This window comes from Tachyglossus aculeatus, chromosome 6 (genome assembly GCF_015852505.1).
Source record: "Tachyglossus aculeatus isolate mTacAcu1 chromosome 6, mTacAcu1.pri, whole genome shotgun sequence".
NCBI lineage: Eukaryota > Metazoa > Chordata > Mammalia > Monotremata > Tachyglossidae > Tachyglossus > Tachyglossus aculeatus.
The window spans coordinates 35,808,423-35,929,873 of record NC_052071.1 but is presented as its reverse complement, the minus strand read 5'-3'; the positions used below and the strand labels follow the sequence as shown (position 1 = coordinate 35,929,873).

General features: G+C 52.5%; 3 protein-coding genes across 4 annotated transcripts; all 3 read left to right on the top strand.

Annotated features, from left to right (window-relative positions):
• The first annotated feature begins 5,948 nt into the window (after positions 1 to 5,948).
• On the top strand, positions 5,949 to 15,761 carry KCND1 (potassium voltage-gated channel subfamily D member 1). Its single transcript, XM_038748083.1, has 6 exons — positions 5,949 to 7,198; positions 10,756 to 10,918; positions 11,418 to 11,501; positions 12,863 to 12,961; positions 13,187 to 13,440; positions 13,817 to 15,761. Exons 1-6 carry the CDS (start codon positions 6,084 to 6,086, stop codon positions 14,040 to 14,042), a joined length of 1,941 nt encoding a protein of 646 aa, XP_038604011.1. The 5' UTR covers positions 5,949 to 6,083; the 3' UTR covers positions 14,043 to 15,761.
• A 10,090-nt stretch (positions 15,762 to 25,851) lies between these two features.
• Positions 25,852 to 99,301, top strand: OTUD5 (OTU deubiquitinase 5). 2 transcript variants are annotated; one of them, XM_038747922.1, is made up of 9 exons: positions 25,852 to 27,062; positions 63,348 to 63,441; positions 93,275 to 93,339; positions 93,532 to 93,688; positions 93,987 to 94,135; positions 96,650 to 96,835; positions 97,027 to 97,234; positions 97,402 to 97,515; positions 97,823 to 99,301. In XM_038747922.1, the coding sequence occupies exons 1-9, from the start codon at positions 26,490 to 26,492 to the stop codon at positions 97,942 to 97,944; spliced, it is 1,668 nt and encodes a 555-aa protein (XP_038603850.1). In that variant the 5' UTR covers positions 25,852 to 26,489; the 3' UTR covers positions 97,945 to 99,301. The 2 variants fall into 2 exon arrangements, with proteins under 2 accessions (XP_038603850.1, XP_038603851.1); XM_038747923.1 differs by having other exon boundaries at positions 26,946 to 27,062; positions 63,351 to 63,441.
• Positions 99,302 to 110,387: 11,086 nt separating this feature from the next.
• PIM2 (Pim-2 proto-oncogene, serine/threonine kinase) lies at positions 110,388 to 120,335 on the top strand. The gene is made up of 7 exons (XM_038748135.1): positions 110,388 to 110,560; positions 114,557 to 114,663; positions 114,755 to 114,805; positions 118,095 to 118,467; positions 118,608 to 118,784; positions 119,422 to 119,511; positions 119,937 to 120,335. Exons 1-7 carry the CDS (start codon positions 110,521 to 110,523, stop codon positions 120,083 to 120,085), a joined length of 987 nt encoding a protein of 328 aa, XP_038604063.1. The 5' UTR covers positions 110,388 to 110,520; the 3' UTR covers positions 120,086 to 120,335.
• The last annotated feature ends 1,116 nt before the right edge of the window (positions 120,336 to 121,451 follow it).

The window sequence follows — 121,451 nt, the reverse complement described above, 5'->3', positions numbered from 1 at the left end:
CCCATCCCCCTGCCTTACCTCCTTCCCCTCCCCACAGCACCTGTATATATGTGCATATATTTGTACGTACTTATTACTCTTTATTTTATTTGTACATATTTATTCTATTTATTTTATTTTGTTAATATGTTTTGTTCTCTGTCTCCCCCTTCTAGACTGTGAGCCTGCTGTTGGGTAGGGACCGTCTCTAGATGTTGCCAACTTGGACTTCCCAAGCGCTTAGTAGACTTTTAGATTTAGCAGTCTTTTAGACTGTGAGCCCACTGTTGGGTAGGGACTGTCTCTATATCTTGCCAACTTGTACTTCCCAAAGCGCTTATTATTTTGTTAATATGTTTTGTTTTATTTTATTCCCTGTTGTCCACTGTTGGGTAGGGACCGTCTCTATATGTTGCCAACTTGGACTTCCCAAGAGCTTAGTACAGTGCTCTGCACACAGTAAGCGCTCAATAAATACAATTGATTAGTACAGCGCTCTGCACACAGTAAGCGCTCAATAAATACGATTGAATGAACCAGGCCCAGCACCCCACGAAGCAGCCCCCCACTTTGCTGTGACACCTTGGGCGACTCAATTTCTCTGGGCCTCATCTGTAAAATGGGGATTCATTCATTCAATCATTTATTGAGCGCTTACTGTGTGCCGAGCACTGTACTAAGCTCTTGGAAAGGACAGTTAGGCAACAGATAGGGACAATCCCCACCCAATAACGGGCTCACTGTCTTAGAAGGGGGAGACAGACAACAAAGCAAGTAGACAGGCATCGATGGCATCAAAAATAAATAGAATAATAGCTCTATACACATCATTAATAAAATGAATAGAATAATATGTACATGTATACACAATTGCCGTGGGGCAGGGTAGAGGGTAGAGCAGAGGGGATTAAGACTGTGAGAGCCCCTAAAGGGACAATCTTGTGTCTATCTCAGCGCTTAGAACAGTGCTTGCCATCTACATCTGCTTGAGGAGTAGCATGTCTCAGTTCTAGACTGTAAGCCCACTGTTGGGTAGGGACCATCGCTATATGTTGCCAACTTGTACTTCCCAAGCGCTTAGTACAGTGCCTTGCACACAGTAAGCGCTCAATAAATACGATTGATTGATTGATTGGAAAGAGCCCGGGCTTTGGAGTCAGAGGTCATGGGTTCTAATCCCTGCTCCACCACTTATCAGCTGTGTGACTTTGGGCAAGTCGCTTCACTTCTCCGGGCCTCAGTGACCTCATCTTAGACCTTAGAGAAGCAGCGTGGCTCAGTGGAAAGAGCCCGGGCTTTGGAATCAGAGGTCATGGGTTCGAATCCCGACTCTGCCACATGTCTGCTGTGTGACCTTGGGCAAGTCACTTAACTTCTCTGAGCCTCAATTACCTCATCTGTAAAATGGGGATTAAGATTTTGAGCCCCACGTGGGACAACCTGATCACCTTGTATCCCCACCAGTGCTTAGAACAGTGCTCTGCACATAGTAAGCGCTTAACAAATGCCATCATTGTTATTATTATTATTATCTGTAAAATGGGGATGAAGACTGTGAGCCCCCCGTGGGACAACCTGATCACCTTGTAACCTCCCCAGCGCTTAGAACAGAGCTTTGCACATAGTAAGCGCTTTATAAATACCATCATTATTATTATTATTATCGTCTAAGCCCTTAACAAATGCCATCGTCGTTATAATTATTATTCCCTGTGGGAGAACAGGAGGTCGGGCTGCCATCACCCCAGCCCTGGCCGGATTGTCCCCACCCCAGTGAGGGGGCAAGTTGCTCTGCCCTGCCGGTGCCAACTTCCTTCCTGGACCATCCATGGGCCTCAGTGACCTCATCTGGAAAATGGGGATGAAGACTGGGAGCCCCCCGTGGGACAACCTGATCACCTCGTAACCTCCCCAGCGCTTAGAACAGTGTTTTGCACATAATAAGCACTTACTAAATGCCATTATTATTATTCAGCCTGGCCCACGGTCCTCCCTCCTCCCAACTCCTGATTCAGGGCCAGAAACCAAGCCGCCTCCGGAGGAGGAGGCCCAGGAACCGGGAGATAATAATAATAATGACATTTATTAGGCGCTTACTATGTGCAAAGCACTGTTCTAAGCGCTGGGGAGGTTACAAAGTGATCAGGTTGTCCCAAGAGGCTCACAGTCTTAATCCTTATTTTACAGATGAGATAACTGAGGCCCAGAGAAGTTAAGTGACTTGCCCAAAGTCACACAGCTGACAAGTGGCGGAGCCGGGATTTGAACCCATGACCTCCGATTCCAAAGCCCGGGCTCTTTCCATTGAGCCACGCTGCTTCTCCGGGAGGGGTCGACCCCCGCCCCCCTTGCTGTACCCTCCCCTGGTCCACTGGCCTTGCAGTTCTGCTGACAGTGTGATAGCCGAGGCCCCTCACCCCCATGGTCCACCTTAGGGAGTTTGCTCCTTTCATTCATTCATTCAGTCGTATTGATTGAGCGCTGACTGTGTGCAGAGCACTGGACTAAGCGCTTGAGAAGCAGCGGGGCTCAGTGGAAAGAGCCCGGGTTTTGGAGTCAGAGGTCATGGGTTCAAATCCCATCTCTGCCAGTTGTCAGCTGGGTGACTCTGGGCAAAGTCACTTCACTTCTCTGGGCCTCGGTGACCTCATCTGGAAAATGGGGATGAAGACTGTGAGCCCCCCCGTGGGACAACCTGATCACCTTGTATCCCCCCCAGTGCTTAGAACAGTGCTTTGCACATAGTAAACGCTTAATAAGTGCCATTATTCTAGACTGTGAGCCCGCTGTTGGGTAGGGACCGTCTCTATATGTTGCCAACTTGTCCTTCCCAAGCACTTAGTACAGTGCTCTGCACACAGTAAGCGCTCAATAGATACGATTGAATGAATGGATTATTATTATTATTATTAGGGACTGTCTCTAGATGTTGCCAACTTGGACTTCCCAAGTGCTTAGTCCCGTGCTCTGCACACGGTAAGCGCTCGATAGATACGATTGAATGAAAGGATGATTATTATTATTATTAGGGACCATCTCTAGATGTTGCCAACTTGGACTTCCCAAGCACTTAGTCCAGTGCTCTGCACACAGTAAGCACTCAATAGATACGATTAAATGAATGGATTATTATTAGGGACCGTCTCTAGATGTTGCCAACTTGGACTTCCCAAGCGCTTATCCCGTGCTTTGCACACAGTTAGTGCTCAGTAGATATGATTGAATGAATGTATGATTATTATTATTAGGGACCATCTCTAGATGTTGCCAACTTGGACTTCCCAAGCGCTTAGTCCCGTGCTCTGCACACAGTAAGCGCTCAATAGATACGATTGAATGAATGTACTATTATTATTATTATTAGGGACTGTCTCTAGATGTTGCCAACTTGGACTTCCCAAGCGCTTCGTCCAGTGCTCTGCACACAGTAAGCGCTCAATAGATACGATTGAATGAATTCGGGACTGTCTCTAGATGTTGCCAACTTGGACTTCCCAAGCGCTTCGTCCCGGGCTCTGCACACAGTAAGCGCTCAATAGATACGATTGAATGAATGGATTATTATTATTATTATTATCATTACAAGTTGGCAACACAAAGAGAGACGGCCCCTCCCCAACAACGGGCTCACAGTTTAGAGCAGTCAGTCCCAGTCTTGGGCTCCTTCCCCCAGCCCAGGGGCCTGCTCTGCTTTTCTTCCTCCCCCAAATCCCCTCTCCTTATCCCGGCCAAGTGGGGAGGGGAGGGTGGAGGGTGGGGGGCCAGGGGGTGCGAACTGCAGTGGTTCCCCAACCAGACCCATTAGCTGCCTCCTCCCTTATCGATCGCTTTAAGTGCTGCTGATTCAGACTCTTCCAGTCGTGGGTGGGGTGGGGGGGGGGGAGAGCAGGGATCCCCTGTCGTGGTGGGGGTGGGAAAGCTGGGATGTAGCTTGGGAAGTCGAAGGAGCCCCCGGGAAAGATCCTGGAGTCGGAGGGGGCATCCGAAAACGGATCCGGAGGCAAGGAGCGAGAAGGGTAAGGGGGGCTCCTCCTCTCCATCCTCTCCATCCTCGCCCCCCCCCCCTTCTCCCCCCACCTCCTCCCTCCCGCAGCATCTCTCCGGGCCGGGGCGGGGGGCGGACCGACCGAGAGACAGCCCCCAGCGAGCCGGCCGGCCGGCGCTCCGCCCGGAGCCGGCACCGCACCCGGAGGAGGAGCGGGAGCGCCGGAGGAGGGAGCAGGAGCAGGAGCAGGAGCAGGCCGGGAGGCCGCAGCGGGGCCCCCGCCTCGGCCCCCGGCCCCGTGCGCACAGCCACGGTGAGGGGCGCCTCTGTCTCCCCCGGGACCTCGGGGCCGCGGGCCGGACGGAGAACGGGAGGCGGGGTGGGGGCGGGAGGATGAGCAGCCCTCCCTCCCGGTGCCCCCCACCCCCTTCCTCTCCGGACTTGGTTCCTTCGCTCAATCGCGTTTATTGAGCGCTTACTAAGCGCTTGGGCAGGTGGGACCCCTCCCCTCCCCTCCCCTCCCCTCCCGGGCCCCCCGCGGCATCTGCCTGTCCCCGGGGATCGGGCCCCCCCAACACACACACACACAGTCCTCACCCGTCTCCCCGCTTCCCCAGCCCTTCCCACCCACACCCCGGGCCCAGCTTCCTCACATCTGGTCGCCCTCCTTTTTATCTCCCCAGCTCCCCCGACTCTCTCCCCCACCGCCCAGGTAGCCACATCCTCCTCAGATTTGGTCGCCTTCCCTTTTTTCTCCCCAGCTGCCCCCATCACTCAGGTAGCCACATCCTTCCCAGATCTGGTCACCCTCCCTTTTTTCTCCCCAGCTCCCCCCACTCTCTCACCCGACACCCAGGTAGCCACATCCTCTTCAGATTTGGTTGCCCTCCCTTTTTTCTCCTCAGCTCCCCTCACCCTCTCCCCCATCACTCAGGTAGCCACGTCCTCCTCAGATTTGGTCACCTTCCCTTTTTCCTCCCCAGCTGCTCCCATCACTCAGGTAGCCACATCCTCCTCAGATTTGGTCGCCTTCCCTTTTTTCTCCCCAGCTCCCCCCACCACCCAGCTAGCCACATCCTCCCCAGATCTGGTCACCGTCCCTTTTTGCTCCCCAGCTCCCCCTGCTCTCTTCCCCGACACCCAGGTAGCCACATCCTCCTCAGATCTGGGCACCTCCCTTTTCTCCCCAGCTCTCCCCACTCTCTCCCCCCTACACCCAGCTAGCCACATCCTCCCCAGATCTGGTCACCCTCCCTTTTCTCCCCAGCTCTCCCCACTCTCTTGCCCCACCACCCAGCTAGCCACATCCTCCTCAGATCTGGTCGCCCTCTCTTTTCTCCCCAGCTCCCCCCACCACCCAGGTAGCCAGATCCTCCTCAGATCTGGTCACCCTCCCTTTTTTCCCTCCAGCTCCCCCCACCACCCAGGTAGCCAGATCCTCCTCAGATCTGGTCACCCTCCCTTTTTTCCCTCCAGCTTTCCCCACCACCCAGGTAGCCAGACCCTCCTCAGATCTGGTCGCCCTCCCTTATTTCTCTCCCCAGCTCTGCCGGGTCTCCCCGCCAGGCAACTCCTCCCCAGCCCTGTCCGCTTTTGCTTTTCTCCCCAGCTCTCCCTGCACCCCTGTCTCTCCCCTCTCTCCCCCTGACCCAGGCCTCTCGTCCTCCGATCTGCTCGGCCTCCCTTTCCTCCGTCCCCGCGGGCTGACCTTTTCCTCCTCTCTCCTCAGCGTGGCCGGGACCGAGCTCAGCCGTCCTGAGCCCTGCATCCAGCCGGGAGCAGCGGCCGGGAGCTTAGGGTCTGGGTGCCCCCCACGACCGGGCCCCATCAATTCCTCCGTCTGTCCGACTTTCCTGGGGGGGGCGGGGGTGCCCTCCGAGCCCCCCACCCCGCCCTCAGGCTTTCCGGTGGGGCCCCGCTCTCCATCCCCCCATTCGGCCTTTCTGGCCCCGGGCCCTCCCCAACTGGCCCAGCTGGCCCAGCCACCTTCCAGGGGAGCGGAGGGGTCTTCCAGAGGGGAAGGGAGGAAGGGAAGGAAGGGGCCCCCCTCTTCTGCCCACCCTCCTCCCGGCCTGCGCCATGTCCTCCTAAACAGCCCGCAGGCCAGCCCCGGGGCCCCATGGCGGCCGGCGTGGCCACCTGGCTGCCCTTCGCCCGGGCCGCGGCCGTGGGCTGGCTCCCGCTGGCCAAGCAGCCGCTGCCGGTGGCCCCCCGGGGGCGGGAGGCCCGGAGCGACGAGCTCCTGGTGGTCAACGTGAGCGGGAGGCGCTTCCAGACCTGGAAGAACACCCTGGACCGCTACCCGGACACCCTCCTGGGCAGCTCGGAGAAGGAGTTCTTCTTCGACCAGGACTCGGGGGAGTACTTCTTCGACCGGGACCCGGACATGTTCCGCCACGTGCTCAACTTCTACCGGACGGGCCGGCTCCACTGCCCGCGCCACGAGTGCATCCAGGCCTTCGACGAGGAGCTGGCCTTCTACGGCATCATCCCGGAGCTGATCGGCGACTGCTGCCTGGAGGAGTACCGGGACCGCAAGAAGGAGAACGCCGAGCGGCTGGCCGACGACGAGGAGGCCGAGCAGGCCTCGGACGCGGCCCTGCCGGCCGACAGCTCCTTCCGCCAGCGGCTGTGGCGGGCCTTCGAGAACCCGCACACCAGCACCATGGCCCTGGTCTTCTACTACGTCACGGGCTTCTTCATCGCCGTGTCCGTCATCGCCAACGTGGTGGAGACCATCCCCTGCCGGGCGCCGCCGGGCCGGCGGCGGGAGCAGCCCTGCGGGGAGCGCTTCCCGCTGGCCTTCTTCTGCATGGACACGGCCTGCGTGCTCATCTTCACGGGCGAGTACCTGCTGCGCCTCTTCGCGGCCCCCAGCCGCTGCCGCTTCCTGCGCAGCGTCATGAGCATCATCGACGTGGTGGCCATCCTGCCCTACTACATCGGGCTGGCCATGCCCGACAACGAGGACGTCAGCGGCGCCTTCGTCACCCTGCGGGTCTTCCGGGTCTTCCGCATCTTCAAGTTCTCCCGCCACTCTCAGGGCCTGCGCATCCTGGGCTACACGCTCAAGAGCTGCGCCTCCGAGCTGGGCTTCCTGCTCTTCTCCCTCACCATGGCCATCATCATCTTCGCCACCGTCATGTTCTACGCGGAGAAGGGCACCAGCAAGACCAATTTCACCAGCATCCCCGCCGCCTTCTGGTACACCATCGTCACCATGACGACGCTGGGGTGAGTGACGGGAGACCCGAGTCCCGGAGGTGGACGCCCCGGGGTCAGGAGGAGGCCCCGGGGCTCCTCTCCCCGTCGCCTCCTCGGGGAGGGGAGGCCCGGGGAGACTCTCTGGGAGGGGGCTTCTTCCCCGGGGCTTACCCCAACACACACTCCGGAGGGAGATGCCTGCGTGTGCACGTGTGCGCGTGTGTATCTGCGTGCCAGAGAGGAAGAAAGCTCTGCTCGCTTGGGTTCAGTTTCGGACCCGATCTCCGGTCAAGCCGGGCTGCCAGTCCACCGCCTTGCTCCAGATGACACGGCCGCCCCTCGGCCAGGTTCCTTGGAGCCTCTCCTCTCCCTCCACAGCCCGAGGGACGGGCAGGAGCTGATAATAATAATAACGATGGCATTTATTAAGCGCTTACTATGTGCACCGCACTGTTCTAAGCGCTGGGGTCGGTGCAAGGTAATCCAGTTGTCCCACGGGGGGCTCACAGACTTAATCCCCGTTTTCCGGATGAGGTCACTGAGGCCCAGAGAAGTGAAGTGACTCGCCCAAAGTCACCCAGCTGACAAGTGGCGGAGCCGGGATTTGAACCCATGACCTCTGACTCCAAAGCCCGGGCTCTCTCTGCTGCTTCTGTTGATGTCCCGCGGACGGCTACTCTCTGGGGAAGGGATGGAGACCAGAGCCAGTGCCCCCCCAGGGTTCTTCCCTGACGCCAGCCCCCGGACGATTGAATGAATGTGTGAATGTCCTACCCCCCGGCTCCCTGCCCGCCCCTTCCCTCGCCACCATCGAACCCCTAGCCAGGATCCTCCCAGCTCTGGTCCCCCGTTTCCCAGCACGGGGCATGGGAATCAACTCCGGAGTTCTGACGGGGAGGGAAGTTTCAGGGAAGAAGGGCCTTTGGGGGAACAGGGGACGGAAACATCCTGGGAGAAAGGGACCCGAAGAAGGAAGGAGATGGAGGAGCCACAGGCAGGAGAGCTGTAGGATTTGGGACTTGGAAAAAGCCCCGTGGAGGAGGGAGGGGAGACTTTGATGCGGGAGGGCTGCTCATTTCATTCATTTCATTCATTCAGTCGTATCTATTGAGCGATTCCTGTGTGCAGAGCACTGGACTGAGCGCTTGGGAAATCCAAGTTGGCGACATCTAGAGACGGTCCCTGCCCAACAGCGGGCTCACAGTCTAGAAGGGGGAGACAGACAACAAAACGAAACGTATTAACAAAATAAAATAAATAGAATAGTAAATAGGTACAAGTAAAATAAATAGAGCAATAAATCTGTACAAACATACATACAGGGGCTGTGGGGAGGGGAAGGAGGTAAGGCGGGGGCGTGGGAGGGGGAGAGGAAGGAGGGGGCTCAGTGTGGGAAGGCCTCCTGGAGGAGGTGAGCTCTCAGGAGGGCTTTGAAGGGGGGAAGAGAGCTAGCTTGGCGGATGTGCGGCCGCCCCAGCCCCTTTCCTGATCAATCAACCAATCAACCAATCGTATTTATTGAGTGCTTACTGTGTGCAGAGCACTGTACTAAGCGCTTGGGAAGTACAAGTTGGCAACATATAGAGACGGTCCCTACCCAAAAGTGGGCTCACAGTCTAAAAGGTGTTACCGTTGTTACCTTGTTGCCTGCCCAACTTGTTAGCACTGGCCTTGGCGTGCGGGGTGGTGGGGGGACGTGATGAGGGGCCTGCATGTTCCAACTGAAGTTGAGAATCACCTCAAGAAAGCTCGGCCTGCCCTCCCTCCCCTCCACGGAGAGCTTGGGGCCGGCCCATCCCAAGTTTTCCCCTCTCCTCCCCCATGGTCCCCGGCATGCCAGCCCACGGATCGCTCCGCCTCTCCTTCCCGCCAGGCCAGCCTGTGGCTGCCTCCGGCCTGGGTCGCCCTGCAGTCAGGAAGCTGGGCCGCGTGGGAGGGCCGCACAATCCGCCCTCTGCAGCTTCCCTACCCACTGCCCACCTAGTGTGAGTGTGCGCGCGTCCCCTTTTGTGCGGCACCAGGATGACCGTGGGGACGAAGGGAAGAGAAGCCGGGAGACTTGGGGACCACCCTCCTTCCTCCTCCTTCCTTGGAGGAACGTGTTGGACCACTTTGCCAGCTTCTTTCCTGGCTCCCGCTAGTGGCATCTGGCAGTTTGGTTTCAGGGTCATGGCAGGGAGCGGAGACGTTAAGGCTCCGCTCCTCCGGCTCGGCCTATGGGGCAGCATCGAGATGCTTCCCGATGGCCATTTTCAGGATTTCTGCCGGAGACCATCATTGGACCCGAATCCCAGAGTCCGAGGCACGGCCGATCGATCCATCGACAGTATTTCTCGAGCGCCGCTTAGTGTGTGCAGAGCCCTGGACTAAGCGCTTGGGAGAGGACAATACAACAGAGTTGGTGGCCACATTTCTTTGCCCACAAGGAGGGCGGCAGACATTTCCTCCATTGCCGCTGGCAACCAGCGGGGCAGGCGGCCTCTGGAAGGGTTTCTGGGTCAGGACTTAGAAAGGCCTTTGGGGAGCAAGGGTTCCTACGGAGTCTGGGCGGGCTCCGGGCGGAGTTGGGGCCGAAGCCACCCACCCTATCCTCGGGGGCGGACCCGACACCCCAACAGGTGGTAAAATGGGGATGAAGACTGTGAACCCCACTTGGGACAACCTGATCACCTTGTATCTACCCCAGCGCTTAGAACAGTGCTTGGCACATAGTAAGCGCTTAAGAAATGCCGTCATTATCATTATTATTATTTCCAGCCCCGCGCCCCACCCAGGGAAAGAGAGGTGTCTTACCGCCCCTCCGCCAAGCCAGCTGGGCCTGACCTCCGGCAAAGAGGCTCTGAGTCCTTGCGGGTGTGCCCGGGGATATTTATACCGCCGCTCTGATTTCTCACTCCCCCACGCGCAGTATTAATAGTGCTCTTGGATGACTCAAACACCCATCTCCAGTGTTCGGTATAGACACCCAGAGCCCCCTCACGGTGTCAACCGCCACCTCCGGCTCTCCTGCACCCCCTCCCCTTCCCCTCCAGACCCGGAGCCCCCTCTCAGAACCGGAACGGAGAAGCCTCGGCTCTGAGGAGTGGGCAGCCCCAAGGAGGAGCCGGGGGGACGTGGTGGGTGGGGTAGGGGTGTCCCTGTTCTGGCTCTACAGTCCCTATAATAATAATAATGATGATGCCATTTATTAAGCGCTTACTATGTGCAAAGCACTGTTCTAAGCGCTGGGGACGTTACAAGGTGATCGGGTTGTCCCACGGGGGGCTCCCAGTCTCCATCCCCATTTTACAGATGAGGTCACTGAGGCCCAGAGAAGTGAAGTCTCCCCTTTTAGACTGTGAGCCCACTGTTGGGTAGGGACTGTCTCTATATGTTGCCAACTTGTACTTCCCAAGCGCTTGGTACAGTGTTCTGCACACAGTAAGCGCTCAATAAATACGATTGATGATGATGATGATGAAGTGACTTGCCCAGAGTCACACAGCTGCCAATTGGCGGAGCCGGGATTTGAACCCATGACCTCGGACTCCAAAGCCCGGGCTCTTTCCACTGAGCCACGCTGCTTCTCTGCTTCATGCCCCCCGTAGGTACGGTGACATGGTCCCCAGCACCATTGCTGGCAAGATCTTCGGTTCCATCTGCTCTCTGAGCGGCGTTCTCGTCATCGCCCTGCCCGTGCCCGTCATCGTCTCCAACTTCAGCCGCATCTACCACCAGAACCAGCGGGCAGACAAGCGCCGGGCGCAGCAGGTACCCCTCGGGGAGAGGCCACGGGGTGGGACGCCCCCGGACCCTGGAAAGAGTCAGCGGTTTCGCCCCAGGCTCTGCGATGAGATGCTCTGACCCCCGGATGGGATCGACTGGGTCGGCGGGGCTTCCCACCTCCCCGTTTCTAGAAATAATGGACTGTCTGGCTCCAATGCAGCATTTTACAGGGCCTCCCGGCCTTCAGGGACCCTGTTATTGGGATAGCGAGTTGGCACGGCTGATTCCCTCCTTCCTTCCCGTCCTGGCTGTAATGGACTCTTCTATCCCTGGGTCACTCCCAGCTCCGTTGTCCTGATGCAGTGTTCCGAACGCTCTCCTTTTCGGCAGAGTGAGAGGATCCATTGGCCCTTTGGGAAGGAGCCACGAAGCGGGGAGCAATTCCTGGAGGTGGTGAAACCCCAAGTCCCACAGTCTCTGTCACCAGGCTCTCTCCGGGTCCTGGGTTGAGGGTGCCAGGGGATCAACTGTCTTTCCTCCGCAGAAAGTGCGCCTGGCCCGAATCCGACTGGCAAAGAGTGGCACCACCAACGCCTTCCTGCAGTACAAGCAGAATGGGGGCCTGGAGGTGGGTCCCTTGTGTTGAGGGAAGGAGGCACGTCTCCAAACGCCACTTTCCCTCAACCGTTCCTTCCATATAGGGCATCCCCGGGGAGCGGAGGGGTCCCCTTTGCCACCCGGAATGCCCGGTCCAAACTTTTCCCCTCAACGCAGGTAGGCTGAGGGGGCTCGTGGGTCCGTTTAGGGGCAAGGAAATGGCCTCGGGAGATTGAACCCCTTGTTGGGTAGGGACCGTCTCTATATGTTGCCAGCTTGTGCCTCCCAAGCGCTTAGTACAGTGCTCCGCACACAGTAAGTGCTCAATAAATGCGACTGAATGAATGAAAGGGGAGTCAATCTTTTCCCCCCTAAACCTGTTCTGTAAGAACAGCCCACCTGTTAGTCATCTAAGACGCATGGGAGAGGAGGGAAAGTCAAAAGAGAGGTCCTTCTGGGTGGCAAATCAGGGGCACCTAAAGAACAAATGTGGGTTTTCTTAAGTCCAAAAGACAGGTCTCCCTCCACCCTTCTTCCGCTCCCTCCCCTTCCCTCTCCTCTGTTAGGAAAATTCTGGTTGGGGGAGGGTTGCTGCATCTGGAAACTAAGATCTGAGAACCCACCATTCCGGTGGTCTAGGACACTCCTTTCTTTGCCTTCTCCCTCTCTCCTCTTCCCCACTGTAGAGTGATCCCTTCGTGGGTTATAAATTTCTAAGTTCTCTCTCCTTCCCTCGCTCTCTGCCTTTCTCCCTCACATCCTGCCTCCGCCGTGGGTGGCTTTCCCGTCCCCTCAGCTGCCCCTAACTCCACTGAGCTGGGCTGCCAGGTGCTCTTGGAGATTTCCAGTGCCCCCACCTCACTAAAGGCAGGGATCTGAAACCATTTGTCCTCTGGGTTTCTCTGGTTCCTTCCTACCCACTCTCCCCCCATTAATAATAATAATAGCATTTGTTAAGCGCTTACCATGTGCCAAACTCTGTTCTAAACACTGGGGGGATACGTGGTGATCACGTTGTCCCACGTGGGGCTCCCAGTCTTCATCCCCATTTTCCAGATGAGGTCACTGAGGCCCAGAGAAGTAAAGTGACTTGCCCAAAGTCACGCAGCAGACAAGTGGCGGAGTCGGGATTAGAATCCATGACCTCTGACTCCCAAGCCCGGGCTCTTTCCACCGAGCCACGCTGCTTCTGTGAAATGCCCCAACCTCCTGCCGCCATCTTTCCTGCTGTTGGGGCGGTGGGCACGTGGCGAAGGGGCGAAGCAGGGGTCCCAGAGAAACTCGGGGCGAGTCCGCGGGCAGAGGCAGAACGGGACTCCCGAATCCAAGGGCTCCCGATCCCCCTTTGGGGAGGGGGTGGGTGCGGGGGGCTGATGATCACTCTTTCCTCAGGACCACGGTGGCGGCGAGGGTCAGGCCTTGTGCATCAGGAACCGCTCTGCCTTCGAACAGCAGCATCACCACCTGCTGCACTGCCTGGAGAAAACCACGGTACGGACCCTCGTCCCTGATGCCCCTTTCCCGTCACCTTAACCAGCCTCTTTCCCGCTTACCCCCCCCACCTAGCTCCCTAACCTGCCCGTCCCCGGGATCGTGGAGGAGACTCCCCCCCACCCCCTTTCTCGGGGGCAGGGAGAATTGGGATCCTCCGGAGCGAGGGCCTCGGTGCCCTCTGACCTTTTCCTCTTTGTCTCCCCCTTCCCCCCGCGCCTCCAGTGCCACGAGTTCACCGACGAGCTGACCTTCAGCGAGGCGCTGGGGGTGATGTCCCTGGGGGGCCGCACGAGCCGGAGTACCTCCGTGTCGTCCCAGCCGGGGGTGGGCGCCGGAGGAGGCCTGCCCTGCTCTTGCTGTCCCCGCCGGGCTAAGCGTCGCGCCATCCGCCTCGCCAACTCCACCGCTTCGGTCAGCCGGGGCAGCATGCAGGAGCTGGACAACCTGGCCGGACCCCCGGGCTCTGGACCCCAGAGGTACCCCCCGCCGCCCCAGCCCCCCAGGGCTGCCCAAGCCAGGGGGAGCGAGGGGGGATCTGGGGGTCTGCGCCCGAAGGAGGGGACGAGGCCGATCTAGGCTGGGGGTGGGAGGGGGCGGCGGGGTGAAGCGTGTGAGCGAGGGAAAGGGAGGAGTGGGCGCAGGAGAGCCAGCTGCCGGCCTACCCACCCACCCACCCACCGCGGGCTGGGGCACGCGGAGCCTTCGCTCTGGTGTGGGGCAGGGATGGGCGGGCTGAGGAAGGAAGAGGTGGCTGCCCCGCTCCGCACTCAATCCGCGGTCGTTCGTCATCACTGAGCGCTTGACACAGCCCTTGCTCTTCGCCCCTCTCTTTGCCTCCCTCTGCTCCGACAGCCGCTCTCGTCTCAACGCTAGGCCCCTCGGCAGCCTGAAGCTGAACTGCGACAGCGGGGACCTAACGGCCGCCATCATCAGCATCCCCACACCGCCTGCCAACACTCCAGACGAGAGCCAGCCCCCCTCTCCCGGCTCTGCTCCTCGCCTGGGGGGGACCCTCAGGAACTCCAGCCTGGCCCCCTCCTTCCTCCTCCACGAGACTGTCAAGATCTCCTCCCTGTAAGGGAGACCGGGGTCCACGTTCCCCTCTCACCCGACCCCCCGTCCAGTCCTCCTTCCGTTAGGTTTGAGGATCGGGGTGTTGATTGGCCTTCCAGGGAGACGCGTGGTTAAACGCCGTGGATCCCCCCCACCCCACTCAGCTCCTTCCTGTTTCATTTCCAAAGCCATATGGGGATGGGGGGGCAGAGCACAGGTATCGGGACCCTCCCCCCGCCACTAGCTATGCAATAGGGACACAAGGAGAAGGCTCCTCCTGGAGATACAGCACTGGGGGGATGAGGGGGGACTAGCTGCAGAAGGAAGGCCGCTCACCTCCCTCCCATCCCTTCTCCAGTCTTCCGGCCGTGGTTTCCTTAGGAGAGAGCCCAGGCACTCCGGAGCATCAAGGAGGAGATCAGGTGACGCGTCCTCCTCCCGTCCCTTCGGCTTTAGCTCAGAGGTAGTCCCGGAGTCGAGGGGCATCGTTGCCGTGGGAGGGCGGAGCAGCGGTGACGATCTGGGGCTGCGGAGAGCAGGAGCAGCACTGGGAACAGCCCAAGCTGCCGCCTTTACCTGCTTCAGGGTCCTCGTCTCCTCCCGGGCCACAGATTGCCTCCTCTCCCTCCTTCCCTCCCTCCCTCAACAGCCTCCAGTGCATCCAAGGTAGCCATTCCAGCCAGAAAGCTAGCATTATGGCTCCCTTCCTCACTGCGGACCGTCGTTGTCTCAACATATCTTGCTGCCCGCGGCACACCGGGCCTCCCCTCCCCTCCCCGACCTGGAGGAGCTAACAAGACCAAGGCGGGGGTCAGACCTTCTAAGAGGAACCCAGGTCTGACAGCGAGACAGATGGGGCCTTGAGGAAGGGCGGGAGCGTGGGGAAGAGGGAAAGGCATGGAGTTCTCCTTTCCTCGCTGATGGTCGGGGGGACTCTGGTTTACATTCAAGGAGCTGGGAGGGGGCAGCGAGGCTAGTCAGCTGCAATCCCAGAGAAATCCGGACCCCTTAGAGGTCTGCATCCACTGGGCCTGGCAACCTGACCCCTGAAGCCCCCCTAAGTCTCGTCTCAGGAGGTGTGGGGAGAGAGGGGAGGGGGTCCAACCCTTCGGCCCCCCGAACCTCGAGAGGCCACCTCCCGACGGTGACCCTCGTTCACTACTGCATGGCACAATATAACATTAACCCCCCGGCGCCCCCGACCCCTCCGGAGAAATCGTTCCCGAGGGGCCTCTGGGCAGATTGTGAATGAACTTCCAGGGGGAGTTGGGCCACCCTGACACAAAGGCCTCGGGGAAGCAAGAGGAGACCCTCCTTCTCCTCCAACTTCGGATAGCACAAATCCCGGGACTTGTATCGGTGGGATCGAGGCACATCTCCCTTTCCCTCGGAGAGAGGTTCTCGGCTGGGCTCTCTTACCCTTCACGCAAACTCAACCACGATCTCTAAGGTATTATGCAAGGCCCTCCATCTCCCCGATGCCGTTTTGGTTTCCTTGAGGCCAAGGCAAGGATGGAGGTGGGGGGACCGTCTCTCTTTCATGCGCTTTCCGTCTCTTTTCCACCTACGATGATCGGGACTGCTCTGGAATGAGGTAAGGAAGCTGGGTTGGGAGCCAGCAAGTCAAGATTCTTCCGATGTGAGCTAAGGGCAAACGACAGGCAAGGCCCGGAAGGGCAAATAATAATAATAATGATGGCATTTATTAAGCGCTTACTATGTGCAAAGCACCATTCTAAGCGCTGGAGAGGTTCCAAGGTGATCAGGTTGTCCCACGTGGGGCTCACAGTCTTCATCCCCATTTTACAGATGAGGGAACTGAGGCCCAGAGAAGTGAAGTGACTTGCCCAAAGTCACACAGCTAAGTGGCGGAGTCAGGATTTGAACCCATGACCTCCGACTCCAAAGCCCGGGCTCTTCCCACTGCTTCTCTATGCAGTCTCCTCAACTCTCTGGACCCTTCTGCTGCCCCCGGGCCAGCCTGAGCACCCGGCACTGAGTTGAGGTTTGAGGGCTTCGACTCTCTCAGTAGTCGCAGACGCTCACTCATTTCCACGGCCAAAAACTTGGAGCGTGAGACAGTGCTCAGAGCGGGAAAAAGAAATGGCTAGAAATAGGGAGATCGGGGTCTTGGAAGCAAGGGAGGAGGGACCGGGCCCCGGAAAGGGAGTGACTCTGGGAATGGGCGTTGCACATAGTAGGAAGTCCAGCGGTGTCCTGGACCCTCATCCCTTCGATTTTTGTGCTTCAGTTTGTTTTGTCTTCTCGTCCGCCCTCACCTCTCTGGGCCTAACCGATTTAGGTCAAGCACCGGCTATCCCGGGAAGGCCCGGGCATCCAGTCGCGACTCACCGCGGTCCCTACCTCTCCCCGGCGGCGGCTCTTCCGCTCCTGCTTCCTTCCGCAGACGGCCGATGGGCTCCGGCCATGTGGCTGACCCCTCCGGCCCCCGCCACCACATCTCAGGTTTCCCCCCCGGTCAGAAGCCGGTCCCGCTGGGGAAGGAGGGCCGTGGAGCCGGCGGCAGGCTCGGATGTAGTTGGATCCAATAAAAAGGAACCGAGGGAAGAGAGCGGAACCGAACCTCCCGCCTGTGGTCTTCCTTCGCCGGGCACAGGGAGGAAGGCGGCGTTGGGGGATGGAGAGAGGGAGAGAGGGAGGATTTTGCTGGAACCGATGGGAAGCAGCGTGGGAAAACAGGCCGGGGCTGGGAGTCAGAGCTGGTCTGCTATGTGACCCTGGGCAAGTCACCTCAATCCATCCATCAATCAATCAATCGTATTTATTGAGCGCTTACTGTGTGCAGAGCACTGGACTAAGCGCTTGGGAAGTCCAAGTTGGCAACATCTAGAGACGGTCCCTACCCAACGGTGGGCTCACAGTCTAAAAGGGGGAGACGGAGAACAAAACCGAACATACTGACAAAATAAAATAAATAGAATAAATAGAATAGATATGGATAAGTAAAATAAATAAATAAATAGAGTAATAAATATGTACAAACATATATACATATCTACAGGTGCTGTGGGGAAGGGAAGGAGGTAAGATGGGGGCATGGAGAGGGGGATGAGGGGGAGAGGAAGGAAGGGGAACTTCACTTTTCATTCATTAAGTTGTATTTATTGAGCGCTTACTGTGTGCAGAGCACTGTACTAAACGCTTGGGAAGTACAAGTTGGCAACCGATAGGGACGGTCCCTACCCAACGGTGGGCTCACAGTCTAGAAGGGGGAGACAGAGAACAAAACCAAACATATCAACAAAATAAAAGAAGTAGAATAAATATGTCCGGACCTCAGTTTCCTCATCTGTAAAGTGGGGGTTAAGGCTGTGAGCCCATGCGAGCCCGTTGTTGGGTAGGGACCGTCTCTATATGTTGCCGACTTGCACTTCCCAAGCGCTTAGTACAGTGCTGTGCACACAGTAAGCGCTCAATAAATACGATTGAATGAATGAATGTGAAACGGCAACTGCGTCTCAACTGAATATCTTGTATCCACCCCAGTGCTTAGAATATTCCTTGGCACCTCGTAAGCGCTTAACATTCATTCCGTCTTATTTATTAAGCGCTTACGGTGTGCAGGACACTGTACTAAGCGCTCGGGAAAGTACAATACAGGAATAGAGTGACAATCCCTGCTCACAATGAGCTCAGAGTCTTGAGGGGGGGTAGAAGATACCAAGTACCGTAATTATTATTATTCAATCATTCATATTTATTGCTTACTGTGTGCAGAGCACTCTTCATTCATTCATTCATTCAATCGTATTTATTGAGCGCTTACTGTGTGCAGAGCACTGGACTAAGCACTTGGGAAAGTACAATTCAGGAATAAAGAGTGACAATCCCTGCTCATAACGAGCTCACAGTCTTGCGGGGGGAGCGGGGGGAGATACCAAGTACCATAATGACTATTATTCATTCATTCAGTCGTATTTATTGAGCGCTTACTGTGTGCAAGCTGCACTAAGCGCTTGGGAAAGTACACTACAGGAATAATAATAATAATAATGGTATTTGTTAAGCGCTTACTATGTGCAAAGCACTGTTCTAAGCCCTAGGGAGGTTACAAGGTAATCAGGTTGTCCCACTGGGGGCTCACAGTTTAAATCCCCATTTTCCAGATGAGGTAACTGAGCCGCAGAGAAGTTAAGTGACTCGCCCAAAGTCACTCAGCTGACAGTTGGCGGAGCCGGGATTTGAACCCATGACCTCTGACTCCCAAGCCCGGGTTCTTTCCATTGACCCAGGCTGCAGGGAATTGTGCTTCCCAAGCGCTTAGTCCAGTGCTCTGCACACAGTAAGTGCTCAATAAATACGATTGAATGAATGAATTGAATGAAGTGATTTGCCCTAAGGTTGTCCCACGGGGGGGCTCACGGTTTTAATCCCCATTTTCCAGATGAGGTAACTGAGGCGCAGAGAAGTTAAGTGACTCGCCCAAAGTCACTCAGCTGACAGTTGGCGGAGCCGGGATTTGAACCCACGACCTCTGACTCCCAAGCCCGGGTTCTTTCCATTGACCCAGGCTGCAGGGAATTGTACTTCCCAAGCGCTTAGTCCAGTGCTCTGCACACAGTAAGTGCTCAATAAATACAATTGAATGAATGAATTGAATGAAGTGATTTGCCCTAAGGTTGTCCCACAGGGGGCTCATGGTTTTAATCCCCATTTTACAGATGAGGTAACTGAGGCCCAGAGAAGTGAAGTGACTCACCCAAAGTCACTCAGCTGGCAGTTGGCAGAGCCAGGATTAGAACCCACAACCTCTGACTCCCAAGCCCGGGTTCTTTCCATTCACCCAGGCTGCAGGGAATTGTGCTTCCCAAGCGCTTAGTCCAGTGCACTGCACACAGTAAGCGCTCAATAAATACGACTGAATGAATGAATTGAATGAAGTCACTTGCCCAAAGCTTGTCCCACGGGGGACTCACAGTTTTAATCCCCATTTTACAGATGAGGTAACTGAGGCACAGAGAAGTTAAGTAACTTGTCCAAAGTCACTCAGCCGACACTTGGAGGAGCCGGGATTAGAACCCACGACCTCTGACTCCCAAGCCCGGGTTCTTTCCATTGACCCAGGCTGCAGGGAATTGTACTTCCCAAGCGCTTAGTCCAGTGCTCTGCACACAGTAGGCGCTCAATAAATACGATTGAATGAATGACCAAGCCCGCCTAGCCCCTAGTCTCGGACTGGCTCCGATCCCCAGGGTCCACCGGGCTCCCGCAGCAAATACTACTACTACTAATATTGCTATTTGTTAAGCGCTTACTATGTGCCAAGCACTGTTCTAAGCGCTGGGGGAGATACAGGGTCAGAGGGTTGTCCCACGTGGGGCTCCCAGTCTTCATCCCCATTTGACAGATGAGGTCACTGAGGCCCAGAGAAGTGAAGTGACTTGCCCAAGGTCACACAGCTGACAAGCAGCGGAGCTGGGATGGCAATAATAATAGTGATATTTAATAATAATAATAACTACGGCATTTGTTAAGCGCTTACTATGTGCCAAGCACTGTTCTAAGCGTATTTGTTAAGCGTTTTATGTGCCAGGCACTGTACTAAGTGCTGGGGTGTTAGAACAGTGCTTGGCACGTAGTAAGCGCTTAACAAATGCCATTATTATTATTATTATACAACGTGGCGCAGTGGAAAGAGCCTGGGCTTGGGAGTCAGAGGGCGTGGGTTCAAATCCAGCCCCCGCCAATTGTCAACTGTGTGACTTGCGGCAAGTCACTTCACTTCTCTGGGCCTCAGTGACCTCATCTGTAAAATGGGGATTAAGACTGTGAGCCCCCTGTGGGACAACCTGATCACCTTTTATCTCCCCCTGCGCTTAGAACAGTGCTTGGCATATAGTAAGCACTTAATAAATGTCATTATTATTATTATTATTATTATACAAGCAGATCGGGTTGGACCCAGTCCCTCTCTCACGTGGGGCCCCAGGCTCAATCCCCATTTTACAGATTAGGTAACTGAGGCATAGAGAAGTGATGTAACTTAATAATAATAACAATAATACTTACGGTATTAAGCACTTAACTATGTGCCCGGCACTGTACTAAACGCTGGGGTGGATACAAGCAGATCGGGGTGGACCCAGTCCCTGTCTCACATGGGGCTCCCAGGCTCAATCCCCATTTTACAGATGAGGTAACTGAGGCACAGAGAAGCGACTTTAACTTAATAATAATAATAATAATAATAATAATGGTATGAAGCACTGAACTATGTGCCAGGCAGTGTACTAAGTGCTGGCGTGGACAGCTTGGCTCAGTGGAAAGAGCCTGGGCTTTGGAGTCAGAGGTCATGGGTTCAAATTCTGGCTCCACCACTTGTCAGCTATGTGATTTTGGGCAGGTCACTTTACTTCTCCGGGCCTCAGTTTCCTCATCTGTAAAATGAGGCTCAAGACTGTGCCCCCACCCCCCCTCCTCAGGACAACCTGATCACCTCGTAACCTCCCCAGCGCTTAGAACAGTGCTTTGCACATAGCACTTAATAAATGCCATCATTATTATACAAGCAGATCGGGTTGGACACGGTCCCTGTCCCACATGGGGCTCCCAGGCTCAATTCCCATTTTACAGATGAGGTAACTGAGGCCCAGAGAAGTGACGTAACTTAATAATAATAATAATACTTATGGTATTAAGCACTTAATTATGTGCCCGGCACTGTACTAAACGCTGGGGTGGCTACAAGCAGATCGGGGTGGACCCAGTCCCTGTCTCACATGGGGCTCCCAGGCTCAATCCCCATTTTACAGATGAGGTAACTGAGGCACAGAGAAGTGATGTAACTTAATAATAATAATAATAATAATAATAATGGTATGAAGCACTTAACTATGTGCCAGGCAATGTACAAAGCGCTGGGGTGAACAGCGTGGCTCAGTGGAAGGAGCCCGGGCTTTGGAGTCAGAGGTCATGGGTTCAAATCCCAGCCCCGCCAATTGTCAGCTTTGTGACTTTGGGCAGGTCACCTTACTTCTCTGTGCCTCAGTGACCTCATCTGTAAAATGAGGATTAAGATTGTGAGCCCCCCCGGGACAACCTGATCACCTTGTAATCTCCCCAGCGCTTAGAACAGTGCTTTGCACATAGCAGTTAATAAATGCCATTATTATTATTATTATTATACAAGCAGATCGGGTTGGACACAGTCCCTGTCTCATGTCGGGCTCCCAGGCTCAATCCCCATTTTTCAGATAATAATAATAATAATAATAATGACATTTATTAAGCGCTTACTATGTGCAAAGCACTAAACGCTGGGGAGGCTACAAGGTGATCAGGTTGTCCCACGGGGGCTCACAATCTTAATCCCCATTTTACAGATGAGGTAACTGAGGCACAGAGAAGTGAAGTGACTTGCCCAAGGTCACCCAGCTGACAAGCGGTGGAGCTGGGATGATAATAATAATAATAATAGTGGTATTTAATAATAATAATTACGACGTTTGTTAGGCGCTTAACTATGTCCCAGGAACTGGAGTAGATACAAGCAGATCGGGTCGGACCCAATCCCCGTCCCACGTGGGGCTCCCGGGCTCAATCCCCATTTGACAGATGAGGGAACTGAGGCCCAGAGAAGTGAAGTGACTTGGCCAAAGTCACACAGCAGACAATAATAATAATGATGGCATTTGTTAAGTGCTTACTATGTGCAAAGCAATTATCTAAACGCTGGGAGGGATACAAGGTAATCGGCTTGTCCCACGTGGGGCTCCCAGCTTCATCCCCATTTGACAGCTGAGGGAACTGAGGCCCAGAGGAGTGAAGTGACTTGGCCAAAGTCACACAGCAGACAATAATAATAATGATGGCATTTGTTAAGCGCTTACTATGTGCAAAGCACTGTTCTAAGCGCTGGGAGGGATACAAGATGATTAGGTTGTCCCACGTGGGGCTCCCAGTCTTCATTCCCATTTGGCAGATGAGGGAACTGAGGCCCAGAGAAGTGAAGTGACTTGGCCAAGGTCACACGGCAGACAATAACAATAATAATGATGGCATTTATTAGGCACTTACTATGTGCAAAGCACTGTTCTAAGCACTGGGAGGGATACAAGATGATTAGGTGGTCCCACGTGGGGCTCCCAGTCTTCATCCCCATTTGGCAGATGAGGGAACTGAGGCCCAGAGAAGTGAAGTGACTTGGCCAAGGTCACACAGCAGACAATAACAATAATAATGGTGGCATTTGTTAAGCGCTTACTATGTGCAAAGCACTGTTCTAAGCACTGGGAGGGATACAAGGTGATTAGGTTGTCCCACGTGGGGCTCCCAGTCTTCATCCCCGTTTGACAGCTGAGGGAACTGAGGCCCAGAGGAGTGAAGTGACTTGGCCAAAGTCACACAGCAGACAATAATAATAATGATGGCATTTGTTAACTGCTTACTATGTGCAAAGCACTGTTCTAAGCTCTGGGAGGGATACGAAACCAGTGTAGCAACAGAAGTGCGTTTTTGCCTGACCCCTGCATCAGACTAAGCCCCCCTTTTCCTCTGCTTTACCCCGCTCCCTGCCCCACAGCACTTGTGTATATATATGTACATATTTATCATTCTATTTATTTTGTTAATGATGTGTATATACCTGTAATTCTATTTATATTGACACAATTGATACCTGCTTACTTGTTTTGATGTCTGTCTCCCCCCTCCTAGACTGTGAGCCCGTCGCTGGGTACGGATTGTATCTATCTGTTGCCGAATTGTACTTCCCAAGCGCTTAGTCCAGTGCTCTGCACACAGTAAGCGCTCAATAAATACGATTAAATGAATGAAAACAAGGTGATGAGGTTGTCCCACGTGGGGCTCCCAGTCTTCATCCCCATTTGGCAGCTGAGGGAACTGAGGCCCAGAGAAGTGAAGTGACTTCGTCCCCCTCTCCATCCCCCCCATCTTACCTCCTTCCCTTCCTCACAGCACCCGTATATATGACGTATATATGTTTGTACATATTTATTACTCTATTAATTTATTTATTTTACTTGTACATATCTATTCTATTTATTTTATTTTGTTAGTATGTTTGGCTCTGTTCTCTGTCTCCCCCTTTTAGACTGTGAGCCCACTGCTGGGTAGGGACTGTCTCTATATGTTGCCAAGTTGTACTTCCCAAGCGCTTAGTCCAGTGCTCTGCACACACTAAGCGCTCAATAAATACGATTGATTGATTGATTGACTGACTTGTATATATGCATATACGTTTGTACATATTTATTACTCTATTTATTTATTTATTTTACTTGTACATATCTATTCTATTTATTTTATTTAGTTAGTATGTTTGGTTCTGTTCTCTGTCTCCCCCTTTTAGACTGTGAACCCGTTGTTGGGTAGGGACCGTCTCTAGATGTTGCCAACTTGGACTTCCCAAGCGCTTAGTCCAGTGCTCTGCACACAGTAAGCACTCAATAAATATGATTGATTGATTGATTGACTTGTATATATGTATATACGTTTGTACATATTTATTACTCTATTTATTTATTCATTTTACTTGTACATGTCTATTCTATTTATTTTATTTTGTTAGTGTGTTTGGTTCTGTTCTCCGTCTCCCCCTTCTAGACTGTGAGCCCGTTGTTGGGTAGGGACTGTCTCTAGATGTTGCCAACTTGGACTTCCCAAGCGCTTAGTCCAGTGCTCTGCACACAGTAAGCGCTCAATAAATACGATTGATTGACTTGTATATATGTATATATGTTTGTACATATTTATTACTCTATTTATTTTACTTGTACATATCTATTCTATTCATTTTATTTTGTTAGTATGTTTGGTTTTGTTGTCTGTCTCCCCCTTTTAGACTGTGAGCCCACTGTTGGGTAGGGACTGTCTCTAGATGTTGCCAACTTGGACTTCCCAAGCGCTTAGTACAGTGCTCTGCACACGGTAAGCGCTCAATAAATACGATTGATTGACTTGTATATATGTATATACGTTTGTACATATTTATTACTCTATTAATTTATTTTACTTGTACATATCTATTCTATTTATTTTATTTTGTTAGTATGTTTGGTTTTGTTCTCTGTCTCCCCCCTTTTAGACTGTGAGCCCACTGTTGGGTAGGGACTGTCTCTATGTGTTGCCAATTTGTACTTCCCAAGCGCTTAGTACAGTGCTCTGCACGCAGTTCGTGCTCAATAAATACGATTGATTGATTGATTGATTGATTGATTGATTGATTGATTGAGTTGGCCAAGGTCACACAGCCGCCAAGGCTCAGCGAGGCGTGAGGGAAACCTGCCCGGCCAATGGGCGCCGAGGGAAGGCCGCGTGATTGACGGCGCCGCTCGACCAATGAGAACCGGGCCGTTGCTAGGGACGGGGCGGAGCCCCCGCCCCCCCGTTGCCAGGCGTCGGGGGCGGAGCCCCAGGGGCCGGAGCGGAAGTGACGCAAGCGGGTCAGCTGTGCCCCGGTGTGTGTGAGGGCCGTGTTGATGTTTTCCAGTGGAGGAGACGGAAGCCGGGAGGGAGGGCGAAGGAGGCCGAGAAGAGCGCGTTTAGGGCCCGAAGCCCCCCGTCGCCGCCACCAGCCGACGGGCGGCCGTGCGTTAGGAGGCCCGGGGCGGGGGGGGACGGCCGGGCGGACGGAAAGAAAGAAAGAAAGGGGGTGTTGGGATTGATTCCCGTCCGCGCCGTCTCGAGGACACACACGCGCCGCTGAAGAGGGGGGCGACGTTGATTGGTTGGTGGCGCTATTGATCCCCCCCCCCCCGCGCTCGCGCGCGTCTGCGCGCGCACCGCGAAGCCCGTCGGGGGGCTGAGGGAGGCGGTTTTTGTCCCTCCCCGCGGGCCGGGGGGATTAATAAAGTTGTGGGATTTAAAGAAGGGACTCCATCCGGGCCCTCGGGAGGCCGGTCCCTTAGCCTCCCCATCCGGGGCTTCGGGGCCCTCCTGTCAGCCTCCCCATCCGGGGCTTGGCGGCCGGCCTGTCAGCCTCCCCATCCGGGGCTTGGCGGCCGGCCTGTCAGCCTCCCCATCCGGGGCTTGGCGGCCCTCCTGTCAGCCTCTTCATCCGGGGCTTCGAGGCCGGCCTGTCAGTCTCCTCAAACGGGGCTTGGCGGCCCTCCTGTCAGCCTCCCCATCCGGGGCTTGGCGGCCGTCCTGTCAGCCTCCTCAAACGGGGCTTGGCGGCCCTCCTGTCAGCTTCCTCATGCGGGGCTTGGCGGCCCTCCTGTTTTAGCCTCCTTAAGCGAGGCTTTGCGGCCGTCCTGTTTGTTAGCCTCCTCATCCGGGGTTTTGCGGCCCTCCTGTTGGTTAGCCTCCCCATCCGGGGCTTTTTGGCCCTCCTGTTAGCCTCCTCATCCGGGGACTTTTTGGCCCTCCTGTTAGCCTCCCCATCCGGGGCTTTTTGGCCCTCCTGTTTCAGCCTCTTCCTACGGGGCTGTTTAGCCCTCCTGTTTGTTAGCCTCCCCATCCGGGGCTTTTTGGCCCTCCTGTTAGCCTCCTCATCCGGGGACTTTTTGGCCCTCCTGTTAGCCTCCTCATCCGGGGACTTTTTGGCCCTCCTGTTAGCCTCCCCATCCGGGGCTTTTTGGCCCTCCTGTTTCAGCCTCTTCCTACGGGGCTGTTTAGCCCTCCTGTTTGTTAGCCTCCCCATCCGGGGCTTTTTGGCCCTCCTGTTAGCCTCCTCATCCGGGGACTTTTTGGCCCTCCTGTTAGCCTCCTCATCCGGGGACTTTTTGGCCCTCCTGTTAGCCTCCCCATCCGGGGCTTTTTGGCCCTCCTGTTTCAGCCTCTTCCTACGGGGCTGTTTAGCCCTCCTGTTTGTTAGCCTCCTCATCCGGGGACTTTTTGGCCCTCCTGTTAGCCTCCTCATCCGGGGACTTTTTGGCCCTCCTGTTAGCCTCCCCATCCGGGGCTTTTTGGCCCTCCTGTTTCAGCCTCTTCCTACGGGGCTGTTTGGCCCTCCTGTTTGTTAGCCTCCCCATCCGGGGCTTTTTGGCCCTCCTGTTAGCCTCCCCATCCGGGGCTGTTTGGCCCTCCTGTTGGCCTCCCCATCCGGGGCTTTTTGGCCCTCCTGTTGGCCTCCTCATCCGGGGCTTTTTGGCCCTCCTGTTAGCCTCCCCATCCGGGGCTTTTTGGCCCTCCTGTTAGCCTCCCCATCCGGGGCTTTTTGGCCCTCCTGTTAGCCTCCTCATCCGGGACTTTTTGGCCCCCCGGTTAGCCTCCCCATCCGGGGCTTTGCGGCCCTCCTGTTAGCCTCCCCATCCGGGGCTTTTGGGCCCTGCTGTCAGCCTCCCCATCCGGGTCTTTTCGGCCCTCCCGTTCGTTAGCCTCCTCATCCGGGGCTTTTCGGCCCCGCCGTCCGTTGGCCTCCCCATGCGGCGGGTCCGTTTGGGCGGCCCGCTGTAGCCTCCCCATCCGGCCGTCAGCCCCCCCCATCCGGGGCCCCGCCGCCGCCGCCGCCGTCGCCGTCCCCCCCGCCCCTCTCCGCGCTCCCGCGGCCATGACCATCCTCCCGAAGAAGAAGCCGCCCCCGCCGCCGGCGCCGGACACGGACCAGGCGTCGGAGGCGGCCCAGCCGTCGGGGCAGGCCCAGCGGCGCGGCGCGGGGGAGCGGGGCGGGGGAGACGCCCACCCGCGCGGCCCCGCGGGGGCCCGGCCCCGGGCCTCGCCGCCGCCGCCGCACCGCTGCTGGGCGCTCCCGGGGCCGCAGGCCGGGGCCCGGCCGCAGCAGGCCTCGCCGCCGCCCGGTTGCAGCGGGCAGGGCCAGGGGGACCCGGCCGGGGGGCCCGGGGGCAGCACCGGAGGACCTGCGGGAGGAGGAGGAGGAGGAGGTGGAGCCGGGGGCAACGGCGGAGGAGGAGGAGGAGGAGCCGCGGGGGGCGGCTGCTGCTCCGGCCCCGGTCACAGCAAGCGGCGGAGGCAGACCCCCGGACCCACCGGACCCGGCGGCCCCGGCGGCGGCCCCTCCACCAGCCCCGACCGCGACGAAGGCGGCGCCGGCTACAACAGCGAGGATGAGTACGACACGGCCGCCGCACGCGTCGAAGCCATGGACCCCGCCACCGTGGAGCAGGTAAATCATCAGCCATCAATCAATCACTCAGTCGTATTGATTGAGCGCTTACTCTGTGCAGAGCACTGGACGGAGCGCTTGGGAAGTCCAAGTTGGCAACAGTGGGCTCACATCACCATACTTCATAATACATCATAATTTGGACTTCCCAAGCGCTTAGCACAGTGCTCTGCACAGAGTAAGCGCTCAGTAAATACGATTGAGGATGGTCATAAGAGCGGTCTTTGTTGAGCGCTGGCTACGTGCAAAGCGCCGTTCTAAGCGCTGGGGAGGTGACACGGTGCTCAGGTGGTCGCACGGCGGAGGGGGGGTTCACGGTCTTCACCCCCGTTTTAATCACAATCATCATCATCATCATCAGTCGTATTTATTGAGCGCTTACTGTGTGCTATAATCATCATCATCATCAATCATATTGAGCGCTTACTGTGTGCAGAGCACTGGACTAAGCACTGGGGAAGTACAAGTTGGCAACATATAGAGACAGTCCCTACCCAACTCACATCAGCATACTTCATAATTCATCATACATCATAATACTTCATAATACATCATAATTTGGACTTCCCAAGCGCTTAGTACAGGGCTCTGCACATAGTAAGCGCTCAGTAAATACGATTGAGGATGATCATAAGAGCGGTATTTGTTAAGCGCTGACTACGTGCAAAGCGCTGTTCTAAGCGCTGGGGAGGTGACACGGTGACCAGGTGGTCGCACGGGGGAGGGCTCACGGTCTTCATCCCCGTTTTAATAACAATAATCATCATCATCAATCGTATTTATTGAGCGCTTACTGTGTGCAGTAATCATCATCATCATCAATCGTATTTATTGAGCGCTTACTGTGTACAGAGCACTGGACAAAGCGCTTGGGAGGTCCAAGTTGGCAACATAGAGAGACAGTCCCTACCCAGCAGTGGGCTCACAGTCTAAAAGGGGGAGACAAAACCAAACATACTAACAAAATAAAATAAATAGAATAGATATGTACTCAACCGTATTTACTGTGCAATCATCATCATCATCATCATCATCAGTCGTATTCATTGAGCGCTCACTGTGTGCAGAGCACTGGACTAAGCGCTTGGGAAGTTCAAGTTGGCAACATAGAGAGACAGTCCCTACCCAACAGTGGGCTCCCAGTCTAAAGGGGGGAGACAAAACCAAACATACTAACAAAATAAAATAGAATAGATATGTACTCAGTCGTATTTATTGAGCGCTTACTGTGTGCAGAGCACTGCACTAAGCGCTTGGCAACATAGAGAGACAGTCCCTACCCAGCAGTGGGCTCCCAGTCTAAAAGGGGGAGACAAAACCAAACATACTAACAAAATAAAATAAATAGAATAGATATGTACTCAATCGTATTTACTGAGCGCTTACTGTGTGCAGAGCACTGTACTAAGCGCTTGGGAAGTACAAGTTGGCAACATAGAGAGACAGTCCCTACCCAACAGTGGGCTCACAGTCTAAAAGGTGGCATTTATTAAGTGCCTACTATGTTCGAGGCGCCCTGGAGGTGACAAGGTGATCAGGTGGTCCCACAGGGGGCTCACAGTCTTCATCCCTATTTTAATAATAATAATGGTGGCGTTTATTAAGCGCTTACTACACACAGTCTTTTAGACTGTGAGCCCACCTTTTAGACTGTGAGCCCACTGTTGGGTAGGGACTGTCTCTATATGTTGCCAACTTGTACTTCCCAAGCGCTTAGTACAGTGCTCTGCACACAGTAAGCACTTAATAAATACGATTGATGATGATGACAAAGCACTGTCCTAGACCCTGGGGAGGTGACAAGGTGATCAGGTGGTCCCACGGGCATTTATTAAGCGCGTACTACGCGCACGGTTCGAAGTGCTGGGGAGGTGACAAGGTGATCAGGTGGTCCCACGGGGGGGGGCTCCCAGTCTTCATCCCCATTTTAATAATAGTAATGATAATGGTGGCATTTATTAAGCGCTTACTACGCGCACTGTTCGAAGCGCTGGGGAGGTGACGGTGATCAGGTGGTCCCACGGGGGCTCCCAGTCTTCATCCCCATTTTAATAATAGTAATGATAATGGTGGCATTTATTAAGCGCTTACTACGTGCAAAGCACTGTCCTGAGCTCTGCGGAGGTTACAAAGTGATCAGGCTCTCACAGGGGCTCACAGTCTTCATCCCCATTTTAATAATAATAATAATGGTGGCATTTATTAAGCGCTTACTATGTGCAAAGCACTGTTCTAAGCGCTGAGGAGGTTACAAGGTGATCAGGTGGTCCCACGGGGGGCTCACAGTCTTCATCCCCATTTTAATAATAATGGCGGCGTTTATTAAGCGCTTACTATGTGCAGAGCACTGTTCTAAGCGCTGCGGAGGTTACAAGGTGATCAGGTGGTCCTACGGGGGGCTCACAGTCTTCACCCCCATTTCATAGATGAAGGAGCTGAGGCACAGAGAATAATAATAATAATGGCATTTATTAACAAAACAATCGTATTGATTGAGCGCTTACTGTGTGCAGAGCACTGGACTAAGCGCTTGGGAAGTAACAACATCTAGAGCCGGTCCCTACCCAGCAGCGGGCTCACAGTCTAGAAGGGGGAGACAGACAACAGAACAAAACTTATAGAATAAATATGTACAAGTAAAATAAATAAATTGAGTAATAAATATGTACAAACATATATGCATGTATACAGGAAAAAAAAGCCTGCCAGGCTGTCACAGAGTCATGGGTGTTAATGTGGGTGCCATGGCCAAATCGGGCACATTTGGGGATTGACGTGGGCACGTCCCGTTTGGCTGGAGTGAAGAACTGAGCTGGCGGGCGAAGAGTGGGAGGACAATAATAATAATAATAATAATAATAATGATGGCATTTATTAAGTGCTTACTACACGCAAAGCACTGCTCTAAGCGCTGTGGAGGTTACAAGGTGATCAGGTTGTCCCACGGGGGGCTCCCAGTCTTCATCCCCATTTGACAGGTGAGGTCACTGAGGCACGGAGAAGTGAAGTGACTAGCCCAAAGTCACCCAGCTGACAATTGGCAGAGCCGGTATTGGAACCCATGACCTCTGACTCCAAAGCCCGGGCTCTTTCCACTGAGCCACGCTGCTGGGCCCCAGGGGAAAGGCAGAGGGCGTGGGTTCGAATCCCGACCCCACTTGGGGCAATCCTCTTCACTTTCCTGGGCCTCAGTGACCTCAGCTGTCACTGGGGGTGACGACTGGGAGCCCCCCGTGGGACAAGGTGATCACCTTGTAATCTCCCCAGTGCTTAAAACAGTGCTTGGCACATAGTACGCACGTAATAAATGCCATCATCAGTATTATTCTTATTCTCTGGGCCTCAGTGACCTCATAATGAATGCCATCATCATTATTATTCTTATTCTCTGGGCCTCAGTGACCTCATCTGTCACTGGGGATGACGACTGGGAGCCCCCCGTGGGACAAGCTGATCACCTTGTTACCTCCCCAGCGCTTAGAACAGTGCTTGGCACATAGTAAGTGCTTACTAAATGCCATCATCATTATTGTTATTCTCTGGGCCTAAGTGACCTCATCTGTCACTGGGGATGAAGACTGGGATCACCCTGTGGGACCACCTGATCACCTTGTATCTCCCCCCAGCGCTTAGAACAGTGCTTGGCCCATAGTAAGCACGTAATAAATGCCATCATCGTTATTATTCTTATTCTCTGGGCCTCAGTGACCTCATCTGTCAAATGGGGATGAAGACTGGGAGCCCCCCGGGGGACAGCCTGATCACCTTGTATCCTCCCCAGCGCTTAGTACAGTGCTGTGCACACAATAAGCGCTCAATAAATACGATTGAATGAATGAATGAGTAAGTGCTTAACAAAATGCCATCATTAAGGCTGAGTGCTGGCCCGGCCCTCATTCATTGCCTCCCCTCGTCCTCGTTCCTGGGGGAATTCCCTACTAAAGGGTGGAAATGTTCTCCATTCAGTCATATTGAGCACTGACTGTGTGCAGAGCACTGTACTAAGCGCTTGAGAAGGACAAATCGGCAACAGAGACGGTCCCTACCCCACAACGGGATCCCAGTCTAGAAGGGGGAGACAGACAGCAAAACAATCGCATTTTTTAAGTGCCGACTGCGTGCAGAGCACTGGACTAAGCGCTTGGGAAGTACAAGTCGGCAACTTATAGCGACGATCCCTACCCGATAACGGGCTCCCAGTCTAGAAGGGGGAGACAGACAACAAAACCAAACATGTAGACAGGTGTCAAAACCGTCAGAACAGATAGAATTATAGCTATATGCACATCATTAACAACATAAATAGAATAGTAAATATGTACAAGTAAAATAAATAGAATAATAAATCTGTACAAATGTATACAAGTGCTGTGGGGAGGGGAAGGAACTCTCCCCCTTCTAGACTGGGAGCCCATTGTTGGGTAGGGACCGTCTCTATCTGTTGCCGATTTGTCCTTCCCAAGCGCTTAGTCCAGTGCTCTGCACACAGTCAGCTCTCAATAAATAGGATTGTTTTGCTGTCTGTCTCCCCCTTCTAGACTGGGAGCCCGTTGTCGGGTAGGGACCGTCTCTAGATGTTTCCGACTTGTCCTTCCCAAGCGCTTAGGATCCTGCTATGCACACAGTCAGCGCTCAGTCAGTATGATTGTTTTATGGTCTGTCTCCCCCTTCTAGACTGGGAGCCCGTTGTTGTGTAGGGACCATCTCTCTATGCTGCCAACTTGTCCTTCCCAAGCGCTTAGGACCGTGCTCTGCACACAGTCAGCGCTCAATAAATACAGTTGTTTTGCGGTCTTTCCCCCCCTTCTAGACCGGGAGCCCGTTGTTGGGTAGGGACCGTCTCTACCTGTTGCTGACTTGACCTTCCCAAGTGCTTAGGACAGTGCTGTGCACACAGCGCTCAATCAATACGATTGAGTGAAAGAGTCCCCTCCTCGCCAGGCATCATCCCCCCCATCGCACACACTCCTGTGAATGACCCCCTTGTTGGGTAGGGACCGTCTCCATATGTTGCCGATTGTCCTTCCCAAGCGCTTAGGACAGTGCTCTGCACACAGTCAGCGCTCAATCAATGCGATTGTTTTGTTGTCCATCTCCCCCTTCTAGACTGGGAGCCCGCTGTGGGGTAGGGGCCGTCTCTATCTGTTGCCAACCTGTCCTTCCCAAGTGCTTAGGACAATGCTGTGCACACACTTAGCGCTCAATCAATACGATTGTTTTGTGTTCTGTCTCCCCCTTCTAGACTGGAAGCCTGTTGTGGGGTAGGGACCGTCTCTGTTGCCGATTTGTCCTTCCCAAGCGCTTAGGACAGTGCTCTGCACACAGTCAGCGCTCAATCAATACGATGGAATGAATGAAGGAATGACAACTGAGCTGTTACGGGGGGGCGGAGGGCTACGTTCTTCTTGTCCTCTCCTGGGCCTTTGGAGCGAGAAGGAGCATCCTCTTTTGAGGCACCCGACCAGTTGAGGGGTGATGAGGTAGCCTTTTCGGCAGGAAAAGCACTTACTACAGTGCTCTGCACATAGTAAGCGCTCAATAAATACGATTGATGATGAGGAACGGAGCCATCGGAGATGTGGCCCAGCTTTGAGGCCCGGCAGACCTCGACAGAGCTTCGGAGACCGGTCTGAAGTTTTGGAGTCAGGAGTAGGGTTTGTGGCACGAGGGATTTGGGTGTTAGGTGGCGGTTTATCTTGGTGATCAATCAATCAGTCGTATTTATTGAGCGCTTACTGTACTTGTAGAGAGAGTCAGCTGTCACAGCCCGACCCCGCTAGCTCCTGGGGAGGAGAAGGGGGCTCCGTCCGCTCCCACCCTCCTTGCAGGTGCTTTAGCAGGCCCCAACTTTAGGAGCTCTCCCTCCCCGTTTCGCCGCTGTGTCAGGGCCGAGGGGGAAGCGGAGTCGGAGAGTCGATCCACAGTTTCCTCCAGGGCTGCAACTGAGGGAGTGCTGGGCCGGCAGTTTCCATTCCACATGCTTTTTCTCCCTCCCACCCCCTTTTCCTTTTGGGGTAGCTTCTGGTTTTGTCGCTGACCTCGTCAACACCATCAGGCCAACCCGCAGTTTTGTCCGTACGTTTTTAAAACTCACAGCAAGGAGAGAAGGCGCTTCCGTGCTTTTAGTATGTGTGCGCGTGTGTAGGGAATTGGGAAGGAAGTGGGAGCCGGGGGTGGGGCAGATGGGAGAGGAGAGGCGTTAAAATGCATCGCCGAAGTCCGAGGAGCTGGGTTTGAAGGGCCTGGGATGCCATCCTGTTTCTTCCTCCTTTGTCGCGCCTGCTGAGTTGCTCCTCAGAGGAGGGGACGCCAGCCGCCAAAGTGTGTGGTCTCTAGTTTAGCAAATGTCACGTAAAAATAGCCAGCATCTGGAAAGACAGATTTGCTTTGGTAGAGTGATTAAGTCCCGTCGGTTTGGCCAGCGAGCTCCAGGAGAAACCTGGGGACTGGAGTGTTTGGGTGGTGGTAATAGCGGTTGAAATGTTGGCTTTTCTGTGGGTCCTGGCATCCGTCCCACCCGTCAGTTCCATCAGCCTGAATTAATCTCTCCCAGATCGCCACAGATATATCTTGGATGGAGAAGTAATAGACAGAAGTCAAATAGAAGCCCTTGTCGATTCAGGGTTGCTCTCCGACACCTCGGTTTTCGTCCTCTTCCTTCTGGCGATGAGTTTCGGTCCCGAGACTCCCCGAATGAGCCACCTGTGAGGGGAGGGATGGATTAGAGAGTGCTGGGCACTAGGTTCCGGCCCATTCGGGAATTCTGGGGTGACTCTCCAGAGTTGAGTGTCATTCCTCTCCTCCTCCTTCCGCTTTATGGGGCCACGGTGTGTCTTCTGGCCTTGTCTTAATCTTGCCCCGCCGGCGTTTTGCCATTTTTTGTCGGGGCTGGCGTGTGCTTCCCGCACTCCGAGCTCAGTCTGTTTCCGTAGCCAGTTCCATCCGCCCTCACCCCAAACGCTGCCCGTGTTTCCGGGGACCCCGGGGTTCCCGGAGAATGATCGATGTGGAGGAAGGAGTCAGGATAGCGAGGAGAGATTGGCTCGGACGCCACCTCGTCGGAGAGCCGGTCCCAGTGTCTCCCCGTCGGCGGTGCCCGGCCGGCCTGTGGCCGTGCCTGGGCTTGGAGGCCGCTTGCCAGCCAGTTCCTGGAAGGGGAAAAGCTCCGAAGGCCCCGCGGCCACTCGGAGCAGCAGGGTATCTCGGAGGGTGGTCGCCGTCATCAGCGTCCTAGTCGTTCGGTTCCTCTGGGCAGGCGGCTGCCAGCTCCCGATGCCAACTGCCGGCGATGGACCTCGGGACCGGCCCCGCCGGCGTTGTGACCCAGAATTGGCCGTTCTTGGGTTCTTTCAAAAATCCCATCTCCTCCAGGAGGCCTTCCCCAACCGCTTTTCAGTCTCCCTAACTTTTAGCCCTGAACTGCCATTTCAGTATCTCTGCACCTCCTAATCACTTAAAACTCCTTTCACGCACGCCCTTGGGCAAGTCACTTCACTTCTCTGTGCCTCAGTTACCTCATCGGGTATAAAGTGGGGATTGAGACCGGGAGACCCATGAGGGACAGGGACCGTGCCCAACCCCGTTTGCTTGTATCCACCCCAGTGCTTAGTACAGGGCCGGGCACACAGTAAGCACTAAACAAATACCATGCAGGGACATATCTTTCTACTCTTTTACTACTTCCTATCCAAAATTGAAGCAGCGTGGCTCAGTGGAAAGAGCACAGGCTTGGGAGTCAGAGGGCATGGGTTCTAATCCCAGTTCCGCTCCTTGTCAGCTGTGTGACTTCGGGCAAGTCGTTTAACTTCTCTGTGCCTCAGTTCCTTCATTTTTAAAAAGGGGATTAAGACTGTGAGCACCACATGGGACAACCTGATTTTCTTGTATCCCCCCCGCGCTTAGAACAGTGCTTGGCAAATAGTAAATGCTTAACAAATACCATCATTATTATTAGTGTCTGGTTTTTTCCTCTCTGAGGGATCACGTCTTCTAATTTTATCGTCATCTCCTGAACTCAGGGTAACAGATTGTGCACCCGGGCGCCTGAGAAATAATATCGATTACCATTATTATTATTATTATTATTAGTGTCTGTTTTTTTCCTCTCTGAGGGATCACGTCTTCTAATTTTATCGTCATCTCCTGAACTCAGAGTAACAGACTGTGCACCCGGGCGCCTGAGAAATAATATCGATTACCATCATTATTATTATTATTACTGTCTGTTTTTTTCCTCTCTGAGGGATCCCGTCTTCTATTTTTATCGTCATCTCCTGAACTCAGAGTAACAGACTGGGCACCCGGGCGCCTGAGAAATCATATCGATTAACCCGTGGAGGGAGTTTCATGGATAGCCGTGTGGACGTCTGAGACTGTGTTGAGGGCCCCATGTGTGAAGGAATCAGGGTCACAGGTCACAGAAAACCCGAATGGAGGGTTGATACTCCCAGGGCCGGGGGTGGATTCTGGTGGTTTTGAGACCCCAGGCGTTGTACTGCTTGTCCCCAGCTTTCAGCCCCCATGTGCAGTTTATGAGAGACTCATTACTGACCTCAGGGTCTCAGTGCAGGCCTTCCGTCTTGTTTCCCACTGTCCAAGCTGGATGGAGAGCCTAGGGAGCTTTTTACACAGCAGAAAGAAGGAACGGGGTTGGTTCGTCCAAGACTAGTTTACAGTTAGCGTGACATTCAGAAGAATTGGATCCAGGGAGAAGAACATTTGATCCGGGAGTGAAAGAAGGGATTTGTTGTCACCTTGTAACCTCCCCAGTACTTAGAAGAGTGCTTTGCACATAGTAAGCACTTAATAAATGCCTTCATTATTATTGTCCCCCCACTCCAGGCCCTCTCGGGCCCCAGATAACACACACACACACACACACACACACACACACACACACACACACACACACACACACACACACACTCTCTGTCTCTCTCTCTCTCTCTCTCTCTCTCTCTCTCTCTCTCTCTCTCTCTCTCTCTCTCTCTCTCTCTCTCTCTTTTCCTGACACAACTGATATCGACTCATTCATCTTAGAGGCAGTCATGGGAAGCCACATCCCTTTTGGCTCTTCCCCGGCCGATGGCATTTCTTCCCGCCTCTTCCGAGTCCAGATTTTAGTTGCCACGGAAGACGGTCCCCAGCTGGGATGGCACTTGTTATATCGTAGTCTCCCAAGTGCTTCATATGGTGCTCTGCACACGGGATGTGCTCCGTAAATACGACGGGTTGGTTGGCTGGGCAAGGAAGGGGCCGTGCCCAGCTCCCCGGGCCCCTTTGGTGTGCGCGCTGCCGACGCCGGCGGGCTGAGTCCAACGATGAGCCGGCCCGCGGGCGCTTCCATCTTTCCGGGATGACGGAAAGCGACCTAGGGTGCGGGATTGGGGGATTTGCCCTTTGGGTTCAGGGGTCTGGCGGCCCCGGCCCTTCCCGTGAGCACCTGCTTATGTCCCTCGGTCTCTCGGCTCCCCTGCCACTCGGCAGGTACCCTTTCGTGTGTCGTTCCCCCGGTCCTCCCCCATCCTGAGACCTCCGAAGGGGATGCCCAAGATGGTTCCCACCGAGCGTCTGCTGGGGAGTTTGCCGAGGCCCTTGGCAAGCTCCCGGGCTGGCAGTGGGGTTTCATTCATTCATTCAATCGTGTTTATTGAGCGCTTATTTTGGTCGGGCGGCGGGGGTGTTCACTCCCGGTGGGATCTTGGCATTCAAGCTCAGCGGGAGAGAGGCCGCCGGGATGGGGACTTTCTACCAGGAATACCAATAGCAATTTGGCAAGTATTCTACAGGAGGCTGGTAATCCAAGAAATACACACTTGAGCTCCAGACTCTTCTTCCTTGCCTCTTCCAGCCCCTCCAAAGGTATCGCCCGAGCTGTGGGCCATCACAGGAGGAGGCTTCCTAAACAGGGGGCTGGGGGACATGGGTGGAAACCCACCTCCCTTAAGGAAGGCCTCTTTCTACGAGGTGGTCCGTACCTCCTTTTTGCCATCTGCGGCTTTGGTTATTTACTGAGGGGGCTCCCCTCTTGTCCCGAGACGAGGGGCTTGTCCTCTAGACTCCTAAACTTGTTTTGGGCAGGGAACGTGTCTGCTAATTCTGTTGTACTGTACTGTCCCAAGTGCTTAGTATTCATTCATTCAATCATATTTATTGAGCGCTTACTGTGTGCAGAGCACTGTACTAAGCGCTTGGAAAGTACAAGTAGGCAACAGATAGAGATGGTCCCTACCCAACAACAGGCTCACAGTCTAGAAGGGGGAGACAGACAGCAGAACAAAACATGTGGACAGGTGTCAAGTCATCAGATAGAGTGCTCTGCGCATAGTAAGTGCTCACTAAATACCATCGATTGATTGATGTATCCAGTTAGTCTCCCACCTCCAAAGAGGGGTTAGCTAACTTTTTGGATGATGTCATCAGTTATGTGCTAAGCACTGTATTCAATGCTGGGTTGGAGATAATACAGTCAGATCAATCAATCAATCAATCATTTATTGAGCGCTTACCGTGTGCAGAGCACTGTACTAAGCTCTTGGGAAGTACAAGTTGGCAACATATAGAGACAGTCCCTACCCAACAGTGGGCTCACAGTCTAAAAGACTAACAGGCTAAAGGACTGAGTCTAAAAGATCAGACACAGTGTCCATCCTAGGCGGGGCTCACATTCCGTGAGGGAGAGACGACTGGTATTTCACCCCCATTTTAAAGATGAGGAAACTGAGTTACAGAGGATCTAATGATTTGCCCAAAGTCACCCAGCCGGCAAGTGGCAGAGCCAAGATTAGAACCCAGGTCTCCTGGCTGTTAGTCCTGTGTTGTTTTCACTAGGCCGCACCATTCCTGCCCCTAGTTTTAGTGCATTAATAATAATAATAATGATGGCATTTATTAATTGCTTACTATGTGCAAGCACTGTTCTAAGCGCTGGGGAGGTTACAAGGTGATCAGGTTGTCCCACAGGGGGCTCACAGTCTTAATCCCCATTTTACAGATGGAGGTAACTGAGGCACAGAGAAGTTAAGTGACTTGCCCAAAGTCACACAGCTGAAAATTGGCAGAGTCGGGATTCGAACCCATGAATTTTGGTATATTGGGGTCTGAGTTGGGGACACAGGAAGAGGCTATGGAGAAACGGTCTTTTGGCCAGTTCCCTCTACAGGTCACTGGGGATGACTTTTTCCGTTGTCGTTCTGGGGTTGCTGCTCTTAGAGGCTGCTCTGAGTGAGTGAGCGAGAGAGAGATTAATTTAATTTATTTAAATTTATTTAATTTAAAAGACAAGTTGGACAAAAGTCCCAGAGAAGGATGGATACCAAAGATAATCAGGGATGGAGAAACTTCAGAAGAGGCTGGCAAGATTAGACCTCCAGTCTAGAAAAGCCAAGGCCTAAAAGCAACACGATTGAAGGCTATAGAAACCTGAAGACACAGGGAAGACACAGACTGATTGTTCACTAAATCCCACAACCCCAGAATGAGAGGGTGCCTGTGGAAGCTAGAATATGGTAGGTTCAAAGCAAAGAAAAGGTGAACCGTTTTCTCACCGTGGAGAGTAACTCTGTGGAATTTGTTCCCGCGGGAAATCATGCAGGCTGAGAGCATCTGTAGGTCTGGATGAATTCATGGGTGAGTGGTCACAGTCTTCTAGACCGTGAGCCCGCTGTTGGGTAAGGACCGTCTCTATATGTTGCCAACTTGGACTTCCCAAGCGCTTAGTACAGTGCTCTGCGCACGGTAAGCGCTCAATAAATACGATTGAATGAATGAATGGTGAGGGGAAGTTAAGGCGGGGGCATCCCTAACTCGCAGGTTGTGTCGGTTTGCCAGACAGCGCACATATCTCCTGATTTCGCCAAGTGTCCTGTGGCCACTGTTAGAAAACCTGGGGCTGGGTGGATCTTTGGTCTGAGCCGTTTGGTCTGTTCACTTGTCCACGTGTCTTTGGCCGGCACAATTCAGTTCTCTCTAGTTTGATTTTGCTGGGCCTCCTCCAGGCCCAGGTTAAACGCGATATTCATCAAAGCCCTGGCCCGTGTGGCCTCTGACAAATGACTCCCCATCTTAATTGCTCTCTGGAGACACTTCCTAGTACTTGCCCAGTTCACCTTTGACCTCACTCCCCATTACTCCTGTTAAGCTTGACTGCCGTAGAGTCCTTGGGTAGCACCAGGAGAGGGTGGGGAGGTCGAGGCAGGCGTCTGCGGGAGCTAAAACCAAGCTGATAGTGTTTGTGGGAGGTGGAGGCCTACTTCGGGGGGGAATCTCATGAGGGTAAAAGTAGCAGAGGCCAGACCTCGGCTCCCGCTGAGGTTGGAGACGTTGCCTTTTCCCTGATGTCCATGTAAATAAACAAGTCGCCGTCTTCTTCCTTCTCCCCGATCGATCATCCTGGGAAGCCGGAGGGGGCCGGCGGCGGCCCTCTCTATCTGTGCTAGCACCAGAATCTGTACAACCCAGATACGAAGCCAACTCACGAACAGCCGCATGCCAGAACGAAGCTCAATGCCGGCATCTTACCTGACAAGGAGGGTAGAAGTGGGTTTTAGGATGTTGTGGGTTTTTTTTGAGGGGGAGTTTGGAGTGGGCTGGCCGAGGGTTGACATCCTTTTCTGAGGGCAGGTCCTGGCTGGAATGGAGTAGATAATAATGATGATGGTATTTGTTAAGCGCTTACCATGTGCAAAGCGCTGGGTGCCGGGTCTGGTCACTGGACCCCAAGATCTTAGCTTGGGAGGATGATGGGTTTAGTTCGTTCCACGTCTTTCCCTCAAGTCCAACTCTGCTCTGACGTTCTGCCTCTGGAGACCACCCCCCTTGTCTGATTCTGTCGGATTTACTGAGCCCATCTAGAGGAAAACCCTAAGGAAGGCTTTAATTTGGTCACGTGGTTCATTTATTCAGTCGTATTTATTGAGCTCTTACTGTGCGCAGAACACTGTACTGAGCTCTTGGGAGAGTATCCTTCAACGATAGGCAGACACATTCTCTGCACCCAACAGGCTTACAGTCTTGCGGTTATTTGCTAGCCCTTGCTGGGACAGGTGGGCTTCCCCGTTTTTTCCTCTGCTTTCATCTCCCCTCCCTTTCCCCACCCTTTCTCACCTCATCAGAGAGGAGCGTGTTGAAACATCTGAATGCCCTCTTGGCGCTTGGGAAGTGCAGGATAAAAGAGCAACCGCATTCCCTGCCCACAAAGAGCTCACACTCGGAAAGGAGTGACCAACATCGGTCGGTCAGTCATCGAGTCAGTCGAGCCATCAGTAATAATTGTTCTTTTTTCCACCCAGAGGGTGGAGAGAAAGGAACAGGATCCCATCTTGAAGCCCCCCTACCAGTCACACAGGGCCTCTCTTTGGGGAGTAGAGAAACAATGTGGCCTAGTGAATAGAGCACAGGCCTGGAAGAAAGAAGGACCTGGGTTCTAATCCCGGCTCCGCTGCCACTTATCTGCAGTGTGACCCTAGGCAAGTCACTTAACTTCTCTGTGCCCGTCACCTCATTTGTAAAATGGGGGACAACACTGTGAGCCCTCTCCCCGTCGTCCCCCTCTCCATCCCCCCCATCTTACCTCCTTCCCTTGCCCACAGCACCTGTATATATGTATATATGTTTGTACATATTTATTACTCTATTTATTTTACTTGTACATATCTATTCTATTTATTTTATTTTGTTAGTATGTTTGGTTTTGTTCTCTGTCTCCCCCTTTTAGACTGTGAGCCCACTGTTGGGTAGGGACTGTCTCTATATGTTGTCAATTTGTACTTCCCAAGCGCTTAGTACAGTGCTCTGCACATAGTAAGCGCTCAATAAATACGATTGATGAAGATGATGATGATGATGAGCCCTATATGGGACAGGGACTGTTCCAACCTGGTTAGCTCGTATCCGTCCTAGCACATAGGGCTTAACAAATACCATAAAAAAAAAAAGGGTGTGTGGGAATGGGCAGAACACAGGCCAACTGGCTGGGATCGAATGAGTCCGGGTGGTTTCTTTCTTCCTGTGACTGTCCAAGGAGGGGCTTGCTTTCCATCAGAGGCCAGATTCCCATCTGCCAGTAGACCATTAGGACTTAGGAGCCAAGCTGTTAATAAGACAGTCACTTGATTTTTGAGGTAACCAGCTGACGCTGTAAACACAGGGTCCCGGCCCCTAATGAGGGCCCTCGTCAACCCTCCTGGAAGCCAGGGTGAGGTAACACTCGTAATCAGACCGGAGGAACAGGGCAACCAAGGGCCTGAGTGGGAAGGTGGAATTTCCCAAAGCCAAACTGGGAAAGGGATCCAAGAGATCTCACTCTCTGGCTCTGAACACGTTGCTCCCTCCTCGCACTGAAGGGTGGTCCAGAGTGAGGGGAATTACAGGCGCTAAAGCCCAGTTGGTTTTGTCTTTGGGGTCTCCTCTGCCCTGCAAGACCCTCTTTTTGACTTTATATTTTCCTGGGAGCCTGGAGGAGTTCCAGGGAGAAGCAGCGTGGCTCAGTGGAAAGAGCCCGGGCTTTGGAGTCATTAGTCCTGGGTGCAAATCCCGGCTCCGCCGATTGTCAGCTGTGTGTCTTTGGGCAAGTCACTTCTCTGGGCCTCGGTTACCTCATCAGAAAAATGGGGATTAAGACTGTGAGCCCTCTGTGGGACAACCTGATCACTTTGTATTCATTCATTCAATCGTATTTATTGAGTGCTTACTGTGAGCAGAGCACTGGACTAAGCACTTGGGAAGTTCAAGTTTGCAACATATATTCATTCATTCATTCAATCGTATTTATGGAGGGCTTACTGCGTGCAGAGCACTGGACTAAGCGCTTGGGAAGTACAAGTTGGGAGCCCACTGTTGGGTAGGGACTGTCTCTATATGTTGCCGACTTGTATTTCGCAAGCGTTTAGTACAGTGCTCTGCACACAGTAAGCGCTCAATAAATACGACTGATTGATTGACTGATATAGAGACGGTCCCTACCCATCAGCGGGCTCACAGTCTAGAAGGGGGGCTACTTTGTAGCCTCCCCAGCGCTTAGAACAGTGCTTTGCACATAGAGCTTAATAAATGCCATAATAATAATAGTAATAATAATAATAATAACTATTATTATTATTATGCCACCGGCCTGTGGAGGAGCTTGGGGTTTCCCGGAGAAGCAGCGCTACGATTCTAACAGCAGGGGGCAGCACTGTACAGGCAGTTACAGGCCAAAGTTTCCTGTGTCAAAAAAAAAAAAACCCAACACACGTGGTTGTGTGTGTCTGTCTGTCTATCTGTCTGTCCCCATCCCTCTCCCTGGAAATGGGTCTCCCACACGTCACTTCTTCTAGACAGAAATCATTTTCCTCGTTGCTGGCAGCGCTCCAGGTCTGGAGCCCTCCCCCACGGCTCCCTCCTGCCTGCCCGTCGCGCCGCCACCGAAGGAGAGCCAGCGGGCATCCAGCGGCTGCCGGCCTCAGTTCTTCCCCCTCCTCCCTGTGGGGCGTAGATCCGTCTGCCGGAGAAGGAAGTTTTCTGTCATCATCTTTGGTTACCATGGAGGCGGGGAGGGTGGTGCGGGACAGGTTTGTTTGAATATATAGTATATTTCTCTACTGTCCTTAGGCCAGCTTCCTCTTCCCTCCCCAAAGGGGTTTTTTCACAGCTTTTGCTGTCCTTCTTTATGGAGGAACTTCCTTCCTTCCTGCTGCTGTCCAACCTGGGACTCGAGGTTGTTAATGAACTCCCGATGGGCAGTAATTGAATACCCCAGACGGCAGCAACAGAGTGTGCACACCTCAGCCTACTTTTTTCCTCCAGCAGTCAATCAATCAATCAATCGTATTTATTGAGCGCTTACAGTGTGCAGAGCACTGTACTAAGCTCTTGGGAAGTACAAGTTGGCAACACATAGAGATGGTCCCTACCCAACAGTGGGCTCACAGTCTACAGTCGATCATTCAGTGGTATTTTTTTGAGCGCTTACCATGCACATACTACGCATCTGGGAAAGTACGATGCAAGAGAATCGATAGACAGGATTCCTGCCCACAACGAGGGGATACAGACCTTAAAATACATTACAGATCGGGGAAAAGGGAGAGGGTAACGACGTGTACCCAAAGTATCGTGACTGTCAGGGCACTGAAGGGGTACAGATGCTAGGGCATAGCGGGAGGGCGGGCGAGGAGGAGAAATGAAGGTGTAATGGGGGAAGACCACTTGGAGGAGAGGAGATTTTAGGAGGGCTCTGAAGGTGGGGAGAGTGGTGGATACTCTCAATAAATACGATTGAATGAATGACTAACAGCTCTGAAGGGGGAGGGAGTTTTAGGCCAGAAGGAGGACATGGTCAAAGGAGAATTAGATGAGATCGAGGCAAAGCGAGTAGGTTGGCGTTAGAGGAGCAGAGTGGGTGGCCTAAGTAGTGAAGTAGAGAAGCAGCGTGGTTCAGAGGAAAGGGCACAGGCTTTGGAGTCAGAGGTCATGGGTTCAAATCCCCGCTCCGCCACTTGTCAGCTGTGTGACTTTGGGCAAGTCACTTCACTTCTCTGGGCCTCAGTGACCTCATCTGTAAAATGGGGATGAAGACTGTGAGTAGTCCCCTGTGGGACAACCTGATCATCTTGTAACCTCCCCAGTGCTTAGAACAGTGCTTTGCACATAGTAAGTGCTTAATAAATGCCATCATTATTATTATTATTATTATTTGTGCAGCATTCCTCTGGCCAGCTACAGTCTTGGAGGTCCTCTTCTCATTTGGGCACAAAGATCGATCGTATTCGTTGAGCGCTTACTGCGTGCAGAGCGCTGTACTGAGTGCTGGGGAGTTTATAATATAAGAGAGTTGGTAGGCACGTTCCTTGCCCACAGGGTGCTGACAGTCTAGAGGGAGAGACGGACGTTCAGAGAAATAAATAAATAACGGATGTGGACGTAAGTGCTGTGGGGGTGCGATCTTCCGTCTTTGCCCTCTCCCACTTGTCCCGAGGCTTCCCGCCTTCCGGGGCAGGATTTAAGCCTGTGAACTTGGAGCTTTTCGATTCACTAATTGTGGCGTTTGGGCCCCTGGGAAACAGGTATGGCAGCCTCTCCCACAATCAGGTTAAACCCAGGTATGAGTGTTTACCCAGGTATGAAGGGAGGGGTTTTGAAGTGGAGCCCTACCCTACTAATCCAGAAGGAGGAGGAATGCACCCCGGCTTGGAATGTCGCTAAACACCAACAGAATGCATTCGTTCCCGCTTTAAAGCCTTTTAAATAACAGAATTGGAACTCCTCCCCCGCCGCCCGCCTGATAATGTGTGGTGAGTGTAGCATCCTTAAATGGTTTTGGGGGAAGCTTCCTCTGAGAAATGAGCCTGTCAAGTCATCGCCGGGGCCCTCTGGAGCCGTGGAACTCTGGCCTTTCATATTTAACATGGACCACGGCTAAGTTGTTGATTTCCCTTCTCTGGGAATATGATCTGTGGAAAAGCGAATTTTTTTTTTAAATTCTTCTTCATGGGAAGAGAGGTTATGTTCTCTCCTCGGGGGAACCGCTGGGATAGAATTTCATTTGTCAGAAGAGCCACGGGGAGAAAAGACGTGGCAGCCCCGAACGCTGCCTGAGGGTCCCAGTACTGGTGATGCAGGGAGGCCGTCTTTGGGCTCGGGGCGTCTGTCAGCGGAAGCCAAACTAGGCTCGCGCCTCGAGAGGGCTTGGGCCGAGTCTCAACAGTTTGGGGCCAAAGTTCATCATGGAGTTTTTGCAGGCCAAGTGGCCTGTGTCTTCTACCCCCAGAGCTGCCTGGCTCCCACCCCGAGTGACATTTTTTACCAGCCATCCAGTGTGGCACTCAGAAACCAGAAGAACTGAAATGGCTTATTAAGGGGGCAGGGTCCCAGTGGCTTCCGATCCTCAGAGAATCAGCCTTAGGCTGACAGGCAGAGAGCTCAATCCGGGCCTGGTTTTTGGCCAGTGCCAGAACTGCCTCTGACCTCGGGCACCTTTGCTGGCAGTGACGAGTGAGGAGAACCACCCCATTGGATCATGTCAGCCAGAAGGCCGGGGAACAGCAGGCTAGAAAGCCCTCAGGGGCCGGGTCCTGGCTAGCGGGAAAAGGAAACCCCCTTTCCGCTGTGCTACCAGACCAGGTCGGGAGTGGGTGAGGGCAGGGGGGACGGGGGACAGGAGGGAGAAGGGTGGAAAACAGGTGGAAATGAGCAAGAGCGGATACGCGGGACCAGGGGCCGGATTCTCCATTCTGGGTCTTGGGACTTGAGCGTCGAGACCCAAAGCTGGGGGAAGGTTTCCTGCGAGCTCTGGGGACCCCGCTATTTTTTTTATAATAGCATTTATTATACACTTGCTATGTGCAAAGCACTGTTCTAGCGCTGGGGAGGTTACAAGGTGATTAGGTTGTCCTATGGGGGGCTCACAGTCTTAATCCCTATTTTACAGATGAGGTAACTGAGGCCCAGAGAAGTGAAGTGACTTGCCCAAAGTCACACAGCTGACAATTGGTGGAGCCGGGATTTGAACCCCCGACCTCCGATTCCAAAGCCCGGGCTCTTTCCACTGAGCCACGCTGCTTCTCCAACGCTTCCAGCCGCATGTAGGAGGACGGCTTGAGGCCCAGCCGTCTTGGGCCTCCCTTCCATCGCCCGGCGAGTTGCCAGCGTGTTCTTGAGGAAGCAGCCAAAGCACCCAACTTTCGGAAGGGCCTCTTGTGAAGGCAGGGTCGAGCCGCGGGGTATGGAGTGCCAAAGCAGTGGAAACCGCATAGGGCCGGAGTGGGCTTAAGTATTGATCCTCTTGCTTCCCAGCTCTGCCTCCCCAAGCAGGTGGTGGCTGTGTACAGAGGAGGAAAGGAGGGGCAGGGGGAGCCCAAATGCAGAAGCTGCTGTTGCCTCATTCATCCTGTGCTCTCGTCTGACTCACGCAGGGAGCGCCCCTTTCTCTCCCTCCCTCCCTCTCCTACCCAAACGGATGTACCGGCCTCCTTTGAGTTAAAGGCCCTGGCTGGAGAGTTCCCGTCCTGTTCCGCTGAGCAGGGCGGAAACCGCTCTGGGTTTCAGGGAGAGCCCCTCCTAGGACTTCTCTCTGGGGGCCATTGCCCCCCAGGACCTTCCTCCCCTCCGAGCCGTGGGTGTCGGCGGGGACTAGGCCTCAGCAGCCAAGGAGCTCCAAATCCTTGGATCTCTTTAATACGGATTTACAAGGTGCATCGCATTTTCCAAGGTCTGAGTATTAAACGTTGAAGCCGGAGCAGATGTGCGCTATAGAAACTTCAAATGCCGGTCGGATAGAGGGGGCAGCCCTGGCCGAAGGCCAAGTCCCCGGCCTGCTCGCGGGAGAAAAAGACCGACTTCTCAAGGGACGAGCTCCCCGGGAGTGTGAGGGGAGATGGGGCGTGGGGAAGGCAAACTTGGAGAACTAGTTGGTCCCAAGACCAGGGTCATCTCCACAGTCCTGCTGCTCTCCTCTCTGGGGGCAGAGAACTTGTCAATCAACCAACCAACCAGCGAGGCTCAGTGGAAACAGCGGAGTCCTGAGAGTCAAGGGACCCCGATTCTAAGCCCACCCCTGCCACTAACCTTGGGCAAATCACTAAAAATCCCTGGGCGCTCAAGCTACACAAGAGAAGAAGCCTGTGTAACGTCATCCCCTGGAATTTGCTTAGTGCCCGCTGATGTAGTACCTCAATTTGTGGCAGTCCCTGAATTTGAGGCCCCGAAGTGGTAACCGTGGCGGAAGGAGGAGGAATTCTCAGGAACCAAAGTCATTCGCTCTGTCTCTAGAAGCTTTAAGCTGACCCCTGGCAGAGCCAAGTTCATCATTAATCTTGGGTAGGGACTGTCTCTATATGTTGCCAATTTGTACTTCCCAAGCGCTCAGTACAGTGCTCTGCACACAGTAAGCGCTCAATAAATACGATTGATGATGATGATTAATCTTCCAGAGAGAAGATCCTCCTGGGTGTTGACACCTTGAACTGAGTAATCCGCCATGCAGACTTGGGTAAAAATCAATCAGGAGTGACTGTGAGCCCGTTGGTGGGTAGGGACCATCTCTGTATGTTGCCGACTTGTGCTTCCCAAGCGCTTAGTACAGTGCTCTGCACACAGTAAGTGCTCAATCGATACGACTGAATGAATGAATATTGAGTGCTTCATGTGGTGACCCCTATACTAAGCACTTGGGAGAATACAGGAGAGGTTGAGGACACCATCCCTGCCCTCAAGGCGTCTACAGTCTAACTGGGAGACCCAGAGAATACTTTCTAGAGAGGAGGAAAAAGAGAATGGAAAGACGGATAGATGAATAAATGACCGCTCAAAGAGTAGAAAATGCAAGTCTCTATGTTCAGGAATGCTTGGGGAGTGCGAGGGTTCGGTACTGAGGTGATCGTTCAGAGGATCTCCACCCCATGGAGGAGAAAAATAAATCATCATCATCAATTGTATTTATTGAGCGCTTACAATGTGCAGAGCACTGTACTAAGTGTTTGGGAAGTACAAATTGGCAACATATAGAGACAGTCCCTACCCAACAGTGGGCTCACAGTCTAAAAGGGGGAGACAGAGAACAAAACCAAACATACTAACAAAATAAAATAAATAGAATAGATATGTACAAGTAAAATAAATAAATAAATAAATGAGTAATAAATATGTACAAACATATATACATATATACAGGTGCTGTGGGGAAGGGAAGGAGGTAAGATGGGGGGGGATGAAGAGGGGGACAAGGGGGAGAGGAAGGAAGGGGCTCAGTCTGGGAGGAAGGGGCTCAGTCTGGGCCCTTTCAATCAGGAAAGACCTCTTGGAAGAGGTGGGCTTGAGGAGGGTGAGAGTGCTGGACTGGTGGATTTGAAAGGGGAGAAATTTCCCGGCAGAGAAAGGGCGAGAGGAGGGTTTGGAGGTGGGAGAGTCAAGAACGAGGCACCCCGTGAGAAGGTGAGCTTTGGAGGAACCGTGCGTGTGAGGTGGGGTGTAGGGGGAGAAGAAAGCGGAGAGGTAAGAGGGAGCGTCTTAAAGTGAGGGGTCAGGAGTTTCTGCTTAATGTGGAAAGGAGGAGCTGCCCACTGAAAGTTTGGAAACATTGGAGAGATGTGCGCAGAAGGACAGAGCGTTTAGAGCGACGACCCAGGAGGCAGAGAGTGAGCGGGCCCAGACTGAGCCCCCTTTTTCCTCTCCTCCTCCCCATCCCCCCGTCCTACCTCCTTCGCTTCCCCACAGCACTTGTATATATATTTGTACAGATTTATTACTCTATTTTACATGTACATATTTACTATTCTACTTATTTTGTTAATGATGTGCATGTAGCTTTAATTCTATGTGTTCTGACGATTTTGACACCTGGGTACATGTTTTGTTTGGTTGTCCGTCCGTCCCCTTCTAGACTGTGAGCCCGTCGTTGGGTAGGGACCGTCTCTATATGTTGCCGACTTGTACTTCCCGAGCGCTTAGTACAGTGCTCTGCACACAGTAAGCGCTCAATATATCCGATTGAGTGAATGAATGAATGAAGTTGGGACTGGAGTGAGGAAGACTGAGGAGGAGGCTGATATAGTATTCTCGCTGGAATATGACAAACTTCTGGACTTCTTTTAGACTGTGAGCCCACTATTGGGTAGGGACTGTCTCTATATGTTGCCAATTTGTACTTCCCAAACGCTTAGTACAGTGCTCTGCACATTGTAAGCGCTCAATAAATACGATTGATGATGGACCAGGGCGGTGGGCGGTGGGGTGGAGAGAGAAGGGCAAATTTGGGAAACGTTGGGCAAGAAAAACCGATAGGCTGTAGTGGCAAGACTGAATGTGAGAATTTAAAGAGCAAGGAATCAAGGCTCATTCCAGAGTTGTGGGTGTTGGGGACAGGGATGGGATGGAAAAGTGAATTGAAAGGGAGGATTTTGGAAGGAAGATGAGTTCAGCTTTTGACACATTGAGCTTAAAGTGCTGGCGGGGCACCATGGGCGGATGTCGGTTTTTTGTTGGAGGTTTGGCCTGTCGATGGCATTGAGATGTATTCGAAGACCCCGGGGAAATTGATGGCTTCCCTCTGGGTATTGCTGCAGATGGCAGAATTGCTGCTGTTGAGAATTTGGAAACACATTCTTGGCTGCTTGGCTCTGGTGGGACTCACTCCAACTCAGTGTTGGTCAGATTGCTTCTCCCCAGCTTAAATCCCACTCTTATTCAAAGCCTTCCCTGTCTAAACATCCGCCAGTCAGGTAACCACCCTTCACCCAAACCTCCCTAGCATTTATGTAAATGGCTAAAGCTTAGGTACATTGTACAGTGAATCAGAGTGGCTCAGTGGAAGGAGCCCGGGCTTTGGAGTCAGAGGTCAGGGGTTCAAATCCCGGCTCCGCCAACTGTCAGCTGTGTGACTTTGGGCAAGTCACTTCACTTCTCTGGACCTCAGTGACCTCATCTGTAAAGTGGGGATTAAGACTGTGAGCCCCCCGTGGGATCACCTGATCACCTTGTAACCTCCCCAGTACTTAGAACAGTGCTTGGCACATAGTAAGTGCTTAATAAATGCCATTATTATTATTATTAAATTGGGCAGGAACCTTACCTTTAATACTTCTCTTGTAAGAAATATCATTCACCCTACAATTGTTTCTTCCCCACTGCTTTCAAACATGCTCATGCCTTCCCTATCCAAAAAAAAAAACACCCAAAACCCTCCTTTGACCCCACAGCACCCTCCAGTTATATCCCCACCTTCCTCATACCATTCATCTCTCAACTCTCAAAGCCGGTTTTCTACCCCTGCTGTCTCCACTTCCTCTCTTCCAATTTTCTCCTTGAGCCCCATCAATCTGGCTTTACTCCCTTCACTTCACAGAAACTGCTCTCTCAAAGGTCACCCACTCATTCATTCAGTCGTATTATTGAGCGCTTACTGTGCTCAGAGCACTGTACTGAGCGCTTACTCGTGATCTCCTTCATGCCAAATCCACCAGCTGGTGAGGAAAGGATGGATTTTCATGATGTTACCAAAGCGCTTACTGTGTGCAGAGCACTGTACTAAGCGCTTACTCATGATCTCCTTCGTGCCAAATCCACCAGATGGCAAGGAAAGGATGGATTTTAAGGATGTTACCAAACCGCTGCCACATGAATCCAAGCACTTATCCCATCCCTCCTTGGTTACCGCATCAGCCTCCTTGTGCTGACCTCCCTGCCTCCTGTCTCTCCCCACTCCAGTCCATAAATCCACCAGAAGGCAAGGAAAGGCTGGATTTTAATGACGTTACCAAACCGCTACCACATGAATCCAAGCACTTATCCCATCCCTCCTTGGTTACCGCATCAGTCTCCCTGTGCTGACCTCCCTGCCTCTTGTCTCTCCCCACTCCAGTCCATATTGCACTCTGCTGCCTGGATCGATTTTCTCCAGTAACGTTCAGCCCATGTTTCCCCACTCCTCAAGAACCTCCAGTGGTTGCCCATCATCATCATCAATCGTATTTATTGAGCGCTTACTGTGTGCAGAGCACTGTACTAAGCGCTTGGGAAGTACAAATTGGCAACGTATAGAGACAGTCCCTACCCAACAGTGGGCTCACGGTCTAAAAGGGGGAGACAAAACCAAACATACTAACAAAATAAAATAAATAGAATAGATATGTACAAGTAAAATAAATAAATAAATAGAGTAATAAATATGTACAAACATATATACATATATACAGGTGCTGTGGGGAGAACAGAACTCCTTACCGTCGGCTTTAATCAGTCAATCAATCAATCGTATTTATTGAGCGCTTACTGTGTGCAGAGCACTGTACTAAGCCCTTGGGAAATGCAAGTTGGCAACATATAGAGACGGTCCCTACCCAACAGTGGGCTCACAGTCTAGAAGACTTTAAAGCACTCAATCACTTTGCCCCCATCTATCGTACCTCGCTGCTCTCCTACTGTATCCCCGCCGGCACACTTTGCTTCTCTAATGACAACCTACTCATTGTACCACTATCTTCGCGCCGACCTCTCGCCCCCGGCCTGCAAACTTCCCCCCTCTTCATATCCGGCAGACGATCCCTCTCCCCACCTTCCAAACCTTATTAAAAGAACATCCCCTCCGAGAGGCCTTTCCCTGACTGAGCCTTCGTTTCCTTTTCTCCCACTCCCTTCTGCATCATCCTTGCACTTGATTTGCATCCGTTATTCACCCCTCTCTCAGCCCCGCAGCACTTATGTACATATCCATAATTTATTTAATCGTGTTAACGCCCGTCTCCCCCTCTAGTACGTAAGCCTGTCGTGGGCAGGGAACGTGCCTACCAATTCTGTTATATTGAACTCTTCCAAGGGCTCAAGACAGAGCTCTGTACACAATAAACTTGATCAGTCGATCTGATTGATTGTAAAACCATCTAGCGCTTCATCCAGTGGGTTACTCTGGCCTCTTCTTCCTCCAGGATACTAGTTTCCTGCCTCCACATAGAGGGGAACCAAGTTCATGGGGAAAATGAGAAACAGCTTCGCCTAGTAGATAGAGCACTGGCCTGGAGTCAGAAGACCTGGGTTCTAATCCTGGCTCCGCCACTCTGCCGTGTGAACTCGGCCAAATCGCTTAGCTTCTCTGGGCCTCAGTTACCTCATCTCTAAAACGGAGATTAAGACAGTGAGCTCCATAGAGGACACGGACTGTGTCCAACCTGATTAGCTTGTGCTTACCCCAGCGCTTAATACAGTGCCTGGCACATAACAAAGCTCTTAACAAATGTCATTTAAAAAAAAAATGATCTCACGCCAGGAAGGGGCAGATACTGCAGACGGAGGCCAACTGTGCTTTTACAGAGTCCAGGCCTCAAAATCGGGCCAGGAATGGAGTCGGTGTTGCGTGCAGATGCCAACGGGGGCCGTGTTAGTTTTCTCTGAATATTCTTTAAGTTGTGGCTGTCCTGATGATAATAATAATAATAATAATAATAATAATGATGATGGCATTTGTTAAGCGCTTACTATGTGCAAAACACCGTTCTAAACACTGGGGGGGATACAAGGTGATCAGGTTGTCCCAAGGGGACTCCCAGTCTTCATCCCCATTTTACAGATGCGGTAACAGAGGCCCGGAGAAGTGAAGTGACTTGCCCAAAGCCACGGAGCCGGGATTAAAAACCGTGACCTCTGACTCCCAAGCCCGGGCTCTTTCCACTGAGCCACGGTGCTTCTCCTGATCGGGGGTGCTATTGGGAAACCTTTCTATCTTGCTGTTCACTTTCTGGTTCTCCCACTCTGTGGATTTCACCCCATTCCGCCCCTTCCTTGGCTTTTACACCTCGGGTTTATGATGAACAGAGAAGCCATACGCCAGGTAGGAGGTGGTTGTCTGACTTGCCAGGAACTAGAACAGTAGTCATTGTTTTCGCACCCCCCCCACCCAGCCCCTCTCCCACAACTCTTGCTGATGCTAAAAAGCTCTTTTTTTAAAAAAAAAAAAGTTATTTAAGTGCTTACTATGTGCCAGACACTGTACTTAAGCTCTGGGGTTGATACAAGACAGTCGGGCTGGACACAGTCCATGCCCTACATGGGGCTCACAGTCTTAGTCCCCATTTTACAGAAGAGGCCAGAGAAGTTAGCTGACTTGCTCAGGGTCACCCAGCAGATAAGCAGCGGAGCCAGGATCAGAACCCAGGTCTTTCAACTCACAGACCCATGCTCCTTCCTCTAGACCGTGCCGCTTCTCAGGAGGTTCAAGGGCTCTTGAGATTCGGGGTGTAAGAGAAAGACTGTTCTGGGTTTTCTGCGTTCCAGGTTGTGTTCCGTATGAGCCCAACCACCTTGGCCTGGAACCCTTAAGTAAAAGAGGCATCTTGATGGGGATTTTTTTAATGTTCCTGATAAAACAGGCAGTGTTGCTAGGCTCCTTGTCTGGAAAGCACATTTGTTGGACTTCGAGAATGACGACGGTAGCAATAATAATGATGTTTAAGTGCTTACTCTGTGCCACACACTGAGGTAGACACAGTTTCTGCCCAACACGGGGCTCCCAATCTGAGTGGGAGGGAGTATTTCTGAGAAGCTTCAAGCTGGACCTTTCCCCTCCTGCCCGTTGCCCCTTCCCTGCGTCGTACCGAGTCCCGGGAGCCAGGAGGGAATAGGAATGAAAGGCGATAAAAGAGGAGAGCAGCACTTGTAGGGAAGCCTATGCGAAGAGGCTGGCTTGAGTTCAGTGCCATCTCCTCTTGAATGGGCCAAGGTTGGCAAAATTACATCCAGTGTCACCATTGTTGGCTCACCGAGTCTCTGTCTAATCCACCGTTTTTCCCAAGTGATGATGCTTCCCAAGGAAGGCTTCTCCCTTCCCTTTTCCTCCCCTTCCCTCTTACAGTGGGTGCCTAGACCAGAGTTGGTTAGTAAGTTCTTCTGGCATAATTAATCCCCCAAGGCGGGCACGAGTGCCTAATTCATTTCCACTGGAAATCCCAACCTGAGCTGCCCATCTTGGCCTGCTAACAGGCTTTTTAAGAACCGAGTCCTAGATTTTTCTTTTCAGGGTCATCTTTTGCCCTCCCATCTCTCCCCTAGGGATCTGTGGTGAGTGGGGAAATGAGGCAGGCTGCCTCTAGAATCAGAGCTGTGGAAAAGAGCTCTTATCCAGTCCACCGCCTTGCGGCAGGTAAATAAATCCAGGCAGAGTGCTTTCTCATTTTCCTTAAGGCTCTCCTCTGATGCAGAGTCCCACACCCTTCCTCGGTAGCCCATGCCAGGATTTAAATGCTCCGACAGTGAACAAATCCTTCCTCGTGTCCCACCAAACCATCACCTTAAATTTTGAGTCTGCTGCCTCGTGTCCAGAATATTGAACCTGGCCAGTTGCTCAGCATCCGCCCCATAAAACACTTTCACATTCTTGAAGACGGTGATTAAATCACTCCCGAATTTTCTCTTCTGTAGGATAAGTGAACTAATCCCTTTTAGGACATACTTTCCATCCTTGAATAATTTCGCTCACTCTTCCCCCGGATCGTCTCCAATTTCTCTGTGTCCTTTATAAAAGTGTGGTAACCAGAACTGGATAAAGCACTCTGAAAAGGATCTGACCCAATCAGTAGCATTTGTTGAGTGTCTTATTGGGTCCAGAGGACTGTACTAAGCAGGGGAGAGATGAGAGAGTTAGTAGACTCTTAATATGATTGATTGAATGAATGAACGGACACCATCTCTGCCCTCAGGGGACTTACAATCTAACAGGGGAGGCGGACACTAAAATCTTGTCCAGAAAAGAGGTGGCCTGACAAAGAAAATGGCAGAAGGAGTACAGGGCTTCTCGACTGTCATATGCCATACTCCTTTGGGTACATTGCAGTGCTTTTTACAGTGCTAATTTATAGTCAATGTCCAGTCAGCTCTAACCCTCCGCACCCCTTTCGGGTCTTTTTCTGTCATACTTGTATCGGCGGCATTGTCTTTTTAATCTCAAGCCCTTTTCCTTCCCCTTGTCCTTCATTCATTCAATCGTATTTATTGAGCGCTTACTGTGTGCAGAGCACTGTACTAAGCGCTTGGGAAGTACAAGTTTGCAACATATATCATTGTCCCTATTTCATTTCTCGTTTGTACGTACCCATTTTCCCAATTCATCCAAGTCACCCTAATGTAGTTCCCGGTTTCCTAAATGTGAACAGCCTGCCCCTGGTTACGTATCATCAGCAAATTTGATAAGCAGGATGTCGATTCAAAATATCGAATGGAATCAGTCCCCATGGACCACTACTTGCATGTCTCCCCGGAGTCCAAGATTGAAACGTTGATGGTGGTACTTCCCCCTATAGACTATAAGCTGGTGAGCAGGGAATGTGTTTACCAACTCTGTTGTCTTGTAGAGAAGCAGCGTGGCTCAGTGGAAAGAGCCCGGGCTTTGGAGTCAGAGGTCAAGGGTTCAAATCCCGGCTCTGCCACTTGTCAGCTGGGTGACTCTGGGCAAGTCAGTTCACTTCTCTGGTCCTCAGTTCCCTCATCTGTCAAATGGGGATGAAGACTGTGAGCCCCACGTGGGACAACCTGATCACCTTGTATCCTCCCCAGCGCTTAGAACAGTGCTTTGCACATAATAAGCGCTTAATAAATGCCATTATTATTGTACCCTCCTAAGACTTTGTACAGTACTCTGCATACTGTAAGTGCTCAATAAATACCATCGATTGATTGATTGATTGCTACCTTTGGTTATGATCTTCGGTTGAGTCTGACTGCAGTCAGGCACCTAAGACTAGTATGACTTAGACCATATTTTTCCAACTTGTCACCATGGCTGATTTATGGGAAGGAATCAACAGTCTTGCTGGAATCTAGATGGATTTTTAACTGTGTCTTCTCCCTTGTTTATGTGGCCTATCTCTGTTCCTAGGAAATTCCATTTGTCTGGCACAGTTCGCTCTTCCTGCTGTTCGCATGCCCCACGAAATGTTTGGAATTGTATTACTGTTATCATTATTATTAACAGCATTTGTGAAGCACTTCCTAGGTCCAAGGCCTAGTCTTTCAGGCCTGCAACTCTCCCCACCCTCAAAACCCTCCTAAAATCACATCCCAGCCTAAGCCCTTCATTCCCCCATCCGTTCTCTCCTCTGCGGCGATTCCGAGCTTGGCTTTGTACCCCTTAATGACCTTGAGACTCTCCCCAGCGCCACAACGTTTATAATAATAATAATAATGGTATTTATTAAGCGCTTACTATGTGCAAAGCACTGTTCTAAGCTCTGGGGGGTTACAAGGTGATCGGGTTGTCCCATGTGGGGCTCACAGTCTTAATCCCCATTTTACAGATGAGGCCCAGAGAAGTGAAGTGGCTTGCCCAAAGTCACACAGCTGACAATTGGCGGAGCCGGGATTTGAACCCATGATCTCTGACTCCAAAGCTGGTGCTCTTTCCACTGAGCCTCGCTGCTTCTCCGTTTAAACTCCGTAACAGTTTGTGACTGTTACGTATAGTCTACTATTTCCCCTATCCCTGATCCATTCTAATGTCTTTCTCCCACTGTAGGCCGCAAGCTCCTTGGGGAGAGGGAGTGTGTCAACCAACTCTATTGTGTTGTGCTCAATCCAGTGCTCTGTCCACAGTAAGCGCTCAATAAATACCATTGATTATTGATTGAAGGCACTCTATCAAGTGCCGGTTAAATGCAAGATCAAATTCTGAAGCGTTTGGCCTTATTCCTTCTTAGCCAGGCCCAAGCAAACCACCAGCACTGTAATAATAATAATAATAATAATAATAATAATAATAATGGAATTTATTAAGCACTTACTCTGTGCAAAGCACTTTTCTAAGCGCTTGGGAGGTTCCAAAGTGATCAGGTTGTCCCACGGGGGGCTCACAGTCTTCATCCCCATTTTACAGATGAGGTAACAGGCCCAGAGGAGTTGAGTGACTTGCCCAGAGTCACACAGCTGACAAGTGGTGGAGCGGGATTTGAACCCATGACCTGTGACTCCAGAGCCCGGGCTCTTTCCATTGATCCACGCTGCTTCTCTGTAATCAGACTGTGAGCCCACTGTTGGGTAGGGACTGTCTCTATATGTTGCCAACTTGTACTTCCCAAGCGCTTAGTACAGTGCTGTGCACACAGTAAGCGCTCAGTAAATACGATTGATGATGATGATAATCAGTCCCTTCTCCCAGGAGATTGGTCCTGGCGCCGTTGTAACTGGACTGAGGCTTTTTTCTGTCACTTTCGGCCACACACTCCATCACTGAGGCCTAGCGGAGAGAGCACGGGCTTGGGAGCCAGAGGACCTTGGGTCTAATCCCGGCTCTGCCACTTGTCTGCTGTGTGACCTTGGGCGAGACGCTTTACTTCTCTGGGCCTCAGTTACCACATCTGTAAAAGGGGGCTAAAGACTGTGAGCCCCACCTGGGACAGGGACTGCGTCCGACCCGATTAGCGTGTATCTATCCCAGTGCTTAATAATAATAATAATAATAATAATAATAATAATAATAATGGCATTTAGTAAGCGCTTACTATGTGCAAAGCACTGTTCTAAGCGCTGGGGAGGTACAAGGCGATCAGGTTGTCCCACAGGGGGCTCACAGTCTTAATCCCCATTTTACAGATGAGGGAACTGAGGCCCAGAGAAGTGAAGTGACTTGCCCAAAGTCACACAGCTGACAATTGGCGGATCCAGGATTTGAACCCATGACCTCTGACTCCAAAGCCCGTGCTCTTTCCACTGAGCCATGCTGCATCCCTACAGCGCCTGGCACATGGTAACCACTTAACAAATACCATGAATTTCCCTCCCCCCCCCCCCAAAAAAAAACCCCAAACCGAATTATGTACCTGAAAGTGTTGCATTGTGAGAGATATTTTCCCCTAGACTTTTGGACTGTAATTTAGGATCTGTTGCAGAATCCAGTAGTAATAATATTTATTGAATACCCTTTGTGTGCGCTGTATTAATCAGGCAACAGTATTAGAGTGCTTACTGTGTACAGAGCGTTCATTCATTCATTCAGTCATATTTGTTGAGCTCTTCCTGTGTGCAGAGCGCTGTACTAAGCGCTTGGAAAGTACAGTATTAATAATGGCATTTATTAAGCGCTTACTATGTGCAAAGCACTGTTCTAAGCGCTGGGGAGGTTACAAGGTGATCAGGGTGTCCCACGGGGGGCTAACAGTCTTAATCACCATTTTACAGATGAAGGAACTGAGGCCCAGAGAAGTGAAGTGAGTTGCCCAAAGTCACACAGCTGACAGTTGGAGGAGCTGGGATTTGAACCCATAATAATAATAATGACGGCATTTATTAAGCGCTTACTATGTGCAAAGCACTGTTCTAAGCGCTGGGAAGGTTGCAAGGTGATCAGGTTGTCCCACGGGGGCGCTCACAGTCTTAATCCCCATTTTACAGATGAGGTAACTGAGGCACAGAGAAGTGAAGTGACTTGCCCAAAGTCACACAGCTGACAGTTGGCGGAGCTGGGATTTGAACCCATGACCTCTGACCCCAAAACCCGGGCTCTTAATAATAATAATAATGGCATTTATTAAGAGCTTACTATGTGCAAAGTACTGTTCTAAGCACTGATCAAGGTGATCAGGTTGTCCCACGTGGGGCTCACAGTCTTAATCCCCATTTTCCACTGAGCCACGCTGCTTCTCTATTAGAGTGCTTACTGTGTACAGAGCGTTCATTCATTCATTCAGTTGTATTTATTGAGCTCTTACTGTGTGCCGAGCACTGTACTAAGCGCTTGGGAAGTCCAAGTCAGCAACGTATAGAGACGGTCCCGACCCAACAGCGGGCTCACAGTCTAGAAGGGCGAGGCAGACAACAAAACAAGACAAGCAGACAGGCATCAATAGCATCAGAATAGATAAATACAACTAAATGCTTGGAAAAGTACAATGCAGCAGAGTTGGCAGGCTTAATCCCTGCCCACGTGGAGCATATAGTCTACAGAAGGAAGTACTTGGGAAGTTCAAAACAAACAAATGAGGCATTCCCTTCCCACAAGGAACTTAAAACTGTAATGGGGGAGGCCTGACAGGAAAGTATAGAGTAATCAGAGGAAGTAATTGAATGTGCAGCTGAATAGCGAATATTCAAAAGTACTAAAGATAGGTATGAGTAACTGCAAGTGACTAATTGTCAGTCACACAACGTCTGACTTGTGTGCCGGGAACTAATCGGGGAAGGCGTGTCTTGAGGTGGAATTCGCGGGGGAGCGTTGAATGGAGGGGTGCCGGGGATTTGTGGAGGGAGGGAATTTAGACCGGAGAACTGGGGGAAGGGATCAAAGGGGGAGAGGGGAGAGCGAGTTAAAAGGCATGCTGGAGACTGTGAGCCCACTGTTGGGTAGGGACTGTCTCTATGTGTTGCCAATTTGTAATTCCCAAGCGCTTAGTACAGTGCTCTGCACACAGTAGGCGCTCAATAAATACGATTGATTATGGTGATGGAGGTGAGTGAAGAAAGTAATCGGGAGAGAACTAGGTGAAGAGAGCAGTGTGGCCTAATGGAAAGGGCATGGGCCCAGGAATCAGAGGATTTGGGTTCTGATCCCAGCTCCACTCCCTGCCTGCTGTGTGTGTCCTTGACAAGTCCCTTGGCTTCTCTGAGCTTCAGTTTCCTCTCCTGGAAAATGGGGTGGAAACACCTGTTCTCCTTCCCCCTTAGAGTGTCGGCCCCCTGAGGAACAGAGACAGTGCTTGGCATATAGTAAGCACCTAACAAATACCACAGATGATAATGATGATGATGATGACTCTTTTGTATCTACCCCAGCTCATAGGACTATGCGTGACACATAGTAAGTGCTTAACAAACGCCGTAGTCATTATTATTGTCATTTTGTATCTTCCCCCAGATCTTAGGACAGTGCTTGGCACATAGTAAGCACTTAAAAAATACAACTGTTAGGAAATATTAGAGCGAATATTAGTATTAGTAGAGAAGCAGCGTGGCTCAAAGGAAAGAGCCCTGGGTGGGGAGCCAGTGGTCATGGGTTCTAATCCTGGCTCCGGCACTTATCAGCTGTGTGACCTTGGCAAGTCACTTCACTTCCCTGGGCCTCAGTTCTCTCATCTGGAAAATGGGGATGAAGACTGGGAGCCCCACGTGGGACAACCTGATTACCTTGTATCTACTGCAGTGCTTAGAATAGTGCTTGGCACACAGTAAGTGCTTAACAAATACCAACATTATTATTATTATTATTAAATAGAGCCAAAAGAATACGTAGACGGGAAAACATCAGTAAAGATTAAAAAAAATTGGCAAGGCCCCTGTTGTCAAGTGTTTTCCCAGTATTGCTTGTATGGTTGTTTTCCTCTTTTAGAATGTGATCTTGTGGGCTGAGGACTGCTTTTTATTCTGTTTTCAGTGTGTATTCTGTAGACTGTAGTCTCATTATAGGCAGGGAATTGTGGTATTGTACTTTCTCAAGCGCTTAGTACAGTGCTCTGCACAAAAGTAAGCACTCAATAAATACCATGGATTGATTGGCTGATGGATATTTCCAAGCCCTCAGTATAGCATTTCTTGCATTGTAACTGTTGAGGAAATTTAATTTTTGGAGAGAAATGATGCCAAAGTCTTCTTTCCACTAGGCCACGCTGTCTCGCAAATCTACTATGTCTCAGAATTTAAAATCAAAAAGCCTCCAAACCAGCTTTTAAACCCGTAAACACTGTTCGACTTCTGAAAGTTATCAGAGTGAGAGAAATTCTTCACAATATTGTTCCCTCTTCTCATTATCTAGTGCTTGTCGCAAACCTTTTCAAGGGCTTAAGTGTTTCGAATCTAATCTCATTAGTCTTAGCATAGCTATGGAGAGGCAACACGTGCTAACCTCCTGAAAAAATGTGGAGACAGCCCCGGAGAGGGGCAGCTTCCAAACGGTGTCCTTGCCCCCGGAGAAACCAAGCTGCATTCCACAGATACCGAAGCTAGAGACTTTGACCCTCTGGCAAGCTGTCGCGTCACGCCACGTAAATCCAAAGTCTGTGTTTGGCCCCAAGTTTGCTCCAGATCGCTGGGTTCGGGAGCCAGGAGCCCGGTGTCTTCTCCTGGGTGGCCAGGAGGCAGGGCTGCAGGCCCGGGGAAACTGGAAACTCACCCTCTGACAACGATCACGATGTTTTTTAAGCTCTTCCTATGTGTCAAGCACTGTTTTAAGCGCCGGGGCAGACCCAAGTCACTCAGGTCGAACACGGTCCCCGGCCCACGTGGGGCTCACAGTCTAAGTCGGAAGGCGATCGGGTATTGGAACCCCATTTTTATAGATGAGGAAACTGCGGCTCAGAGATGTGATTGCCGAAAGTCACGCAGCCGGCAAGTGGCAGATGAGAACCCAGGCCCCCTGGCTCTCAGGCCTGTGCTCTTTCCACTAGGCCACACTCCTCCTCCGCCACTTGCCACTTTCATGTCGGCGGTGGCGGCTCGGAGAGTTGTTGGCCTTTGGAGCCGGGGGTTGAGACAAGGGTGATAGAGCCACCGCTGAAGGCTCATTTCTGAGGGTCTTTTCGGAGAGGACCAGAATCCTGGGGAAATACAGGAGTCAGGATATCAGGAGGGTCTAACCTCGGGGCGGTCCTGAGTGCTTGATAGGGTTCTGATTTCTAACCTTAGCCCGGCACCCAGTCCGACCCTCTCGGAAGGAAGCGAGCTAATGGAAACCTCCATCCCCACCCCCACCTCCCCCGCCAACAATGTAGGACACTTACCCAGACCTTATTTGCAAGCATTAAACTGTAAGACACACGGAGAGGCCCATTGAGCGGCTGACTACTAGCCGAAGGGACTCTGGGGCTCCATCTGATCTAAGACGAGTGGGTGTTGAGACTGTGGCCTGAACTAGGCCAGCGACCCCCTTCTGGCCCCCACACAGCCTTTGTTTGGCTTTGCGGCCTTCACAACCAAAAGCAAGTTGCCCACTAGCCCGTGGGAATGCCGGAGAAACGCTATTAGCCATGGGACACTAAAAGCAAGTTGCCCACTAGCCCGTGGGAATGCGAGAGAAATGCTATTAGCCAAGGGACGCTAAAACCAATGGAGCTGGTTGACGATTCTGAACTCACCTCCTCCAAGTTGACTGGGTCGGGCGACTTGATTATTAGATCTGTCTAGTGATTTAGACAGCCCCGAGCACCTGAGTTGGTTTGTCCCAGCCTGGGAGGGAGAGCCGGCTGGCTGCCGTCTCATACTTTGAGCCAGATAAAGGGCCAAGCCGGACAAATAGCTTCCCCATCTGTAGTAAGACAGTAACTAGCCTGGGGCCCGGGCCCGGCCCACGAAGGTATCCAGTCCCGAGAGAGAGAAAAGATGGAACCTTAGAAAGCTGCCAAGTGCAAACTGCTTTCTGCTTCTCCTTTGAAGATACCAGTGGGATATAACTTTCCGTGACTCCCTTTTGTGCCCTCCGCCTTCCCTATCCCCCCTTCAGGCCCCCATTGAGTCTCGGCAGGAAGGGGGCAAAGGAGGGAACCACCTGGAGCCCAGCTGGCATCTGGGGCTGCCAGGCTGTGTTCGCTTTGGGGGCCAGATATTATCAAAGAGACCTTTGAAGTGGCATTTCTTTTGACCCCATTCTGGGAGGAAATAATCTCCAGAAAATTGAGTCACCAGTGTTTACTCAAATGCCTGCGTCCCTCCTCTCAGCCCCAGGCACGGGACTAAACCCCAGCTTCGTTGTCAACAACAGTGTTTATCAAGCACCCACAGAGCCCTGAACTGGGTGCTTGGAAACTTACAACAGAAATAAGACAATAGAAGGAGAAGGCAAAGAATCCGTGCCCTCAGGGAGCTAACAACCAAATGGGGGAGAGGAGTGGACACAAAATGCCCAGTATGCAATAAGGAAGATATGCAAATAAACAGATGCAGAGACAAATTGCCCGATATACAATAGGTAAAATGGGAAGAGCACATATGAGGTGAACAGACGTACACTTGAGAGCTACAGGTGTCCACGGGCAGCATGACTAGGGAGGTAGGTGGCTTTTTAGGAGAGCTTGGAAGTGTAAGAGGGGTGAGGTTTGGCACTTTTAATGGGCAAGAAGTTCCATGTAGAGGGCAAAATGGAAGTGATGGGAGAGTGGCAAGGTAGTAAGGTCGCTTGGGAGGAGGGAAAATGTTCAAATTGGGTTGTAGGAGGAAGAGAGCAGAGTGGTCGCGGGAGGGGTCTCGTGGAAAGCCAGAGGTTTGAGAACTAGGGAGCCATTGAGACATCGAGCGGCTGAGGACCGTGGCACTGCGGCCACTAATGGGATTTTAAGAAGATGATGCGAGCAGTTGGGCTGAACCGGAGTGGAGAGAGGCTGAAGTCAGGGGTCGCAGTGAGGAGGCCGATGCCAAAATCGCCCCGTGAAGTGAGAGGGGTTGCCGTAAGGACGAGGAGAAAGGGATGGATCCACAAAATATTGTAGAGGAAGAATTGGTGGGGGTTAAGAGGATGTCCCATCCCGGTTTACCTCTTCTACGGATGACAGTGGAGAAGCTTTGGCGGAGAGAGTATGACATGAGTACGTGCCTTCTGGCTAAGGGGATTCGAGCAGGCTGCTGAGAAGCCTCGATGAGAGGCGTCCAGTCAAGGGAAATGTCCTCCATCCCGATGCTCCCCTCGATTGCAGCTTTGGGCTTCTTTCCCAGTCGAACTCTATTCCTGGCCCAGCGGTCAGGGCTCTTGTCAGTGGGTCAGAGGGGAGCCAGGGTGACAGGGACCAGATGAATCGGCACGAGGGAAGGGAGTTAGCCTCTTCTGCCAAAGAGAAGCTGAGGGTCACCCCGCTACAGAACTGCGGGGGGCCCTAGGCTCGGTTGGCACTTGCTGAGGTCTCTGAATCTTGTCTCCAGCAGGAACACTGGTTTGAGAAGGCCCTGCGGGACAAGAAAGGTTTCATCATCAAGCAGATGAAGGAAGACGGCGCCTGCTTGTTCCGAGCTGTCGGTAAGTCCTCGCCTCGTCGGTCTTTCCCCGCTCTCACGCCCCGCTCTCCGACCCGAGGCGGATTTCGGGAGCCGGGCCTGGTTAGGAGCCGGGAGCGGGAGCTGGATTCTTCCAGCAGTAGGCACCCGAAGCCACAGCTCCTGGGACTAGCGGTCAAGCGGCTACCTATTTCTGATGCATCAGTCGGCTCTTTTTGGCACGATTCAGCCCGCTGGGGTTCAGGATTGTTAGGTTGAGCTGGTGCGGATAGGGAATTCTTTCTGTTAAAGTGCATCCTTGCGAAAACCCTTTGGTTGACCAGGAGTCCACCCCCAAGAGACAGCTCCTGACCTCCTGATGTCAGAGGAGAAGGTGGGCCGTATTTAGCAAGTCTGCTCTGTTCGTGGGGCCTGATTGCTGGAGGTGGTTTTCGGTCGGAGTTGATCTCTGTGGTGTTGGTCGTCGCTGTTCTCCTGAGGATGATCCAGGGTGAGGGAGCTGGGAGAGGGAGGGGGCAGAAAGCCCCGAAATGCCTGCTGTCATTGACAGCATACTGACGTCAGAACTCGGGAAAGCAGAGTAGCAGTTTGTGGTCCCCTAAACGTCCATCTTTCCTGCGCAGCGTAATCCTCACTCCGTTAGATTGGAGCCTAACGTTCCTTATAGTTTTGGGCCCAGTGATGATGATGGCATTTATTAAGCGCTTACTATGTGCAAAGCACTGTTCTAAGCACTGGGGAGGTTACAAGGTGATCAGGTTGTCCCACAGGGGGCTCACAGTCTTAATCCCCATCTTTCAGATGAGGAAACTGAGGCCCAGAGAGTGAAGTGACTTGCCCAAAGTCACGCAGCTGACAGTTGGCAGAGCCGGGGTTTGAACCCATGACCTCTGACTCCAAAGCCCGGGCTCTTGCCACTGAGCCACAGATTTGGCACTTGGAAGCTGTTTTCCAAAAATATGCTTTCAGCTAGAGAACTGGGGAGAGAGACTTTTGTCCCCACAGGACACTCCTGTCAGCTAAGTGCACGTCGGTGGGTGGAGTCCTAGGAGCCCCACAACTTTCCCTCTGCCACAAGTTGAGCAGGGTCACTATAGAAGGTGGGCCCCACTGGATGTTGTGAAGCAGGGACAAAGTGATAGGGGGGTACTGGGGGGCTAAGGAAGAGCAGGACTTTGGCTTCTGTTCCTCCTGCTGAGCGTCTGGTGGCCTCTGCCTCAGATTCCATAACTCCAAGTCTCCTTATCTAGCCAAGATGTCAAGAGGAGCCCTCAAGGAGAGCTGCCTGCCCTTGAGGGACTGCCCGGCTGAACTCCTTGTCTTCCCTCCCAAACCTTGCCCTCTCCCTGACTTTCCCATCTCTGTTGACGGCACTACCATCCTTCCCGTCTCACAAGCCCGCAACCTTGGTGTCATCCTCGACTCCGCTCTCTCATTCACCCCTCACATTCAAGCCGTGACCAAAACCTGCCGGTCTCAGCTCCACAACATCGCCAAGATCCGCCCTTTCCTCTCCATCCCAACCGCTACCCTGCTCATTCAAGCTGTCGTCCTATCCCGTCTGGACTACTGCATAAGCCTTCTCTCTGATCTCCCATCCTCGTGTCTCTCTCCGCTTCAATCCATACTTCATGCTGCTGCCCGGATTATCTTTGTCCAGAAACGCTCGGGGCATATCACTCCCCTCCTCAAAAATCTCCAGTGGCTACCAATCAATCTGTGCATCAGGCAGAAACTCCTCCCCCTGGGCTTCAAGGCTGTCCATCCCCTCGCCCCCTCCTACCTCACCTCCCTTCTCTCCTTCTGCAGCCCAGCCCGCACCCTCCGCTCCTCCGCCGCTAACCTCCTCACCGTACCTCGCTCTCGCCTGTCCCGCCATCGACCCCCGGGCCCGGAATGCCCTCCCTCTGCCCATCCGCCAAGCTAGCTCTCTTCCTCCCTTCAAGGCCCTGCTGAGAGCTCACCTCCTCCAGGAGGCCTTCCCAGACTGAGCCCCTTCCTTCCTCTCCCCCTCGTCCCCCCTCCATCCCCCCCATCTTACTTCCTTCCCTTCCCCACAGCACCTGTATATATGTATATATGTTTGTACATATTTATTACTCTATTTTATTTGTACATATCTATTCTATTTATTTTATTTTGTTAGTATGTTTGGTTTTGTTCTCTGTCTCCCCCTTTTAGACTGTGAGCCCACTGTTGGGTAGGGACTGTCTCTCTATGTTGCCAATTTGTACTTCCCAAGCGCTTAGTACAGTGCTCTGCACATAGTAAGCGCTCAATAAATACGATTGATGATGATGATGATGATGATTTGGAAAAGTGAAGCCTAGTGGCATCAAACAGAAACCCCTTACCATCGCCATTCAGTGAGCTGTCCCCCTTCCTACCCTTACCTCAGTGATTTCCTACCTTAGTCAAGCCGCATACCCCTCTCCTCTAACACCAGTCTTCTCACTGTACCTCAGTCTCGTCTTTCTCACCGCTGACCCCTCGCCCACGTCCTCCCTCTCTCTTCATATCCGACAAACCACTGCGCTGCCCACCTTAAAGCTGCCCTAGAATCACATCTCCTCCAAGAGGCTTTCCCCAAATAAGCCCTCACTTCCCTGTCCGAGTCTTCCCTTCTGCATTCCTTATGCGCTTGGGTCTGTTCCCCTTAAGCACTTTGATATTTGTTTGCCCCATTCCCAGCCCCACAGCAATTACGGCCGTATCCATTTGTAATTTATTTTAATGTCTGCCTCCCCATCTAGTCCGTAAGCTTCTTGTAGGCAGTGATGCTGTAATAATAATAATAATAATAATAATGGCATTTATTAATCAATCAATCAGTTGTATTTATTGAGCGCTTACTGTGTGCAGAGCACTGGACTAAGCGCTTGGGAAGTACAAGTTGGCAACATATAGAGACGGTCCCTACCCAACAGTGGGCTCACAGGCTAGAAGTGGGCTCATAGTCTAGAAAGCGCTTACTATGTGCAAAGCAAAGCACTCAATAAATGCGTTGATTGATTGATAGGTAGGGGAGGGAGTAATGCGACTGGCCCCAAGACTCCTGTCTCCTACATAAAAATAATTATAATGGTATTTGTTAAGCAACTTACTATGTGCCAGGCTCTGTTCTAAGCGCTGGGGTAGATATAAGGTAATCAGGTTGACCCACGTGGGCTCAGAGTCCTAATCTCCATTTTCCAGATGAGGTAACTGAGGGCCAGAGAAGTGAAGTGACTTGCCCAAAGTCACCCAGCTGACAAGTGGCAGAGCCGGGGTTAGAACCCAGGACCTCTGACTCCAAAGCCCGGGCTCTTTCCACTGAGCGGCACTAGGTTCATGCTTCCCCAAAGTTCAGGGTTGCTGAGCGGGGCGGTCAGCCTACCAGTCAAGGACAGTGGACTGGGAGGAGCAACTGAGGAATGCCCTTCAAGGCCCTACTGAGAGCTCACCTCCTCCAGGAGGCCTTCCCAGACTGAGCCCCCCCTTCCTCTCCCCCTCCTCCCCTTCTCCATCCCCCCCGCCTTACCTCCTTCCCTTCCCCACAGCACCTGTATATATGTATATATGTTTGTACATATTTATTACTCTATTTATTTATTTATTTTACTTGTCCATATCTATTCTATTTTATTTTGTTAGTATGTTTGGTTTTGTTCTCTGTCTCCCCCTTTTAGACTGTGAGCCCACTGTTGGGTAGGGACCGTCTCTAGATGTAACCAACTTGGACTTCCCAAGCGCTTAGTCCAGTGCTCTGCACACAGTAAGCGCTCAATAAATACGATTGATTGATTGATTGATTGAATGCCAAGAGGAGATAGGATGGAGGGAAGAGCGTGGAGACCGTCTGGGAGTCTTTCCCCGGGGTGCGGAGCCCGTCTGCTGCTTTTGGATCGTGAGGACTAGGGGGGTTGGAAAGAAGGCCCGGGTTTTAAGGAATGGCCTGTGGGGAAAAGGGAATACCGGGCATGGGTTATAGGAAAGGCCCTGTAAGGGAAAGGTCAGGCTGAGTCTCCACTCCTGATTTAGACCGGTTGCCAGCATGACTTTGGGCAGCTGGGCAGGGTAAGCGAGGACACCGGAGCTTCTACCAGTCACTCCGTTCGGCTTTTCGACTGTGAGCCCACTGTTGGGTAGGGACCGTCTCTATATGTTGCCAACTCGGACTTCCCAAGCGCTTAGCACAGTGCTGTGCACACAGTAAGCACTCAATAAATACGATTGATTGATTGATTGATTAGAGGCCGATCAGCCCAAACGACTGAAACAGGCTGGGGGCTGCAGATCAGGCCGGGGCTCCGAGACGTGTGAAGTGGCCCGTTGCCAGTCTGGCTGCCTCGCTGCTGGAAAATTCTTCTGTTGTGCGAGTCCGTGTGGGACTATGGACTTTTAACCAGCAGTTTGTCCTGAAATACGCGTGTAGTTCGTACGAATGGGGGCGGCGGGGGGATTCATTCATTCATTCAGTCGTATTTATCGAGCGCTGACTGTGTGCAGAGCACTGGACTAAGCGCTTGGGAAGGATAAGTTGGCAACGTATAGAGACGGTCCCTACCCAACAAAGGGCTCACAGTCTATTCATTCATTCATTCAATCGTATTTATTGAGCGCTGACTGTGTGCAGAGCACTGGACTAAGCACTTGGGAAGGTCAAGTTGGCAACGTATAGAGACGGTCCCTACCCAACAAAGGGCTCACAGTCCGTTCATTCATTCATTCAATCGTATTTATTGAGCGCTGACTGTGTGCAGAGCACTGGACTAAGCGCTTGGGAAGGACAAGTTGGCAACGTATAGAGACGGTCCCTACCCAACAAAGGGCTCACAGTCCATTCATTCAATCGTATTTATTGAGCGCTGACTGTGTGCAAAGCACTGGACTAAGCGCTTGGGAAGGACAAGTTGGCAACGTATAGAGACGGTCCCTACCCAACAGTGGGCTCACAGTCTATTCATTCATTCATTCATTCAATCGTATTTATTGAGTGCTAACTGTGTGCAGAGCACTGTACTAAGCGCTTGGGAAGTACAGGTTGGCAACATATAGAGATGGTCCCTACCCAACAGTGGGCTCACAGTCTAGAAGGGGGAGACAGAGAACAAAACAAAACATATTAACAAAATAAAAAAATAGAATAAATATGTACAAGTAATAAATACGTACGAACATATATACATATATCTAGAATCGTTAGACTACTCCTGGCCCAAGTCGTCATAATAATAATAAATAATAATAATGATGGCATTTGTTAAGTGCCTACTATGTGCAAAGCACTGTTCTAAGCGCTGGGGAGGATACAAGGTGATCAGGTTGTCCCACGGGGGGCTTCCAGTCTTAATCCCCATTTTCCAGATGAGGGAACTGAAGCCCAGAGAAGTGAAGTGACTTCCCAAGGTCACCCAGCTGACAGTTGGCGGAGCCGGGATTAGAACCCATGACCTCTGACTCCCAAGCCCGGGCTCTTTCCAGTGAGCCACGCTGCTTCTGGATGTCATGGATGTCTCCCCTCGGGGGGGGGGTCACATTCCCGGCTGCAGCGGCTCTGGCGGAGAGCCCGGGGTGGCCGGAGAGGGACCATAATCACCCACTCCTTAGGGACCGTGACCCCTTGGTACTGTGCCTTTGACCTTTCCCCCGCAGTTTTTCAGGCAGGAAGGTATCGCACCCGACCCTTGGTTGGAAGAAGAAGCAGAGGATTGAGCCAGAGATGTCCACTCCACCTTTCACCCCTCCCTTCTGGGGCAGGAATTCTCATAATAATAATAATAATGGCATTTATTAAGCGCTTACTATGTGCAAAGCACCGTTCCAAGCGCTGGGGAGTCTACAAGGTGATCAGGTTGTCCCACGTGGGGCTCACAGTCTTAATCCCCATTTTTACAGCTGAGGGAACTGAGGCCCAGAGAAGTGAAGCGACTCGCCCAAAGTCACCCAGCTGACAAGTGGTGGAGCGGGATTTGAACCCACGACTTCTGACTCCAAAGACCGGGCTCTTTCCACTGAGCCACGCTGTTCTCATGGGAGCCGCAGGGGCTGGGGGTGGGCTGGGGTCCTCTCAGCGTGAGCTGGGCCCGAGTGGAGGTTGGATGGGTAGGAACTGTCTCTAGATGTTGCCAACTTGTACTTCCCAAGCGCTTAGTACAGTGCTCTGCACACAGTAAGCGCTCAATAAATACGATTGATGATGATGATGATGTCCGGAGCCACACCTGCCGTAGCGACCAGACTTGTGTGGGGCTTGCAGTGAGGCGCGGGAGAGGCGAGCGGATGGAGACGGAGAAATCCGCCTCGTGCGTATTTCCCCGGTGCCCGGTGAGGACCAGATAATAATAATAATGATGGTATTTATTAAGCACTTACTATGTGCAAAGCACTGTTCTAAGCCCTGGGGGGATACAAGGTAATCAGGTTGTCCCACAGGGGACTCACAGTCTTAATCCCCATTTTACAGATGAGGGAACTGAAGCCAAGAGAAGTGAAGTTGACTTGCCCAAAGTCACCCAGCCGACAGTTGGCGGAGTCGGGATTTGAACCCATGACCTCCGACTCCAAAGCCCGGGCTCTTTCCACTGAGCCAAGCTGCGTGACGTGGTGGACCGGGAAAGGAGCGCGCTTCCTTTTTTACTCGGTTTACTTCCTCTTCCTTCCCCCCCTTTCCCTTCCTTTTCTTCCTCCCTCCTTTCCCGAATAATAATAATAATGATGGTGGCATTTAGTAGGTGATTACTCTGTTCCAAGGACAGTATTAAGCACTGGGATAGATTCTGGGGGAGAGGCAGCATGATATAGTGGATACAGCGTGGGCCTGGGGGTCAGAAGGTCATGGGTTCTAATCCTAGCCGCGCCAGGATGACCTTGGGCAAGTCACTTAGGAGGCCTTCCCAGACTGAGCCCCCTCCTGCCCCTCTCCATCCCCCCGCTTACCTCCTTCCCCTCCCCACAGCACCTGTATATATGTATATACGTTTGTACATATTTATTGCTCTATTTATTTTACTTGTACATACCTATTCTATTTATTTTATTTTGTTAGTATGTTTGGTTTTTTGTCTGTCTCCCCCTTCTAGACTGTGAGCCCGCTGTTGGGTAGGGACCGTCTCTATACGTTGCCAACTTGGACTTCCCAAGCGCTTAGTCCAGTGCTCTGCACACAAGCGCTCAATAAATACAATTGAATGAATGAATGAATATGTGTTTGTATGTATTGCTCTATTTTATTTGTACATATTTATTCTATTTATTTTATTTTGTTAGTATGTTTGGTTTTGTTGTCTGTCTCCCCCTTCTAAACTGTGAGCCCACTGTTGGGTAGGGACCGTCTCCAGATGTTGCCAACTTGTACTTCCCAAGCACTTAGTATAGTGCTCTGCACACAGTAAGCGCTCAATAAATACGATTGAGTGAACAAATGAATATATGTTTGTACGGATTTATTGCTGTATTTATTTATTTTATTTGTACATATTTATTCTATTTATTTTGTTAATATGTTTAGTTCTCTGTCTCCTCCTTCTAAACTGTGAGCCGACTGTTGGGTAGGGACCGTCTCTAGATGTTGCCAACTTGGACTTCCCAAGCGCTTAGTGTAGTGCTCTGCACACAGTAAGCGCTCAATTAATACGATTGACTGAATGAGTGAATATATGTTTGTACGGATTTATTGCTCTATTTGTTTTATTTGTACATATTCTATTTATTTTGTTGATATGTTTTGTTCTCTGTCTCCTCCTTCTAGACTGTGAGCCCACTGTTGGGTAGGGACCGTCTCTAGATGTTGCCAATTTGTACTTCCCAAGCGCTTAGTACAGTGCTCTGCACACAGTAAGCGCTCAATAAATATGTTTGAATGAATGAATGAATATGTTTGTATGTATTTATTACTCTAATTATTTTATTTGTACATATTCTATTTATTTTATTTTATTAATATGTTTTGTTCTCCGTCTCCCCCTTCTAGACTGTGAGCCCACTGTTGGGTAGGGACCGTCTCTATATGTTGCCAACTTGGACTTCCCAAGCGCTTAGTCCAGTGCTCTGCACACAGTAAGCGCTCAATGAATACGATTGAATGAATGAATGAATGAATGAATGAATGAACTTGACTTCTCTGTGCTTGTTACCTCATCTGTAAAATGGGAATTAAGACTATGAGCCCAGAGAAGCAGCATGGCTCAGTGGAAAGAGCCCGGGCTTTGGATTCAGGGGTCACGGGTCCAAATCCCGGCTCTGCCGATTGTCAGCTGTGTGACTTGGGCAAGTCACTTAACTTCTCTGGGCCTCAGTTACCTCATCTGTAAAATGGGGATTGACTGTGAGCCCCCCCATGGGACAACCTGATCACCTTGTAACCTCCCCAGCACTTAGAACAGTGCTCTGCACATAGTAAGCGCTTAATAAATGCCATTATTATTATCATTATTATTATGTGGGAAAGGTACTGTGTCCAACCTGATTTGCTTGTATCCACCACAGCGCTCAGCACAGTGCCTGGCACCATAGTAAGTGCTTAACAAATACCAAAATTATTACTGCTGTTATGACAAGATCATCAGGTCAGACACAGCCCCAGTCCCTCATCAGCCTCACAGACTAAATATCAGTCAATCAGTGGAATTTATTGAGCGCTTATGTGCAGAGCACTGTACAAAGCGATGGGGAGAGTACAATACCACATAATTAGCAGACATATCCCCTGCCTATAATGAGCTTACAGGCTAGAGGGGGAGACAGACATTACTGTGAATAAATATGGAATTTATAAAATGTAATTTCAAGATGTATAGAAATAGGAGGGAGATCGCGTATTTGATCCCAGCGTGGCTCAGTGAAAAGAGCCCGGGCTTTGGAGTCAGAGGTCATGGGTTCAAATCCCAGCTCCGCCAACTGTCAGCTTTGTGACTTTGGGAGAGTCGCTTCACTTCTGTGGGCCTCAGTTACCTCATCTGTAAAACTGGGGATTAAAACTGTCCCCTTGGGACAACCTGATCACCTTGTAACCTCCCCAGTGCTTAGAACAGCGCTTTGCACGTAGTAAGCGCTTAACAAACACCATCATCATCATTATTATTATCCCCATTTTACAGATGGGGAAACCGAGGCACAGAGAAGTGAAGTGTTTCCCAAGGTCACACAGCAGAGCCTGGGCTCTTTTCATCAATCAATCAATCAATCGTATTTATTGAGCGCTTACTGTGTGCAGAGCACTGTACTAAGCGCTTGGGAAGTACAAGTTGGCAACATGTAGAGATGGTCCCTACCCAACAGCGGGCTCACAGTCTAGAAAGGGGGAGACAGACAACAAGACAGAACATATTAACAAAATAAAATAAACGGAATATGTACAAATAAAATAGAGTAATAAATCCGTACAAACGTAGATACATTCATTCAGTCGTATTTATTGAGCGCTTACTGTGTGCACAGCACTGTACTAGTGATCGAATGAGCTGAGGGAAAGGAGTCAAAGGCAGAAGACCGGACGGCCCAAGATCTCAGAGACACCCCCAGGAAAGGGGGGAAGACGAGGGATTCATTCATTCATTCATTCATTCGCATTATTGAGCGCTGACTGCGTGCAGAGCACTGTACTAAGCGCTTGGGAAGGACAAGTTGGCAACACAGAGAATGCTGTTTCCCATATCCCTTCCTCCTTTCCCCTCCACTTCTTCGTCCCCCGTTCCTTCAAAGCGCCACCGCGAATCTCACTCCCAAGTTGGCCCTCCGCTTCAGATGAAAAGCCGCACCAGATCCTCCCTTTCTCTCCCTGTTTTTTTGTTGGTCCCCCCCCGCCCCCCGACAACTCCCCAGGACCACCCATGATAGAGGAAGCTATTGGTGTGTAGGTAGGTGTGGGACCTGGCATCTCTCTCGTGTCTCTCTCGAGTAGGGCGGGCACACACGCGTGCTGCTGGGGGATCAATCAATCAATCAATCAATCGTATTTATTGAGCGCTTACTATGTGCAGAGCGCTTGGGAAGTACAAATTGGCAACACATAGAGACAGTCCCTACCCAACAGTGGGCTCACAGTCTAAAAGGGGGAGACAGAGAACAGAACCAAACATACCAACAAAATAAAATAAATAGGATAGAAATGTACAAGTAAAATGCCCAGAAAGCCTGGCAACGTTCAGTCACCAAGGCCAGCGCAGCCATTGACCGACTGACAATTCGTGTGGCCCCCAACTCCTTCTGGACCCCAGAATGTAGGCACCCCCCCGCCCAAGCTCGGCTCTATCCCGGAGCCAGTCCATCCTTCCCCCACCCCAGTTGGGAAGCAGAGCTGAGGAGGAGCCACGTGCCAGCCGTGGGAGCGGCAGGCGCCCTTCATCGCGCGGGCTGTAAAACGGATCCTATCGCCCGGCTGTCCGGATTTCAAGAACCGGTGTGTGCTCTTTCACCCCCCCCGCCCCGGGGCCCTTCCAGTAAAGAGCCAGGAGCGTCCAGGAAGTCCCCCCTTCAAAGGGGTTTCCACTAGTGGCCCCGCTGGCCTTTATCAGGCCCTCGAAGGCCGGGGCGGCTTTTCTCAGAAAAACCTCAGAAGGCCCATCGTCACCTTCCTTCCCCCGACCCGCCCGGGGGAGAGGGCGGCAGATAATCGGGGAGGTTCTGACGTGAAAACCGTGACACCGGCAGACCTCGAGGAACCCCCCCTTCGCCGCCGCCACCAAACGCTGCGGTGACATTTGGGTTTGGGGGGAAAGAAGCCGCTCAGAGCGGGCCGGCTTCTCGTTACGAGAATCGGACGGGCCTGATGCCGCTGTTACCCTTTTTTCATCAGTCAGTCAGTCAATGGTATTTCTTCAGTGCTTACTGTGTGCAGAGCACTGTACTAACCCCCCGGGCGAGTACAATACGTCAGAGTTGGTAGACACATTCCCTGCCCACAATGAGCTTTTTGTTTTAATGGCATGTGTTATGAGCCCACTGTTGGGTAGGGACCATCTCTATAGGTTGCCTACTTGTACTTCCCAAGCGCTTAGTACAGTGCTGTGCACACAGTAAGCGCTCAATAAATACGATTGAATGAATGGATGAATGAGCAGTCCATACTTTAAAAAAAATAATAATAGTAATAATAATGGCATGTGTTAAGCGCTTACTGTGTGCAAAGCACTGTTCTAAGCACTGGGGGGGATACAGTGTGATCAAGTTGTCCCACATGGGGCTCATAGTCTTAATCCCCATTTTTACAGATGAGGTAACAGGCTCAGAGAATCAATCAGTCGTATTTATTGAGCGCTTACTGTGTGCAGAGCACTAGACTAAGCGCTTGGGAAGTACAAGTTGGCAACATATAGAGACAGTCCCTACCCAACAGTGGGCTCACAGTCTAAAAGAGAAGTTAAGTGACTTGCCCAAGGTCACACAGCAGACTCGTGGTGTAGCCGGGATTCGAACCCATGACCTCTGACTCCAAAGCCCGTGCTCTTTCCACTGAGCCACGCTGCTTCTCTCTTAATGGCCTATATTAAGCACTTACTATGTGCAAAACACTGTTCTAAGCGCTGGGGAGGTTACAAGGTGATGAGGTTGTCCCAGTCGATCAATGGTATTTCTTCAGTGCTCACTGTGTGCAGAGCACTGTACTAAGCGCCCGGGCGAGTACAGTACATCAGAGTTGGTAGACACGTTCCCTGCCCACAATGAGCAGTCCGTACTTTTTTTTTAAATGGCATTTACTTAGCACTTACTATGTGCAAAGCACTGTTCTAAGCGCTGGGGAGGTTACAAGGTGATGAGGTTGTCCCAGTCAGTCAGTCAATGGTGTTTCTTCAGTGCTTACTGTGTGCAGAGCACTGTACTAAGCACTCAGGCGAGTACAATGCATCAGAGTTGGTAGACGTGTTCCCTGCCCACAATGAGCAGTCCATACTTTTTTTTTAAATGGCATGTATTAAGCGCTTACTATGTGCAAAGCACTGTTCTAAGCGCTGGGGAGGTTACAAGGTGATGACGTTGTCCCATGGGGGGCTCACAGTTTTAATCCCCATTTTCCAGATGAGGTAACTGAGGTCCAGAGAAGTGAAGTGACTTGCCCAAAGACACACAGCTGCCAATTGGCAGAGCTGGGATTTGAACCCATGACCTCTGACTCCTTCTTCATACCTCACCTTGCCACTCTCTTATTACAACCCAGCCCTTGCACATGGCTCATCTAATGCCAACCTTCTCATTGTACCTCAGTCTCCTCTATCCCGCCACTGACCCCCAACCTTGGAGAAGCAGTGTGGCTCAGTGGAAAGAGCCCAGGCTTTGGAGTCAGAGATCATGGGTTCTAATCCCGGCTCCGCCACTTGTCAGCTGTGTGACTTCGGGGAAGTCACTTCACTTCTCTGGGCCTCGGTTACCTCATCTGTAAAATGGGGATTAAGACTGTGAGCCCCCCGTGGGACAACCTGATCACCTTGTAATCTCCCCAGTGCTTAGAAAAGTGCTTTGCACAGAGTAAGGGCTTAACAAATGCCATTATTATTATTACTCTGTACACAGTAAATGCTTGATAAATACAATTGAATGAATGAGCTTACAATGAACTTATTGTTATGTTGTACTCTCCCAAGCACTTGTTACAGTGCTCTGTTGTTAATATGTTTTGTTGTCCGTCTCCCCCTTCTAGACTGTGAGCCCGCTGTTGGGTAGGGACCGTCTCCATATGTTGCCAACTTGGACTTCCCAAGCGCTAAGTACAGTGCTCTGCACACAGTAAGCGCTCAATAAATATGATTGAATGAATGAATGAATGAATAAAGTGCTCAATAAATATGGCTGGCCACTGCCTGAGGTCATCAGCATTCCCGTGAAGTTCCTAGATAGCCCCAGAAATGCCCGAATCAGGGTCTGGGAGCAACAGACAATTACTCTCCCTTCTTTCAAAGCCGTATCAAAAGCACATCTCCTCCAAGAAGCCTTCTCTGACTAAGCCCCCCTTCCCTCTTTTCTCATGCCCCTCTGCATCGCCCCGACTTGCCCCCTTTAGTCATCCCCCCTCCCAGCCCAACGGCACTTATATACCTATCTGTAATTTATTTCTTTACGTACATTAATGCCCGTCTCCCCTTTTAAACTGTGAGCTCGTTGTAAGCAGGGAACGTGCCTGTGTATTGTTGTACTCTCCCAAATGCTTAGTCCAGTGCTCTGCCCAATGGCACTTATATACCTATCTGTAATTTCTTTACGTACATTAATGCCTGTCTCCCCTTTTAAACTGTGAGCTCGTTGTAAGCAGGGAAAGTGTCTGTGTATTATTGTATTCTTCCAAATGCTTAGTCCAGTGCTCTGCCCAACGGCACCTATATACCTATCTGTAATTTATTTCTTTACATACATTAATGCCCGTCTCCCCCTTTTAAACTGTGAGCTCGTTGTAAGCAGGGAACGTGTCTGTGTATTGCTGTATTCTCCCAAATGCTTAGTCCAGTGCTCTGCCCAACGGCACTTATCAATCAATCAGTCAATCGTATTTATTGAGTGCTTATTGTGTGCAGAGCACTGTACTAAGCGCTTGGGAAGTACAAGTTGGCAACATATAGAGATGGTCCCTACCCAACAGTAGGCTTACAGTCTAGAAGCATATACATATCTGTGTATATATATATATATATGTATATATATGAATGCATGTGTGCCCATATATTTATGTATATATCTGTATATATATATATTTATGTGTATATGTATGTATATATCTGTGTATATATGCATATCTGTAATTTATTTCTTTACATACATTAATGCCCATCTCCCCTTTTAAACTGTGAGCTTGTTGTAAGCAGGGAACGTGCCTGTGTATTGTTGTATTCTCCCAAATGCTTAGTCCAGTGCTCTGCCCAACGGCACTTATCAATCAGTCAGTCAGTCAATCGTATTTATGGAGTGCTTATTGTGTGCAGAGCACTGTACTAAGCGCTTGAGAAGTACAAGTTGGCAATATATAGAGACGGTCCCTACCCAACAGTGGGCTCACAGTCTAGAAGCATATACATTATCTATCTATCCGAAGCATATACATTATCTATCTATCCTATCTATCTATCTATCTATCTAATCTGTGTATGTGTGTATATGTATATATCTGTGTATATATACATATCTGTAATTTATTTCTTTACGTACATGAATGCCCGTCTCCCCTTTTAAACTGTGAGCTCGTAAGCAGGGACTGTGTCTGTGTATTGTTGTATTCTCCCAAATGCTTAGCCCAGTGCTCTGCACACAGTAAGCACTCCATAAATAGGATCGAACGGTCAGACGAATGAGCCGAGAGCTCACCGGTGGGGCCAGCCCCATGTCTGGAAGCCAGAACTCTCCCTCCAACGCTCCCGACTTGGCCCTCGGGAAGCGGGGCTGCAGTGGGGACCCCAGCTCCCCTGTCCCCCCCGAGTGCTCCCACAGAAGGGGCCGCAGGGGACAGAGCCCCCAAATTTCTCCCCCTTTCACTGCATCAGTTGGCTAACTTCTTCCTTTTCTTCTCCTCCTCTTTCTCCCCCTTCTCCCTCCCGTACCTCCCTTCCATTCATTGGCAGATCTGGAGGGAGGGCAGACTTGTTTGCGACGCGGAAGTCAGTGTGCCTGGCATCTTTTAGAGTTCCTGCTGGGCTCAGATAAACCCTCCTCCCCCAGGAAAAATGAGTCATCCGTTTCCAGCCTTCCTGGACTCTCACTGATTCGGCAGAATTCAATGCTTTCCTCCCTCCTGCCCCTTTTCAGAGAAACATGATGCTGCAGGTTCGGGAGCCAACTCGAAGGGCCGGAGAGCCGGATAGGGGAGTGAGCAAAGATACCCGCTTTTTTCGGGGGGCAGTGCTCATCAAGAGTGTTTCTGTTTTATCTAGCCCTCTTGGCCTCCCAGATTGGTCGATGGGTTGCCAGGCACTTAGATACAACTGTGTTTACCAAAACATCTCTCCTTCCGACCATGGGCCCCGTGAAAGGGCTCTGGAGGAGCCATCTGGGGCCAGAGTGCCCCGGTTGCCACGAGGCCGGGGCGTGCTCTCATTTTGCCGGGGGCTTGAAAGCAGAGACGGGCTGGTCGCCGTGTCCCTCCGAACCCGTTCCCAATCCGGGAGTGAGGGGAAAGATTGTCACATCTCTTGTCAAAATGTTCCGCGAAGGAGAAGGGAACTGAAAACAAACAAGAGCTAGACTGAAGAGAGAGAACGGACGGACGAACGCAAGAGGCTGCTTGATATTGAGGCCTGGGGTGTGTGGGAAGCAGTGTAGCCTAGTGGGAAGAACGTGGGGCTGTGAGCGGACCTGGGCTTTAATCCCAGCTCTGCCACGTGTCTGCTGTGTGACCCTGGGCAAGTCACTTCGCTTCTCTGTGCCTCAGTGACCTCATCTGCGAAATGGGGCTTAAATCCTTCTCCCTCCTACTGAGATTGTGAGCCCCTTGCGGGACAGGGGTAGTGTCCAAACTAATGAACTTGTATTTACCCCAGCATTTAGAGCAGTGCTTGGCAAATAGTAAGTACTTAACGAGTGCCATAATATATAAATATATTCAAGAAAAGAACGTCAGACTTTGGGAGGGGAAGCGAAGCCCTGGTTAGGATTGAGGCTTTGAAGTAAGACCTCTGCTCCCAGCGGGTGGTAGGTAAAAATAGGGAATTCATTGCCACGGGAAGTTGGTGCAGGTCAAAACTATCAGGTCATTTAAGGGGCTCCCAGAAGAGGGATTTGTTTGGGAAAAATGAGGAATGTAGAGGGAAAATTGGGGATCCATTTAGGATGGGGATCGAGAGCGATCGTCACGTGATTCCTCCTGGCATCCTGTTGTCACTGTCACATATCAGATATTGGGCCGGATAGGCGGTGGGTCTGATCCAGTAACGGCATTTCATCCGTTCTTATGGGCATTGGCCAACGGGGCTTGAGTACAGTTCAGCTTGGGAATTTAGCCCGACCTCTTTGGCCAGAGTTCTTCCCCAAGCTCTGGGGGGCCGTGCCGTGGGAGCCCTAGCCGGCAGGGGTCAAAGAGGAATAATGCCACCTCCCCCTCCCGGGAGCCATGACCTTGGGCCTCGGTGTTCGCCCCCGCTGTTTGATCAGGTGAAAGGCCTCGCTTCACGGGACGCTTGTGTTTGGCAGAGGAAACCGAAGAAATCGAATTGGGGGTAGCGGTGGAGGGGGACTCGGGGCTGGCGTTCCCAAGCAGAGGCCGGGGAGGGGTCTGTGGCAGGACTGGGGACAGGAGCCACTGCCAGGCGGCCCTGATCTTGGGGGTCCCGGGGAGCGGACTGTGTATCTTGCTCCAACTCGTCCCCCTAGGAGGACTTTCCGAATGACACTTCCACAGTCGACCTAGCGTTCTTCCCCTTCCGTGCGACTTGAGCTCTTGGTTTAGGTGCAAAAAAGTCCCCAAAGTTCCATGGTGGCCTCTGTTTCCAAAGTCCCCCGGTTGGGTGGGCCCGGTATCGATTCAGAGGAGTGGACTTGCCGGGGTCTTCCCCTATCCCACCCGCCCACCACCACACCACGCAGGAGACCCATCATCATCATCATCATCAATCGTATTTATTGAGCGCTTACTATGTGCAGAGCACTGTACTAAGCGCTTGGCAAGTACAAATTGGCAACATATAGAGACAGTCCCTACCCAACAGTGGGCTCACAGTCTAAAAGGGGGAGACAGAGAACAAAACCAAACATACTAACAAAATAAAATAAATAGAATAGATATGTACAAATAAATTAAATAAATAGAGTAAAAAAAAGATGTACAAACATATACATATATACAGGTGCTGTGGGGAAGGGAGGGAGGTAAGATGGGGGGATGGAGAGGGGGACGAGGGGGAGAGGAAGGAAGGGGCTCAGTCTGGGAAGGCCTCCTGGAGGAGGTGAGCTCTCAGTAGGGCCTTGAAGGGAGGAAGAGAGCTAACTTGGCGGATGGGCAGAGGGAGGGCATTCCAGGCCCGGGGGATGAGGTGGGCCGGGGGTCGATGGCGGGACAGGCGAGAGCGAGGTACGGTGAGGAGATCAGCGGTGGAGGAGCGGAGGGTGCGGGCTGGGCTGGAGAAGGAGAGAAGGGAGGTGAGGTAGGAGGGGGCAAGGTGATGGACAGCCTTGAAGCCGAGGGTGAGGAGTTTCTGCCTGATGCGCAGATTGATTGGTAGCCACTGGAGATTTTTGAGGAGGGGAGTGATATGCCCAGAGCGTTTCTGGACAAAGATAATCCGGGCAGCAGCATGAAGTATGAAGTACCCAGCCCCATCCTGCTCAGAGGGAGCTCCCCAGCTGCTGGCCCGGCCAGAGGGTGACCCTCCCTTGCCGAGTGGCAGGCATCGGTGTGGTTGACTTCCCCCCAGAATTGCAGGTGGCACCTGTCAAGGACTCCCTGCCCAGCGGCAATCCCCACCCCTCGCATTCGCTAGGCGGTCTGGCCCAGCTGGGTTTCGGGTCGGGTTTATTTGCCAGTAGTGAGCCTCGTGGTTAGGAAAGAAGCAAGCTCACCGGGCGGCGTTCCCTCGGACGCTCAGCAGAGCCGGAGGGAGAACAATCAATCAATCAATCAATCAATCAATCGTATTTATTGAGCGCTTACTGTGTGCAGAGCACTGTACTAAGCGCTTGGGAAGTACAAGCTGGCAACATATAGAGACGGTCCCTACCCAACAGTGGGCTCACAGTCTAGAAGGGGGAGACAGAAAACAAAACCAAACATACTAACAAAATAAAATAAATAGAATAGATAGGTACGAGTAAAATAAATAAATAAATAGGGTAATAAATATGCGCATACATATATACAGGTGCTGTGGGGAAGGGAAGGAGGGAAGATGCAGGGGATGGAGAGGGGGATGAGGGGGAGAGGAAGGAAGGGGCTCGGTCTGGGAAGGCCTTCTGGAGGAGATGGGCTCTCAGTAGGGCCTTGAAGGGAGGAAGAGAGCCTTAGCCTCCTCCCTTTATCCCACATGCTTTTGTCCCACATGCCTGCGTGCGTGTGCGTCTGTGCACATTGTGCCATTCACTCCTTGGATCCCCAGGTCTTCCTCCCGTAGGCCGGGTGTCGGTGGTTTCCAGGCATTCCGTGCTTTGTTGTCCTGTGTTGACCCCTCCAGTCTCCCAGACCGTGACTCTCCACTCCTTGACCCGGGTCGTGCCGGGCCTTCCCCAAGGACTCCGTGGCCCAGCACGGAGATGACCTCAGAGAAGCAGCGTGGCTCAGTGGAAAGAGCCCGGGCTTGGGAGCCAGAGGTCATGGGTTTGAATCCCGGCTCCGCCACTTGTCAGCTGTGTGACCTTGGGCAAGTCACTCAACTTCTCTGAGCCTCAGTTCCCTCATTTGTAAACTGGGGATTAAGACTGTGAGCCCCACGTGGGGCAACCTGATCACCTTGCATCCCCCTCCAGCGCTTAGAACAGTGCTTCGCACATAGTAAGCGCTTAACAAATGCCATTATTATTATTACTATCCGCTCCCTGGTGACAGTCAGCGCTTGGCGGGGTCCCTGCCAGCGTTCAGAACTGACCCGTGTGTGCTGCCCCAGGTCGGGGGGCTCCTCTGGCTATGAGGGTCCCGCGTGGGGATCTTCCCAGTCTGTCTCCTTTTCTTGCACGATCCCCGGCCATCGGCATTCAGACAGTCCCTCACCCATTCTCCACGGGGACAGTCTACAAAATGGTCACGGGACAAGGTCCCGGAGATCGGAGAGCTGCTGTCCCTTTTGATAAGGCTGGAGCCAGCCCCGCCGTGATGGCTCTTCCCCCCGCCCTCACTGGTTGGCCCCCGGGAGAAGAAATTTTACTGGCAAACCGAAGTGGAAGGAACCGCCAGGCTTCAGCTCTCCCACCTTACCTTGTGGGTTTCATGCTGTAACCCAACCCTGTCACTTCGCTCCTCTAACGCCAGCCTACTCACAGTACCTCAGGTTAGTCTGTCTCGTGGCCGATTCATCGCTCCCGCCCTCCCTCGGGCGGGGAACCCCTTCCCGCTTCATGTCTGACACAGTCCATCTCTCTATGGAGAAGCAGCATGGACTCAGTGGAAAGAGCCCGGGCTTTGGAGTCAGAGGTCATCCGTTCAAAGCCCAGCTCTGCAACTTGCCAGCTGTGTGGCTTTGGGCAAGTCACTTAGTTACCTCATCTGTAAAATGGGGATTAAGACTGTGAGCCCCACGTGGGACAACCTGATCACCTTGTAAACTCCCCAGCGCTTAGAACAGTGCTGTGCGCATAGTAAGCGCTTAATAAATGCCATCATCATCATTATTATTATTATTATTATTATTATTACCCATCTCCAGAGGCCTAGTAGATTCACATAGCCCCTAAGAGGCCTTCATTTCCCGACCCTAATTTCCCCTCCCTTCTGCCTCACTTATGCACTTTGGTCCGTATTCCTTAAACACTTTGATATTCAGCCCCACTCCGGCCTCACAGCATATCCCTATCCTTCCATGTATTCATTCAGGCGGATTTATGGAGCACTTCCTGTGTGCAAAGCACCGTACTAAGCGCTTGGGAGAGTTCAGCGCTTAGAACAGTGCTTTCCACATAGTAAGCACTTAATAAATGCCATCATCATTATTATTATTATTATTATTATTATTACAGTTGAACAATAAACAGATACAGTCGCCACCCACAACGAGGGGGCTTCCCTTTTCTGCAATTTATTTTAATGTCCGCCTCCCCTTCTGGACTGTAAGCTTCTTATGGGTAGAAGAAGATCTTGTCTACCAACTCAATTGTAGTGTACTCTCCCACGCAGCTGGTACAGTGCTCTGCACACTGTAAGTGCTCAGTAAATTCTACCGATTGATGGATGGATTGCCGGAGGGGCTTGGATAACACAGAGTCAGGCCCCGTGGCTAAGCGTAGCTGCAGGGTTCTCTCTAGCTTTCAAGGTCTCTTGGTCCCTAATGATCTCATAGCTCTATTTTGCTTTGGGACGGCGCCTCTGCCCTCCTTATGATCTATACGGGAGTAGTATCTGGTAGCTGTGTGAATGTGTGTTGTGTGTGCGTGCGTGCTTGCTTGCATGTGTGTGTTTTTAGCATCGCCGCAGCTGAAAGCGCCGAGCAGTGTTTCCTGTCTGCCGCCGATCTTCCTTCAGCCCCGGCTTCCGATTGCATCCGTGCTGGTGGCGGGAGACGGCTCGGGGTTCTCGGGGCTTTGCTTACCGTCGCACGAGCCCCGGGCCTCAGTTTTCTCACGCGTCTTGGTGGGCTGCTGTACTTTGGGGCGCTTAGGAGAGTTCCGTGCACGGGGGTTGCCGCAGCACGTTCTCAATCTGAAAATGTTGCCCGCAAAGAAGAAGCCAGGAGCCTGCGGGCTGCACGTTTCTCCTTTCCCTTCTCACCGAGACGTGGCCCACGGAGACATCTGGGGTCACAAGTGGCCCTCAGACTGAAAAGATTGAGCAATCACCCCTTAGAGGGAGGGAGGGAAAGGGGTTTACTTGATTCAGGTAGGACTTTGAGCTCCTTGCCTAAGCCTGAGAATCACTGTGAAGTCCAAGGGTGAGCTTAGGTGGTACTTGGAGCCCAGGACTGGCTCTGCGGGCGAGGGTGGCCTTGCCCAGATGGACGCTGTCCTGGCTTGGCTGGCCCCTGGGGAGTCTTCTGCCTCTTGGCAGCTGAGCCCTTCCTCTCCAGTTGCCAGGCACGTGGGTTTGTTTACATCTCCGATGTTGCGAGGAGAGCCAGAGGCCAAGAGGCAGGAATCTTGAGTTCTGCCCCGGGATCCTCACATGACTGTCAAATCCCTTCCTCTGTGTCAGCATCACCTCTCTGCTTTCGCTCCGGAAGGGGGTGAGAGAAACGGAGGAGTTTGGACGCGGTGGCCTGGGGAAAGGGGCCGGAGATGGGCCCGAGGGGCACGTGGTATTCAGCCAGCCCGCTCGGATGAGTAGAACACACCAGAGGGGCCAGACAGGCTCCCTGAGGACCAGGAGCTGACGATCCGTGGCCGGCCGATGGGACGTTTTTGGACCCAGCGGGGCCGTCGCCTCTAGCTCGAGTCTCACCGGCCATTGCGTTGACGGTTGTGCAAACGCTCCGGATTTTGAAACGAGGCCGCATCCCGGTCCCCGGCCCGAGGTTACGACACAACTGATTTGCCTGACTCCGGAGGCAGAGAAGGGGTGGGGGAGAAAGGGAGGCCAAAGTCCCCATTGCCCCAAGGTTTGGCCGGTCCCCCAGTAGGGCAGAGGGTACCGGCAAGGAGGCCTCTCGGCAGAATTGAGCTTGGCGGCTTTTAGTTTCAGCCCTCGGTGAAGAGATCCTGGGGGAGGGAAGGGGTGGTGCCTCTCAACTCCGGGTGGCCTCCTGACCCAAAGAGACGTCTGGGATGAAGGGGTGGTGGTAAGGGCGGTTTGCAGCATCCCCCCCTCACCCCACTCTGCCCTCCCGCCGACACCCCCGTGCCCCCATCCTTGGGTCAGTGGCGAGACCTTTCCTGACGCTGCCTTCGGTGCCGAATTGAGCAACCCCAGCCTTGTCCGAAGCCAGAGCAAAGGGCTCTCCCCCGACTGACCATTCACCAGACGTGGCCCCACCGCACGCTTCGACTCCCTTGACCTTATCCCATAAGGAATGGACTCCGGCTGGCCCGCGGAGAGCCGCCGCCGCCCCTCCCTCCGCCCGATCCTCTTCTGAGGGGCCGTGTCGTCTCTCCTCCATTCATTCAATCGTATTTATTGAGCGCTTACTGTGTGCAGAGCACTGTACTATAAGCGCTTGGGAAGTCCAAGTTGGCAACATCTAGAGACGGTCCCTACCCAACAGTGGGCTCACAGTCTAGAAGAAACCCTCGAAACCCATCTCGACCCGATTGGCTTTGGTGCCGTCCCTCCCCTCCTCTTGTGGGGCCAGAGCCGGACGGGCCCTTTGTCTCCTCCCTGCTTACTGATTGTGGGGGGCCGCTCGTCCTGGGGGACGGTGGCGGGGCGGAGGGAATGACTTGGGGATTTCTCCGGGGGAAAGCTAAACAGCCTTGAATCTCTCTACGCCCTCTGCATCTGCTGCTACTGGCCGGGAGCCGGGAGGTGGGGAAGGGGGTAGGAGATGATGGTGTATGTGTGTACGCACGCGCGTGAGCGATTTGTTTTTAGCATCCCTGAGCTGGAGGTGTTGAGTAGCATTTCCTGTCCTGAGCTGAACCTACAGGAGCCCACTAGGCTTTTCTTTTCGGGCTCTGTTCCCCCTGTGACTGCCCACCCAGCCGCCCACCCGCAAACACTCACTCTCTCCCTCCCCCGACCCTTCCGTCTCTCTCGCTCTCACTGCCTGGTCTGCAGGTGACTCAGGCCTAAACCCACATTCTTGCTTAATAATCTTGGGTAAGTCCTGGCACTGAGGCTCCGTGCTCCCATCTGTAGAGCAGGGGTGACCCTCCCCTCCGGTCCCTGGGACGGGGTGGGACGGGGGGAAATTCCCTGGATTTTAGCAGCGGGGGCATTTCCACGCCACCCCCTCTCTGGGGCACTCGGAGAGGGGCCACGGCTGCTAGTGGAACCAGGGAGAGAAGCAGCGCGGCTCAGTGGGAAGAGCCCAGGCTTGGGATCAGAGGTCGTGGGTTCAAATCCCGGCTCAGCCGCTTGTCAGCTGGGTGACTTTGGGCAAGTCACTTCACTTCTCTGGGCCTCAGTTACCTTATATGTAAAATGGGTATGAAGACTGTGAGCCCCCCGTGGGACAACCTGATCACCTTGTGACCTCCCCAGGGCTTAGAACAGTGCTTGGCGCATAGTAAGCGCTTAATAAATGCCATCATTATTATTATTATTATTCTCTGGGCCTCAGTTACTTTCTATGTAAAATGGGGACGAAGACTGTGAGCCCCCCATGGGACAACCTGATCACCTTGTATCCTCCCCAGCGCTTAGAACAGTGCTTTGCGTATAGTAAGTGCTTAATAAATGCCATAATTATTATTATTATTATTCTCTGGGCCTCAGTTACCTTCTTTGTAAAATGGGGATGAAGACTGTGAGGCCCCCGTGGGACAATCTGATCACCTTGTATCCTCCCCAGCGCTTAGAACAGTGCTGTGGGCATAGTAAGCACGTAACAAATGCCATCATTATTATTACTATTATTAAAGTCTCCCAATCAATCATATTGAGCACTCACTGTGCGCTTGGGAGAGTACATTATAATGGAGTCGGTAGACACGTTCCCTGCCCACAACAAGCTTACAGTCTAGAAAAATGAGGTGGATTGAAGGGTGTTTTTAAAAGGCACTGCGGGCACGGATGACCCTTTTCCTCTCCCTCACTGTCAATCAATCAATCATATTTATTGAGCACTTACTGTGTGCAGAGCACTGTACTAAGCACTTGGGAAGTACAAGTTGGCAACATCCTGAGCTGCCTCAACCCGTAGGCCCCGTCAGACCGTTGTATCTTTGGCATAGGCTGCAGCCTTAGAGTTGGGGTGGCAAATAGGGCCTGTTTGGGTTTTCCAGGGCCTGGAGAAAAAGGGTAAGCCCGCCAGGAATGGCATTTCTTGGCAAGCAGTTGCAGATAAGAGCTAAGCTTTCCCCGGGCCAGAAGAGAGACTGACTGTTCAAGCCAGGATTTTGCTCCCTGTAGGGGAGGAGCGGGGAGTGGTCCAGCTAATCCCTTTCCCAAGAGGAGAGCTGGCTCTGGAAGAGGTTTGGAAAGCCATCCAAGGTAGGATATTGCACTTGGCCCGACCGGTGTGAACCAAGAAAGCTGGGAAGGAAGCAGAAGTAGCTAGTGAAGCCCCGAGTTGGAGAGAAATAAGTCCAGCCTTAGTCGACTTCGTCCTTCTGTCCTGTCTCTAGAGCTCCCTATGAGTGGCAATCAGGGAAATAATAATAATAATAATAATAATAATAATGTTGGTATTTAAGTGCTTACTATGTGCCAACCACTGTTGTAAGCGCTGGGGAGGTTACGAGGTGATCAGGTTGTCCCACGGGGGGCTCACACAATTTTAATCCCCATTTTCCAGATGAGGTAACTGAGGCCCAGTGAAGTGACTTGCCCAAAGTCACCCAGCTGACAGTCGGCGGAGGCAGGATTTGAACCCATGGCCTCTGACTCCAGAGCCCGGGCTCTTCCCACTGAGCCACGCTGCTTCTCTGGGGTACAGGTCAAGGAGGTGGGAGGAATGAGAATCAATCAATCAATCAATCAATCGTATTTATTGAGCGCTTACTGTGTGCAGAGCACTGTACTAAGCGCTTGGGAAGTACAAGCGGGGCCTAGTGGATAGATCCTGTACGATAGGGGATTTCAAGAGGACCTTGAAGATGGGGGGCCTCGTCTGCTGGATTTGAAAGGGGAGGAGGTTTGGGGCAGAATGGAGGGCATGACCGAAGGGGTCTGCAGAGGAAGAGGCGAGAGCGAGGTGTGCCGACTTCTCTGCTCCCACCCTCCGTGAGCCCGCAGGGGCAAGGAGGGTGGGGGGCGGGGAGAGGAGCTAGCGGGGGGACGTAGGATCACTTTTCTCGCTGGGGAACCTGAAGCAGGAAGCCCGGAATAAAGTCCCCAGATCCACTCTATTGATTTTTCTCTCTCCTGTCCTTTACCGTCTCCGATCTTCCGACCGGCCCCCGGATCCTCTCCCCTCACCCTAGGGCTCCGGCAGATGCCGTTCCCACCGTTCTTCCACTCCCAGGAGCCTGACGACATCTCCCGGGGGGGTAGCTATACCCGCCCTGGGTGGGAGAGGGGCCTCAGAAATCCTCGCGCCCCACACGTCCGTCTTCGAGTCATCCTGGTCTTCTGGCGAGTTGAAGCCATTGTGGTGGGGAGAGGAGTCCATTGAGCCTGGTGGTGTTGCCTTGGTTACCTTGGTTGCTTGCGTTGGCCCGGAAGAGGAGAAGGATGGATCGTGGGTTGGGTAAGGCACTACTTTCCTTTCCGGGCATATGTGGAAGGATCCCTCTGCGGAGTATTTGGAAGAAGTCTCGTCCATTGGGCCTAGGCTGGATTCCGCGATGAGAGCTTTCCTCAAAATGAACATTCAGGGATAGAATAATAATAATGATGGCATTCGTTAAGCGCTCACCATGTGCGAAGCACTGTTCTAAGTGCTGGGGGGGGTTACAGGGTGATCAGGTTGTCCCACGGGGGGCTCACAGTCTTCATCCCCATTTTACAGATGAGGTCGCTGAGGCACAGAGAAGTTCTAGACTGTGAGCCCACTGTTGGGTAGGGAACGTCTTTATGTTTTGCCAACTTGTACTTCCCAAGCGCTTAGTCCAGTGCTCTGCACATAGTAAGCGCTCAATAAATACGATTGATGGATTGATTGATTAAGTGACTTGCCCAGAGTCACACAGCTGACAAGTGGCGGAGTGGGAATTAGAACCCATGACCTCTGGCTCCCAAACCCGGGCTCTTTCCACTGGAGGAAAGACAGCTGTCAGGAGGCCGGGCCCTGCGGTGGCCATTGCCATTGCCAAGGTACTCCAAGTCTCCTTCGGCGCTTTCCCCCATAAGCCGGGCAGGAGTGGAAGTACAAGTTGCCAACTTGTACTTCCCAAGCGCTTAGTACAGTGCTCTGCACACAGTAAGCGCTCAATAAATACGATTGATGATGATGATGATGATGGGTGCACAGGGTAGTCCTTGCTCGGTTTAGTGGGAAACTGAGACAGCAAGAAAGGAAAGACAAAGCGGCCCCCCGGGGCCGGGGATGGGACCCCGGAACCGTACCTTCTGGGCCCCGCTGCGGACCTACGCTGTGAATGAAAGAGGATCGGGTCCAGCTCCTGACAGGACCAGAAGTGTTGGCTCGTAGATCTAGAGCTATTAGAAATATATATATATATTTTTTTTTTTGGCAGGGGGGTGTGGGAGGGAGTGCGGAGAAGAGCCCATTCTCTTACAGGTCTCTTTCCTGATTCCCAACAAAACGTTCGTAGTTTTGACATCAAAGCTATTAGTACGCTACTCGACTTGCCTTTAATTAACCAAGATATTCTGTAGCTACACTGCCATCTTAAAACCTGTTGAGTGCTATTTTAATTCTAAATTGCCCCCTTGCCTTTACACAGCTGTTTGTGTAATAATGATGGTATTTGATAAACGCTTACAATGTGTTCTAAGCGCTGGGGGGGGATACAAGGGGATCAGCTTGTCCCACGTGGGGCTCACAGTCTTAATCCCCATTTTAATAATAATAATGATGGCATTTGTTAGGCGCTTACTATGGGCACAGCACTGTTCTAAGCGCTGGGGGGGGGGATACAAGGTGATCAGGTCCCACGTGGGGCTCACGGTCTTCATCCCCATTTTGTCACTGAGGCCCAGAGAAGCTAAATGGCTTGCCCAAGGTCACACAGCTAAGTGGCGGGGCTGGGACTCGAACCCATGACCTCTGACTCCCAAGCCCGAGCTCTTTCCACGGAGCCACGCTGCTTCTCCATCAGTTAGACATCATATATATCAGATATATTATCAGACAAAGACGTGCCTCGCACGTAACCTTTTATCTACCATGCAAGCACATGGTCATTACTTAATAAATGGCCGTTAAATAATAATAATAATGGTATGTGGCAAGCTCTTACTGTATGCCAAGCACTGTACTAAGCCCTGGGGCCGACGCAGGATGATCAGGTCAGACACAGCCCCTGTCCCACGGCTCCCAATGTAAAGGGGAGGGAGAATGGGTATTTCATCCCCGTTTTACAGAAGAGGGAACTGAGGCAAAGAGACAGGAGGTAAGCGACAGAGCCACTTATTGTGCTCTGTCCAGATTTATTTTGTGCTCCTCCCTGCCCCGCAAAACGCACCTTAGCTCCAAGCCCTGGGTTACAGCCCCCGCATTCCCTGCATGACCCTGGCCCCGGCCCCCTGACGAAGCCAGGGGAGAAGGAGCAGGTGGAAGCCACCGCGAATGCAACGTCAGCACCCAGGACGTTTCAGTTTCCATCAAAACAAGTTCTCTGAATTCCCCCACCTCTGCAGCCTGCCAACCACTCCGGGCAAGCTGCGTCAGGGGAAGAAAGCATCCTCCTTCAGTCACGGGGGGACTCTGGGAATTCACATTTATCGAGCGTCATTTTTCAGTAGGCGTTATTCATCACGGTAGACGGAGAGGGAGAGTGGAGGTCAGAAGGACACCGAGAGCAGCGGGGCTGTTATTCATCAGGCCACTCAGGTGTCTGTAGGGAAGCCCGAGAGGGCTCAGCCTGGAGGGGAGAGATGTGAAGAGGGGGAGAGGCAGCTTGCCCGGATGGGATGGGATGGATCCCGATAGCTGAAGCAGGAGGAGAGAACACAGGATCTCTTCCTGATACAGTGGGGACTAGAGGTAACGTTGAGGGGCGGGACTCGATCCTGGAAGGTCTGGGGAACTTCAGGGCTGTGGATGAGGTTGAGACTCTTCCCGCCCCCATCCCTAATGGGAAGCTAGTGTGATTGTAGTGGGCGGGATAGAAGGTCCTGAGGGAAAGGAGGGATCAGTCACAGGGCGAGTCACGCTGATTTGAGAGTTGCCCCAGAGGCCTGGGTCTCTACGCCCGCTGGGCACCCTTGAAGTAAGAGGCCGGGGTTTAGGGTGCCCGGAGTGGGGCGGGGTGCTCGGCAAATGGGTGGGCCCGTCCCACTAGGGCACCTTTGGTTTTCCCCGAGGGATCGACCCCTCCCGCTTCCACGCCTGTTCTGTTGAGGTCACGCTGAGAGGAGGCCCCGCTGCCTGGCCAGGTGGTCTGTCAGGAGGCAGTTTGGGGGGCACAGGAGAAAGGTAGGGACCCCTCGGGATGTGATCGGGAGAGTCCCGAGACCCACCGAGGTGCGGCCCCTCCTGGAGATCAACGTTTCCTCCTGGCTGCTCCTCCTCATCCCCATCCCTTGACCTTTCTTGCCTTCGCAAGGAAGGCCGCTCGCCGTTCCATCTTTTCCGATGGCCGTGCCTGGCCAAGCCCCCCGACCCACCGCCTCCGGGGGAATCACGGAGGCGGAATCGTCCCCCCCGATTCGGACTTTTCCATGAGGCAAGAGCCGCCCGGGGAGCCCCAGCCCACCCTTGGCCGAGAGAGGAGGAGCTGAGGCTTCGGCCCAGGATTGCCGCCTCTCGGGACCTCCCGTCAGGGGCCTTCCTCCCGGCTGCCTGCCTGAACTCCAGCCCGAGGCCTGGATGGGAGGCCGCCTCTGAGGGTCACGGGGCCGACCCTTTCTTCTGGAAATAACGTGCTTCCTCCCGCCGCCCCCGAGGAGGCAGGGAGAGGAGTAGCCCAGCTGCCCTTCGGCTCTGGAATCATTTCCCCTCTAACTCTGGTGGAAGAGGGCAGAGCCCACCATCCTCCCTTTTGAGCCCTGAGGCCCCAGCCCAGAGCCCTGTTTTAACCCCTCCCGCTCAGTTCCTGTTTACCGGCACTGGCCGATATCGCTCCCCCAACCCGGCCAATAAAAATAGCATCCCAAAGTCGCGAAGCCGCAGCTAGGCCCTGTGGTCACAGCTTCTAAGAAAGGCAACGGGGCTCTGGTTCCAGCACGTGACTTGCTGTAAGGGCTGTGGGTGGGTGGCCGCAAAACCCACATCCTTGTTTACATAGGCCTCCCCACTCCCCAGAAGGGGAAACTGAGGCCCTGAGAAGGAAGTAACGTGTTCCCTATCCGGTGGCGCTAGAACTTGGACTCAGGAATCTCGACTCCCCATCTTAATGGTAACAATAAGAGGAACAGCCGTGGTATTCGTCAAGCACGTATTCCGTTCTAAGCACTGAGGGAGCTACAAGATAATCCGGTCGAACGTACTCCCCGACTCGCACGAGGCTCACGGTCTTGGCGGGCGTGGGGAGGGAGGACGGGTATCGAATCCCCAGTTTACCGACGAGGAAACCAGTCCCCCCACCAGCAGGTCGGGGACAGGTCTGGGGGCTACTGAAGAAAAGACAGGTACCTATGCGGTCGGGGAAGGAAAAATCCAAGTGCTATAGATTTAGTCCTCGACTTCCAGTGCTGGGATAGGGAGAGAGGAAAAAGCAGAACTTCTTTTTCTTCTTCTTCTTCTCCTTCCTGCCCTCCAAACTGCCCCAAGTGCTGGTGTTCCGTGGTTCTCTTGCGTGGTGCAACCAGCCCAAGGAGTGCAGGCGAGCGGGAATGTGGAAAAAATAAGCCAAGCACCCTTATCTGCCTGCAGTCCCGCTGCTCCGAACCAGGCCCGCCTTCCCCAGTACTATGCTGGGGAGGGCCAAGCGGCCCAGAGGTAGAGAGCCCTGCGGAGTAGGTGGACCCCAAAAACATGCCCCCCTGGCAAAGCTGACCCTCCCAAGCTGGAGTAGAGAGTGGGAGGAGGAGGAGGAGGGGATGGCTCAATCCATTCCTCAATCTGCCAGTCGATCAGTCACTCCGATGACCTGCGGTGCCTCCATCTCCTGGCTTGGAACTCCTCCCCAAATCCATCAGACCCCAGCCCTCCCCAAAGCCCACTTCCCCAATTAATTCCCAGCATCCCAAGCCATATAAACGCATCAGCCCTCTGTAGCCCCGTGCACCTACTCATCCTCAGCACTTACGCAGGTAAATGCCCTCAATCATCTCTTTAGATTACTCTGGAAATCCTTTTATGTCTGCCTCCCCCGGGAGAGGGCAAGCTGCTCGCGGGCAGGGAAGCGTCGCTTGTCGTGCACTTCTCGAGCGCTTAATATAGTGCGTTGTGCCCGGCGGGCGCTCAGTAAACACTCCTGTTGCGAAATAAGCTCAGGTTCGTCTCTTTCCCGAGAGACGCCCTGCCGGGGAACGCGACCTCAGCCACCCACCTCGACCCCCGGTCCTGGCGGGCAGGCGGCCCGTGGCTGGAACACGGATCGGAGGGCAGGGAGAGTGCCACGGTTTCTGATCGTGAAGGACTTAGCCCGAAGCGATCTCAAGCGGCTTCTCCCGACCCCTGGATCTCTGACCGCCCCGTCCACCCCTCCCTTCTGTCTTGCAGCCGATCAAGTGTACGGTGACCAGGATATGCACGAGGTCGTCCGGAAGCACTGCATGGACTATCTGGTGAGGCCCGGCCCGGGGCCGGCGGGGGCGGAAGGGAAAGACGGCCTCGGCCCGAGGGGCAGCATTCGGGGCGGCCTCCGCCCTCCCGGGGCCCGATCACCGTCCGGGCTGGGGGGAAGGGGCAGGAGAGTGGCCTCGTCCCCCCAACTGACGGCGCCTCCTGGACCCTCCGCCGGTGCCCCTCTCTGGCAGATGAAGAACGCCGACTACTTTTCCAACTACGTCACGGAAGACTTCACCACGTACATCAACCGGAAGCGAAAAAACAACTGCCACGGCAACCACATTGAGATGCAGGCCATGGCCGAGATGTACAACCGGCCCGTGGAGGTGTATCAGTACAGCACAGGTACTGGGCACGCCGCCGCCCGGCCCGGCCTGGCCCGGCCCCCGCCGGGGAAGACCCCTCATACGCTCCACGAGCGCCCTGGAGCCGAGGAAGGACTCACGGGGACCCGACTTGCAGGCTGGGGACCACAGGGATGGTGTGAAGCCCTCCGGGGAACCGCTCTGGGGGAGGAGGCATGTGAGAGCAACTTGGGACGCCCCAGTGGGATTGGGCTAGGGCCGAACGGGGAGGATCCCCCGTCCCCGTCCCCCACCCCGGACCGCCAGGCCGAGAGGTGATCGGCTGCTTTTCGCCCCAGAGCCCATCAACACGTTCCATGGCATCCAGCAGAATGAGGACGAGCCAATCCGGGTCAGCTACCACCGCAACATCCACTACAATTCGGTGGTGAATCCCAACAAAGCCACGATAGGGGTGGGACTAGGACTCCCCTCCTTCAAACCTGGGGTGAGTCGCCGTCCTCTACCCCTGCCCCCAGCCGGTCACTCAGTACCCGTGCCCCTGGGGCCCTGCGCCCTCCTCAAGGCTCTTTGCTGAAAGCAGGAAAGCGTGGCGAAGACCGGCCCTCCGGAGGGTGAGGATACGGGTTCGGCGCTACGGCCGAAAGGGCTGCCTTAAGGGCGTCCTCTCTCTTCCAGGGCCCCGTTCTCCGCACCCCCTCCCGATATTTGGGGGGCCGTCAGGCGGTGGTGCGTAGCGGAGAGGGAAGCCCTCCCACGCCGCTGACGGACGGACGGACGGACGGACGGCGGGGTCAGGGCAAAGCTAGGAAGGGAGCTCAGCTTCCCCAGGTTCCAGAGCCCCTCTCCCTGCCTCTCTCTTTCTGTCTGTCTCTGTTCCTTCTCCTGCTTTCCGTGCCTCCTCCCGCACGCCCCTTCCCTCCTCTCCCGCATAGGCGCCTGCTAGAGGTCTTCTCCCCTGCCCCCCATCCCCGTGAGCAGCTGCCAGCCTACGTGCCCAGGAGGCTCAGCGCAGCTCCAGCCGGGCACACGGCCACCGGGATCTATTTTGGGAGGTGGGGCCGGGCCGGACTTGGTATCCCCTGCAACCTGCCCTTTCCTCTCCCCCTCCCCACCCCTTCTTCCTCCCTAGCCCCGCCGGCCGGGATCCCGGCCTAAAAATCCGGGTGCTGATTCCTCACCCGAGCCCTCGCCCTCCCTGGGTGGGGATTCAGGTGGCCTGAAGTTGTGGAGGGAGGGAAAATCATGTCGCCCCCACCCCGCCCCTCTCTCGGGGGCTTTCTGTTTCTGCCCCACTGCACTTTCGCCCGGGGCCCGGGCCTCAGCGGTTGATTTCAGCCTCCTGGCTGCCTGTTTCACTTCCCACCTCCCGTCTGCCCTCGGGAATCCCCGATACACTTGGGTTAGAATGGCACCCCCCCCAATCCTGATGTACCTTCGGTCAGACAGAAGGCTGGACGCCAGGACACTCGGGTTCCCGGTCAGCTCCAGCTTGGAGCTTCCCGACTGTATCTGTGCCTCCTGGATGGAGGAGGACTTAGCCCATTCCACGCCGACCTCCTTTTCATTCATTCATTCATTCATTCGTATTTATTGAGCGCTTACTGTGTGCAGAACACTATACTAAGCGCTTGGGAAGTACAAGTTGGCAACGTATAGAGACGGTCCCTACCCAACTGTGGGCTCACGGTCTAGAATCCCTCTTCCACAGGGATACAAGGAAGAGGGAGAAGGGGATGAGCGTCCCACCCCTCTTCCCTTCCCTCTGCCCTCCACCTCCACCCCACCTTCTCTTCCCTCATTTTGCCTCTTCCGTCTGAGGTGCCCAGAGCATTTCCCAGGGGCCCTCTCCATCCTAAGGAGAGGGAATTGCCTCCCCAAGAATTCCCGGGATGAAGCGGGGCTTTCTTGGGATGAAGCGGGGCTTTCCTTGCCCGAAGCTCGGAGAGGACTCAGAAAGGAGTAGGGGCATCTCGGTCTGGTAGCTACGGGGGCATGTTTGGGGGTCACGGTCAATGGACCAAGGAAGAGTGGAGCCCTTGGACACCATTTTCACTGAGGAGTTAAAAGCACCTGGATTTCCCCCAGGGAGACCCGTGTCCCGAGGGGAAAATTGAGGCCCGAATCCTGGCAGAAACCCCAAGGCTAAAGAGGCCGGACTCTGGCGGCCCTCACCCCTTTCCCCAACCTGCCTTGACCCTGGAGGCGGCAGTCGTCAACAACGCAGCCTTGTTGGGATGCTTAGATTGGCCCCCAAACAGGCTTCTGATGCCATGTGCCTGGGGCCCCTCCTCGCAGCCCCGGCCTCCGTTAGGGGTCTGGTCGCTAAAGAGAGGAGGTGAGTATTGGGTCCCACGGTCGTCTGGGCCCCGACAAAGCTGCATCACCGACACCGGCGGAGTTCTTCCCGGGACCCGGGCCGGAAGGTGGAATCCGCCCCCAGCAAGCCCAGTGAGCCGCAGTCGGGCTTGGGGATGCGAAACCCCGAGTCGGGGCTCTCCCAGCCCGAGCAAAATCCCCGTGAAGGAGGTGTCTGGGGTGCACGAGGGCAGCGTGGAGGTGAGGGGGTTAACCCCGGAGCGTGCCGTTGGGCCGCCCCCACCCCCTAGGCGGGCAGCTGCTTTGCCAAAATAAACGCTGACATTTGGCCACCCCGGCGGCCGGCCCACCAGAGGAAGCATCTTTGCTTCCCGGCACCCCTCTGTCCCGCCTGGGATGCGAGTCTGCGGAAACAGGCTTCCCAGCCCCACTTGTTCGGGGTGCCCTCCCTTCTCCCCTCCCCCTGTACTCCCCTGCCAGCATTCCCGGTGCCCCCTCCGGTCTGCCACCGGACACGGAAATAACTCGGCTCCAGTGTTTCCCCCCCCCGTCTTCAGGTACCCACATCCAGGCTCGTGACCCCGGGCCCCTCCAAGCGACCCCCGCCCCCAGCGTAACAGTATGGGGAGAGGGGGCAGTGGGCCTCCCGCCCTAGACATTGAGTCGTCCCCCCTGCCCGCAGTTTGCCGAGCAGTCCCTGATGAAGAACGCCATCAAGACCTCAGAGGAGTCTTGGATTGAGCAGCAGATGCTGGAGGACAAGAAGCGAGCCACCGACTGGGAGGCCACCAATGAGGCCATCGAGGAGCAGGTGGCCCGCGAGTCCTACCTGCAGTGGCTCCGGGACCAGGAGAAGCAGGCCAGACAGGTCAGGGAAGGGCCTAGGCGGGCCAGGCGGGTCAAGGGCTGGCGCGATAGCTAGGGAACGGGGTTCCCCGGGGGCGGGGCCTCTCCCGCAGAGCCGCCTCAGCGGGGCGGTTGGCGTCGGCCTCCGGGTGGGCCACGGCGGGACCCTCGGCCACCCACCCAGCGTGCCGGCCCGCCTCTCCGCCTCTCCAGCCCCGGAAAGCCAGTGCCACCTGCAGCTCGGCCACAGCCGCCGCCTCCAGCGGCCTGGAAGAGTGGACCAGTCGGTCCCCCCGGCAGCGCAGCTCAGCCTCGTCCCCCGAACACCCGGAACTGCACGGAGAACTGGGCACCAAGCCCCCCTCGCCGGGCACCGCCGCCGCCCTCGCCCTCACCAAGCCCCCCTCGCCCTGCGCCCCAGGTCAGTGTGCCCTCCCGGGAGCCGTTGCGCCTCCGGGGCCGGCAGGAGCCTCGGGCGAGCGACGCCGGTAAGGCCCGGCGCCCGCCGCCCCTCGTTCCGGGCACCCCCGATGGGAGCCGCCGAGGAGCCAGTGCCGCTGAGGGGACCCTTTCTCTGTCCGCCGCCAGGTACGAGCAGTCAGTCGTCCGTGGGGGCCGACCGTGCCACCTCCCCCCTCGTGTCCCTGTACCCTGCCCTGGAGTGCCGGGCGCTCATCCAGCAGATGTCCCCCACCGCCTTTGGTAAGCGCCGGGCGTCCTCCGATCCCCATCCCCCCCGGCGTCCGGTCCAGCCGCCGGCCCCGGGCGGCCAGAAGAAGGACCCCCCACCCCGCTTCGGAGCCCCGGAAAACATTCGCAAATCCGCCCCTTAGTTGGGGCCTCCTCTCCCCGCCGTCCTCCTCACCCCCGCGCCCGGGCCGTTGTCCGGTCACCTGCCCAGCTGGCGCCTCCGGCCGTAAGGGGAAAGGGGGGGACCCCGCGTGCGGGGACCCTCCCGGGCAGCCCTCCTTCCCTCCCCCTTCCCTGACCTCCCTGTCTCCCTCCCCAGGTCTGAACGACTGGGACGATGACGAGATCCTAGCCTCGGTGCTGGCCGTTTCCCAACAGGAATACCTGGACAGTATGAAGAAAAACACACTGCACAGAGACCCTCCCCCGGACAAGAGTTGATATCTAGTCAAGGAAGTCCTCCTCCTCCTCCTCCTCCTCCGCCCTCGACCCGTCCCTCCCGCGGCCCAGCCGGACCAGACGCACACGCACACAGCCCGAGGCCCGGCCCTGCCCCTGCCCCTCTATCATGCGCGCCCCCCTTGATCTCCCCCGGCCTCCCGACGATAATTATACTCTCCGTCCCCCCGTACTTCCTTGCTAGCCACAGCGGACTTACCTAGGTGCATGTTTTGATGATGATGATGATGATGAGAAAGAGTGAGAGAGTGAGTGAGTGAGTGGGACAGTGTGAGTGTGTATGTGTGGGTGTGAGAGAGAGAGAATGAGAGAGAAGCCCCCGAGGTGAGCAATCCCCAACAATGTCAGTAATTCTTGATTCTCAATTCAGATTTTTGTTGCGGGGCAGGTGGGGCAGAAGGAAGAACTTCTTCCCCCTTCCCGCCTCCCTCGCCGCCATCACTTCAGGGGCCACGAGGCCCCTGAGTGCCCCCGTCCCTGCCACTGAGGGCATCCGAGCATTCAATTTTTTTTTTCCTTTGTTAAAAATTAATTTTGTCTTATAAAAAAACAACAACCACCCAGTCCCAACGGAGAAGAGATGGCTTCTCTCTGGACAGCGAAGGGGGTTGGAGGGATGGGCGTAGCGGGACGGAGAGGGAAGGGGTTAGCCGCAGTTGGTGGGGTGGAGGGCGTAGAGATCCACGGCGAGGGTGCCGGAAAGGGGTGAGAGGTGAGCGCGGGTGGCCTGAGCACCGCGTGTCCCGTGGTACGGGGATCTCAATGGGTGGGCAGTCGGCATCCGTGGCGCCGCCGAGGCTTCCGACCCCACGGGCCGGGGGATCCGGCCGGGGACGGAGCAACCGGGCCCCGCAGACCCCGGGGCCGGGGCCGGGGGGCAGAGGAAGGGCAGAGAGGGGTGTCATGGGCGACGCCTTGAGGGACCCTGGTGTGAGCGACCCCGACACCCCTACCCACCCCATCCCGCCCTACCGCCGCTCGAGGGCTTCGGAAGATGGGATGGACTTCCCAGCCCCAGACCCGCCAACTCCCAGGAGGTCGCCCGGGCCCCGGCCGCCGACGAACTCTCCTGCAACCCAGGAAAGGGATTCACCAAGCCCTCCCCGGGGGCCTAGCGTTTGACATTACCGTGCCTCCTGGAAGGTAGGGGGCCCGGGCGCCGCCCAACACGGGACGATGGACATCCCGTTCTCCCTGCTTCGGGGCCTCCCGCACAATGGGGATGCCCGAGGGAGCCGGACGGGGGGGAGGCGAGGAGCAGGGTGCCTCCCTCCCCTGCAGGTTTTTGAATCTCTGCCGTTTGTAACGTCCTTGGCACAATAAAACCAAATGTCAGTTTTCCCTGCCCCGACTCGGTAATGTTTGGCCAAGACTGGGGTCGTCTTGGGGCCTGGGGAGGCAAGAGGGGACGGCAGGAGATCGGAGACAAAAAAGCAGCAACGGCGCATGTTTCCGTGGGGCCCTCGTGGGTTTGAAGAGCAGGGGTGCCTTCGCTCTAAAGCTGGTTGTCGTTCCCTCCATGCCAAGCCTCTGCGAAGACCGACGACGTGAGCCGGATACGACATCGCCTGCTCCGGGTGAGTCCGGGGACCCCCACGAACGAGCATCGGCAAAGAGGGGCGCCGGAGCAGGAAGGGCCCATCTTGGGGACGGTGCCCGGCTGGCATCGAAAGATCACGGGGACGGGGCCCTCCACTCCCTTTCCTGGGCTGGTCCAGCCTGCTCGCTTGGAGGTCCGGCCTGATTCCTAGGTGGGATCGGGGGGAGCGGGGCTACCGTTTCGGGCAGTGCCGGAGGGAGTCCACCGAGCGGGGCCCACAAAACCGGAGGTGTGGGTCTGGGCCTGATTTCTGTTCCTGTCCATGCTTGTCCCCGGGGGTCCTCTGGACATCAGAGGTCCCTTTTCATTCATTCATTCATTCATTCATTCATTCATTCATTCATTCAGTCGTATTTATCGAGCACTTACTGTGTGCGGAGCACTGTACTAAGCGCTTGGGAAGCACAAGTTGGCAACATATAGAGACGGTTCCTACCCAACAGCGGGCTCACAGGCTAGAAGGGGGAGACAGACAAAACATATTAACAAAATAAAACAAATAGAATAAATACGTACAAGTAAAATAGAGTAATAACTATGTACAAACATATGAGGTGGCCCCTTCATCATCAATTGTATTTATTGAGCGCTTACTGTGTGCAGAGCACTGTACTAAGCGCTTGGGAAGTCTAAGTTGGCAACATATAGAGACGGTTCCTACCCAACAGCGGGCTCACAGGCTAGAAGGGGGAGACAGAGAACAAAACATATTAACAAAATAAAACAAATAGAATAAATACGTACAAGTAAAATAGAGTAATAAGTATGTACAAACATATGAGGTGGCCCCTTCATCATCAGTCGTATTTATTGAGCGCTTACTGTGTGCAGAGCACTGTACTAAGCGCTTGGGAAGTCCAAGTTGGCAACATATAGAGACAGTCCCTACCCAACAGTGGGCTCACAGTCTAAAAGGGGGAGACTTGACCAGTAGACGGCTGTACTGTCTCCGTTCTGGGACTTGTGTGCTGCTGCTGCTGCTTGCATTTATGTTTGGCGTTATTTTATTTTAAACGTTAACTGTGGTGCTTTGTACGCACTTACTATGTGCCAAGCACTGTCGTAAGCGCCGGGGCAGATACCAGGTAATCAGGTCCCACGGTCCAAGGAGGAGGGAGAACTCCCAGCCTCCTCCGCCTCGGCTCCCGCCCCCGAATCCCGTGGCTCCCAAGTGGCACCCGTCAATCCGGGGACCTGGATGGGAAGACGGTGGTTGCGGAGTAAGGGTTGGGGGGCGGGAGCTTTCCCGGTCATATCCCCTTGAGCCACGGTCCCACTTCTGGCCAGGTGAAGAAATGGGCAATTTGGGGGAGGGTGTTGGGAGAAAACAGCACGTGGAGAGACGATGGACTGTTTATCTTGCCCGGGAATACTTCCTGATGGATGTGATCGCGTAAACCCCCATTCACACTTGGGAAAGCCCTAGAGAAGCAACGTAGCCTAGTGGAAAGAGCACAGACCTGGGTTCCATTGCCGGCGTGACCGCGGGCAAGCTGCTTCACTTCTCCGTGCCTCAGTTACCTCAGATGTTAAAATGGGGATTGACTGTGAGGCCCACAGTTGGTATCTTTTAGACTGTGAGCCCACTGTTGGGTAGGGACTGTCTCTATGTGTTGCCAGTTTGTACTTCCCAAGCGCTTAGTACAGTGCTGTGCACATAGTAAGCGCTCAATAAATACGATTGATTGATTGATTGATCTACCCCAGCGCTTAGTACAGAAAAAAATCCCCCGCCCCCCCCAGAGCCCAGGAGGGAGGAGAAGCAGATCTGGAAGACCCCGTGAGCTCCTCCCTGTCAAGACTCCGGCCTTGGGGGACTGAACAACTCCGGGAGTGGAGACCCAGGGTGGGAAAGATGGCAGGGGGGTTAGTCTTGAAGCACAGGAAGCAACTAGGTGTTGTTCAGAAAGGTCCTGAACGGTTCACGGCGAGCGAAGAAACAAGGTGCTGGAAGGCCGGAGTTGGTGTGACTACAGGCGAAGCAGCGTGGCTCAGTGGCAAGAGCCCGGGCTTTGGAGTCAGAGGTCGTGGGTTCGAATCCCGGCTCCGCCACGTGTCTGCTGTGTGACCTTTGGCCAAGTCACTTCGCTTCTCGGAGCCTCGGCCACCTCATCTGCAAAATGGGGATGATGACTGTGAGCCCCACGCGGGACAACCTGGTCACCTTGTTTCCCCCCCCCCCAGCGCTTAGAACAGTGCTTTGCGCTTAACAAATGCCATCATTATTATTATTATTATTATTAAGGCGGGCTGGTTGCGTGGGCCTTGGTGTCGGGTCACATCTCCACGAGGCCTTCCGTGATTAAGCCCTTTCTTCCCCGGGTCACTCTCCCTTCTGCGTCGCCTCCGCACTTGGATCTGTGATCTTTGGACGTTTGATATTCGCCCCACCTCCGACCCCATTGCATTTATGTACATGTCTTTATTTATTATAAATTATTCATATTAAACGTGTCGCCCCCCTGTAGACTGTAAGCTCATTAAGGGCAGGGAGCGTGTCTGCTAATTCAGTCGTATCCTCCCAAGCGCTTAGATGGGTGCTCTCCACATAGTAAGCGCTCAATAAATACCACCGATCGATTGATTGGTCAGGGTGTCCTCCGTCCAGCTCCCATACGACTCCTTTGCTTCCCAAGCCAGCGGCAGAGGCTAGCGAGGGCCGAACGTGAACGGGACCCGCCGCTGGCCACCCGGAGGCCTGCAAATCAATCAGTCAATAAATTAATCGTATTTATTGAGCGCTTACTGTGTGCAGAGCACTGTACTGAGCGCTTAATGCAAACGGACGAGCCGCTAGGCCGCCCAGAAGAAAAGTGGCGGGGCCGGGATTAGAACGCAGATCTTCCGATTTCCACTCCCATGCTTTCTTTTGTTTCGTTGTCCGTCTCCCCCTTCTAGACTGCGAGCCCGTCGTCGGGTAGGGACCGTCTACGTTGCCGACTTGAGCGCTCAGTCCAATCAATCAATCAATCAATCGTATTTATTGAGCGCTTACTATATGCAGAGCACCGGACTAAGCGCTTGGGAAGTCCAAGTTGGCAACATCTAGAGCCGGTCCCTACCCAACAACGGGCTCACAGTCTAGAAGAGGGAGACAGACGACAAAACAAAACATATGAACAAAATAAAATAAATAGAATAGTCCAGTGCTCTGCACACAGTCAGCGCTCAATAAATACGATTGAATGAATGAATGATAGGGGAACCCTCTCTAACTTCCTCTCCGTCCCATAGCCACCCGTGAGTGAAGATACCGGTGCACACCCCAGTAATAATAATAATGATAATAATAATGGCATTTATTAAGCGCTTACTATGTGCAAAGCACTGTTCTGAGCGCTGGTGATCAGGTTGTCCCACGCACACCCCAGTAATAATAATAATGATAATAATAATAATGGCATTTATTAAGCGCTTACTATGTGCAAAGCACTGTTCCAAGCGCTGGTGATCAGGGTGTCCCACGCACACCCCAGTGATAATAATAATGATAATAATAATGGCATTTATTAAGTGCTTACTATGTGCAAAGCACTGTTCTAAGCGCTGGTGATCAGGTTGTCCCACGCACACCCCAGTGATAATAATAATGATAATAATAATGGCATTTATTAAGCGCTTACTATGTGCACAGCACTGTTCTAAGCGCTGGTGATCAGGTTGTCCCACGCACACCCCAGTAATAATAATAATGATAATAATAATGGCATTTATTAAGCGCTTACTATGTGCAAAGCACTGTTCTGAGCGCTGATGATCAGGTTGTCCCACGCACACCCCAGTGATAATAATAATGATAATAATAGTGGCATTTATTAAGTGCTTACTATGTGCAAAGCACTGTTCTAAGTGCTGGTGATCAGGTTGTCCCACGCACACCCCAGTAATAATGATAATAATAATGGCATTTATTAAGCGCTTACTATGTGCAAAGCACTGTTCTAAGCGCTGGTGATCAGGTTGTCCCACAGCGGGCTCACAGTCTTAATCCCCATTTTCCAGATGAGGCAGCTGAGGCCCAGAGAAGTTAAGTGAGTGGCCCAAAGTCGCACAGCTGACAATTGGCAGAGCCGGGATTTGAACCCATGACCTCTGACTCCAAAGCCGGGGCTCTTTCCACTGTGCCACGCTGCTCCTCCACCCCTGAGACCGATTAAAGGGGTTGGGCAGGGCGTTCAAAATACTCCTGGTGGGGACGCCTGGATTCTATTAATGGACCTGCCCCGTGACCCGGAAGGAGGGCCGAGTTATTTGATTCCCTGGCAGGGCCTCATTCCCTCTCTTGAGAATGGGGCCAGGGGACTTGGGAGTCATCCAGACTAGTACCATTAATGACGGTTGGCATTTCTCGTGCCCACACGCCGTCCACTCACCAGCCTCTCCCCCGCCCTGACTCCGACTCTGGCACCCAGGGGGAAACCGAGGCCGGACTCGGCCTTCCCCGGTTCCTATTTCAGAACCGGTTCCCCTGGCTGGGTAGGGAAGGCCCTGTTGCCACATTTCCGGTTTCTGGGTGGAGGTCCCCTTTCCCAACCGGCTCCCCCCGGGAGCACCTTTAGGCCTCCAATTGATCGATCGATCGATCGATCGATCAGCCAGCGTGGCTCAGTGGAAAGAGCCCGGGCTTTGGAGTCAGAGGTCATGGGTTCAAATCTCGGCTCTACCATTTGTCAGCTGTGTGACTTTGGTCAAGTCAACTTCTCTGTGCCTCAGTTCCCTCATCTGTCAAATGGGGATGAAGACTGGGAGCCCCCCGTGGGACAATCTGATCACCTTTTAACCTTCCCAGCGCTTAGAACAGTGCTTTGCACAGAGTAAGCGCTTAATAAATGCTATTTATTATTATTATCATGCAAATCCATGGCATTTACCGAGTGCTTTCCTGACCCTCTAGCAGGAAAGAAGAGAAGCAGCAGCGTGGCTCAGTGGAAAGAGCCCGGGCTTTGGAGTCAGAGGTCATGGGTTCAAATCCCGGCTCTGCCACTTGTCAGCTGGGTGACTTTGGGCAAGTCACTTCACTTCTCTGGGCCTCAGTTCCCTCATCTGTAAAATGGGGATTAAGACTGTGAGCCCCCCGTGGGACAACCTAATCACCTTGTAACTTCCCCAGCGCTTAGATGCTATAATAATAATAATTATTATTATTATCATGCAAATCCATGGCATTTACCGAATGCTTTCCTGACCCTCTAGCAGGAAAGAAGAGAAGCAGCGGCGTGGCTCAGTGGAAAGAGCCCGGGCTTTGGAGTCAGAGGTCATGGGTTCAAATCCCAGCTCTGCCACTTGTCAGCTGTGTGACTTTGGGCAAGTCACTTCACTTCTCTTGGGCCTCAGTTCCCTCATCTGTCAAATGGGGATGAAGACTGGAAGCCCCCCGTGGGACAACCTGATCACCTTGTAACCTCCCCAGCGCTTAGAACAGTGCTTGGCACATAGTAAGCGCTTAATAAATGCTATTATTATTATCATGCCAGTCCATGGCATTTACCGAGTGCTTTCCTGACCCTGTAGCAGGAAAGAAGAGAAGCAGCAGCGTGGCTCAGTGGAAAGAGCCCGGGCTTTGGAGCCAGATGTCATGGGTTCAAATCCCGGCTCTGCCACTTGTCACCTGTGTGACTTTGGGCAAGTCACTTCACTTCTCTGGGCCTCAGTTCCCTCATCTGTCAAATGGGGATTAAGACTTTGAGCCCCACGTGGGACAACCCGATCACCTTGTAACCTCCCCAGCACTTAGAACAGTGCTTTGCACATAGTAAGTGCTTAACAAATACCATCATTATTATTATTACCTCATCTGTAAAATGGTGATGAATCTGTAAAATAGGGATGAAGACTCTGAGCCCCCCGTGGGACAACCTGATTACCTTGTATCTACCCCTGCACTTAGAACAGTGCTTGGCACATAGTGAGCGCTTAACAAATAGTTAATAAATAATCAATAGCTAATAAATAATTAATAAATAGTAAGGTTTAACAAAGGCCTCCTCCAGGAGGCCTTCCCAGACTGAGCCCCCTTTTTCCTCTCCTCCTCCCCATCCCCCCCTCTGCCCTACCTCCTTCCCCTCCCCACAGCACTTGTATATATATTTGTACAGATTTATTACTCTATTTATTTTACCTGTACATATTTACTATTCTATTTATTTTGTTAATGATGTGCTTATAGCTCTAATTCTATTTACTCTGACGATGTTGACACCTGTCTACGTGTTTTATTTTGTTGTCTGTCTCCCGGTTGTGGACTGGGAGCCCGTTGTTGGGTAGGGACCGTCTCTATCTGTTGCTGACTTGGACTCTCCAAGAGTTTAGTCACAGTCGGCGCTCAATAAATACGATTGAATGAATGAACAAATACCAACATTATTATTATTATTATTATTAGATCTTTTGGGTCTGGGGGCTTCAGGGACTTTAGGGTCCATCTCTTATCGCCAGACAGAATTTCCAGGATGTCCAAGCAGTATGGCTCGATGGATTCCTTGAAGGCCCGGAGTTCGGTGCTCAATAAATACGACTGAATGAATGAAAAAATACCAACATTATTATTATTATTACTGGATCTTTTGGGTCTGGGGCTTCTGGGACTTTAGGGTCCATCTCTTATCGCCAGACAGAATTTCCAGGATGTCCAAGCAGTACGGCTCGATGGATTCCTTGAAGGCCCGGAGTTCAGTGCTCAGTAAATACAATTGAATGAATGAACAAATACCAACATTATTATTATTATTATTATTAGATCTTTTGGGTGTGGGGCTTCTGGGACTTTAGGGTCCATCTCTTATCACCAGACAGAATTTCCAGGATGTCCAAGCAGTACGGCTCGATGGATTCCTTGAAGGCCCGGAGTTCGGCGCTCAGTAAATAAATTGAATAAATGAACAAATACCAACATTATTATTATTATTATTATTAGATCTTTTGGGTCTGGGGCTTCTGGGACTTTAGGGTCCATCTCTTATCGCCAGGCGGAATTTCCAGGATGTCCAAGCAGTACGGCTCGATGGATTCCTTGAAGGCCCGGAGTTCAGCGCTCAATAAATACGATTGAATGAGTGAACAAATACCAACATTATTATTATTATAATTATTAGATCTTTTGGGTGTGGGGCTTCTGGGACTTTAAGGTCCATCTCTTATCGCCAGGCGGAATTTCCAAGATGTCCAAGCAGTACGGCTTGATGGATTCCTTGGAGGCCCGGAGTTCGGCGCTCAGTAGATACGATTGAATGAGTGAACAAATACCGACATTATTATTATTATTATCAGATCTTTTGGGTCTGGGGCTTCTGGGACTTTAGGGTCCATCTCCAGGATGTCCAAGCAGTAGGTCTCGATGGATTCCTTGAAGGCCCCGGAGTCCTCAATCTTGTCAGGATTACCAAGAACTCACCCTCTTCCTCCCGCCTCTGCGCTCCTCCCCTCGTTATCTCCGCATTTATCTCCCTCACCGCAAACCGACTTCAAAGGAAAGGAGCGGGCCTTTTTTTTCTTTTAATTTGAAAAAAAAATAGAAAAAAAAGGCGCAAAAAAACAAAAACAGAATCGGCAAAGCAATTCCTGGAACTCCGCCCCGACACGGGGCCCCGGACCGTCCCTTATTTGCATAGAAGCCACGCGGCCCCTCATTTAATAATATTAATAATAATAATGATGGCATTTATTAAGCACTTACTATGTGCAAAGCCCTGTTTTAAGCGCTGGGGGGATACAAGGTGATCAGGTTGTCCCACGTGAGGCTTGCAGTCCTCATCCTCATTTGATAGATGAGGGAACTGAGGCCCAGAGAATAATAATAATAATGATGGTATTTGTTAAGCACTTACTAGGTGCAAAGCACTGTTCTAAGCGCTGGGGTGGATACAAGGTGATCAGGTTGTCCCACGGGGGGCTCACCCTCTTAATCCCCATTTTCCAGGTGAGGGAACTGAGGCCCAGAGAAGTGAAGTGACTCGCCCAAAGTCACCCAGCTGACAGTTGGCGGAGCGGGATTTGAACCCATGACCTCGGACTCCAAAGCCCAGGCTCCTTCCACTGAGCCACGCTGCTTCTCTTCTAATAATAATAATAATGATGATGGCATTTGTTAAGTGCTTACTCTGTGCAAAGCACTGTTCTAAGCACTGGGGAGGTTACAAGGTGATCAGGTTGTCCCACGGTTCTCACAGGCTTCATCCCCATTTGACAGATGAGGGAACTGAGGCCCAGAGAAGTGAAGTGACTTGCCCAAAGTCACCCAGCTGAGAGTTGGCGGAGCTGGATTTGAACCCATGACCTCTGACTCCAAAGCCCACGCTCTTTCCACTGAGCCACGCTGCGTCTCATTTGCATGGAGACCCCGCCCCTAATTTGCATGGAGGTCCCACACCGTATCTGCATAAGGTGCCGCCTCCTTCATTTGCATGGAGTCCCCGCCCCTAATTTGCATGGAGGTCCCACGCGTAATCTGCATAAGGTGCCGCCTCCTTCATTTGCATGGGGGTCCCGCCCCCTAATTTGCATGGTTGTTCTGCTCCTAATCCACATGGGAGTCCATCCCCCTCATTTGCATGGAGGTTCCTTCCCCTCATTTGCATGGAGGCCCCGCCCCCTCATGGAGGTTCCACTCGATAATAATAATAATAGTGATGGCATTTATTAAGCGCTTACTATACGCAAAGCACTGTTCTAAGCGCTGGGGGGGATACAAGGTCATCGAGGTTGCCCCACGTGGAGCTCACAGTCTTAATCCCCATTTTACAGATGAGGTAATTGAGGCCCAGAGAAGTTGAGTGACTTGCCCAAAGTCACACAGCTGACAATTATTATTATTATTATTATTATTGTATTTGTTAAGCACTTACTATGTGCAAAGCACTGTTCTAAGCGCTGGGGAGGTTACAAGGTGATCAGGTTGTCCCACGGGGGGCTCACAGTCTTAATCCCCATTTTACAGATGAGGTCACTGAGGCCCAGAAAAGTGAAGTGACTTGCCCAAACTCACACAGCTGACAAATGGCAGAGTGGGGATTCGAACCCATGTTTGGCAGAGGTCGGATTTGAACCCATGACCGTTGACTGCAAAGCCCGGGCTTTTTCCACTGAGCCACACTGCTTCTCGTGGTGATCTGCATGGTGTTCATTATCTTGCCAACTTGTCCTTCCCAAGCGCTTTGTCCAGTGCTCTACACACAGTAGGCGCTCAATAAATACGATTGAATGAATGAATGAATGAATGAATGAATGAATGAATGAATGAATGGAGGTTCCACTCCCAATTCGCATGATGCGGTAAGCGATCGATAAATGTGAGCCCACTGCTGGGTAGGGACCGTCTCTATGTGTTGCCAAGTTGTCCTTCCCAAGAGCTTAGTTCAGTGCTCTGCACACAGTAGGCGCTCAATAAATACGATTGAATGAATGAATACCTATTCATTCTATTTATTTTATTTGGTTAATTTGTTTTGTTGCCCGTCTCCCCCTTCTAAACTGTGAGCCCGCTGTTGGGTAGAGACCGTCTCTATCTGTTGCCAACTTGTCCTTCCCAGCGCTTAGTCCAGTGCTCTGCACACAGTAGGAGCTCAATAAATACGACTGAATGAATGAATACCTATTCATTCTATTTATTTTATTTGGTTAACCTCCTCCAGGAGGCCTTCCTAGTCTGAGCCCCCTCCTTCCTCTCCCCCTCGCCCCCTCTCCACCCCCCCGTCTTACCTCCTTCCCTTCCCCACTGCACCTGTATATACGCTTGTACATATTTATTACTCTATTAATTTATTCTACTTGTACATATCTATTCTATTTATTTTATTTTGTTAATACTTTTTGGTTTTGTCCTGTGTCTCCCCCTTCTAGACTGTGAGCCCACTGTTGGGTAGGGACCGTCTCTCTATGTTGCCCACTTGTCCTTCCCAAGCGCTTAGTCCAGTGCTCTGCACACAGTCAGCGCTCAATAAACACGATTGATTGATTGATTTTGTTGCCCGTCGCCCGTCTCCCCCTTCTCGACTGCGAGCCCGCTGTTGGGTAGGGACCGTCTCAAACTGTCCTTCCCAAGCGCTTAGTCCGGTGCTCTGCACACAGCGGGCGCTCGATAAATACGGTCGAATGAATGAATGAATAAATACGATTGAATGAATGAATACCTATTCATTCTATTTATTTTATCTGGTTAATTTGTTTTGTTGCCCGTCTCCCCCTTCCTTCCTCTCCCCCTCGTCCCCCTCTCCATCCCCCCGTCTTACCTCCTTCCCTTCCCCACAGCACCTGTATAGATGTATATACGGCTGTACATATTTATTACTCTATTTATTTATTTATTTATTTATTTTACTTGTACATTTCTATCCTACTTATTTTATTTTGTTGGTATGTTTGGTTCTGTTCTCTGTCTCCCCCTTTTAGACGGTGAGCCCACTGTTGGGTAGGGACTGTCTCTATGTGACGCCAATTTGTACTTCCCAAGCGCTCTGCACATAGTAAGCGCTCAATCAATACGATTGATTGATTGATTGATTGATTCTAGACTGCGAGCCCGCCGTTGGGTAGGGACCGTCTCTCTATGTTGCAGACTTGTACTCCCGATCGGCCCCGGCGCTCCGCCCCCTCATTTGCATGGAGGCCACGCCCTCCCCCGCGCGCGTGCGCGCGTTTCCGATCCGCGATTGGCTCCGCCCCGCGGCGCGCGGGCCCGGGATGCAAATGAGGCCCGCTCCCATTGGTGCGCGCCGGGGGCGGGGGGCGGGGCCTCCCGGCGGCTACACCCCGGCGGCCGCGGGCCGTTGGGGCTCAGTCGGCGGAGGCGCCGCCGGGGAGCGGAGGTGGGGAGCCGCGTCCGTCCGTCCGCGGTTTTTCTGTCCGTCCTCCCTCCGGCCGCTCCCGGGCTGACGGCCCCGGTCCGCTCGGCCTCCCAGGGAGGCGCCTCCGCGGCGCGGGTGGAAGCCCCGGCCCTCCCCGGGCCCGCCGGACCCTTGGGCGACATGCTCACCAAGACCCTCGGAGCCCTCTTCGCCACGCCCGGTGAGACCCCAAGGGTTCCCCTAACCCCCCTCCACACACCAGTCAATCAATCGTATTGATTGAGCGCTTACTATGTGCAGAGCACTGTACTAAGCGCTTGGGAAGTCCAAATTGGCAACATAGACAGACAATCCCTACCCAACAGTGGGCTCACAGTCTAAAAGGGGGCTGTCCACCTGTCTGGACATTGCTACACATTTATCACTCTATTACTTGTCCACATTGACTACTTATTTAGTGAACGAGGTGCCTCCGGCCTGAATTCCGTTTGCCCTATTTATTTTCAGAGTGATGCGCCTCTAGCTTTAATTCTGTTTGCCCTGTTTATTTTGTGAGTGAGGCGCCTCTAGCTTGAATTCTATTGGCTCGACTTATTTTGTTAATCATGGGCCTCTAGCTTTAATTCATTCGCTCACTATTTATTTTGTGAGTGATGCGCCTCTAGCTTGAATTCTATCGGTTCCACTTCTTTTGTTAATAATGTGCCTCTAGCTTTAATTCTATTTGCCCTGTTTATTTTGTGAGTGATGCGCCTCTAGCTTGAATTCTATTGGCTCTACTTATTTTGTTAATAATGGGCCTCTAGCTTTAATTCATTCATTCATTATTTACTTTCTGAGTGATGTGTCTCTAGCTTGAATTCTATTGGCTCGACTTATTTTGTTAATCATGGGCCTCTAGCTTTAATTCATTCGCTCACTATTTATTTTGTGAGTGATGCGCCTCTAGCTTGAATTCTATCGGTTCCACTTCTTTTGTTAATAATGTGCCTCTAGCTTTAATTCTATTTGCCCTGTTTATTTTGTGAGTGATGCGCCTCTAGCTTGAATTCTATTGGCTCTACTTATTTTGTTAATAATGGGCCTCTAGCTTTAATTCATTCATTCATTATTTACTTTCTGAGTGATGTGTCTCTAGCTTGAATTCTATTGGCTCGACTTATTTTGTTAATCATGGGCCTCTAGCTTTAATTCATTCGCTCACTATTTATTTTGTGAGTGATGCGCCTCTAGCTTGAATTCTATCGGTTCCACTTCTTTTGTTAATAATGTGCCTCTAGCTTTAATTCTATTTGCCCTGTTTATTTTGTGAGTGATGCGCCTCTAGCTTGAATTCTATTGGCTCTACTTATTTTGTTAATAATGGGCCTCTAGCTTTAATTCATTCATTCATTATTTACTTTCTGAGTGATGCGTCTCTAGCTTGAATTCTATTGGCTCGACTTATTTTGTTAATCATGGGCCTCTAGCTTTAATTCACTCATTCACTATTTATTTTGTGAGTGATGCGCCTCTAGCTTGAATTCTATCGGTTCCACTTCTTTTGTTAATAATGTGCCTCTAGCTTTAATTCTATTTGCCCTGTTTATTTTGTGAGTGATGCGCCTCTAGCTTGAATTCTATTGGCTCTACTTATTTTGTTAATAGTGGGCCTCTAGCTTTAATTCATTCATTCATTATTTACTTTCTGAGTGATGTGTCTCTAGCTTGAATTCTATATTTGGTCCACTTATTTTGTTAATAATATGCCTCTAGCTTTAATTCTGATGATGTGCCTCTAGCTTGAATTCTATTGGCTCTACTTATTTTATTAATAATGGGCCTCTAGCTTTCATTCATTCATTCATTCATTCATTCATTATTTTCGGAGAGTGATGTGCCTCTAGCTTGAATTCTGTTGGCTCGACTTATTTTGTTAATAATGGGCCTCTAGCTTTAATTCATTCATTCATTATTTTCTGAGAGTGATGTGCCTCTAGCTTGAATTCTATTGGCTCTACTTATTTTGTTAATAATGGGCCTCTAGCTTTAATTCATTCATTCATTCATTCATTATTTTCTGAGAGTGATGTGCTTCTAGCTTGAATTCTGTTGGTTCTACTTATTTTGTTAATAATGGGCCTCTAGCTTTAATTAATTAATTCATTCATTAATTATTTTCAGAGAGTGATGTGCCTGTAGCTTGAATTCTGTTGGTTCTACTTATTTTGTTAATAATGGGCCTCTAGCTTTAATTCATTCATTCATTATTTTCGGAGAGTGATGTGCTTCTAGCTTGAATTCTATTGGCTCGACTTATTTTGTTAATAATGGGCCTCTAGCTTTAATTCATTCATTCATTCATTATTTTCTGAGAGTGATGTGCTTCTAGCTTGAATTCTATTGGCTCTACTTATTTTGTAAATAATGGGCCTCTAGCTTTAATTCATTCAGTCATTCATTCATTATTTTCTGAGAGTGATGTGCTTCTAGCTTGAATTCTATTGGCTCGACTTATTTTGTTAATAATGTGCCTCTAGCTTTAATTCATTCACTCATTATTTTGTGAGTGGTGTGCCTCTAGCTTGAATTCTATCGGTTCTACTTATTTTGTGAGTGATGTGCCTCTAACTTTAATTCTATTTGCCCTATTTATTTTGTGAGTGATGTGCCTCTAGCTTGAATTCTGTATTTGTTCTGCTTATTTTGTTAATAATGTGCCTCTAGCTTTAATTCATTCATTATTTATTTTGTGAGTGATGTGCCTCTAGCTTGAATTCTATTGGTTCTACTTCTTTTGTTAATAATGGGCCTCAAGATTTAATTCATTCATTCACTCATTATTTATTTTGTGAGTGATGTGCCTCTAGCTTGAATTCTATTGGTTCTACTTCTTTTGTTAATAATGTGCCTCTAGCTTTAATTCTATGTGCCCTATTTATTTTGTGAGTGATGTGCCTCTAGCTTGAATTCTGTTTGTGCTACTTATTTTGTTAATAATGTGCCTCTAGCTTTGATTCATCGTATTTATTGAGCACTTCTATTCTATTTATTTTGTGAGTGTTATGCTTCTAACTTTAATACTATTTGTTCTATTTATTTTGTGAGTGATGTGCCTCTAGCTTTAATTCATTCATTCATTATTTATTTATTTTGTGAGTGATGTGCCTCTAGCTTGAATTCTATTGGTTCTACTTATTTTGTTAATAATGTGCCTCTAGCTTTGATTCATCGTATTTATTGAGCACTTCTATTCTATTTATTTTGTGAGTGTTATGCTTCTAACTTTAATACTATTTGTTCTATTTATTTTGTGAGTGATGTGCCTCTAGCTTTAATTCCATTTATTCTACTTGTTTTGTGAGTGATGTGCCTCTAACTTTCATTCATTCAATCGTATTTATTGAGCGCTTCTATTCTGTTTATTTTGTGAGTGATGTGCCTCTTGCTTTAATTCCATTTGTTCTACTTGTTTTGTTAATGATGTGCCTCTGGCTTTAATTCTATTTGTTCTATTTATTTTGTTAGTGATGTGCCTCTAGCTTGAATTCTATTTGTTCTGATGACTTTGACCCCTGTCCACATGTTTAGTTTTGTTGTCCGTCTCCCCCTTCTAGACTGGGAGCCCGTTGTTGGATAGGGACCGTCTCTATCTGTTGCTGACTTGTCCTTCCCAAGCGCTTAGTACAGTGCTCTGCACACAGTAAGCGCTCTTCTAGACTGTGAGCCTGCTGTTGGGTAGGGACCGTCTCTATCTGTTGCCGACTTGTCCTTCCCAAGCGCTTAGTCCAGTGCTCTGCACACAGTCAGTGCTCAATAAATACGATTGAAAAAAAATGAATGAACTGAGCGCTTACTGTGTGCACAGCACTGTACTAAGCGCTTGGAAAGGACAGTTCAGCAACAGATGGAGACGCTCGGGAAGGACAAGTCCTTCTAGACTGTGAGCCCGTTGTTGGGTAAGGACCGACTCTCTATGTTGCCAACTTTCATTCATTCATTCATTCAATCGTATTTATTGAGCGCTTACTGTGTGCAGAGCACTGTACTACACGCTTGGGAAGTACAAGTTGGCAGCATAGAGAGATGGTCCCTACCCAACAACGGGCCCACAGACTAGAAGGACTTGTCCTTCCCGAGCGCCCAGTCCAGTGCTCTGCACACCATAGCGCTCAATAAATAGGATTGAATGATTGAATAATAATAATGATGGCATTTGTCTCTCCCCGCCCTGCAGGGAAGGACAAGGAGGCTTTCGAGGCCGTGTACCAGCTGGGCAGCCTGTTGGGCAAGGGCGGCTTCGGCACCGTCTTCTCCGGGCACCGCATCGCCGATGGGCTCCAGGTAACCTTGGGACCCAACTGACAGGGGAGGAGGAGGAGGAGGAGGAGGAAGGGGGGAACCGACCTCCCTAAACGGTGGCATCGTTTCGCAGGTGGCCATCAAGCTGATCCCCCGGAACCGCGTGCTGGGGTGGGCCCCTCTGGTGAGTGTCGCCCCCGTGGACCCTTTCGTTCATTCCATCGTATTTATTAATAATAATAATGGCGTTTGTTAGGCGCTTACTGTGTGCCAAGAACTGTCCTAAGCGCTGGGGGGGGGGGGGAGCTACAAGGTGATCAGGTGGTCCCACCGGGGTGGGGGGGGTTCACAGTCTTCATCCCCATTTTCCAGATGAGGGAACTCTGAAGCCCAGAGAAGTGAAGTGACGGCACGCAGGTGACAGTAATAATAAGGGTGGCATTTGTTAAGCGCTTACTATATGCCAAGCACTGTTCTAAACGCTGGGGGGGATACAAGGTAATCAGGTTGGCCCACATGGGGTGCACAGTCTTCATCCCCATTTTCCAGATGAGGTCACTGAGGCCCAGAGAAGTGAAGTGACTTGTCACGCAGCTGACAATAATAATAACGATGGCATTTGTTAAGCGCTTGCTATGTGCCAAGCACTGTTCTAAACGTTGGGGGGGGGGAATACAAGGTAATCAGGTTGGCCTACATGGGGCACACAGTCTTCATCCCCATTTTCCAGATGAGATCACTGAGGCCCAGAGAAGTGAAGTGACTGGCCCAAAGTCACACAGCAGACAAGCGGCGGAGCCGGGATTAGAACCCATGACCTCTGACTCTCAAGCCCGGGCTCTTTCCACCGAGCCACGCTGCTTCTCATTTATTGAGCGCTGACTGTGGGCAGAGCACTGGACTAAGCGTTTGGGAAGGACAAATCGGCAACAGAGACGGTCCCTGCCCAACAACGGGCTCCCAGTCTAGAAGGGGGAGAGAGGCAGTATTGATTGAGCGCTGACTGTGTGCAGAGCACTGGACTAAGCGCTTGGGAAGGGCAAATCGGCAACAGATAGAGACAATCCTTACCCACCAACGGGCTCCCAGTGTAGTCAGTCACCCTTCCCCTTAGTCCCTGTGTCGAGGCGGTTTATTCCCCGGGCGGGGCGGTTGTGGGGAAGGCAGTGGTGAGCTCCCTGAGTCACCTGCAGGCCGGTCTGGTTAATAATGGCGTTTATTAAGTGCTTACTATGTGCAAAGCACTGTTCTAAGCGCTGGGGAGGTTACAAGGAGATCAGGTTGTCCCCATGGGGGGCTCACAATCTTAATCCCCATTTTGCAGATGAGGGAACTGAGGCCCAGAGAAGTGAAGCGACTTGCCCAAAGTCACCCGGCTGACAGTTGGCAGGGCCGGGATTCGAACCCGTGACCCCTGACTCCAAAGCCCGGGCTCTTCCCACTGAGCCACGCTGCTTCTGTAGCCGTGACTCTGGTTGAGTCACGGCCCCCGCTCCCCGAGCCGGCCACGAGGGGGCGGTGATGAGGGCGGGCGGCGCGGCGCGGCTCCGCCCCGCTCCACGAGGGGGCGCCAGCGCCCGGCCCCGCGCGCCCCCTGGCGGCCCCCTGGGGAATCCCCCTTTAATAATATAATCAATCAATCAATCGTATTTATTGAGCGCTTACTGTGTGCAGAGCACTGGACTAAGCGCTTGGGAAGTACAAGTTGGCAACATAGAGAGACGGTCCCTACCCATGGCATTTGTTAAGTGCTTACTACTAATAATGATAATAATGTTGGTATTTGTTAACGCTTACTATGTGCCAAGCACTGTTCTAAGCACTGCGGAGGTTGCAAGGTGATCAGGTTGTCCCACAAGGGGCTCACAGTCCTAATCCCCACTTTACGGATGAGGTCACTGAGGCCCAGAGAAGTGACCTGACTTGCCCAAAGTCACCCAGCTGGCAAGTGGCGGAGCCGGGATTAGGACCCACGACCTCTGACTCCAAAGCCCGGGCTCTTTCCACTGAACCAAGCTGCTTCTCAACTATGTGCACACTTACTATGTGCAGAGCACTGTTCTAAGCGCTGGGGGAGATTTAAGGTAATCAGGTTGTCCCACGGGGGGCTCACAATCTTCATCCCCATTTTACGGATGAGGGAACTGAGGCCCAGAGAAGTGAAGTGACCTGCCCAAAGTCACCCAGCTGACAGGTGGCGGAGTCGGGATTAGAACCCACGACCTCTGGCTCCCGAGCCCAGGCTCTTTCCACTGAGCCACGCTGCTTCTCTTTAGGACCGGTCCTGATGCTGAGCTTCCTTCCTTCATTCCATCGTATTTATTCATAATAATAGTAATAATAGTAATAATGTTGGTACTTATTAAGCGCTTATTATGTGCCAGGCACTGTCCTAAGCGCTGGGGGAGATACAAGGTATTTAGATTGTCCTGCATAGGGCTCACAGTCTTCATCCCGATTTTACAGAAGCAGTGTAGCTCAGTGGAAAGAGATCGGGCCCGGGAGTCAGAGGTCATGGGTTCTAATCCCGGCTCCACCACTTGTCGGCTGTGTGACTTTGGGCAAGTCACTTCACTTCTCTGGGCCTCAGTTACCTCATCTGGAAAATAGGGATTAAAAGTGTGAGCTCCACGTGGGACAACCTGATTACCTTCTACCACCTGCCCCCCAGCACTTAGAACAGTGTTTGGCACATAGTAAACACTTAACAAACACCGTCATTATTATTATTATTATTACAGATGAGGTAACTGAGGCCCTGGGAAGTTAAGTGACTCACTCAAGGTCACGCAGCTGACAAGCGGCGGAGGCGGAATTAGAACCCGTGACCCTCTGACTCTTTCCACTAAGCCACGCGGCTTCTCCATTCCTTCATTCAACCATGTTTATTAATAATAATGATGATGATGATGGCATTTAAGTGCCAACTATGTGTGAAGTACCGTTCTAAAGCACTGGATTTGTTGAGCGCTTTCTGTGTGCAGAGCACTGTACTAAGCGCTTGGAAAGTACAATTTGGCAACAGATGGAGACGGTCCCCACCCAACAACAGGCGCTCAAGGAGGGGGAGACGGGCCAGAAAACCAAACAAGCAGACGGTGTCAATACCATGGAGAAGCAGCGTGGCTCAGTGGAAAGAGCCCGGGCTTTGGAGTCAGAGGTCATGGGTTCAAATCCCGGCTCCGCCAACTGTCAGCTGGGTGACTTGGGGCAAGTCACTTCACTTCTCTGGGCCTCAGTGACCTCCCCTGTAAAATGGGGATTAAAACCGCGAGCCCCCCGTGGGACCACCTGATCACCTTGTAACCTCCCCAGTGCTTTGCACATAGTAAGCGCTTAACAAATACCATCATTATTATTATGATTGTGACCATCAAAATAGGTAAATAGAATTGCACTGATAAATAGAATTATCTAGATAAATAGATAATAGAATTATACAGTGTCTCCCTCCGTGTCTTCCCCCTCCACAGCCGGACTCCCCCCCGTGCCCGCTGGAGGTGGCACTTCTGCGCAAGGTGGGAGCGGGGGGCGGGCACCGGGGCGTGATCCGCCTGCTGGACTGGTACGAGACCCCCGAGAGCTTCCTCCTGGTGTTGGAGCGGCCCGAGCCGGGCCAGGATCTGTTCGACTACATCACCGAGCGGGGCCCGCTGGGCGAGGGCCGCTGCCGCCACTTCTTCCGGCAGGTGGTGGCGGCCGTGCGGCACTGCCACAGCCGGGGCGTCGTGCACCGGGACATCAAGGACGAGAACATCCTCGTGGACCTGCGCCGGGGGGAGGTCAAGCTCATCGACTTCGGCTCCGGCGCCCTGCTCCGCGACGAGCCCTACACCGACTTCGACGGTGAGCGCCCGGGCGCGGGCCCGCCAGCCGCCCCCACCCCGTCCCCGTCCCGCCCCGCCAGCCGCCACCCCTGTCCCCCCGTCCCCCCCCGCGGTCCGGGCCGCGGCCCTCACCCCGGCCGTCCGGCTGTCTCCCCGCAGGCACGAGGGTGTACAGCCCGCCCGAGTGGATCGCCAGGCAGCAGTACCACGCTCTCCCGGCCACCGTGTGGTCCCTGGGCATCCTGCTGTACGATATGGCCTGTGGGGACATCCCCTTCGAGAGGGACGAGGAGATCCTGGGTGCTCAGCTCCACTTCCGAGACCACGTGTCCCTGGGTGAGGCAGCCAGTCTGGCTTGCCGGGGAGGCCAGAAGGCAGGGAGTGCCATCGACCCCCGGCCCACGTCATCCCCCGGGCCTGGAATGCCCCCAGTCCCTCTGCCCCTCCGCCAAGCTGGCTCTCTTCCTCCCTTCAAGGCCCTGCTGAGAGCTCACCTCCTCCAGGAGGCCTTCCCACGCTCAGCCCCTTCCTTCCTCTCCCCCTCGTCCCCCTCTCCATCCCCCCCATCTTACCTCCTTCCCTTCCCCACAGCACCTGTATATATGTTTGTACATATTTATTACTCTATTTATTTTACTTGTACCTATCTATCCTATTTATTTTATTTTGTTAGTACGTTTGGTTTTGTTCTCTGTCCCCCCCTTTTAGACTGTGAGCCCGCTGTTGGGTAGGGACTGTCTCTAGATGTTGCCAGTTTGGACTTCCCAAGCGCTCAGTCCAGTGCTCTGCACATAGTAAGCGCTCAGTAAATACGATTGATTGATTGATTGAGTGGCCCGGGGCTGCCTGGGTAGTCTTCCCCTCGACGGCTCGGTTGTCCATCCGTACGCTTGCCCCTCTCCTCCTCCTCCTCCCTCCCCATCCTTCCTGCCGTCCTCCCCGCCGACCGACCGTGGTCCCCTCCCTCTCCTAGGCTGTCAGGCCCTGATCCGCTGCTGCCTGACGCCGGACCCGGCCGAACGCCCCACCCTGGAGCAGATACTTCTGGACCCCTGGTTGCAAGGCGAGGATCCCCCCGCGCTCCCCGGGGACGTCGCCTCCGCCGCCCCGCCGGAGCGGCCCCTTCACTAGAGCCCCACCTCCCCCGGACTGAACCAGCCTCACGCAACCGAAGGGCTTGCGTCCGCCTGTTGACCTGGTTTTACAGGTTGCTTAGAGATCTGTCCCTCGGGGGGCCGTGGGGGAAATCCAGGAGACCACTCCCTCCCCTGCAAATCCTGGTACTAAGCGAGGGACCACCTCCTCTCTCAGGGATATATAAAGACAGGGGGGGACGTAGAAAGGGAGCTTTAAAGGAAAGACTCGTACTGGGTGAGGAGACCCTCCGATCTCCCACCGACCGGCGGCAGGAATTGTCCCAGAACGGAGGGGAGGGTGCCACCCTCTCCCTGTGACCCTTCCCTTCCTCTTCTCCCCTCCCCACCCAAGAGCCTGGAAGAGAGTTCAAGGAAAGGAAGCGAATTGGAAGCTGGCCACATCCCTGGCTACGGTTTTCGGCTCAGGGGAAGTTGGAGGTATCAGCCCCGAGAACTGGGGCCGTTGGGGATGGGGGCGGCGGGAAGGGAATAGCTTATTGAGGTCCAAGATGCCCTCCGTGCCCTAACTCCGCTCCCCTCCCCACCCTCAAACTCCACACCCCAATGAATTCCGGCGTCAGGCCGGGATTGTGTTTGATTCATCTTATGTGTAAATACTTGTGTATTGCCATGAGCCGGACTGGGGCCTACGCTCTCCCACTGGCCCTGGGCTAGTCCTTGCCCGGGCTCACTCGACTATTTAAACTAGCACAAAGAGAGGGTCTATTTAATAAAATGGTATTGAGCCTGAGGTGGCTGCCGGCTGCTTTTTGGATCGCGGCGGCGGGAGAACTGCCCGATCCCGGGGAAAGACCTGGATGAGATTTCCCCTTCGGTCCCACCCACCCGGCGCTGGCCTGGGGGAGAACCACCGCAGTTTTAATCCAGCATCTTGGTCCTCCCCTCCCAGGGGAGGGACCGAAACTGAGAGCCCAAAATTGTCGGGGGAGGAAAGAGAGTGTGAGTCAGTTGGCCCGCCCGAAGCAGGACCGGGAAAAGAGGGAACCAAGCCACCACCTGCCCCAGAGTTTCTTCCAGGCCCTGGGGCTGAGGGAAAAACAGTATTACGGGGGCCAGGAAACTTGTTTGCACTGTTTGGGGCTGCTAAGGGGAGGGGTGGGATGGGATGGGCTGGGGCTCCCTCCTCTCCACTCTCTGCCTCGCCCTAGAAGCAGTCTCAAATTTTTTAATTTGGTTTTTTTTAAAAACTTCCACTTTAATAATAATAATAATAATAATAATAATGGTATTTATTAAGCGCTTACTATGTGCCAAGCACTGTTCTAAGCGCTGGGGAGGATACAAGGCGATCAGGTGGTCCCCCGGGGGGCTCACAGTCTTCATCCCCATTTGACAGATGAGGTAACTGGGGCACAGAGAAGTTAAGTGACTTGCCCAAATAATAATAGTAATAATGGACTTTATTAAGCGCTTACTGTGTGCAAAGCACTGTCCTAAGCGCTGGGGAGGTTCCAAGGTGATCAGGTCGTCCCACGGGGGGCTCACAGTCTTAATCCCCATTTGACAGATGAGGGAACTGAGGCCCAGAGAAGTGAAGTGACTTGCCCAAAGTCACACACAGCTGACAATTGGTGGAACTGGGATGATAATAATGGCATTTATTAAGCGCTTACTGTGTGCAAAGCACTGTCCCAAGTGCTGGGGAGGTTCCAAGGTGATCAGGTTGTCCCACGGGGCGTCACAGTCTTAATCCCCATTTGACAGATGAGGGAACTGAGGCCCAGAGAAGTGAAGTGGCTTGCCCAAAGTGATGGAGCTGGGATAATAATAATAATGGCATTTATTAAGCGCTTCCTACGTGCATAGCACTGTTCTAACTGCTCAATTTGAACTCGTGACCTCTGAC

What these genes read in the sequence shown, in the direction of transcription:
- KCND1 (XM_038748083.1), top strand. Translation starts at nt 6,084, where the DNA reads ATGGCGGCCGGCGTGGCCACCTGGCTGCCCTTCGCCCGGGCCGCGGCC. An exon ending in ACAAGCGCCGGGCGCAGCAG is followed by an intron (nt 10,919 to 11,417) that starts GTACCCCTCGGG and finishes TTTCCTCCGCAG; the next exon opens with AAAGTGCGCCTGGCCCGAAT. An exon ending in AGCAGAATGGGGGCCTGGAG is followed by an intron (nt 11,502 to 12,862) that starts GTGGGTCCCTTG and finishes CTCTTTCCTCAG; the next exon opens with GACCACGGTGGCGGCGAGGG.
- OTUD5 (XM_038747922.1), top strand. Translation starts at nt 26,490, where the DNA reads ATGACCATCCTCCCGAAGAAGAAGCCGCCCCCGCCGCCGGCGCCGGAC. An exon ending in GGTGTATCAGTACAGCACAG is followed by an intron (nt 93,689 to 93,986) that starts GTACTGGGCACG and finishes TTTTCGCCCCAG; the next exon opens with AGCCCATCAACACGTTCCAT. An exon ending in CCCCTCGCCCTGCGCCCCAG is followed by an intron (nt 97,235 to 97,401) that starts GTCAGTGTGCCC and finishes GTCCGCCGCCAG; the next exon opens with GTACGAGCAGTCAGTCGTCC.
- PIM2 (XM_038748135.1), top strand. Translation starts at nt 110,521, where the DNA reads ATGCTCACCAAGACCCTCGGAGCCCTCTTCGCCACGCCCG. An exon ending in GCATCGCCGATGGGCTCCAG is followed by an intron (nt 114,664 to 114,754) that starts GTAACCTTGGGA and finishes ATCGTTTCGCAG; the next exon opens with GTGGCCATCAAGCTGATCCC. An exon ending in TCTGGACCCCTGGTTGCAAG is followed by an intron (nt 119,512 to 119,936) that starts GCGAGGATCCCC and finishes TCCCCACCCAAG; the next exon opens with AGCCTGGAAGAGAGTTCAAG.